Source organism: Myxocyprinus asiaticus, chromosome 5 (genome assembly GCF_019703515.2).
Source record: "Myxocyprinus asiaticus isolate MX2 ecotype Aquarium Trade chromosome 5, UBuf_Myxa_2, whole genome shotgun sequence".
Lineage (NCBI taxonomy): Eukaryota > Metazoa > Chordata > Actinopteri > Cypriniformes > Catostomidae > Myxocyprinus > Myxocyprinus asiaticus.
In genome coordinates, this window is record NC_059348.1 from 4,893,649 (window position 1) to 5,037,827 (window position 144,179).

Here is a 144,179-nt window from a genome sequence, read left to right on the forward strand (position 1 = left end):
GAACATTGTAAGTCTTTCTTTTTCTTCTTCCCTTTTAATGGTAAATCGCAAATTATAAAAGTACACTACCGCCACTTGCTGTTAGCTTTGACCAGAGACATCCTATTTCCCTTCCTCCCTCCCCTTAGAAACAGGGGTTGTATTCACAAAATAAATAAAAAATAGAAAAATAAAATAAATAATCTTAACGCTGAAGGCAGCTCCTAACTCGGAAATTAAAGTTTAAACAGATTTTTTTCGATGAGGAGAATACATTTTTAAATTAAGAGCTATTGAATGTGTTTTTGTGCAAGATGAATAAAGGGGTAGATTTGTAAGTGTTTGTTGTTCTGTTATGTTGAGATTTAGAAGAGTTTCTGTAATGTCTGTGTTTTGGGGGTTACCACTGTGGTAAAGAGTCGAGCTTGAGCTTAAAAGCTCCTGGAGTTAAAAGTTTGTTGTGCCCATAACAAAGTAAGTTTAAATTAGTTAAAAATGCTTAGACTCTAAAGGTTAAAAACCTTTGATCACACAGGCTGAAAAATCTGATTTTTTGGTTGCAGTCGCTCAAATCAGTTTAGGTTTTTGTAGTCTGAACAGGACAAAAACACATTACACATTTTTACAAGCCTCATTCAAACCACATTCGTAGGTTTGGAATCCGATTAAAATCAGATTTTTCTTAAAGGAATAGTTCACCCGGGGCCTGGGTAGCTCAGTGGTAAAAGACCCTGGCTACCACCCCTGGAGTTCGCTAATTCGAATCCCAGGGCGTGCTGAGTGACTCCAGCCAGGTCTCCTAAGCAACCAAATTGGCCCGGTTGCTAGGGAGGGTAGAGTCACATGGGGTAACCTCCTTGTGGTCACTATAATGTGGTTCGTTCTCGGTGGGGCGCGTGGTGAGTTGAGTGCAGATGGATAGCGTGAAGCCTCCACACACGCTATGTCTCCGTGGCAACGCGCTCAACAAGCCACGTGATAAGATGCGCGGGTTGATGGTCTCAGACATGGAAGCAACTGGGATTCGTCCTCCGCCACCCGGATTGAGGCGAATCACTACACGACCACGAGGACTTAAAAGCACACTGGGAATTGGTCATTTCAAATTGGGTAAAAAAAAGAAGAACAAAAGAGGAATAGTTCACCCAAAAATGAAACTTTGCTGATAATTTACTCACCCTCAGGCCATCCACGATGTATCTGAGTTTCTTTCTTCATCCAAACAGAACTAAAAAATTTTAGGATTTCATCCTCCTTTAAACAATGCAAGTGAATGTACTCCATTTTTTGACGGTCCAAAATGCATATTTAGGGTGCATCAAAATAATCCACATGACTCCAGTCGACAAATAAAGTTCTTCTGAACCCAAACAATTGATTATTTTAGAAACAAAACAATACTTATATACTTTTTAACTACAAATGCTCGCTTCCGTACATCCCTGTGATGTGCGCTCATGAGAGGGATGACGTAAGCTCGTTGGTAAGGTCACGTGTCACGTGGAGGAGGAGGCAGGAAGTGCGTCATTGTTTACAAGAGAAACTTGTGCTGTTCACAAACCAAAACTGTCCAAAACAATTTCAAACATGATGTCGGAGGATATAGATTTTAGAAGAGGAGATGGAGTTTTTCACCCAACCCTACCTATTTGAGCCCGAATACACCGATGAGGAACTGAGGGAGATGGAGGAGGCTGCAGCAGCGGCGCAATCACAAGTCTCGGGGAGGCAGGGATCTATGGAGACATGGTGGTGCACATGTAGTAAATGCCAACCAATGCCAACAGAGGCAGAGAGCCTGTGCTGCCACGATTGGACCATAGCAATCCCACCGTTGGAAACAGTTAGCAAGGCAGCCGGTGAGAATACTCCTAATCCTAGCTGCATTACTCAAAATAATGGTTTTCCACCATTACTGAGCCACAGCGTTTTAGAGGTGTTTTTCAGTTTGCCACAAATAAACTGGAAGTGCCGTCTGAGGCCAGAAGGACCCAATGGCACCCTATCAGTAGAGTAAGTATCATGTTTTGTTTGTTACTATAGCTACTATGGTAAAAGATGCAACTTTTCAAATTCATTCACTCCATGCATTTGTTTGTTTTTACAGTCAATACAGGTTGGTGGCATACAGGCTGGTCCTTGAGTGGATGCTTAAAGGTGAGAGACTGGGAAGACGGAACAGAAAGGTTCTTCCATCCTGTGTTGTGAATGCCATTAGACAGCCCTACCCATCCCCGTCTGGACGTTATGTGAGCTTCAGAGAGGCTGAAGATGCTTTTGGTCTTTTGTAAAGAGACACATTTATATTTTTAAATTCAAATTGTTCCATTTTCTTTTTATTTCTTGTAGTTTTAATATTGTAATAAATATTATATTTCACATTTAATATTCTATATTTTATTGTCTGTTTATAACTTGTTACCATTTTGGTTATTAATATCTTATTATAATTTTTTAATAAAAACATTGTTATACCTGATGCACCTGCTTTTCCATGTAATTTTTTTGTGTATATACATAAATACAGTATTATTGTTGACTCACATGTCATTCAACATTGAAGAGAATGCAAGCATCATGACCCTGGTTAATCTATAATCATTAGTGAAATATAAAAGCAGCTCTTGCACAGTAAAGATTTAGGGTACCACCAATAAGAAGCAAACACTTACAGTAACACTAAAACATAATTTATTCAAAAATAAATTCTTCCAAAAAAACATTATATGCCACCGGTCCACCAATAAGAAATCACACACTTAAAAAAAAAAAAAAGAAAGAAAAAAAAATTGTGTACTCAAACTAAAATTACTTCTAAAGGAAGTTTTTACAGTGGCCTTCCAAAGGTTGAAAAATGGTCAAATAATTTATCTACTTGCCAAATCTTGACAAGTGTTTTGAAATTGAGTGGATTATTTTGACGCACCCTAAATATGCATTTTGGACTGTCAAAAAATGGAGTACATTCACTTGCGTTGTTTAAAGGAGGAGGCCTGAAATGAAATCCTAAAAAATCTTAAATTCTGTTTTGATGAAGAAAGAAATTCAGATACATCTTGGATGGCCTGAGAGTGAGTAAATTATCAGCAAATCTTCATTTTTGGGTGAAATATTCCTTTTATGCATCTCAGTCTGAATGGTCAGATCGGATTACATGTGGGTTTTGTTTTTTTTTTTCATTATTTGCTGTGAGCGACAGTTGTTATATGTCAGGTTTTGTGAAGAGAAAACATACTGCGCTTTGAATGGCATAATTAATGCTTTCACAGGCACTTCGAATTTAATACAATAATGACGACCACACAGTAGGATCATTACAAACAGAATTTTCAATAAAAATGACTTAAAAATTGAGTTCAGCCTGTTTATAACTAGTTAATTTTGTCAGCTATTTTTTATTTAGTCCTGTGTCAAATATCCTTGTTAGTTTTTATCATATTTAGTCAACCTTATCCTGTTTTTTTTTTTAAGTTTTAGTTGACTAAAAGTCTGGGCATTTTAGTCTTATCTTAGTCAAAGAAAAACCTCAGTATTTTAGTCTAGTTTTAGTCAATGACTGTTGACATTTTAGTAATATTTTAGTCACATTTAGACAGATGCAACATCAAGAAATCCAAGTGTTGCACTAAAAGTAAATCATTGCTATGATTTTAACTTAATAACACAAACCCTGAGTATCCAGAAAAAGAAAATTCTACACAATCAAAACTAGGTGGTATTATACTCATAAAGTACTTTATGCCAGTTATGCAGGCATATTACTGCAGACACCTTTTTTGAGGTATGTTTTTGTAGGTAATTAGTTTTTATAACATATTCAAATTCTTTTGATGGTAATGTGACCAAATAAACACAGCATTGTCACCAAATAAATGCCAAAATACATAAGTCATACTTAATGAGTATAAGTCTATACTCAAGCCTACATTACCTTTGCCGCTCATTTTCAGCTCCTTCACAACAATTTGCTAGCCTGTTAGCTTAATGAGTTCGGTTTAGCTATAAAACACAGCCTACATAATGTAACACCACCGCCACATATAACTTGCAGTTTGAACGGTCACTCAAAATAAAATCCGATTTGAAGAAAAATCTGATTTTTTTCTGCAGTGTGAAAAAAGCCTTAGTAGTCTAAAAAATGTATTTCTTTTAACAGTCAACACAGGGTTTTTTTATTAATGGTCTTTTTTTTTTTTTTTTTTTTACAGTCAAAACATTTAATTTAATTTTATAGCATGCATTTTATAACATGTTATTTCAAATGACAGTTTAAATATTATTTCAACATACAGTAAACACTATTTGAATTTACGATTTAAACATCTATTACATATATTACATTTATTAAACCTATTACATTGTGCTGTCTAAATATGTTTGAAACTGTCTAAACTGTCTGAAACATTTATTTTAGTTTAAAAACATTTGACACCATGTACTGCCAAGCATTTCCCTTTTACTTCCTTTTTCCAAAGCACTAAGTAGAATATTGTTTGCACGGACGTATTAGCTATAATCTCTATGGCGCATTTCCTAAAAGCATCGTTATCTCAATAGCACGTAAAAACGTTTGTGAACCTCGGACCATTCATAAGTCCATTATGACAACTATATTTCTCCCATCTTTCCGTTTAAGAGACACAATGACATTTAATAAATTGTATACTATTTCTACATTGTGGTCCTTTGAAAGCCACTACGCTTGCAAGTTGCACTGTGGGCTGAACCATTAGCACGGGGGTGTGAGTTAGGATACATACTGCTTATTAATGCATGGACGTTCAGGAGTAATTTCCTCTTTACCATAGATGGCACTAAATCAGTAGAAATAGTCATATTTTATTGCGAGTAAGCTTAGTAAAAATCGACTTATACAATAGATATATCATTGAAGTTACAAGTGGACTGGCGCATGTGCTCCGTCAGTGGTACCTTCTTCCAGCCAGGGAGAGATTGAACCCCTATCATTCACGCAACTGCGGGGATCGAAAGACGCAAAGTCGAAACTTCTATGCTTGCATGACCCCAAAGTGTAGATACAGTATGTGCTTGGCACTCTGTGGGTTGTGCAAATGGTTTGTTTACTCTCTCGCTATTGCCCGTGTGCCAATAATTACCCCTCTGCATGCCAACAATGGCGCATGTACATTAGGTTGCCGACCTCTACAGCCTTTTAAAATGTTCTTCAACGTCCCTGCAGTAATAAGCACCCCCGTGCTATTGGTACTGCCCACAGCACAAATTGCAAGACGCAAAATTTGAAAAATAAGGAAAAGTCATTTATTTAGAAAAAGAAAGAGTCAAATTGAAGAAAATGAGAAAAAAACGTCAAATATCCATGCATGAAGTAAAGAAAACAAAAAAATTAATAATGAACGTTTCAAACCATTTTTCTGTTTTTGTATTTGGATTGGTATGGTCTAAAAAATGAACTGTGAAGCGTTATACACACATTGTAACCTGTGCTGATTCCTCACCTTTCTGACACTTTGGAATTTCCCACAAAATAGTGCACATAACACTACTGCAGATAAAATAAACACTAACCCTAACCTAACCCTGTGGAAAATGAATGTGGAAAAATTTAGCACATAAAAAAAAAAAAAAAAAAAAAAACATGAAACATTTATTTGAGGTAAAGTAAAAAATAAATCCAAATACATTTGTTACCTTCATGCTCTTTTCAATAATGTGCAGGTAAGCTATACTTGTCCAAAACATGGCATCACAATTATATCATTTTTTTAAATTAATGTTCATCAGTTTTCTTTGTTTAAAATGTCCTACCTCATCTGATAACCAGGTATTCCTGTGCAGTGTTTTAAAGGAAGAATCAAAGAGCTTGAAAGGACCAACCATGGCATCAACTTGATGGATAACTTCCTTCTTTCAGATCTGTAAATCTAAAACGATAATAATAAAAAATAAAAGCATCTTGGGATTATTTGTTTAGTCACAGTATAACAGTATGATTGTCTGCATAAGTACTTTCAACCCTCTGTTACTGTTCGTGTCATTTTTACCCACTTAAAATAAAAAAATAAAAAAATGGTTTCTTTCATCAGAGCAGTACAAGGCTTAATAACTTTTCCTCCACTTGCCCTCTGAACACACACAAAAAAACTGGACTTGATTTGATGAGTCTAAGGGGTTGCAAAAAAAAAAAAGTGTGACACTCTTACTGTTGTGGGTCAAATTTGACCTGCCACAGGAAATGAATGGGTGAGAATATAACACAGAGTATTTTTTTAAATTATTATTTATCAAATAAAATCAATCAATCAGTCAGCCACAATTCGGAACACACCCACTCAGATATGATGGGATGAGACATCCACGATGCACACACACACACACACACAGAGAGAGAATGACACAGAAATGAATTTGAGACAGCGTTACAACGCAGAGCAATTTTTATTTTGTTGAATAAAAAATCAGCCACAATGCAGCACACACACACACACACACACGTGCACATACAGTCATAGTCTGACCACACATTTTTCACATCACTGATTTGAATTTTGATGTTTGCACAAAATTACAAGTTTACCATCGAAAAGTCTCCTGTTTGTACACAAATTATGTTATCACTGTTCATATGTTTAATGCGGTTTGTTTTATTGACATTTTTATTAATTACTCTGAGTTATTCAGTTTTGATGTTTGATGTCTGTAACAAATAAGTTAAAATGCTTCATGTCTACTCTTCATAATACCTCATGTTTTACTGTAGGCATAATGTAGCATTATTTCAAGAACTGACACTTCCAAACAAGTGGTTAAACAATGCTTAACTTAGACATTAAAGACTATTTTTTGTCAAAGCAATATCCAGTTTTATAACTTGTGAAACACATCTTGAAACTAAGTTTGTTTCAACATTAGAGACTAGGTCCATCTAAATCAATGGATCACTGAATCCACCTACTGGCTCTAAGTGTTATTTCATGTCATGCATTTATTTTTCACCAGATGGCAGAATATGCTCCATACAGAAGCCTGATACAAACTGATATTTTCATAATTTATCGGTTTAATGAAGTTATCAAAGTCTAAATTCCACCAAATTCCAGATGAAATGCAAAATGATGAATTTAAATTAATTTCCTTTATAAAAAAAAAAAAAAACCCACAATTCAATGAATGATTACATGGGCAAGATTTGACCCAGAACAGTAAAGGTGTCAGTCTATAATGAACAGTAACCAAGGGTTAATTCACATTTTTACATAGCTACACAATTTCATAATAATTAAACAATAATGTATACATAGACTATTACTGAATATCTAGAGCTTAAAACAATAAGTATCATCACAGAAAAATGCTACATACTTTTCCCACAATACCACTGTCCTCTGAGCATGGCTGGACTGGGGCAAAATTTCATGCCGGGAGTCTCACTCATCCAGGCCACCCCATAATCCACCCTGAATATATATATATATATATATATATATGGGTTAACTTATATGCTTCATAAAAGGTAACATTTAAATTAACTGATTATTCAATTCAAAACATTACGGTCACTGAATCAAACTGACTACATTAGGTTATACCAACAAAACAAATATTAAAGCATTACATCAAATAGAAATAGGTCCTCAAAAGGTAACAATTACAGGTTACCATACACATTTCACAGTTTTAAAAAAGCAAATGCATCTCCAATTCATACCTTCTGCACAGCAGCAAACACACTTCACACCTTCCGTGAAGCCACTCCCACACATGATAGTTTAAAGGCTGGGAATGTTTCCATCAACCTACAATTCGGATGCCCCACACTCCTGTCCAGTTGATGGTTTTTCCACCAAAAGCTGGTTTGCCAACTGCCATAAAACCTCACAAGAAGAAATCACCCTACAAGTGAAGCAAGAGGACTATAGCTGAACATGAAGAATGAATAAAGCCAGGTGTACCAACTGAAATCTTCACAACATACTACTGTAAAGATGGAGTTTGTTAAAGAGGAGTGTAAACACATGAGTGATCCAGAACCATGTAGAATGACAAATGTCAGGAATTTGGAGGAAGGACCAAGATGCAGGATGGCAGTGAAAGGTGTTTTATTAAAACAAAACTCACAAGGGAGAAATTAAATAAAACAAAATAAACGAAGAACAAACTGACTAGAAAAACTGGACTAAACAGGAAATAAAACACAAAGGGGAAACCAAAACAACAGGATGAGTGGGTGCTTCGTGCTGCCCCCCGCAAGATGCCGCCCTGGGCAACTGCACATGCTGCCCATGCCTAAATCCGCTACTGACCAGCACGACTGGACTGGAGACTGAACACAAAAAAAAGACCGGGGCCATCATGACGCTCGCACACTCCCACCCCATGGTCACTTACAGAGGTGGATAGAGTAGCCAAAAACTGTACTCAAGTAAAAGTACAATTACTTGAAAAAAATAATTACTCAAGTGGAAGTAAAAGTAGTGATGTTAATAATTACTTGAGTAAGAGTAAAAAAGTATCCATTTAAAAGAATACTCAAGTATCGAGTAACTAGTTATTTTCACATGTAACATAATGGACATTTAATCTCCAATATTCCATTTCATAATACATAATTTATCATGTATTACAGAATAATAATAATAACAATTTAATAATTCTTTCATCATTCACCCTCATGTCGTTCCAAACCTGCATGACTTTCTTCAGTGCAACACAATTAAGGAGATGTCAGACAGAATATTAACCTTATAGTCACCATTTACTTTCACTGCATGTTTTTTCATCCATATTTTAAAAGGGAATGGTGACTGAGACTGTCAGTGTCTAACATTCTGTCCAACATCTTTTGGGTTCCACAAAATACAAAAAGTCATGGTGGTTTAGAACAAAATGAGGGTGGGGAAATGAAGAGAAGTTTGGAAATCAGTTTCTAGTAATAATTACTGTGAAACATGTTAACAATATTCCACAGGACCAATCATATCTAATGCTGAATAAAACGAAGCAAGATCATGCTTTATTAATGCCTACTGTCGCTATTTCACAGCGTTTTAAAGTCCTGAATGGATTCTTAGTTCAGTTACAGTATTTTCAGTGTAAATAGAATTTAGATCATTAGTCCTGTACAGTAAGGGTAAACTGCACCTTATCTCTAATTTGGAAGCGTGTTAGGCTTTTTTAAGTTCAGAGCTTGTTCTCTGTTGTCCATGAGAAAAACAGGCCACATCTGTCATATATACACACAATTGTAGGACACTGATTCAAGGAGCTTGTGCTCCTTTCCAGTCAAATCGCAAAGAAAAATACAAACAAATGTGTCGCCACTCAAGATATATGTCCACTGAGGTGTGGATGCAAACTTTATGAAAATGTAAACTTCCACATGGATGGATTAGAACCCAAAGCTTCTAACACAAACATCAAGTTAGTTACCACTAGACCACCAAGACAGATGAGCATTAACAGAACTGATTGATGTACTGCTGCTCTGACCAACTCTCATGATGTAGAGCTAAAGTTATAACATTTATTATGTGAAATATTTCTTTAAGAGCTTGAAATGCTAATCAAGAATGACCATTCATCAAAACAATTTAAAATAATATTTTACAAGCGCTCCTCGTTGCTGTGTGGCTTTAAATTAACACAGTGTAAGAATCTCGCGAGATTGATGTGAGAGGGATCTTCTCATTCAGCATTTGAGTCAGAGATGTGTGGGGCCCTAGTGGCTACAGGTGGCACTTCAGCACAGCAACATAACATATACAACACATTACAGTTTAAATCCTCTTGCATCGCCTTGCTGGACAGCGAAAGACGCATTTAATAGGTCCTGATTTCAATCTCTCACCCTCAGTGCAAAACAAGCTGAATTCCATTATATGCTGATGAAAGAGTTTAGGAGATGTTTTCAATTGCTATAGTTCACTCTGCTTGCTCTGTAATGTTATGTTGCTATGGTTACAAACAGCGAATTAGTATTGAACGGTGAATAAAACAGACCGGAACTACGTGTGCATTCAACGGTTTGAACTGCATGCATTCCAGCCAATCAGAATTGAGTATTAGAACAGACCATGGTATAAAAAAATATAAAACTTACCAGACCATGTGTCCTACTGTTGTATCCACCATGAGCAGGAAGTAGGAAAGGGGTCCTCATAGTTATAGCTGACCATGACATTGTCTGATTTATTCAGAATTATAAAAAAATCTTACGGAGTTGACGCAAAGCGAGGACACAACTTTGATAGGCAGTTTTTTATGTAAAATATAATTTAAAATTTACTTTATGTTGTCACGGCCGGCTCGTAAACCACAACAATAAGGGAGACTACACATTGGATTCAAGCTCAAAAGAATATAATTTATTAAAAAGAAAAAATATATATAGGTAATGAAATAATAACAAAACAATAATAAAGTCAAAACAACACAGTAAACAACTTTCATTGAAGTAAAACAATTGAAACAGGGGAAATATCTAATTATTAAATAAATATTTTTTGGCTATAATTATTGGCACCCTTTTATTCAATACTTTTTGCAACCTCCCTTTGCCAAGATAACAGCTCTGAGTCTTCTCTTATAATGCCTACTGAGGTTGGAGAGCACCTGGCAAGGGATCTGAGACCATTCGTCCATACACAATCTCTTCAGATCCTTCAAATTCAGAGGTCTATATTGGTGGACTCTCCTTTTCAATTCACCTCACAAATTTGCAATGGGGTTCGGGTCAGGGGACTGGGATGGCCATGGTAGATCCTTGATTTTGTGGTCAGTGAACCATTTTTGTGTTGATTTTGATGTTTGTTTTGGATTATTGTGCTGCCAGAAGATCCAACCAGGGCCCATTTTAAGCTTTCTGGCAGAGGCAGCCAGGTTTTTATTTTTTATCTGTTGGTATTTGAAAGTCCGTTATGCCATGTATCTGAACAAAATCTCCAGGACCTCTGGCAGAAAAACAGCCCCACAACATTCAGATGCAGCACCACATTTAACCGTGGGCATTGGGTACTTCATTTCTGTATGCGTCAAACCCATCTCTGGTGTTTACTGCCAAAAAACTCATTTTTTGTTTCATCTGACCATAGAACCCGGTCGCATTTGAAGTTCCAGTAGTGTCTTGGCAAACTGAAGATGCTTGAGTTTGTTGTTGGATGAGAGCAGAGGCTTTTTCCTTGAAACCCTCCCAAACAACTTGTGGTGATGTAGGTGATGTCTGATATATATATATATATATATATATATATATATTTTAGACTTTCTGACCCCAAGACTCAACTAATTTCTGCAATTCTCCAGCTGTGATCCTTGGAGATTCTTTGGCCATTTGAACCATCCTCCTCACTGTGCGTGGAGTCAATATAGATATGTGTCCTTTTCCAGGCCGATTCTTAAGACCTCCAGTTGATTGGAACTTGTAGATTTTGCCCTGATGGTGGAAATGGGCATTTTCAATGCTTTGGCTATTTTCTTATAGCCAATTTCCATTTTGTGAAGCTCAACAACCTTCTGCCACACATCAGAACTATATTCTTTAGTCTAACCCACTGTGATTTATGATTAAGGGAATTTGGCCTTTGTGTTACCTCATATTTATACCCCTGTGAAACAGGAAGTCATGGCTGAACAATTTCACGTTCCTAGTCACCCAAGTGCACTAAAAAATTTAAAATATGAATGGGAATATACTTCAGATATAGTTTACTCATAAGAATTTCTAGGGGTGCCAATAATTGTGGCCAACGTGTTTTGGAGAAAAATATTTATTTAATAATGAGATATTCCCCCACTTTCAATTGTTTTTTCTTCAGTTAAAGGTTAGATTTTTGTGATTTTTTTGAATGAAATATCAAAAGGATAAACAATGCAGGGTTTTTTTTTTCACAGCCTTCTTTGCTCATATTTACCAAGGGTGCCAATATTTTTGGCCACAACTGTAGGTATTGTAGAAGGACTTTTATTTTGATTCTCTGAACAGCTGTGTTGTTGTGACGTCATACGTCTGCTCCTGCGGTCTGCTGTTTCTGGTGGAGGTTTGTTTTCAACATTTAAGGTGAATAAAACGACGCAAAACGTTTAAAAGTGTTCTAAAGCTTTACAAATGTGTTTTCATCATGGTAATATTATTAGGATAATTTTGCATTGGTATGTGAAGTGCTGATAGTTGGTCTTTCGTAGATGTTTTTGTGTTTGTGTAAAGCGTTGATAAAGAAAACAAATCAGGATTACACAAATATTGTGTACCACCAATAAAGTTCTTTGAAACTGAACATTGAGGATGTTAATATTCAGGGACAAAAATGTCAGTGTTTGTGAACATCACCTGCACCTAATCAGAATTATTTACATATGATTTTGCCTCATTAACCTATTAAACATTATTGAGTAATTACACAGAATGCAAACCAAAAAGAAATGCTTTAAACTTTTAGATTTTATGAAGAAATTTAAGTTTAGTGTTTAAATGATTGTTTAATTTATTTTAATGATAATAATAATAATAATAATAATAATAATAAATCAGTTGTTAAATAAATAAAATGCCACTGTGTATATTTATTTTATTTCAACTGTCCTATTAGGCTAGAAAAACATATCAAGTGAATTTACAGTAAATAACACAAGCGATAACGTATTTCAAACAAAAAGTTCAATATAATAATTACAAGCTTTTATAAACCACAGAGCTGAAGGGATGTCACGTGTCTTTGTTTACAGAACCAGATTGCAGTTGCAGCTTGTTTAAAGGAGAAATATGTAACATTGATATCAAGCGTTTAAAATGGGTACTGCAGTCCAAATTCAAAATATTGGAGAGAGTTGTCTCCCTCGCCCCCTCCTCCCCAGACTCCAAGCTCACACGGGTTGCCAGGTTGAGGACACACAACAGGAACGAGCAAACTGACCATTGCAAGCGACAAGCCTCACGCTGTAAGTTGATCAGCTAATGTATGCATTTGCAATGTTTTTATCGTTTGCAAATTATAAACCAGCTCATGTGGATTTTGTCAATGTTAGCTAGATGTGTTGCTGGCTTCCATGGCTGCAGTGCGCTGTGTTTGCCCGCTAACTTGTTTCACATTTGGCAACCCGGGGTGTCGAAATACTATTGGGAAATGGGGAGTGGGCGGGATCACACAGGCCAAAACACAAACAGAAATTTCGACCCGGAAAGGACATTTCAAATGTGAATTTGAGAATCATGAGAATCGAAGAGGCATGAGAATCGAAGAGGTTGCAAAGTCTGTTATAAATTTACTTCCATTATTTTTCTCATATCTGTCTTTTTTTATACACCTTTTTGCTCACTTCTCCACGGGGGGTGCCATTACGATGAGAGACTTTCTCTTGGATGTGCGCTTAGTTGTTGTTATCAGCTTGACAGGGTTACTGGTGATATCGAGCAGCATAGGCGTTTTAAGAATTTGTGCCGTTAGATGGTGTTATAACAGCTACAGAAGGCTTAAATGTAATGGAAAAGTAATGATATGATGTTAAGCCCCTAAAAAAAGCTGCCAAAGCTCAAAATATTTCTAGAACACCAGATTGAATATGCAGAGGTTGCATTTATCTCCGCTATTTAATTTTTTTAAATGCAGAGTCACCATCAGGGCCGGATCTAGGGGGTAAAACAGTGACTGAATGACAGGCTACTTTAGAGAACAAAATGAGTGCTAAATTAAGTGAAATATTTACCTTCAAACAACTGAAACCACACCGCAAGTCTTTATTAAACCCAACCACTGCACACCTTTTGAAGAACTATGTACTGCAGGTAAAGATATTTCAACCAAGACAGTACACAGAAAAGTTGCATGATATTACACTATCTTGACATTACATGTACAGAATCAGAATCAGAATGAGTTTTATTGCCACGTGTTCTCACGTACACAAGGATTTTTATTTATTTTTTTGTGATAGGAGAAACAAGTGCACACAGAACATTACAGTGAGACAGAATATAAAACAAGGTAAGTATAAATAGACATACAAGTAATAGGACGTATAACAGAATGGCGTATGTACATGTGCAAGTGGTAATGTATGTGCAAGGTAGGGGTATGTACATTTATTGAATTAAACGTGAATTTACATATGCACTTGAGATATGTATGTACATTAATTCACTATGGGGGAGTCCTGAAGGCAGTTTAATTGTTCATGTGGTAAATGGCCTGAGGGTAAAATCTGTTCTTGTGCCTTGATGTCCTGGCACTCAGTGCTCTGTAGCACTAGCCAAAGGGCAACAGTTCAAAGAGGGAGTGGGCAGGGTGTGTGGGGTCCAGAGTGATTCTACCTGCACGTTTCTGCACTGGAGACGTACAGGTCTTGGAGGGTGTTAATAAGCATTATAATATATAATTTATATTCATGAGTTTTGCCGCTTCGTGTCGTCACCCGTTTTTATTTAAAAAAAAAAAAAATAATTATGTGCCCCTCATTTTATGTCAGTGCCCCCCTATTCTAAATAGTTTTGATCCGGGCCTGGTCACCATTAAAAGAAGGCACCTTTTAATGCAGAAAAAAGGCAAAGGTATGTTCCCCAACCCTGCTGATTGTTAAATAGAACCTATGGGGACCATACGTCGTCTTTTTCGGACCATAAAAAAACCTAGTGAGGATTTCTAGATTCCCCAACAATCCCCAACCTGTGCAAAGCATACTGTGTAATTTTGCTCTTCAGGTCAATTCTGACTTTTATTTATTTTTAATTTTGGCAGGTCTGTCGCTACCACACAGTGATTGTGAATCCACTTCCAAAGCAACTCAATAAACACTCTGAATATTCCTGTCATCTTTGAATTGAAGAAGAGTTTCCAGAAGAGCAGGACAAACTTCAAGTGTGTCAACAATTTCTGACACTACTGCAAAGATGGATTCTATTAAAGAGGAGAAAGAGGACATGGGTTATCCAGAACCACACAGAGTGAAAAATGAAGAAACTGAGGAACAAATAGGTTTGTGTTCATTCTTGATTCTTCATTGTGATTTGAGTATCTCAGACCTCTTTTACACCTGGTATTAAGATGTGTTTCAGGTGATCTGATCAGTGTGGTCAGTGCTAAATCTTGGTGTAAACTGGGTAGGGATGTGCATGACAACCATTCGTAATATTGGGTTACTTCAAGGTTTCACGAACGGTTATTCTTTGGGAGTTGGGGAACATTTATTGCAATGATTATGCATCAAACACTTCTCAAAATAGCAGGTAATAAAGTCCACAGTGAGCTATGAGCCTAAATAACACAATACATCGATCTTCAAATGATAAAATTACATTAAAGTCAAACAAAAATAATCAAACTGTCACTGCAGTATTCTTTATCAGTGGAAAATGCGTAATTTAAGTGCTAAATCTGGTTTATGCTGTTTTCTGGTAGATCTACATTTCTGTGAGACTGCGACCACTAGTATTGTTCTCTGCATACTTGGAGTTACTCTGCTGCGTCTTATTAGCCTCTTTGGGAGGGTTTGATTTTAATAATGAACTTGAGGAACTATTGTCTACACACCAGAGCAAAAAGGGGGAAACTTAGCATTTTCTTCCTGTTTGTCAAGCGCTGAAACTTTGCCAGGTGAAAAAAAAAAATCTGGAATTAACAGTATAAAGTCCTCTTTGCAATCTGAGCTACTTAATCATGTTCAGTCTTTGTTAGCCTGTGCTAAAAAAGCTAGATGCAGCGCAATGAATGGCGAAACAGAATAAATGTGTCTTGAGATGCGTTTAAAAATATTTTTAAAGCGAGACACTTAAAAAAAAAAAAAAAAAAGGCGACACAACAGTCAAAAACGTACGTTCAGCCCTAGTTCACATAGAAAAATGATTCAAAAACAGTGCAGACTCGGGCAAAAACATGTGTGAACAACCCCCAATTCTATACTTAACCCTAACTAACCCTATACTTAAAAGACAGACCCAAATCTGTCCCTAAACCCCAGTTTTTTTTAGGTACCGTCGGGCTCGGATCAGGTTGGAGACCTTTATTGCACATTGAGAATAACCGAATAGTGATTTTGGTATTTAGAACACAAGCACAAACCGAATGTCGACTATCAGTTCACATGCCTAAAACGGAGTCCAAAATATTTTGTGATCAGATCACATAAACCACATATGGAGCTAGTCAAAAACTCATGTGACACACCATTTGTGGAGTAAATGCTGACTCGTCCTGATGTGTCCTGGACAACAGTGAAGCAACACCCATTAGCCTGCAAATCCAGGCAAAAATTTTTAGGAAAAACTGCACCATAGCGTTAAGTACTGGTGACTTTGGGAGTAGAATTTATTTATTTATTTTCTTAAGTACTATTTGCATTATTTAGCATTAATGTAGTTATTAATGTACAGATGGTTTCACTAGTTCAATAAAGGGCATTGTTACAACTGACTACATACACTTTTTTTCCCATTATTAATCAAAATTAGTTTCTGTATGGTTGAAGGCAGTGAAAAATGTAATATTTGAAACTCAGTTTTACCATGGCATCATTTTTAAACAATTTCAAATAGGGAAGCACCAAACTTTTAGCAACCACTAATTTTTTGACGAAAATGCTAATGTTAGTTTTCAGCAGAAAGATAAAAAGCACATAAAATTTGAACAGAAACCATTAAGGCCGAAACATACTCTACGCAAGTATGAAACCCACCTGCCCACATCGCTCGAAAACCTTTTTATTAAAGGGTCAAAATTAACTAAATCACAAAAAATTGCTGGGAATAAAATGCCCAAATACTTAATGCCCTGTTTGGGCCACTGGAAGGCGCCTGGCTGAAAAGCCGTTACCGGTCAGTAGGCTGTCAGAGCCAAAGCTTCGGATTTAGACAAATTCACTCTGTATCCTGAGAACTTAGAAAAGGAATGAATAATTCTGTGGAGGCAAGGCATTGATCTAGTATGGTCAGAGACAAATACTAAAATATCATTTGCGTAAAGCAAAAGTTTATGCGCAACACCTCCCACCACCACCCCTGGAAAATCATCCTCCTTTCTTATCGCGGCTGCTACTGGTTCCAGGGCAAGACAGAACAATAAGGGGGAAAGAGGGCAACACTGCCGGGTGCCCCTATCCAGAGTAAAAATAATCTGAAATTAATCCATTCGTTTGAACCGCCACTACCGAGTGTCTATAAAGTAACTTAATCCACCCAATAAAAGTATTCCTGAACCTGTACATTTCCAAAATCTTAAAAAGATGATCCTATTATACCATATCAAACACCTTTTCGGCATCAAGTGAGATGGCAGCGACCAGAGTCTGATCGTTCGCCACTGCCCACATTACATTAATGAAACTCCTGATGTTATCAGAAGATTTATGGCCCCGAATCATAACTTAATCGATTAGCCAAAATTTTTGACAATATTTTAACGTCTAGCTGGATCAGGGAAATTGGACGGTAGCTCTTACACTCACTTGGATCTTTGTCCTTTTTAAGAATCAGACTGATCCGGGCTTGCATCATGGTTGGCAGAAGCTTTGCATTCTTTAAAGTTTCCTTATAAACTTCTAGCAAATGTGGAGCCAGTTCTGTAGCATAAGATCTAAAAAACTCAGCAGCAAAGCCATCTGGCCCTGGAGCCTTGCCTGTAGGCAAGGTCTTAATTACATTACCAAGCTCTTCCAAGGTTATTTCAGAATCAAGATAATTTTTTTGCTCAGTCGTCAGTTTAGGAAGTTCTAATGGTTCCACAAAGTTTCAAATATCCTCATCAGTAGACGAAGACGTGGAACTATAGCGATCAAGATGGAATACTTTAAAAGCATTATTAATATCAATGGCCGAGGTAAATATTTCACCACCAGCAGGTTTCACTGAGGGAATGGTAGAAAAAGACTCTCTCTGTTTTATATATCTAGCCAGAAGTTTTCCTGCCTTGTCCCCTGACTCAAAGTATGACTGTCTTGCCCTGAATATCCAAAACTCCACCTTCCATGACAAAATAGTATTATATCTGTATTTCAATCGTGTCAAATCTCTGAGGCCATTAGACGACATTTGGTGCTTCAGCTCTGCCTCGGCACTTTTAACATTCCCTTCCAATTCCAGGAGTTCTTGTGCTTTGGATTTTTTGGTGAATGCGGCATACTGTATGATCCGGTCCCTAATAACCGCCTTAAGTGCCTCCCAAGCCACACCCACAGAGGATACAGAGGACCAGTTGGTCTCCATATATACATTGATTTCAGCCTTTAACATTTGTTGGAATTCAGGATTTTGCAAAAGGGATACATTAAAGCGGCAACTATATGATTTTCTTTTCTCCATATGTGGCAACACCTCTGAACACATCAGGGCGTGATCTGACACTAAAATGTTTCCAATTGAGCAATCAGCAACTGATGAAATGAGTGACTTCTGAGTGAAAACATCTGTTCTAGAGTAAATCTTATGGACTGATGAAAAAAATGTATAGTCCCTCCCAGATGGGTTCAGAAATCTCCAAATATTTGAAAGACCAAGATATTTACACAGCCTGTGAAGCATCAGTGTTGCTGTAGGGGGCTTGCACACTTCCATCAAAAGATTAAAAGTCTCCTCCCAATATTATATCATGAGGGGTGCCAGTGGCTTGCAACATCCCTTCAAGATCTATAAAAAAGCCCTGATCATCAACATTAGGTGCATAAATATTAGTCAAAATAAGACTTTGCCCCTGAATTTCAGCTAAAACAATAATGACTCTCCCTAATTTATCTTTAATCTGTTTGAGACATTTGAATTGTAGATGTTTACTTATCAGTGTAATGACTCCCCTGTTCTTATTGGAGCCAGCACTAAAGAAAACATGTCCACCCCATATCTTCCCAAATTGTTCAGCTTCCTGCAGGGAAAGATGCATTTCTAGAAGAAACACTATATCATATTTCTTATGCTTAAGAAGAGAAATAACCTTCCTTCCTTCTTATGGGGTGCCCCAACCCATTCACATTCCACGTGGAGAGAGACAATGCACTCATATTAACATTTGACATCTTGACATATAAGAAAAAATATATTGTGTGTCAAAAATAAGATTATAAATACCACATTCCAACATTAGTGCAACCATCAAAACCCAAACATCCCCCAGAACCAAACAAACAGGAGAAACGCATTAACCCCGCGCACGACAGCGCCAACTGGCGTCCGACCTTCTAAACTCAAACAGTCCATGCATGTCTACGAGAACCCCCGTGACAACTTTGCCGTCGGATTACTCAACTCCGGTGTTTCTATAAAAATTTTGTGAGACAGAATTGCACGTCAAAAAATTATCTATAAAATAAACTCCAGCTGCTAGGCAGAACCAGCATAAAAAGAGTGCGCAGATTCCCCAAACAGTCTAGCGGATGTTCAGTGAGCCGGTCCACTCAGCTGCAACATGAGTGCAAACAAATGACTTAATCACTCCAATGTCTTGCAAGAAATACTCCACAAAACAAACTCCAGCCAATAGGAGGAATAAGTACAAAGAGCGTGTAGATTCATCCATAAAACTGTCCTGAAGGTGTATTACTCTACAAAATAAACTCTAGCCACTAGGTGGAACCAGCACAAAAAAAAAAAAAAAAGCGCTCAGTTTCATCAAACAGTCAAGTGAATGTTCAGTGAGCCAGTCCACTCGGCTGCAACGTGAGTAACACAAGATTACTTACTCCGTTAACTTTATGAAGGACATCGCTTGCTGTGGGCATGTGAATGTTTTACGGCCATCCTTAGCATCTATTCTCAATTTGGCTGGGAATATCAGTGCAAAAGCAACCTTCCGTTGATGTAAAAGTTTCTTGCATTCCTTGAATTGATTATGTTTCTCCCTTGTCGAATTTGCAAGTCTGGGAACAAGAAAATGCTGTGGTTTTTCCAAGAAAGCCTTCCTTTTCTTCTTGCCTCGCGTAACACAAGATCTTTATCGGATGATCTCAGAAGTTTAGACAGAATTAATCGCCTCTCCCTCCAGGGATCGCCGAGCAGGAACCCTGTGAGCTCGCTCGATTTCCAGCTTATGGCCTGCTATGTCGAGCAGATTCGGAAGAAGCCCATCCAGGAATTTCACCATATCCTGTCCCTCTTCGGCCTCAGGAATTCCAATGATACAGACGTTATTCCGCCGGCTACGGTTCTCCATGTCCTCCAACTTCTCTCAGACATGCTCCAAATCCACCTTGGTCGCTAGTGGATTAGCAGATAATTCCGTCTCCGATGACTTAAGATAAACTCCCTCAGTGTCGAGCATTTTTAAACTAAACACTCCACCGTTACATCTTTAATGCAGTTATATTTAATGCATTATAGCTTTATTAAAGTTCAAATAATAAGGAAGCAGGTCATGTAAATAACTACAAACTCCGAAACTGGCATTTCTCTGCAGTCAGCACCTCTTCTATGAGTTGCGCGAAGTGTCCCGATATAAGTGGAAGACATTGAAACTGCATCCTGCTGAGGCACACTCTGGCGTGAGGACGCTCGTCCCTCGAGCGCACGTGCTTGCTGCAGCTAGATTATAACGTGATGGCTCGCAACTTATTAAATCATAATGTGTCACTGTGCATTTCTTATCGTGAAGAAAATTGGCAATACACAGCTTTATTAATAAGAGAGAGTTTGTTTTTTTGAGAGTTAAAGATGGATTGAAGTGAACAAAAAGGTGAGAGAGGGTAGTCTTCGCCCCATTATACACTGCAACAAAATACATTTTTGATTTTGTTTTGTCTTGTTTTCCAATATAAATATCTAAAACACCTTTAAAACAATGTACATTTACTTTAGCAGCTAACTGCCGAAGAAAAAAATGGTATCTGAGAATGTAAATGCAAATATTTAAAAAAATTCAAAAATTCCTTTAAAAAAAGATGCATTCACATGAGAAGCAGCATATAAGATATTTAGACTTGCTTTTAGAGAATAGGTCATGAATATAAGTATATTTTTTTCTTTACTGCACTCGCAGAAGTATAACCAAGTGAAAAAAATACACTTATATACAAAAGACACTTATATTTGTCTCTTAATGCAAGTTTAAATATCTTATATGTCGCTTCTCAAGTAAATGTATTTTTAGACAATTTTAAATGGAAAACAAGACAAAAACACTTGATAACAATAGGATTTTTTTGCAGTGAATTTTTTTACTGCATTAAATTTAATAAAAAGTATTTTTTCCCCCTTTAATTCAGTGAATGTCATTTTTAAAAGATGATTTTGTCCGCTTTAATGTTAGCAAGCATATTTAATACAACCTTTTAAGTCGGGGCACGAGCTGAATAGTCGTTTAAGAGCTAATGATTAATCGTTGCAATAATCGCCCGAATAGTCGAATAATCGTTAGTTGCCACCCTATTTCAAAATAAAACAGTAAGTAGACTTATATGGTATGTGGGCTTAATTAGTTCCCTTCTAAATATTGCAATTTCAATTTAAGAAAAAATAGTAACAGATTCACATCACCTTCACATCTGTTCACTTTTAATAATATGTTTAATTTATATAGTGCCTTTCCAGAGCTCAAGGACGCTTTACAATAGTAACACAATAATACATAAACAATGAACAGTCACAAAACCACAGTTCAGATAGTACAGTCATTGAGAGTGAATACATAACACATTAAGATAAATAACACTGAGAAAACAAAAAAGTTTTAAGTTGAGATTTAAACTCAGAGATAGAAGAGTCAGAGGGAGTGAATTCCATATAGTGGGTGCTTCTATGCTGAATGACCTGCCACGAATAGTAGAGAGGCGAGATCTAGGGACAGAAAGGCGTCTGGACCCAGAAGACCTGAGCGAGCAGATCGGGTTGTAGTGGAGAAGCAACTCACTAAGATAGCGAGGTGCCAGACCATGAAGTGATTTAAATGTATGCATGATTATTTTATGCAAAACAAAACTGGTAACCAGTGAAGTTCAAACAGGAATGGAGTAATGTGAGCTGAGTGCTTGGCATGTGTAAGAATTCTAGCAGCAGAATTTTGAATATATTGCAACCTAGCAATAGAGTTAGCAGGTAAAAACTTATGTAATTTAAGTGTATTTTTTTCACTTGGTTATACTTATGCGAGTGCAGTAAAGAAAAAAATATACTTATATTCATGTAAACTTTTATGTCCACTTTGGGATCTCAGCCCAATTTTCATCATTATTACAATGGCCTTTTGCTGCATATAAATGCTCTCATCCTCCATTTTTTTTCTCTGACAACAAACACTTAAACGTGAGTGACAATTCCGATAGCATATCCAGTAGGCAGTATCACGCCACGAACGCTTGAAGCAGATTACTACCATACTACAGCTGAGAAATAGTGTTAAACTAACAGCTTCAGCATTATGGTCTTGTTTTCTGTCATGCTGGTGCGCACACTACACATCTGATTGCAGACTGGGTGTTTCAACTACACGATCGTTCGACCCCAAATGAGGGCCTGTGTACACCTAGTATTAAGATTCATTTTGGGTGATCCGATCACAAGTGTACAAGTGATACGCATCACCGTTGCACCTGGTCGTCTCTTTTGACCACTTGTGTTCAGATTTCGAGGGAGACATACATCAATCAAATCACCCGTTTATGTGCTTCTTTGCACTATTTGCAAAGGGAAAATAAGAAAAACAGCTGAAAATAAAATGCAGAGCACGCCTCTCCTCGGGAAGCTGGCTTATATTCTCCATGTTGGCATACACTGGCATCCTAGCAGGCATAGGAGCAGAGCGGGGAGTGTTCAGCTGAGTTAGATGCGTCGCCAAACCCGCTCCTCGGACCCCCGATGCGAATTAGATGCATCGCCAGGGAGGACAGCAAGCATTGCAGCCAACGAGCTAAAGGCTGGGCCACCTTCCCCTCTCACCTTCTGCTGGTCTGGGAAGACAGGCTGCCAAGGATGCCACCACCCCACGCACCACGGACCCAGGAGGGGAGCGTGTGCAGCCGTCGCCCCACTCAATCTTGGGCCATTCCTTGGACACTCCCCTGACCTTCACGGAGCCCCGTTTCACTACGAGGTTGCCAGATTTGCCTTTGTTTTGAACGCCATTACCCCATGACACTATTTTCCCCATTTTTGAAAATTTTATGTTTTATTATTATTTTCAATAAAGTCTCTTGCACACCCCACCACAGCGACAGTTGGTCGTGAGATCTGAGACATTTCGTCACAGACCAGTTGCCGACTCAAAACATCAATGGAGATGAGCTTGAGTCGTATAGTGTACACTAGGCTTAAGGAGACATTGAAAATATGTTCTGTTGGTGTACCACCAGGAACAGAGCTGGGAAACACTGGTATACTGTATCTACTGAATAACACATGGAAATTTTAGCACCATAATTTCTAGAAATTACATGGAAGGCAATTAATTTTTAACACATTTTACTCAAGCAAAGACACATTTTACAATACAGAATATGTCAGTAGAAAAACTGTACTGTACATTAAACAGCACAAGCAATCTGTCAGCACCTGATGTGGTACCCTGCCCACATAAAACTGTCATTCAGATGCCATTTTCTCTACTTTGTGGTGTCACTGATGGAGATTCTCTATGCTGCAGTGCACATTCAACTTATCGATAATGAAATTTGTTTTTGATTATTTTTATTGATTAGTTGTTGTAGCCCTAGATGTACAGTGCCCTAGAATGACAAAATTAACTTTGAGCACTTCAAAGATTACAAAAGAATAGCTAATTGACCTCTTTTTTTAAGTTGATTTTTGACAATTTCTTAATTTTATTTCAGACCTGATGGAAGTGAAAGTTGAAAGTCAAGAACTGGATGAAGTGGAAGAAAATCATCTGTATCAGACATCAAGTTCTCAAAAAACAAGAGTCAAAAAATCTTTAACCTGCCCTCAGTGTGGAAAGAGTTTTGTACGAAAAGGAAACCTTGAGACTCACATGAGAATTCACAGCGGAGACAAGCCTTTCACCTGCCTTCAGTGTGGAAAGAGTTTCACACAGGCAGACAACCTTAAGAGGCACATAATAATTCACTCTGGAGAGAAGCCTTTCCAGTGCTCTCAGTGTGGAAAGAGTTTCACAGAAAAAAACACCCTGAATGGTCACCTGAGGATTCACAGTGGAGAGAGGCCTTTTAAATGCCTTCAGTGTGGAAAAAGTTTTGTAAGTGAAAAATACTTTAAGAAGCACAAAATAGTTCATTCTGTAGAAAGGCCTTTTATTTGCCCTCAGTGTGAAAAGAGTTTCAAATGTAAAGCGGACCTCAAGAAGCACATAGCAACTCATTCTGGAGAAAAGCCTTTTACATGCCTTCAGTGTGGAAAAAGTTTCACAGAAAAAAGAACCCTTGTGAATCACATGAGAATTCACACAGGTGAAAAACCTTTCACATGCCTTCAGTGTGGAAATAGTTTCACCTATAAAGGTGACCTTAACATTCACATGAAAATTCACACTGGTGAGAAGCCTCACATATGTCTTCAGTGTGGAAAGTGTTTCACACGGAAAGCTCATCTTAAGAGTCACGCAAGGATTCACACTGAAGAGAAGCCTTTCACGTGCATCCAGTGTGAAATGAGTTTCAAACACAAAGAAGCCCTTAAAGTGCATATAAGAATTCATACTGGAGAGAGGCCTTTTATATGCCCTGAGTGTGGAAAGAGCTTCTCATGTTCGAAAAATCTACAATATCATCTACACTCTCAGCACACTGGAGTAAAGTCATTGAACTGTGATCAGTGTGGTAAAAAATTTATTTTGACATCACACCTAAAGAAACACATGAAAATTCATACAAATGAGAAGCCTTACATGTGCTCTATTTGTGGAAAGAGTTATGCATGGCAGCACAATTTTAAAGATCACCAGAGAATGCATACTGGTGTGACAGATCATATGTGTTCTGAGTGTGGGAAAACCTTTATTAGAGCTGACGACTTGAAGCTGCACCAAAGAATTCATACTGGAGAAAAACCTTACAAGTGTTCATATTGTGAAAAGAGTTTCAGTCGGCCAGGAGTCCTGAAAGTACATGAAAGAGTGCACACTGGAGAGAGGCCATATCACTGCCATCCATGTGGAAAGAGCTTTAGCCAATCAGGTCATCTACTGGTTCACTTAAAAAGGAGACATGGAAAGTTGTCACAGTGAGCAAAGCTCCTCTTCACTTGCAATGAATAGAATAGTATGAAATAAGGTTGCACAGTTTACCGTTGCTTTGGTAGTGTTACTATACTAAAGCTTCAAAATACAGTCGGTGTCACAATATTTTTTAAATGTTAGTACCATCAGTACGGTAGTACCATGAGTAATGTTGTACAGTATATATGGTAGTTAATATAATTTTCTCTGCTAAAATGTTCATTTGATTCAAAGAGTCTATGGCCCTGTTTCCACCTGTATTAAGATACGTTTTCGGTGATTATATCACAAGTGGACAGCTGAGACTCAATGCTGTTTGCATCTGGTATTATCATTAGGGATGCACTGAAATTTTCATCCGAAAGAGAAAAAAAGCAGAAAATCTGAACAAAAACTGTTACTAAAAAATCAAGTAAAAGAGACACTGACATGAAGAAAATGCTGCATTTATGTGAAAAGATGTAAACAGCAGCTAATGTTTAAATATATATTGATAGTAACAAGATTGTGCTTATAACTGAAATGTGCACCTGTACAGTATGTGTGTGTCCACACAAACCAGTGCAACAGCACAAAATCACTTGATGGAAGCACGTTGTGGTGAAATGTAAAAAGCAAACGCACATTCTTTTAGTATTTGCATTACCTAGTTGCCTGTTAAAGTCTACATTCCCAAAAGTAATGAAGTGATCGCTCCCGTGAATATCAGCGCATTAATAAAGAGTGTTTTTCCATGTGTATTCAGAGGCTGTGTGGCCGTTTAGCTTGAGCCACCATCACATATCATGGTAAAATATCCCCACCTACTGTTCGAGCCGAGCTGCACTCTGCATCAGCGGTGTCAAACACAAGACCAATTCAACCCACTTTGCATTTGCCGCTCGTGGTCTCGCGCAAACAGGCAAATTCACGCTTTTCATCTGAAACTGGACCAGTGAGTGACACTGTCACAGATACTCAGTTTATTTTTCCCCACTCACAACAATGTTGACATCATTGATGATGGACAGAAACAAGAGAAACTATTATAATTAGATAATTATTCCAAAGACTAATACAAATATAATGCACATATATATATATATATATATATATATATATATATATATAATGTAGGTCCCCCTTGTGCCACCAAAACAGCGCAAACCCACATCTCAAAATATCATTCTGAGATGCTATTCTCTCACCACAATTGTACAGAGCGGTGATCTGAGTTACCATAGACTTTGTCATTTCAAACCAGTCTGACCATTCTCTGTTGACTACTCTCATTAACAAGGCATTTCTGTCCACAGAATTGCCACTCATTGGATGTTTTTTGTTTTTGGCACCATTTGGAGTAAATTCTAGACACTGTTGTGCGTGAAAATCCCAGGAGATCAGTACAGAAATACTCAAACCAACCCGTCTGGCACCAACAGTCATCCATGCGATTATCTAATCAGCCAATCGTGTGGCAGCAGTGCATAAACTCATGCAGATATGGGTCAGGAGCTTCAGTTAATGTTCACATCAACCATCAGAATGGGGAAAAATGTGATCTCAGTGATTTTAGACTGTGGCATGATTGTTGGTGCTAGATGGGCTGGTTTGAGTATTTGTGTAACTGCTGATCTCCTGGGATTTTCACACCCAACATTCTCTAGAATTTACTCAGAATGGTGCCAAAAACAAATCAGTTAATGGCAGTTCTGTGGACGGAAACACCTTGTTGATGAGAGAGGTCAACAGAGAATGGCCAGACTGGTTCGAATGGACAAACTCTACGGTAACTCAGTTAACGCTCTGTACAATGGAGTACAAATGCTATTCTGAGATGCAGGTTGGCGCTGTTTTGGCAGCACGAAGGGGATCTACACAATATTAGGCAGGTGGTTTTAATGTTGTGGCTGATCGGTGTGTATATAATAAACATTCTTGTTTTCAGTTTTGGTTTTCGGCCCGTGTCTCCAGAATTTTCAGTTTTGGACCAAAATTTGTTTGATTTCGGTGCATCACTAATTATCATGCATCTCAAATGCATCTCCTGTTACCACTTGTAATCAGATTTTAAGGGGAGGGTCTCTAAATTTAAAACATCAATCACTATGTTAGTGTGTTTCTGCATGATAATAAACCGCAAAAAAGTAATAAAAGACATAGAAAGCGAGAGAAAAAAACAGTGAGTGCACTGTTTTTCCCAGAAGCAACTGAAACAGAGGCAATTGGATAATGTGAAAATAATCACAGATGAAGGACCCTTTCACATTAAAAACAAGGCGTATGATCTCTGTTAGCATATTCACACCTTTACAGTAGGTGACGCTAATAAACAAACAATTTTACCCCGGTACAGTAGTGGCGCAAAGCACCTTTCAGCTGGTCTGCCCCTCGCCTATGATGGAGGAAAAGAAGAACTACTTGACAAGGGGTGCGTTCCATTCAGAAGGGCTCATCCTTATGCCCTAATCCCTTTAAAGGGTTTACCCTCCAGAGTGAGAGCTTCAAAGGGTTGAAGGGTGTAGGGCTCAAAAATATCAGTAATACGGAATGCACTTTAGCATCATCTATCCCAGCCAAAGGAGCCGCTGCCATCGAAAAAAGGCTGAAACACTCATTTTGAAGAGCCCTTCGAAGCAACTATTTATTAGCCCTTCAGTTTGAAACAATCCTTTAACATGGCGGCCACGATCGTTTCCCCTTTAAAGTGCCCTTCATAGATTGATGTATCCCGTGTGGAACGCAGGGAAGTCAGCAAACCAACCAAGACAAGCAAACAAGATCTCTAGCGAGCAGATCGACAAAAGAAAAATGATTTCTCTACAAGCTTCAGCAGCGATGACAAGTTTGTTGTTGATTTGCTGAACAAGACAGAAAACATTCAATACACTTTAACAAACTATTGCAAAACTTTTGCAAACTTTATTTATTTTTTATTTATTTTTAAATGTACACTTATTTCAAACCAGATGATTGCATCACGCTCCAAAAAAGTTGGGACAGTCAAATGTTGATCACTGTGTAATGTCACCATTTCCTCCAATAACTCTTATTAAGCGGATGGGCACTAAAGACAAGTTTAAGTTTAACAAGCAGAATTTTCTTCCATTCATCCATTATGTAGGTCTTCAGCTGTGCAGTTGAACGGGGCCTTCATTGCCATATTTTGTGCTTCATAATGCGGCACACATTCTCAATTGGAGACAGGTCAGGACTGCAGGCAGGCCGAACTAGCACCCGCACTCTCTGCTTACACATCCATGCACTTGTAATCCAGCAGTATGTGGTTTGGCGTTGGCCTGCAGGAAAATGCAGAGTAGTCCCTGGAAAAGATGGTGTCTGGATGGCAGCATATGTTGCTTCAAAATTTGTACATATGTTTCTGCATTAATGGAGCCCTCACAGATGTGAAAGTTACCCATGCCATGGGCACTGACACACCTGCATACCATGACCCACACTGGCTTTTGGACCTGACGTTGATAACTGCTTGGATGGTCCTTTTCCTTTTTGGCCCGGAGAACACAACGGCTGTTTTTTCGAAAATCTATTTAAAATGTGGACTCTTAGGACCACAAAAAACAATTCAACTCTTCTACTTTCTATTTCAGATGAGTTCGAGCCCAGAGAAGTCGACCGCGCTTTTTGACAGTGTTGATGGATAAATTCTGCTTTGCATAGTACAACCTTAAAGGTGCACTCAGTAATATTTTCCTAAAGAAATTAAAAGTAATTTTGAAATGTATGTATAAAACCATGACCACTCACTTGAGATGAAGCATCAGCGTATATTCATATATATTCTAGTGCATAATGTGAATCTTGCTTCATATAGTGACCGGAACCAATAAACAGTCCAACGGTGTTTACAGTCATCATGGCGGTGCCAAGTGGTTAGTCAGGAAAACAGTGGATAGCTGACTGAATAGAATGTCTACAGTGGCATACGTAACTGAAAACTGCTGCATTTGAAAGATGCTGCATCCAGTGCAAGTCCAACATGACATGCATAAAAATATCTTGTCATATATGAAAAGGATATCTTGAATCTTTTAACTATATTGTGCACTGTAAAGGGTGAAATGCCAAAAATCCTTACAGTTTTGTGTCAGTGAAGAGGTACTTGAGCATTCCTGATGGTGATGTGGGGGTACTTGCGGCAAAAAAGGTCAGGAAGCGCTGTACTATAATGCGAAAGCCTCAGCTGTTTAACTCTCTTCTTTCATGTTACCTTATTATTTCAACTGGTCAGGGCGGTGTTTCTCATAAACATCACAAGCTTAAGTTGATCGTAGAGACTATTGGCGCCAATGGTTTTTACAATCTACTTAGGCTTACAGTGCTTTTAGGAAATGCAGCCCAGATTGCTATTAGTCCTAAATTGCCCCTGTCTCAACTTTGATGGAGCGTATTGTAGTCATCTGATTTGAAATGTGTGTATATAAAAAAATAAATTAAAAAAATATATATTAAATTCACAAGGTTACTATTAAACTATTAAAATCAAATGTGGTGTTGTAGTGTTTTCAATATGGCACAGGGTGAATAGAATTTACAAATGACTCCTTTTTGTTTTTATTAGCATTTTCCATATTGTCCCAACTTTTTCGAACTGGGGTTGTACTTGTGTTATACATTTGCTCAAAACCCTACATGTTACAAATTAAATGTGTTTCATCTAAATCCAAGAGTCTTCTGTATGCATGTATACTGCACACAGTAAACCCAAATTCCAGCCAACAGAACACATCTTCAGTCTGACCCATTATAAGATTTCTATACTGCTAACAGCACAGCTGTTAAAGGTGCACTTTTTGAATATTTAGTTTTTGACTTACACTGACACCAAGTGGTGTGGATGCAGCATTCAAACACAGTAGTTTCCAAATACCGATATCACTGTATAAATACACTATTCACTGTCAGCCATGATTAATTTAATCCATGAGTGAATGTGTCCAATAAAAGGGACAAAAAATAGCTGGTCATGTGATCCAAACATGGCAGACCCCATGAGGGGACCCTCTCCATGTAGATTTAAACAGTTTTTATAAGGTTACTGATATGACTGGAGTCTTCATCTCATGTGAGTGCTCATGATTTTATACAAATGTTTCAAAAAAACTATTCATTTCTTAAGGAGTAAAAAAATTTTTAACAAGGAAAAATTACTGAGTGCACCTTTAATGACTATTAACAAAAACACAGCAATAACAATTACATAATTTTGTGGAGACACCAGCATGTTTTTTGTATACAAAGGCATTTTTGTATAAAGACATATATACAGAGAGTGTCACAGCAATAGTATTAATATTATTAATATTTAGCAAAGAAAAACCCTTAAGTTCCAGTAAGTTATTCATTAAAAAAGGTGATATAAAGGCAAATATGCCACGAGATATCGATATGAGAGATCTCATGTAAGATTAAATGCAAAGGCATAAAATCAGAATCAGCTTTATTGCCAAGTATGCTTACACATACAAGGAATTTGTCTTGGTGACAGGAGCTTCCAGTGTACAGCAATACAAAAACAATACAAAAACAGCAGCAAGACATAGATAATCTTAATAAAAAAAAAAAATAGTTATGCACATACGTACATACACACACATAGTGCAATCTAATACAAATCTGTTATCTGTTTTGTACAGTGCATATATAAATCTTTTATGTACAGTTTTTTTTTTTTTTTTTCAGAGGAATGAAGTGGCAGAAGAGGTTGGATGTGTTGGATAAATATAAAAAAGACTAAACTGTGTATTGCACATAGTTATTGCTCAACGGGGCAATTTAACTGTTCATGAGATGGATAGCCTGAGGGGAAAAAAACTGTTCCTGTGCCTGACAGTTCTGGTGCTCAGAGCTCTGAAGTGCCGGCCAGAAGGCAACAGTTCAAAAAGGTAATGGGTAGGGTGAGTGGGGTCCAGAGTGATTTTTCCAGCCTTTTTCCTCACTCTGGAAGTGTATAGTTCTTGAAGGGGTGGCAGGGGGTAACCAATAATTCTCTCAGCAATCCAAACTGTCCTTTGTAGTCTTCTTATGTCTGATTTCGTAGCTGAACCAAACCAGACAGTTATTGAAGTGCAGAGGAAAGACTCAATGACTGCTGAGTAAAACTGTATCAGCAGCGCCTGTGGCAGGTTGAACTTCCTCAGCTGGCGAAGGAAGTACAACCTCTGCTGGGTCAATGTGTGTCTCCCACTTCAGGTCCTGTGAGATGGTAGTGTCCAGGAACCTGAATGACTCCACTGCTGCCACAGTGCTTTTTAGAATGGTGAGGGGGGTCAGAGTTGGGGTGTTCCTCCTAAAGTCCACAATCATCTCCACCATTTTGAGCGTGTTCAGCTCAAGGTTGTTTTGACTGCACCAGACAGCCAGCTGTTCAACCTCCCTTCTGTATGCAGACTCATCGTCATCTCGGATGAGGCCGATGACAGTGGTGTCGTCTGCAAACTTCAGGAGCTTGACAGAGGGGTCCTTGGCGATGCAGTCATTGGTGTAGAGCGAGAAGAGTAGTGGGGAGAGCATACATCCCTGGGGGGCACCAGTGCTGATTGTACAGGTGCTGGAAGTGAGTTTCCCGTCTCACAAGCTGCTGCCTGTCTGTCAGAAAGCTGGTAATCCACTGACAGATTGACATGGGAACAGAGAGTTGGTGTAATTTATTCTGGAGTATAGCTGGGATGATGGTGTTGAAAGCCAAACTGAAGTACACAAAAAGGATCCTTGCATATGTCCCTGGTCTGTCCAGATGTTGCAGGATATGATGCAATCCCATGTTGACTGCATCATCCACAGACCTGTTTGCTCGATAAGCAAATTGAAGGGGATCTAGAAAGGGTCCAGTGATGTTCTTCAGGTGGGCCAACACCAGTCTCTCAAATAATTTCATGACCACAGACATCAGGGCAACAGGTCTGTAGTCATTAAGTCCTGTGATTTTTGGTTTCTTTGGGACAGGAATAATGATTGAGCATTTGAAGAAGCATGGGACTTCACACTGCTCCAGTGATCTATTGAAGATCTGTGTGAAGATGGGGGCCAGCTGGTTAGCACAGGATCGAAGACACGCTGGTGAGTCGCCATCTGGGCCTGAAGCCTTCCTTGTCTTTTGTTTCTGAAAGACGCGGCTCACATTATCTTCACAGATCTTAAGTGCAGGTTGAGTAGCAGGAGGGGGGGGTGGTTGCAGGAGGTGTTGGTGTTAAGTTGGTGTTTGTGTGAAGTGAAGGTCAGAGTGGGTGTGGGGTGTGAGGTTGGGCCTTTCAAATCTGCAGTAGAACACATTCAGGTCGTCAGCCAGTCCTGTAATTTGTGAGTTGTTTCATGCCACTCCACACTGATGCAGGTTCGTTAGCTGAAAACTTGTTTTTTAGCTTCTCAGAGTATCTTTTTTAGCCACTCTGATTCCCTTATTCAGTGTGTTCCTGGCCTGATTGTAGACTTTATCCCCACCCCTGTAAGCATGCTCTTTGGCCTGACGAAGCTGCCTGAGCTCTGCTGCAAACCATGGTTTGTCATTGTTGAACTTTAAATAAGTCCTAGTAGGAATGAACATATCCTCACAGAAACTGATATATGATGTAACAGTATCTGTGAGCTCGTCCAGGTCTGTGGCTGCAGCCTCAAAAACACTCCAATCCGTGCATTCAAAGCAGGCTTGTAGATACCGCTCTGCTTCATTGGTCCATCTCTTTACAGTCCTTACTACTGGCTTGGTTGATTTTAATTTCTGCTTGTAAGTTGGAAGAAGATGAACCAGACAGTGATCAGAGAGTCCCAAAGCTGCTCTAGGGACAGAGCGATATGCATCCTTTATTGTTGTGTAACAATGATCCAGTATGTTCCTGTCTCTGGTGGGGCATGTAATGTACTGTTTGTATTTGGGTAGTTCATGTGTGAGATTTGCTTTGCTAAAATCCCCAAGAATAATAATAACTGTGTCCGGGTATTGTTGTTCCGTGTCTGTGATTTGATTAGCCAGCTGTTGCAGCGCCGCATTCAAACACGCGTTTGGCACGATATACACACTCACCAGAAAAAACGCTTACAGTTAATAAAGAGCGCTTCCAAATTAGGACAGTACATCCTCTTTAACGTTGTTACATCTGTACACCAACTTTCATTGATGTAAAAGCATGTTCCATCGTTTTCCCCGTTAACTCCGCGATGCGATCCGCTCTAAACAGCTGAAAGCCCGGCAGATGTAACGCGCTGTCCAGAATGGCTTCACTCAGCCAGGTTTCTGTGAAGCACAAGGCAGCAGAGGTTGAAAAGTCCTTGTTTGTGTGGGTGAGGAGATGTAGTTCGTCCGTTTTGTTAGGAAGAGAGTGGAGATTCGCAAGATGAATGCTCGGCAGGGCTGTTCGAAAGCCACGCCGACGGAGTTTGACCAGCGCACCGGCTCGTCTCCCTCGCCTGCGTCTCCTGAACAACAAGGCCGCGCCTCCAACTAAAATGTCTAGCAAAACGTCTGAATATTCAAAAAACGGGAAAAGACTGTCTGGTATAAGCTGTCGAATGTTCAGCAGTTAGTCTCTGGTAAAACTGACTGGAAAAAGATTACTAAACACAGGACAAACAAACAAAAACAACAAAACAATAGGAGCATTCCACAGCAAGGCTGCTATCTGCACGCCATCATGATTAATCTAAAATGCTGTAATATAGAAAACATTATGAAGAGAGTCTACATAAGATCAGGTAGTTTTATGAAGGGATGTAGGGCAGTGATGCAGCAATATCATTTACATGTTAAGAGAATCCATATTAGAAAAAAAAATCTGTTTTTAAGGCATTTGCTGTAAATAAAGTACACATCCTCACAGCTGGAGTCCGGATTTCTTTCGCGAGTTACTTCAGCGTTTAATGTCAGAGGTCAAAACTTTTAAAAAGTTTTCTGTACTTTAGCACCGCAGCAGCTTCTGACATGTGATCATATTTAATTTAATTTAATAGCCAGCCGAAGAAATAAAATCGACACACACCTTTGTCAGCTCACTTTGTCTATAGGTAATAATCTGTAGCCTAAGTTAAAAAAATAAAATAAAACGATTACAGTAGTATGCCATTCCGAACAAGGCCATGGTCTTGGAAAATGTTTAATAAAATCCAGAGTTTAAATTTAACACTCTCAAATTTGAATAGAACATTATCAGACTTGTGGCTTTAGCTCCATTGTGTTTCTATTTCATATTTATTATTTCATAAAAATATGTTATGGAAATAAATTGCTGATCACTTCCAATAAATGCAAGCTTTTTAAAATATTTTTCTTCATGACAATTATTTGTTTGATTTGAAATTATTACATTGTCTTTATATAAACTGTTGAAACACAATAACTGAATACTCACTGCCCTGCTATAAGAAAGAAAAAGAGCGATATCTACTTTAGCTGGTATAGTATTGTAAAATATTGTTGTGGTATTATGACAACCCTGGTATGAACTTTAAAAAAAATACACGCAGTGCCATCTGCTGAATGAGAGGCCTTCTACAAATGCTATCATGCAGCTTCTGAAAATAGGCAAAGTAAAAGATCAATCATGGGATTTTAAGAATTAATATCATAATTGTTCAAATGAAAATCACTAATAATCTGAAAATTATTTTCATTTTACCCAGTACTACTTCAAGCCTGACTTTAATTTGTCACATATGCGAGAGGGAATTCACTAAGACCCAGTTTACACTTGGTATTAGGATGTATATTTCTGGTGATCTGATCACAAGTGGTCAGGTGAGTCACATCGCCATTTCCACCTGATATTAACATGCATCTCAAGTGCGTCTCCTGTGACCACTTGTGTTTGGATTTCAAAGGGAGAGTCTCTGATTTCATGATGACATACATAAATCACTACATCAGTCAAGTACTGCATGATGAGGAATTGCAAAACATTTAAAAGAGTTCTGATTCAGGTTTACTTATTGTACCATGTTTCTGTCTCTTCACTGTGGGTGGTAGATCATTCGCTGTCATTGCTCCTGAACTCTGGAATTCACTCCCTGGGAACCTCTGTTACTCTACCTCTATCTCTGCCTTCAAATCACGTCTTAAAACACACGTTCCCATTGCACTTCTGCTCCTCCCTGAAAATTGGTGATCTCTGATTGTTTTCTGCTCATTATTGTTTGTATTATTCCTGTTGGTCAGTTTTTTCTCTTTAAACTGTACTAAATCTGACAATGTAAAGTGTCCTTGAGCTCTGGAAAGGTGCTATATAAATTAAACATTATTATTATTATTATTATTAAAAAGACAAAGCACAATAAAAATCAGCACACCGTTTCTAATCTCAGACATGATGTATTTTAGTGGTGTACCTGTATTAACCGAGCTTTAGATGTGCATGCTTCTTATCTGTGTCACTGTATGTTGAGACCAGGCACACTGAAGAAGTTGTATCAAGTCTTATGCATGTATATGCATGCACTTTTAACAATTTTCTGGGCAGTTTTTTCCTTTTAAAGACATGCATGACCCAGACAGTTTAAAACTCTTGTAGCAATCTCTTGTAAATGTCTTTAGCGTAGTGGTTGATTGACAGGTAAATAGGCGGTGCTTCACTCTCCGGGACGCATCAGGAAAGATTAGCAGTTACACCTCAAATGCAGTGTGCTCACAATCATTTTTGACTACCTCTGTATGTGTTTTTTGTGATCCGAACACAAAAAGATTTGGACCCCACTTACACCTGTATTTAGCGCTGACCACTTGTGATCAGATCAACAAAATGCATCTTAATATCAGGTGTAAATGGGGTATAAGAATAAATTGCACCCACTAAAAGTGCTGTTTATTAAAGCCCAAAGTATACTTAGATTTTGACGTGAACGCTTAGCGTCTGCATACAGTCAAACACGAGCCTGTCTTAATATACTCTTAATATATATGCTACGACTGCTTTAAGACACCAGACTATTTCTCTTCAGGAATTTAGACCCATAAAGATGTCTTTATATTCCTTCAGACTGGAGTTATACAAATGCAGCGATCTCCTGACCTCCTCACACAAGCGCTCTTGGTGTGCAAATCCACTGTTGATGTTTTTACCGTCATCTACTGTTGTTTATCGGCAATGACATCTTCTAGTGCTTCTTTGTGACAACAACGACTCAAATCAGAGTGTTGCTACCTTCTGGACCCATTAATTCAACACGTTCTCACTCCCAAGGCATCAAAAACTGCCACTTGTGCAAGAGCCCAGCACGTCAATCTACAGACGCCAAATGTGCCATCTGGCATCAGTTTTGCAACGCATCCGGCAAGTGTGTTGTTTTCAACATGATGTTAAATGTGTATTTAAATTTATAGGTCTTATTAATTATTAATGTTCTTTTCATTAGGCTACTATGAAAATTACTTTAATAAACTAATACCTACATAATACACAATAAACTGTAAAGCAATGTATAGCTTATATGAGTGTAGTAATGTTCACGTTAACACATTATCTAGTATTACCATATATAGCCTACATAATAATTAATGGTTATTTTTTTTATTCATATACTATAATGTGCTTTTCTGTGTATGGTGAAATTGTTTTCCTGCTAAGAAATATACATTTAAATTATTTGATATCACGAGAAAAAGGCACCACAAACAGCAGTAAAAGGCACAAAAAACAGAAGACATTTTATATAGTGCCCGATATTATCGGCCGATGTTAGCCTTTCACTGATATATCGGTATCGGCGTATATTTTACCGATATGCGCTGATATGAAAACTTTTTTCAGAACATATAATGCAGAAAACAATGCTTTAGAATTGGTGTTATACATATAATGCAGAAAACAATGCTTTAGAATTGGTGTCATAGCATAGTTTGTCCAGCAGAGCATGCTCTGACTCCATTGTTTACAGAGCTGAGCTGACGGTGGCACTGCATACTGGGCGGAGTTGAACTGTGTCATGATAAGTTAGCTAGTTTGTGAAATATATACTGGAAACTTAATAAACAATGACCCCATCATTTTCCCTTTTCAATATAACTACTATAACATTAAACTTGTCCCTGACAACCATGTCACTCATGTCTGTTTGCTGTTAGCCAGCTATATTTTGTCAGTGCAGTAAGTAATGTAGCAGATTGAAAGGTAAACATCAGAGCATCTTTTTGCAGCTCAACAGACAATGGTGTGGTGGTGGATTGTGTCTGATGAGTGTTGATTTCATGCTATGTTGTGACCTAGTTGGTGAGACACAATGCTGGAAAGTAAAATAAACAACGTCCGTCTTTTACTCTCCGTGACAACAAGCTTATAGCTAACAAGCTAAGCACGTAGATACTTTCATTGTTGTCAGCTGAGTGGAAGCTAATGAGTATACATGTATTCACCAAACTGTTTTGTTCAGGATTCAAAGTTTGGTACCCCCTTTCAACTGAACAATTCCAGTCATTGCATTTATCAAATTTAATATTTAAGTCTGGTTTTCCACCGTTGAAAATTTCCCCTGAACTTGTACAGCAGAATATGGTGTAACACCGCTGCTTATCTGTTTATCTTGACTTGGCAGTATTAATATAGTCAGCATTTGACTGATACTAAACAGTACTGATGTTTATTTAGCTATTTATTTTATTTTTATTCTTTATTTAAACTGTCAGCATTTGACTGATACTAAACAGTATTGATGTTTATTTAGATATTTGTTTTATTTTTATTTATTTTTATTTTCTCAGTGTTCATTTCTAGAATTTGTTGACATTGTAAAATAATAATAATCAATAAAATAATATTTGATAAAAATATTTGTTTAAGAAAGCAGCCTTCTGAGTACTTTGCAGTCATATCGGTGCAAAATCAGTGAAAAAATCTACATAGAAAATGTCTGTATTCATTCCAGCTCCAAAATTAAATATATCGGCCACCATATCGGTAATCGGTGAATTTTCCCCTCTCTAAAATCGGTATCGGTCTCAAAAATCTCATATCGGTCGGGCTCTAATTTTATATAATTAAGGGACACAGTTGTCCAGCATCTGCAAAGAGCATCAAAAACTAGCACAGGTGCAATAACATGCAGTACTTTAACAAAAACTTTAACAAAGTTTAGTTGCATAAGTTCAATTTAAATATATATATATATATATATATATATATACATACACACACACACACACACACACACACACACTACTGGTCAAAAGTTTTGAAACACTTGACTGAAATGTTTCTCATGATCTTAAAAATCTTTTGAACTGGAGACGTATGCTTAAATGTTTGAAATGAGTTTTGTAGACAAAAATATAATTGTGCCACCATATTCATTTATTTTATTATAAAACTAAAATAAAATTAAAAAAAAGTTTTTTAAATTGATGACTTGGACCAAATAATAAAGAAAAGCAGCCAATAAGTGCCCAACATAGATGGGAACTCCTTCAATACTGTTTAAAAATCATCTCAGGGTGATACCTCAAGAAGTTGGTTGAGAAAATGTCAAGAGTATATACTAGGCAAAGGGTGACTACTTTGAAGATGTTAAAATATAACACAGTTTTGATTTATTTTGGATTGTGTTTAGTCACAACATAATTCCCATAGTTCCATTTATGTTATTCCATAGTTTTCATGACTTTACTATTATTCTAAAATGTGAAGAAAAAAAATGATAATAAAGAATGAGTGTTTAAAAACTTTTGACCAGTAGTATATATATATATATGTTTAGCAGGGAAATAAATGTACAGTGCAAATTATGGTTACTGCAGGGTTGCTTGTGCATTAGATGCTGGAAATGTCCCGCCCCTTACTGAAATGGAAAATATTATTGGTTAGCAAATATCCAATCGTGTCTGAAATGAATGTTCTGATTGGTGGATCAGATTAGTCGGACTGTCTGTCTTGCCTGTGCCATCAGTTGTGCTCCCGCAGCTCTGTGCGCGTTTAGAAAGAATATCTGTACACTTTTTAAAATAATAATAATAATAATAAAACACACAATTCACTCAACGGTGCTGCGGCATCATGTTATTAGATTGAAAAAGTTCTGGGTCAAAAGCCTATTCGTTGTACTGGCAGCCATACGTATCATCACTTATTTTAGGTGGGCATATGCAAAATCCTAAAAAAGATAGGTGGGCATACGGCATATGACTGCGTATGCCCTAGACAACACTACTGGTTGGGTTACAATTTTGTCACCATGACTTCTGTTAGGGGTATGATTTTCATTTAATTTCAAATCAGCAACATATATTCACAGTGCTTAATATTTAATCTGTTGTTTATCTATCTCTTTAATCTGTCTGTACACATCTTGCACTGCCGAAGTGACCCGTTTCATACTGGGTGTATTCTGAGTCTTACAATCATTTTATGTGAAGAACAAACCTAAATGTGTGTTTTTAGTCACCGATCACGGTCACCTGGCATCCACCGTAACACATCCTGCACAAGTTTCATTCTAACATATTAGACGTTATGACACTAGTTTGACATCAGAGACTCGATTTTACCATTGGCTCTCGTGTGTCTTGTGACCCATTGTGACGAGCTCAAGTTTTTACCATTGGCTCTCGCATGTCTTGTGACCAGTTGTAATGAAATCAAGTTCAGTTGTATTTATTTTTTGAATGAGACGTTCCAGTAGAATCAGGATGACAGTTCCTTCACAGAGGGGGAATATTTTCACTGATTAAATCCGTCAGTTTCACTCTGCTACTCACATAATGCCATCGTGTGGTTTGGAATATTATTATAGTGCATTTTTAGAAATAAATGATCGTGAACTTATCTGCTTGTTACGTTTTTATTTAGGTATAAATGTGCAGTTTGGTGCTTAAAATATCTATAAATAGTCTAATGTATATCAAATTATGGATATCAAAGTGTCTCATGCTTTATATTGTTTTGGTTAGGTTTTTTGATTAGGTTTAGAAATGGGATTGGGTTAGGGGATCTAAAATATTATTTTACGGGATCCGGAGGCTGATTATGAGGCCAAGGAAGATTTTGCGGACGATCAGGAGGCCAGGAAGGAGCCTGCAGATGATCAGGAGGCCAGGGAGGAACCTGCAGATGTTCAGGAGGCTAGGGGGATCACCACAGGGCAAGGACAGGGTCAGGAGGCCTGGGAGGTGGCCACAGGGCCAGGACAGAGTCAGGAGACCTGGGAGGCAGTCACAAGGTAGGGCAGGTTCAGGGGCAGAGCCACAGTGGGTTCGGGGAGTTGAGCCTCAGGATTCGGAGCCGAAGGTGGAGCGGGCAGAGCCGCAGGAGGAGCAGGGAATTGAATTCCAGGAGGAGGATCCGGAGGTGGAGCGGGCAGAGCCGCAGGAGGATCTGGAATTTGAGTTCCAGGAGGAGCCGGAGGTGGAGCTGCAGGGGAATCAGGGAACTGAGTCTCAAATGGAGTGGGAGGAGTCTCTGGAGGAGTCTCAGGAGAAGCAGGTGGAGCCGCTGGAGGATAAGTCTCAAAAGGAGTGGGCAGAGCCGCTGGATGAGGAATCACAGGAGGAGCGGATGGAACCGCTGAAGGAGGAGTCTCTGGGGGAGCGGATGTGACCGCTGGAGGAGGAGTCTCTGGGAGAACGGACAGAACCGCTGGAGGAGTCGTCTTTGGAGGAGCAGGCAGAGTCGTGGAAGACTCTGAGGGTGGAGTCACCATGGTCAGGAGTGCTGGCCACAACTGGAAAATGGCCTCAGTGACCGGGAGTGCTGGCAGTGACGGGGGAACAACCTTTGTGGCTGTGAGTGCTGGCAGTGACAGGGGAATGACCTCCGTGGTCGTGAGCATGGGCAGTGATAGGGGAACGATCTCCATGGTTGTGAGCATGGGCAGTGATAGGGGAACGACCTCCATGGTCATGAGCATGGGCAGAGATATGAGAATGACCTCTGTGGTCGTGGACACAGGCAGTGAAAGGGGAACGACCTCCGTGGTCGTGAGCATGGGCAGTGATAGGGGAACGATCTCCATGGTTGTGAGCATGGGCAGTGATAGGGGAACGACCTCCATGGTCATGAGCATGGGCAGAGATATGAGAACGACCTCTGTGGTTGTGGACACAGGCAGTGAAAGGGGAACGACCTCCGTGGTCGTGAACACTGGCAGTGACTGGGAAGCAGGAGCCCCTCTCCTCTTCAGCTTCCAGACAGCCATGAGCACAGCTGTGGGAGACTCGGAAGGTGGAGCCGTGGGAGGCTCGATGAAGGAAGGCAGAGCCATGGGAGGCCCGAGAGGTGGAGCCATGAGAGGCTCGAAGGAAGGAAGTCTTCAGGACCGAGGCTGGGGAGAAAGTGGTCTCCACTGAAGGGAGCTCAGAGACCACATTTTCTTGAGTGTAATACTGTAATTTTTGCACTGGTGTATTTAGGGAATAGAAAGTGAGAGACGGACACAGTTCAGAACATTAGACACGATACGGTGAGCAAGAAAAGAGCATACACAGAAAAGAAAGAGCATGCTTTTTTTGTCATAAGTGTCTTGAGCTATAGGTCAGAAATCCTTGGTTGTACATACATGATGGGAACATAGGATGCAGCACATGTAAAGATGCCAAGTCATTGTTCCTGTCCGACAAAAGAACTGGACTACATTTTTCTGATGAGTGCATCAATTGATCAGTGAGAAGTAATAGCAAAAAGACATTGGAAAATAAAAGTTGTAAACACAGGAGAGTCCATTACATCAAACGGAAACTGAAATGACAAAAGGAAACACTTCCTAACAAAGTAATTTAAAGAGCATCTATTATGGTTTTTCGAATATTACCTTTCATGTAGTGTGTTATATAGCAGTTTTTGAATGTAGAAAAGTCTGCAAAGTTTCAAAAATCAAAGTGCATGACAAATGGAGTTATTGACTCCCAAAAGAAAGAACCGATTCTGAACACCTGAAACGAGTCGTTAGTATTTCCAGACTTACTTCCTGTACTAACCTATGTAATTTGGCTGCTCGCGAACAGCTTTGACCCACCCTCAAACACTACACTAAGCGGTAGACCAATCACAACAGACTGGGACATCTGACCAGTCAGAGCAGAGTAGGCTCTCTGAAAGGAGGAGTTTAGAATGAATCCTTTAGAACGGATCATTGAACGTGTCGTTTTTGACACTGGGGAAAAAAGGTAATGCTGCAATTTTAATTATGAGCAAACTAAAGTGTTTTTGACCTTGGATGCATGTAAATCTATTGTATGAGACCTTTAAAACAAAATTAGGCACATTTAAAAACCATAATAGGTGCTCTTAAAATTAGTGCCAACTTAGTCAATGAAACAACAAACTAACTTAGGACAACATACACAATTGCAAAAGAAAGATTGTCTTTTAAAAAGATGACTCCTCTGATGAAGCTCCAAGAACTGAATGGAACTGCAGTGGGACAACTGCATGGCTCAGATCACTAATCTGCTGAGAAAATAGAGCACAAATCAAAAGAAATTAAGAAAAAAGTGGTGCCTCATATAAAAACCAAGGATTCCCATGTGAGCCTAACAATTGATGATAGCATTGTATTTGGTCTCACCTACTTGTTAATATTTGTCAGATGAGATGTCACTAGAGAAGGTGATATTGACTTTTTTTTTTTTTTTTTTTTAAGAATTTGTTGAATTTAAAAGTGATTATTGATGAGAATATATTGTGGCAAAATCTCATTGGTATTGCTGCTGATGGTGCTTCAGTTCTTACAGGCCAAAAAATCGGGAGATTGCAAAGCTAAAACATGACTTTCCAAGAGTGAAGTCCATACATTGCTTAGCGCACCGGTTGGAGTTACAGTAGCTGTACAGGATTCATGAAAAACTATCTGGCTGCAGTCATTTTGAAGTAATAATTTCAAAGCTGTACAGCTAGTTTCATCAGTCCCACAAGAATGCAAGATTACTATGCCAAGCAGCAAATGATCTAAACATTCAAATTCAGAAAACTGGCCAGATCTTCAACATTAGATGGGTTTCCAGTAGTTTCAACACAGTAAAAGCGGTGTGGAAAAGTTTACCTGCACTAGCAAAACATTTCAATACTGAGAGTGAAGAAACATCTCGCACCTATGTTGAAAGAGAGAAATACAAAGGGCTTTTGAAGCGCTTCACAAATGCAAGCTTTATGTCTGATTTTGGTAGTATGAAGGATCTTCTATGGGAACTCCAGAGCCTCTCACTTAAGCTGCAGAGAAGAGATACAATACTTGTTGACAGCAGCTGCAACATTAAGCAGAGCACTGAAGTTCTTCAAGCACTGGAAATCCAGGAAGGAAAATCTACTGGAAAGGCTGAACAAAGTATCTCATCTAGTAATTTTTAAAGGTAAAAGAGAGGGGAAGATAAACAGGCCTCAGTTTTTTCAAGCACTAATTGACAAATTAAAGTGACGTCTGCCAAGCGATGATCTTGAGTTACTAAAGCCCCTTGAGATGTCAAACTGGCCCAAGCAATGGGAACAGCTTGTCATGTTTGGTGAAACATAGGTGCACAAGCTGGCCAAATTTCTTTGTGAATCTACCAGACAAGCAATAGATGAATTTAGAGACTTTAAATTGCAAGGGACACAGATGGGAGAAACCCTCAAGAAATAGTATGTAAAACCTACCCTACTTAGCTACCTCTGCAGAATTTGAGAGGAAATTATCAGCCGTAAAATGACACAACCATCAAGTCTCGTAACAGGCTTCAGGCAAAGATCTTGTCTTCTCTTGTTTTTGTTGACATCAATGGGCCACACATAGAGCTCTTTGACCTAGCACGATTTGTGATGTCCTCGATAAAATGTAACCATTGTCTGTCTACATCATGCCTCACAGGGAGAAAAGTTGGAGAGGGTCAACCCACATGTTTCTCAGATCAGTAGCGAACAGCTGAACTGCCTTCACACTGTGCATACCATTAGCGTTCTGACTTATCTGAGAAACATTTTCTCTGAGAATATTTCAGCAGTCATGAAGTGTGTCCCGTATTTTGTTGACTGTTTAAAAGAACTAGCAATGCACAATTCATGAATGAATCATTCTTTTGAGTCAATTCTTTTCAGTGAATGGGCCAAGTGGGCTTGTAAAATAGTCAGTACAATTCGGTCATTCGTTCGGCCACGCTTTCTCACTGAATCATTTGGAGCAGATTCTCACACAGTAAAACAGTATCACTATATGAACACAGAAAATACAGTGCTGGATAAAGTGGATATTTACCTATTATTAACTGAAACAAAATGCTGCCTTTTTAAGAGGTAACTGAGAAACGTAAGCAAGTGCTGTGTCATGAGAATAAGGGTCTGTTCGCATTGAATGTGTTTTTGCATCCGCTCACAGTTTTTCAATCATTTCCATAAACATTTGCTAGATGAATGTTTTTGACCACTACGTCACTTTTGCTATGTTTTAGCATCTCTCACAGGACTTCAACTGTTAAAATACGTCTCAAGACACCTACGTCCTGCTCTTGTCGTTACGCTGCGTCTTGCTTTTGTAGCGAGAACGCCTGTGTTCTGAACGGTTACTGTCTTTTAAGCTTTAGTCAGTGCTACACATACTTGAGAAAATTAATAAATGCTTCTCTCAAAATCACTTTGGTGTTATTTTTGCAAAAATAAAAAAATCTTCTGGGGGAGGATGCCCACGGTCCCCCCACAAATAAAGGTAGCTAGACTTAAGTCAGATTTCTGTGCATATACTGCAGGTGGCCATGTCTCACATATACATCTCACATATACAGTCTGGTACAATGTTTTGAGTAAATACTGAAAGTACTCAGTTTTACTGTGATTTAGTGTTAAGAGTTAGTGTTAGGTTCCGTTCAGACCGTGTTGTTGCAAAAAAACAGAGCTAGACACAACGCAACGAAGAGAAAAGAATGCAGGTGTCTTAAGATGCATTTTTTTTATTTGAAGTTTTTGAACTTGACATACCATCTGAAAAACAAGGCACTTCTGAGACACACGCACTCAAACACAAACAAACTGCAGTGAGTGTCGTGTACTTAAGCATACGCACAACTGCACATGAGTGCAAGATATTTCAGAATCTGATTGAGAATGTTGTTGGATTCAAACATTTAAATGGATAAAATTATTCTATTTAATGGATTATTTTAGGTCAACACCACCACTGAATAGTAGGACTGCATTCTTTTCTTAGTGTGTGCATTGTGTGCCAATCCATTGGATCGCTTCTTCATAATCAACTTCATGTAGAGCCGGGGGGCCTCCGTCAAATCTTGTCAGAAAGCGATTAAGGATTGTATTAGGACTATAGTAGGTGAGGCTTGATTATCTAGCCTTCCTCTAGGGGTGTCAGTCAGAACACAATCTTTGATCAGATTCAGTTCAAAGGAGGTATATTGAGCCGTTAAACCCAACAGCAACACACAACAGCAGTACATGGGCTTGACAGGTTAAATGCGTGTCCACAAGTATAAATGTGTCAGCATGTGAGCATAGGTGTGTGTGGTTCTGCAATAAAAACAGAAATAGCCGAGCACATTTAGGTGCATTCTTGTGTGTGAAGACACGGCCAGTATGGCCTCTTGAGACGGCAACGGGAGTTGAGGTGAGTGAGTGTTGTTAAAAGTTAAACTACACTTGAGTGCTTGTTCGTCATTTCTGTTTCTTGAGCTTCATAGACCCGTACTCTCGATTTCAGTCATGGAGCATCATACACTACGAGATTTCCTCCGTAGTCGGCTCAAAAACATCAAACATGTTAATATAGTCCTCCAAATAGTTGGAATCATATTCAGAGGTTATAATATCAGAGTCAGTATCCGTCATTAACATGATTTTCTGTGAAATCTGAATATGACAAGTTCACATTGGAAAAGACTAGCACCAACTCAGCCTGAAATTGGGGCTAAAATCTGTGTTAAAGTCATGTAGTGTAATCCAGGCTTTAGGGGGTGTGTTATTCCAGGAAGGAACAGAGAATCTCACCCCAGTGGCCGTCTGCTAGAGGAGGCAAAGGAGGCTGAACCTCCTCAAAAATGTATTCAGTATGAACAAAACAACAAAAATGATCAAATTCATAGTTTTTTTTTTACTAAATTTGTCTTCTTATGTGCATAACGGATGCCTATAAAAATATATAGTTTCTTATATTCTTTTCATACGTGTTTTCATACAGTTTAACGGTTTTAACAATGTGTTTCTTTACTGTAGAAACATATTCAGAGGTATGGAAAGCGCCGACCCTGCTGGAGACTATTTTAAATGAACTACCATATTGTTTTCTAATATGAGAATTGGGATTATAATTTGAAATATTTGTAATATTGTTTGAATCATATAAAGACAATTGTCAGCTTTCCCCAGTTATATAATGCCAGCTGTTTGTTTTATTTCACTTTTTAAAGTTAGTGAGTTTTTTATTTGTTTCCAATACTGTGGTTATAAAAGAGGAAGCTTTTCCATATTCTTCTCAGAATTGCTTGATGAAGTTGAGACATATTGATAAAGTTGGTCATTTATAATAAAACATTTTCTTAAAATTCTAGGTGTATTATGAAATATAACAAATCAGGTCATCAAAATATTTTCTCACAAATAATTATATAATAGAAAATATATATAGCATTCAATACTTTTTTCTCCTAAATCCCTTTCTAATATGTGTGCAGTGTTATATTATTCATTATACATTCATGATTTGAGAAATAGGTATTGTAGGAGGACTTTTATTTTGGTTCTGTGAACCATTGTGTTGTTGTGACGTCATAAGTCTGCGACAGCGACTCGTCGGTCTCAGTTGCAGGTTTGTCTTAAGCATTTAATGTCATTAAAACGATGCAAAAAGTTCAAGCGTGCTTTAAAGCTTTACAAATGTGTTTTCATCATGGTAATATTATTAGGATAATTTTGCATTGGTATGTGAAGTGCTGATAGTTGGTCTCTCGTGGATGTTTTTGTGTTTGTGTAAAGCGTTGATAAAGAAAACAAATCATAAGTAACACCAATAAAGTACTTTGAAATTGAACACTTATGATGTTATTATTCAGTATAGATCGGCACCTATATAGTGTGAGGTGATATTTTTTAGGTAACGACCCTGATAAGTGTCAGATTGACTGAATGTAGCCACCGATCCATGAAAATTCAAGAGGTACTTAGTCTTTAACAGTAACTTCTGTTTCTTTTTTCTGTCTTCGTTTATTTCTATTTCGCAATTTCTTAAACGTGCATTAACGAGGAGGCTGTCATTTGAAATATACAGTACATATAAAAATAGTAGGATACTCACACACACGTGTATACAGTTGAAGTCAGAAGTTTACGTACACCTTAGCCAAATACATTTAAACTCTTTTTTGTTTTTCACAATTCCTGACATTTAATCATAGAAAACATTCCCTGTTTTAGGTCAATTAGGATCACTATTTTAAGAATGTGAAATGTCAGAATAATAGTCGAGAGTATGATATATTTCAGTTTTTATTTCTTTCATCACATTCCCAGTAAGTCAGAAGTTTACATACACTTTGTTAGTATTTGGTAGCATTGCCTTTTAATTGTTTAACTTGGGTCAAACGTTTTGAGTAGCCTTCCACAAGCTTCTCACAGTAAGTTGCTGGAATTTTGGCCCATTCCTCCAGACAGAACTGGTGTAACTGAGTCAGGTTTGTAGGCCTTCTTGCTCACACACGCTTTTTCAGTTCTGCCCACACATTTTCTATCGGATTGAGGTCAGGGCTTTGTGATGGCCACTCCAATACCTTGACTTTGTTGTCCTTAAGCCATTTTGCCACAGCTTTGGAGGTATGCTTGTGGTCATTTTCCATTTGGAAGACCCATTTGCAACCGAGCTTTAACTTCCTGGCTGATGTCTTGAGATTTTTATTCAATATATCCACATAATTTTCCTTCCTCATGATGCCATCTATTTTGTGAAGTGCACCAGTCCCTCCTGTAGCAAAGCACCCCCACAACATGATGCTGCCACCCCCATGCTTCACGGTTGGGATGGTGTTCTTCGGCTTGCAAGCCTCACCCTTTTTCCTCCAAACAAAACGATGGTCATTATGGCCAAACGGTAAAATTTTTGTTTCATCAGACCAGAGCACTTGCAAACTGTAGTCTGGCTTTTTTACGGCTGTTTTGGAGCAGTGGCTTCTTCCTTGCTGAGCAGCCTTTCAGGTTATGTCGATATAGGACTCGTTTTACTGTGGATATAGATACTTGTCTACCTGTTTCCTCCAGCATCTTCACAAGGTCCTTTGCTGTTGTTCTGGGATTAATTTACACTTTTTGCACCAAACTACGTTAATTTCTAAGAGACAGAATGTGTCTCCTTCCTGAGAGGTATGATGGCTGCATGGTCACATGGTGTTTATACTTGCATACTATTGTTTGTACAGATGAACGTGGTACCTTCAGGTGTTTGGAAATTGCTCCCAAGGATGAACCAGACTTGTGGAGGTCCCCAATTTTTTTCTGAGGTCTTGGCTGATTTCTTTTGATTTTCCCATGATGTCAAGCTGAGTTTAAATGTAGGCTTTAAAATACATCCATGGGTACACCTCCAACTGACTCTAATTAACCAATTAGCCTATAAGAAGTTTATACCATGGTCACTTGCCAGAATGTATTAATTAAAGCTGTAATATATATTTATTGCAGCAGAAATTTTGACTGGAAGAATAAAAAATAACGTTAGATCTGCAGCTCCGCCTGTTCTAAATCAGACACAGAGAAACAGTAGTGCGACCACACACTTGATTAAAACGGTGAATTTAAATGCTCTAGTGGCTATAGGCGGCACTTCAGCACAGCAACATAACATACACAACACATTACAGTTTAAATCGTATTGCATCGCCTTGCTGGACAGCGAAAGACGCATTTAATAGATCCTGATTTCAGTCTCTCACCCTCAGTGCAAAACAAGCTGAATTCCATTATATGTTGATGAAAGAGTTTAGGAGATGTTTTCAATTGCTATAGTTCACTCTGCTTGCTCTGTAATGTTATTTGGCTATGGTTACAAACAGTGCATTAATATCAAACGGTAATTAAAACTTACCGTAACTACGTGTGCATTCAACGGTTTGAACTGCATGCATTCCAGCCAATCAGAATCGAGTATTAGAACAGACCATGATATATATATATATATATAATATATATGTAAATTGACAGTCCCCTGAATCTAATATTTATTATTAATTTTGGCAGGGTCATCACTACCACACAGTGATTGTGAATCCACTCCCAAAGCAATTCACCAATAAATGCTCTGAATATTCCTGTCATCTTTGTATTGAACAAGAGTTTCCAGAAGAGCAGGACAAACTCCAAGTGTGTCAACAATTTCTGACACTACTGCAAAGATGGATTCTATTAAAGAGGAGAGAGAGGACATGGGATATCCAGAACCACACAGAGTGAAAAATGAAGAAACTGAGGAACAAATAGGTTGGTGTCTATTCTTGATTCTGGGCGATATGACTGTTTTAAAATATTATAATGAAAAAAACAATTTCATATCGTTCAATATGAATATTTTTCAAAATATACATTTCGTACCATTAATAGGGACAGAAATGTATTCCACATGTTTGTTAGACCTCAAGAATGAATGTAAACAAAACTTGTTTGTTTACATGTAAACCCCGGAGCATAAGCTAGAAGCTACCTTTGAAGTATACACAGTTTAGGATTTAATCGTACATAAGGCGTATGTGACCTCTTTTCAAGGAAATTTAGCCAATTTCATCCTCTTCAGCAGATGTTTGTCTCAACTGAAGGATTTTCTTGTGATGCTCCACACTCCAGTAGGTGGCGGTAATGCAAAAAATTATTAATATTCATGAGTTTCGCAGCACTGCCACCCACAGAACAATTTCCCTACAGTTTATTTTTATTTAGGACTAACTTTGTGTTAATGTTCCCTTTCAAATGGCTTATTCCAGCTGTTACAAAGGTGATAGGCCTACAGGACTTTATAAATTAAATTTGAAAATTTTCTTCAAATGTGTCCTGGGTAGGGTTGCACCAGCTGTGCGTAAGGTCTTACGTAAGTTGGGACGTAAAGATCGTACTAAGGGCTTAGTAACTACTAGTTAGTTTGTAACTAAGTCAGTGCTTAATTTGGTTGCATCAGCCTTCAAGTTTGTACACAGATGTGTTAAACAGCTGTGAATTTCAGTTTGATCTTGTTCAAACCTTGTTTGCTCACATAACTGTCAGCTGTAATAAATTATATCCCCATTAAAATATGATATAATAAAAATAGATTTGATAAATAATATATTTTCCCTATAGTATCTAAAATAAATAAGGGGTGATAAATACTAGGCTGGAAAAATAGACATTTATTCGTTTTAATATCCTATATACAGTTGAAGTCAGAAGTTTACATACACTTTGGTTGAAGTCATTAAAACTCATTTTTTAACCACTCCACAGATTTAATATTAGCAAACTATAGTTTTTTTGTGCATGACACAATTTTTCCAACAATTGTTTACAGACAGATTGTTTAACTTTTTATTGACTATTACAATTCCAGTGGGTCAGAAGTTTACATTCACTAAGTTAACTGTGCCTTTAAGCAGCTTGGAAGATTTCAGAAAATTATGTCAAGCCTTTATACAATTAGCCAATTAGCTTCTGATAGGAGATGTACTGAATTGTGTACCTGTGGATGTATTTTTTGACCTACCTTCAAACTCAGTGCCTCTTTGCTTGACATCATGGGAAAATCAAAAGAAATCAGCCAAGACCTCAGAAAAAAAATCGTGGACCTCCACAAGTCTGGTTCATCCTTGGGAGCAATTTCCAAGTGCCTGAAGGTACCACGTTCATCTGTACAAACAATGGTACGCAAGTATAAACACCATGGGACCATGCAGCCATCATATTCCTCAGGAAGGAGACGCATTCTGTCTCCTAGAGATGAACGTAGTTTGGTGCGAAAAGTGCAGATCAATCCAAGAGCAACAGCAAAGGACCTTGTGAAGATGCTGGAGGAAACAGGTAAACAAGTATCTATATCCACAGTAAAATGAGTCCTATATCGACATAACCTGAAAGGCTGCTCAGCAAGGAAGAAGCCACTGCTCCAAAACCACCATAAAAAGCCAGATTACAGTTTACAAGTGCAAATGGGATAAAGATCTTACTTTTTGAAGAAATGTCCTCTGGTCTAATTAAACAAAAATTGAACTGTTTGGCCTTAATGACCATCGTTATGTTTGGAGGAAAAAGGGTGAAGCTTGCAAGCCGAAGAACACCATCCCAATCGTGAAGCATGGGGGTGGCAGCATCATGTTGTGAGGGTGCTTTGCTGCAGGAGGGACTGGTGCACTTCACAAAATAGATGGCATCATGAGGAAGGAAAATTGTGGATATATTGAATCAACATCTCAAGACATCAGCCAGAAAGTTAAAGCTTGGTCGCAAATGGGTCTTCCAAATGGAAAATGACCCCAAGCATACCTCCAAATTTGTGGCAAAAATGGCTTAAGAACAACAAAGTCAAGGTATTGGAGTGGCCATCACAAAGCCCTGACCTCAATCTGATAAAAAATTTGTGGGCAGAACTGAAAAAGCATGTGTGAGCAAGGAGGCCTTTACAGTTACACCAGTTCTGTCTGGAGGAATGGGCCAAAATTCCAGCAACTTACTGTGAGAAGCTTGTGGAAGGCTACTCAAAACGTTTGACCCAAGTTAAACAATTTAAAGGCAATGCTTCCAAATACTAACAAAGTGTATGTAAACTTCTGACTTACTGGGAATGTGATGAAAGAAATAAAAGCTGAAATCATATTCTCTACTATTATTCTGACATTTCACATTCTTAAAATAAAGTAATGATCCTAACTTACCTAAGACAGGGAATGTTTTCTATTATTAAATGTCAGGAATTGTGAAAAACTGGGTTTAAATGTATTTGGCTAAGATGTCTGTAAACCTCTGACTTCAACTGTATTTTTTTTGTTGAAACTTGACACCGGGCGATGCACCCTGAAAACTGCACCGTTAGAATGGTTTCATGCTGAGGAGCCGCTTAAAAGTACGTTTTTTTTTCCTCTCTCGTAAATGTAAATGAGTGTAAATGTCAACATCATACTGTATGTTGAAAGGATTGAAGCCTGTCATGCAAAACATGAGTTCATTGATGTCATAAAATATCCATCTGCTTTTTTATTCCAACCGTGGTTCCTGGTTGGAGGCTTCCGTAAATGTTTAGTTCATATGTAGGGTTACGTTCTACCTAAGTTCAATGGTGCAAATATTTAGTAGTGCGTAAATTGTGACTTGTTGCCCATTTACGCCACAAGAAGGCTAAGTTGTAACTTACATACATATAGCTGGTGCAACCGGCCCCTGGAGAAGAAAGTAAGTCATACACACCTGGGATATCATGAGGGTGAGTAAATAATGAGAGAATTTTCAAAAATGAAAATTCTCTCATCATTTACTCACCCTCATGCTATCCCAGATGTGTATGACTTTCTTTCATCTGCTGAACACAAACGAAGATTTTTAGAAGAATTTCTCAGCTTTTTAGGTCCGTACAATGTAAGTGAATGAGTGCCAAAATTTTGAAGCTCCAAAATCCACATAAGGGCAACATAAAAGTACCATAGACGACTCCAGTGGTTAAATCCATAACTTCTGAAGAGATATGAAAGATGTGGGTGAGAAACAGATCAATATTTAAGTCCTTTTTGTACTATAAATTCTCCCCCCTGCTCAGTCAATCTCCACTTCTGTTTCACTTTCCCATTCTTCTTCTGTTTTTGGTGATTCACAGTCTTAATGCATATCACCCCCTACTGGGCAGAGAGGAGAATTTATGATAAAAATTACTTAAATATTGATCTGTTTCTCACCCACACCTATCATATCATGTCTGAACACATGGATTTATCCACTGGAGTCTTTTATGTTCCCATTATGTGAATTTGGGGAATTTTGGCATCCATTCACTTCCATTGTATGGACCTACAGAGCTGAAATATTCTTTTAAAAATCTTAATTTGTGTTCTGCAGAAGATAGAAAGTTATACACATCTGAGATGCCAGGAGGGTGAGTAAACCATGAGAGAATTAACATTTTTGGATGAACTATCCCTTTAAGTCAATGAGAATTAAGCTGTGTCGTCAGCAAGTCGTTTCCCATCGTGCATGCAGTTCGTGCAGCTCGGAAAAAGTAACTGCGCCGCCTGCCTCCAGAGACTGTGGCCGCTTTGTGGGAGATTTTTTTGACATGTTATCATGACATCACAGCAAGTCAGACAGATTTCTAAACGGCATTCACCTGCCGGTGATCACGGTGATTGGTTTTGCGCTGAACTTGCTCATATCAAATGAGCCTAATGTCTTTCACTCCTCTTGCTCTCTCTGTTTCATTGGCTGTTGCTCATTGCCAGTCTCTCGCGGACACCCGGCTACTCGTCAGACAAATTTCAAGCAGGTCAGACTTCTACTCGCAGAGCAAACAGATGTAACAGTGCATATGAGATGCTTGATAGATTTTTAAATAATAATCCCACTATTTGTGCCACTTTACCTGTGGTGAGGTAAAGAGAAGCTGACATCTGTACTTTTACAGTGTTACGTCCCCTAGGTGTAGGTCGCAACAAAAATAAAGGGAGGTGTGCTCCCTGCACAACCATCAGACCAAAAACCCAAAAAAGACAAGATCATAGATGCAATATAGATTTTTATTGGAAGATGATATTTTCAAAGATGTAAATTAAGCAGCCGGTATTTGGCTTCAGGGTGACCCCTGACCCAGACTAATAAACAAAATAATCTAGAAAGAAAAAGAGAAAATAACCAGCCTGGAAGAACTGACATTTACATTTAGTTCTTTAGCAGAATAAATGTAAACAGGATGAACAATGTTAAATAAACAGGGCAGGTCACCCCTACAGACCTAATTGCTTAAAACACAGAGTCAACACTATTGCTGAAGAGCACAGTTGCAAAGAACCATCACAGTCCTTCAAACTCCAGGTGTTTTTCTGGCGACTGGTGGGGAGCGTGGAGGAGTGCGACCGGCCCAAAGTCGCGACCGCTCACATCTGAATGCCAGCACAGAGATTTTGTTAGTGGTGCAATAAGGAGCAGCCAATCGCCAAAATACAGGTGGAACAAAGAATTGGCAAGTCAGCGATTTTTTTTTTTAAAATTTTTTTTATTGGCAACGTTGACAATAAAACATTGTCGACAAAATGTTTTGTTGTCGAATATTCGTTTGATCTATTTAACGTAACATGAGATCACATTAAACTCTAATGATGACGTGCGAGAGCAGCACTGCAGTTTGCGCCTAACTGAGGAGAGGAAGAATTACACAGCTCACAGTCCAGATGCACTCTAAACTTTCCAAACAGCTTCAGGTGATGAAGATCACAAAGTATGAAGGAATTATAATGCAAAAATGCAAAATAAGTAAATACAGAAGCACTCTCTAAATATGCAGTTAAATTTAATGCATTATAGATTTATTAAAGTTCAAATAATACAGAAGCAGATCATGTAAATAACTACAAACTCTAAAACTGGCATTTCTATGTGCGGTCAGCGCCTCTTCTATGAGTTTCTCGAATGTCCCGATCTAAGTGGGAGAGATTGAAACTGCACCCGGCTGATGCATCCTCTGTCACGGGGGCGCTCATCCCTTGAGTGTGCACGCTTAATGCAGCTAGATTATAACGTGATGGCTTGTGACTTATTGAATCATAATATATGTCACTGTGTATTTCTTATCGTGAAGAAAATTGGCAATACACAGCTTTATTAATAAGAGAGAGTTTGTTTTTTTGTGAGTTAAAGATGGATTGAAGTGAACAAAAAAGTGAGAGAGGGTAGTGCTCGCCCCATTATACACTGCAACAAAATACGTTTTTAATTTGTTTTTGTTTTGGCTTGTTTTCCAATATAAATCTCTAAAACTCCTTTAACAGCGTACATTTTCTTTAGCAGCTATACTGCAGAAGAAAAAATTGTTATCTGAGAATGTTGAATATAATATTAAAAATACAAATATTTGAAAATATCTAAAAATCCTTTAAAAAAAAAAAGAAGCAGCATTTAAGATATTTAGACTTACTTTTAGAGAATAGATCTTGAATATAAGTATATATTGTCTTTACTGCACTCGCAGAAGTATTATATACAAAATACACTTATATTTAAGATTAACATTCTCTTAAAGCAAGTCTAAATATCTTATATGTTGCTTCTCAAGTAAATGTATCTTGTTTTAAAGGTGGCAACAGTATGAGATTTTCACGGTACGATAACCGTCTCAGAAATTTATTTATTTTATTTATTTGTTTTTGGTTGAACAAACGATTTATTATAATTGAAACTTGAAACTATTTTATTTTTTTTATTGAAGTATGTGTAAAAAAAGTGTCCTTTTGAAAATAAATAAAATAAATAATAATAATAAACCGAATTATAAACACGATAAAAAAATAGCATGTAACTATAACATGTTATATAACTAAAGCATGTTAGTTTACATGTTAGCATAGCATGTTAAATTAACTACTAAATGAAAAATAACATCAGCTGTGTGAGCTTTTAAGTAATGTCCTATGATTATTAATAATTAACATATACTGTAGGTGCGCGACAGCGCAGCCAGACTGTTCCTGTCTGTATCTTTAACTCAGTGGTTCTCAACTGGTTTTGCTTCAGGATCCAGATTTTACATTGGAAATCAAGTGGCGACCCACCATAGTAAAAATGTAACCTGTATTTAATGTATCCTGGGTCGCATTTCCTTTTATGTTGCATAGTTTTCTTCATGGTTTTCAAGTACAAGGACATGCATCAAGTGACATTATTTTTGTTGTTGACGTCAACAACAAAAGCGACAGGAAGTTTTCTCTCCCCCCTTTTAAAAATTGACTTATTTTCTTACATGAGCCCATTATTATCCCGTTTGTTTCCTAATTTCAAACATAATTCAAACAGAACATACATATTACACAGGAGGAAAGGCTCCTCATTACAATGGTTAGGTCAGTGTAGCTAGTCTTAAATAATAGTAATAATAATAACAAATTATAGTATTTATGAAAAAATAAATACTTGCTGAAACACATCTTGAAACTTTAACTACAACTGTCACTGTTGATATAAAATGAAGTCTAATAGATTCTACCTTTAGATTATTTCATATGAAACTATAACATTTTGTCAAAATATAACAGTTACTTTTACTCATGTAAAATCGTTAAACAATTTTGTATAAAAAAAATGAGCGCATAGCACAGTGTTGCTCTTTTCCTCAGTGCTGTTTGGCATGTCAGGGCTGCCTACTGTTTGAGAGGTTCGACTTGACTTCCTCCGTAACACTTTAAACTAGAAAAGTCTCACTAGAATTGAAATTGGTCACATCAGTTTTAAGGTCTGCGCTCCGCAATATCGAGGGAAGCCCGGTTGTTGCACGCGTGCGCCAGACAGAAGAGCAGATCCTGATCGCGAGCTGGTTCCGTTACACTCGTGCAAAAGTGCAGATGAGAAGCCTTCAGCTGATTGCGAGATTATCATTAAATCTTCCTCGGCAGTCCTAAATAGGCTATCACTTGGGAGGCCACCGAAATATCTTCAAAGGGAAAACCATTGTTCTTTCCCTGCTGTCCGCGACTCAGTCCGAATAGACCTGCGACCCACCAGTTGAGAAACACTGCTTTAACTCACACACACACTCACTTATGTCAGACCCTCTCGCCTCGCTTCTCTCTGACATTTTCTCCGCTGCACGTGTGTGTGTGGGGCAAGTTGACGAGTCTGACAGGCAGACGAGGAGGAAAGGATATGTGCACGTGCAGGTGATATTCTCCAACCGGTTGCAATTTGTTTTCTCAATATTGTAGATAAGCAAATGTACATGGTATGATAACCGTCAATTTTCATACCGTGGTATACCGTGAAACCGGTATACCGCTGCAACCTTAACCCTTGTTATTAATGACGCCTGTAGCCGTTAAAGGAATAATTCACCCAAAAATGAAAATGTTCTGATAATTTACTCACCCTCAGGCCATCCAAGATGTATCTGAGTTTCTTTCTTCATCAAAACAGAATTTAAGATTTTTAGGATTTCATTTCAGGCCTCCTCCTTTAAACAATGCAAGTGAATGTCCTCCATTTTTTGACGGTTCAAAATGCATATTTAGGGTGCATCAAAATAATCCACACGACTCCAGTCGACAAATAAAGTTCTTCTGAACGTAGCATAATTAAAATTACACAGTTATGATAGTTTTACTACAAACTTTGAGACTAAACTAAAACTACATATCAGCTAACAGAGCATACTGATACACACATACAGCTAAAATACCCTGCCGATGTTCACTGGAGTTTTCGCTCGACCAGGATCACGTTCCCGCTTAGCCAGATGGGATTCAGTAGAAACATTTTTTTTTGGCTTACTCTGAGTTTGTGTAGGAGTCTGAGAGTTTGTGTTGTGCTGAGAGCCAGACGTTTGCTGGATTCCATCTCTAAGAGTGTTGCAGACTGTCTGTTGACGTGGGAGAAGCTATTACTGAGGCAAGGCTCTTGGGAGCGTGCATAAATGTCACATCCTTTGGATTTTCCCTGCAAAAGCGACCCGCTCCCTTCACATGAAAATCAGTCTACAGGCTTTAATAGGCACCTAGGAAGTCCAGGGAATGGCTCATTTTTTAAGTTGTGTTACAAGCCGTTCACACATTGGCAAAAAAATGGCGAATATTACATGAAAATGGTTACATACTGCACCTTTAAGGATTTTTAGATAATTTTAAATGGAATACAAGACAAAAACACTTGATAACAATAGGATTTATTGCAGTGAATTTCTTTACTGAATTAAATGTAATAAAAAGTATTTTTTCCCCTTTAATTCAGTGAATGTCATTTAGAGGTATTTTTAAAAGATGGTTTTGTCCTCTTTATTGTTAGTAAGCTTGTTTAATACAACCTTTTAAGTCAGGGCACAAGCTACATAGTTGATTAAGAGCTAATGATTAACCATTGCAATAATCGCAGAATAGTCAAACAATCATTCTAATAATCATTCGATTAACCGATTATCAAAATAATCATTAGTTGTAGCCCTAAACTTAACAGTAGAGGATGATGTAACAGTACATCCATCAAGAATCAATTTATATTCTAGCATCTTATGTTTAAAGGATTTTGATCCAATTGTTAGTACCTCTGTTTTGTCAGAATTGAGCAGAAGGAAATTTCTAGCCATATAGTCTTTGATATCATTGATACACTCCGCTATCTTGGAAAGTTGCGGAATTTCATGAGGTCTCGAGGAAATATAAAGCTGAGTATCATTGCCATATCAGTCAAAACAAATCCCATGGTTCATGATATTGTCTCCCAGGGGAAGCATATATAAGGAGAAAAACAGAGGCCCTAAAAGTGACTCCTGTTGCACTCTATACTTCTACTTGATCTGAAAACTTCTCGTTTACACAAACAGTGCCGATTACTCTCCTTCTCCCTCTGTCCAAAGTTTTACTGAATGTCATAGCACACTTTATTTAATAATTTTTTTAGGTTACCAGGGTATTGTGCAGTAGACTGCTTCAGTATTTGCTGGTCTTTAGCTGAAATCGGCGGGTAGTGTGTTGATTAATCTTTATCGGCCCGTCGGTCTGTTTAACGCCTTTAAAAACATTGTTGGCAGACATGAATTCAGAGTCTTCCATGGCTAAGAGGAGGCTCATTAAAGTGATGATTCAGTGCACCCCACAAACTGAGGTAACTGCTTATGCTGTACATTTCTCCCTTACGCATGTTTTACACATGATACGTAGCAGTGCGTAAGCAGTGCAGATGCGTAGGCGGAGCGGAAGCAGTACGCGCTTGATTGTTCTTTCACATAAGATGCGTTTGCATTGCGCAACTGAACCTGTTGCTTCTGTATACCATTAATACAACAAGGGATAAGTAGTTCGCCATTATTTTGATTTTAAATGCAAACGTTGTTAAAGTTACTGAAAAGGCTGTGTTAATAATACAGTGTTGAATCTACAGGACTTTGTAAATGGTAAATAGCTGATGTTTACATATAAATGCCAATAATGAATCAGTTGTTGTCATATTTCTTAAAAATTAAATGAAACATTGAAAAATCTAAATTGTTTAATGTAGCAACAGCCAACAGAAAAATGTTTGTGGTGTAAAAACACACATTTAGAAAAGGACATGATGGTGGAGGGTGACAGGACTTTGAAGTTTAGAGCAACACAGTACTGAAATAAAATCTTTGATAGACATATTCACGTTTAAACATAATAAATATAAACAGCATAATATTCAATTCATTACTGCTATATAGATTTATATATTAAGTTTCTCAAGCAAGTGGCAATAAATTTAAACATGGTACGTTTCTTATGTGAAAAGGTAGTATCACAAACATTTTACATTAAAACTTACCACACCAACAGCCAAGGAAACTGCCTCCCATGCCTTTTCTTTTGCACTCAAATCTTTGTACAAGAAATCCTGCGGGTCATAAGAACTTTGTGTTTTTCCACCTCCACGATGAGATGAGTGTCATCCATTATGTCGCCTTGTTTTTCCAAATGTGAGGTAAGGTGTAGTTCTCCAACCACCAGCCTGTCACGTGATTGCCGCTTTCTGCTGAGATGCGAGATTTCTCCCATTTCAGTCTGTAATGCTGTGGTTGGTGTTCATCTAATATCCCCTGTACATATCCTTAATGCCTGAATTTGAATTTTGTCTAATTCTTTCAGCATACTGTTAGCTGCGGACTGAAACACTATACTCCCATAATCCAAAACTGATCGTATTAGTTCAATGTAAATACTTTTCAGAGCCGACCTCTCAGCCCCCCAATCTTTTCCCACCAAGCATCTCATTAAATTCAGTACTTTTTTGCACTTATCAATAATCTTCCTAATGTGTATTTTAAATGTGATTTTTTCGTCAAACCAAATCCCAAAAAACTTAAAGCATGAAACTATTTCTACCTCCTGACCATATAATTTCAATTTTAACTTCCTGCTAATCTTCCGTTTTGAGAAAATACTGTTTTTGTTTTATCAACAGAAAATCGAAACCCCCACTAATACGACCATTTTTCTACTTTTGTAATTGTTTCTTGTATTTTCTTAACAATATGTTCTACATTCTTTCCTCGTTCCCAAATCGCTCCAGCATCTGCAAAAAGAGAGAACCCTATTTCTTCTGTAATATTTAAAAACACATCATTAATCATAATAGAAAATAATTAAGGACTGATTATACTTCCCTGTGGTGTTCCATTTTCTACAATCAAATTCCTTGAGTAATTCTGCTCAATTTTAACTTGAATAGGTCTACCAAATATTTTTTTTTTAATCCATCTAATAATTTTTCCTTTAACTCCCACTTTTTGTAGTTTAATTATCAATCCCTCTTTCCACACCATATTGTACGCTTTTTCAATATAAAAAAAATACTGCCACTACACTTTCCCTGTTAATCTGTGCTCTCCTTACTTCATATTCTGAATACACAGTAGGATCCATTGTAATTCTACCTTTTCTAAATCCACTTTGATAATTTAAGATATATCCTTTAGTTTCCATATGATATGTTAACATTTGATTGATCATTTTCTCCATCACTTTTTGGGATGTTAAAGCAATTGGTCTGTAATCATTTGTACTGCTGCCTTTCTTCCCTGCTTTACAGATTGGTACACTACAGCTTCCTTCCAGCAGCTAGGCAATTTCTCTGATTCACACACCTTATTATATAACTCAAGAAGAATATTTTTGGATGATTCACTTAGATTAAACATCATTGTATAACAAACCTGATCTTTACCTGGCACTGATAATCTAGTATTGTTCAAAGCATTATTTAATTCTCCTGTTGTAAATGGCATGTTCAATGTATCATTAGAATTTTCATTTTCTAAAATGAGTTCTCTATTTCTTAATGTAGCTTCCTTTCGCCCTCTCCTGCCTTCTTCAGTGATATTATCCGAACATGGAATTTTAACAAATGCTTTCATAGGCATTTCAGCTTTCTCTACCTCAGTTATTGCAGTCTCCTCATTGTTTGTTAATGTTGGATATCTATATTCTCTCCTAAATTTTTCTTATCATACCCCACACCTTATCAATTTCTGTTTCTCTTCCCACTATCTCACAAGAATTTCTCCAATATTCCTTTTTTGCTGTTTTAACCATTCTTCTTACATTTGCTTGCATTCTCTTATATTTGACCAGGTCCTCAAAGTTATGAGTTCTTTTTAGTATTTTAAATGCTTTGTCCACCATGGAACAATCTTCTTTTTACAATTTCCTAAATGCCTTGGAATTGAATGAATTGCAGCCTCTATTATAGCCCCACTAATTAACTGGTGTAAATCTTCTATATCATGATTAATATCTTTTTCTCCCATTTTTCCATCACTTATTTCCTTAAATTTCACCCAATCTGCTTTACTAAACACCCATCCCCCTAATCCGTTTGCTTCATTTATATGAATGAACCTATTTCTATTAGAATTGGATAATTGTCACTCCCTATCGTGCTTGCTTTAGTAACTTCCCACCAACATAACCCTGCTATAGATTCAGATGCAGTTGTGATATCAACTGCTGTTTCTTTCCCATTTCCATTGTTAATGCATACTAGGTTTTTTCTATCCATTAATTCCTCTATAACTTCACCATTCATATCACTATAATTATCCCATAACGTACTATGACCATTAAAATCTCCACAACAGATAACCTTGCCTTCTAAGTGAATTGCCAGTTCATCCAATTTTTCCAATGACAGTTTCTTGCATGGATTATAATAAATTGCTATTTTAATATTACATTCTTTTGTCCAAACGTCTATTATGATAAATTCCAACTATTTTCCTTTAGCCACTACCCTGTACTGTAGTTCCTGTTTAATACATTTTACACATCCTCCTCCATTACCGCTGTCTCTGTCTCTTCTAATACTATCATATCCTGCTATTACAATGACTGATGTTGGTTTCATCCAAGTTTCTTGCATGCAAATGATATCTGGTTTTGTTCCTAAGTCATTAATAAATCCGGTCACACTTTATATTTGGTGGCCTTAACTACTATGTACTAACATTAAATACATACAAGACTATGTATTTACTGTGTAACTACACATTGTTCTGCAAAATGCCCACATTTTCTGGTACTTAGGTTGAGGTATGGGAAGGTTTAGGAGTAAGGGTAGGGTTAGTATTAGGGTTTAAGAGTTAGGTTTTTGGGTAAGGGTTGGGTTAGAGTTAGGGGTAAAGTTAACAGTATAACGACATATGTAATTAAATGCAAGTACTTTAAATGTTATTACAATGCAACAACATGTATGTACATAATAAGTACATTGTATCAAATTATTAAGTACATAGTAGTTAAGGCCACCTAATATAAAGTGGGTCTATAAATCCTTTGAATTCCTGTCTGTTAGTTAATAAACTTCTTGCATTCATTGAAGAATAAACATTAACGCTGTCCATTTTGGCTGGATGATTTCCCCTCTGATTCAAGTCTTTTATTGATTAGTTCCCACGAAATGTCTTAAACTGACAAGAATTTCTCAGCACCTTTACTTGAATTTTCTCTGTTGTATGTCTCACTTGATCAGTACAATTAATGACATATGCCATGAACAAAATTAAATTCTCCAGACTCACTGATATATCCCTTGGATTCCTTTGTCCCCCTCCTAACTCCCAGACTCTTTCATCTTTTCTTGTTCCTCCCAATGTTTTCTGTCCTTGAATTCTTTTCACTGCCTCTGCATAGCTTATGATGTTCTTTGTTTTGTCTTGCTGGATTTCCACAGCTCTTTCCCTTACTTCACATCCCCCATATGTTACACTGTGATCCCCTCCACAATTACAACACTTTGCCTTCACATTTTCCCACGTTCCTCATATCTGTGCTCTCCCCCACACTTTGCACATATTTGTTTTCCTTTACAGACAGCAGCTACAGTTGTGCTCAAACGTTTGCATACCCTGGCAGAAATTGTTACATTTTGGCATTGATTTTGAAAATATGACTGATCATGCAAAAAAAACTGTCTTTTATTTAAGGATAGTGAACATATGAAGCCATTTATTATCACATAGTTGTTTGGCTCCTTTTTAAATCATAATGATAACAGAAATCACCCAAATGGCCTTGATCAAACGTTTACATACCCTTGAATGTTTGGCCTTGTTACAGACACACAAGGTGACACACAGGTTTAAATGGCAATTAAAGGTTAATTTCCCACACTTGTGGCTTTTTAAATTGCAATTAGTGTCTGTGTATAAATAGTCAATGAGTTTGTTAGCTCTCACGTGGATGCACTGAGCAGGCTAGATACTGAGCCATGGGGAGCAGAAAAGGACTGTCAAAAGACCTGCGTAACAAGGTAATGAAACTTTATAAAGATGGAAAAGGATATAACAAGATATCCAAAGCCTTGAAAATGCCAGTCAGTACTGTTCAATCACTTATTAAGAAGTGGAAAATTCAGGGATCTCTTGATACCAAGCCAAGGTCAGGTAGACCAAGAAAGATTTCAGCCACAACTGCCAGAAGAATTGTTCAGGTTACAAAGAAAAACCCACAGGTAACCTCAGGAGAAAAACAGGATGCTCTGGAAAAAGACGGTGTGGTTGTTTCTAGGAGCACAATACGATGATACTTGAATAAAAATGAGCTGCATGGTCGAGTTGCCAGAAAGAAGCCTTTACTGCATAAAATGCCACAAAAAAGCCTGGTTACAATATGCCCGACAACACCTTGACACGCCTCACAGCTTCTGGCACACTGTAATTTGGAGTGACGAGACCAAAATAGAGCTTTATGGTCACAACCATAAGCGCTATGTATGGAGAGGGGTCAACAAGTCCTATAGTGAAAAGAATACCATCCCCACTGTGAAGCATGGTGGTGGTTCATTGATGTTTTGGGGGTGTGTGAGCTCTAAAGGCATGGGGAATCTTGTGAAAATTGATGGCAAATGAATGCAGCATGTTATCAGAAAATACTGGCAGACAATTTGCATTCTTCTGCGCGAAAGCTGTGCATGGGACGCTCTTGGACTTTCCAGCATGACAATGACCTTAAGCACAAGGCCAAGTTGACCCTCCAGTGGTTACAGCAGAAAAAGGTGAAGGTTCTGGAGTGGCAATCACAGTCTCCTGACCTTAATATCATCGATCCACTCTGGGGAGATCTCAAACGTGCGGTTCTTGAAAGACGACCAAAGACTTTGCATGGCCTGGAGGCATTTTGCCAAGACGAATGGGCAGCTATACCACCTGCAAGAATTTGGGGCCTCATAGACAACTATTACAAAAGACTGCACACTGTCAATGATGCTAAAGGGGGCAATACACTGTATTAAGAACTAATGGACTTTTGAACAGGGGTCATTTCATTTTTTTCTATGTTGCCATGTTTTGTTTTATGATTGTGCCATTCTGTTATAACCTACAGTTGAATATGAATCCCATAAGAAGTAAAAGAAATGTGTTTTGCCTGCTCACTCATGTTTTCTTTAAAAATGGTACATATATTACCAGTTCTCCAAGGGTATGCAAACTTTTGAGCACAACTGTATATGTCCATACCTCTGGCATTTATAACTCCTAAGTGGTGGTGGAACATATGCTCTAACTGGGTAACTCATATATCCTATTTTGAACTTTTCCGGAAGTTTATCATCTTGAAACTCAAGTAAAATTGAGACATTTCCCACTCTTTCTCCATTTATTGTTTTATTTAATCTCCTTATATTCTTTACTTCTCCAACTTGAATGTTCTTTTTGATGTTGTCCAAATTCTCATCAATTGGAATGCCCCATATCACTCGTGTTTCCCTCCTTCCCTCTTTTTGCATATATTTCCAATGAGTAATGCTTTGTTTCTCTGTTCTTCTGTTTTACATTTTACTATTATATTCACATCACGAAGTATCTTTGCCATTTCTGTCTCACCCAGTTTCTTTTTTAATTCCTTGGTAAGTGCATTTGGACTTAGGCCTATATGTTCATCATCTTTCCTAAACACAAGAATGATTTTGAATTCCTCCTTTTCCACCCTTCTTTGAACCGTTCGCTCATTTTCCTCAGAACTATTCTCCTCCAGACTACTTCTTTGAATTATATTTATCCTATTCCTATGTCCTTCTTCCTGCCTTCTCCCTCTACCCCGCCCCCGTTCACCTCCAACAGCCATCTATTCCTCACTATCCATATCATCTTCCTCATACCAAGATCCTTCCATCCTGACCCAATCACCAACCAGCTCATGCCATCCGCCTTTCTCCAACTTGGTCCGTGTTAGCGGCAACGCTTATTTCTTTTCAAATCAGCGAAAATCTGTTTGAAAATGGCCCCGTTCAGCTGCGTCTCTCCTCATGCCAAGTGCTTTGTGTTGAACAAAAATTCTGATTAAAGTTTAGAGAGATTGTGTCTTCTCTGTCTTACTCTTCCCCTAAGGTCACTATTTATATGATACACTGGACACTCTAGCGCCCCGTAGCAGTGAGGAAGACATTATATCGCACAATCAAGAATCAGGCTTGTGACTGTTATAGCTCTAATAATCTGTCAGAACCAGATGTGGTACCCAGCCCACATAAAACTCTATTATACAAATGCCATTTTATGTTCTTGGTAGTGTCACTGACTAATGTTCTCCATGCCACAGTGCACATTCAACTAATGGACTATGAAATTGGCTGATAATTTTTACTATCGTTTTTATTAATTACCATGTTTTTCATAAAGTCACTTTTTTTTAATCATCTGAAAGGTCCTACGACTTCTACTCTGAAACTATTAATTTGTACATAATTGATGTGGCCCAGTCAAACACACTGCACATCAAAACACAAATGCTTACACACAAACAGATGAAAACATCTTACATTTTAAAGTAGCCTATACAGAGCCTATACAGATATATTTGAGTATTTTATACAACCAGTTTAAATATTCTGTCCCATCATAACATTGTTCTAACAAACTCTGGACCTCTGTCAAATGCAACTGCTCACATGCCCACAAAATTATGTTTCATACTCTTTTTAAAAACATTCAGTCAATGAAGTGGATAATTAGTGCATAGCAAAGAGGGTTGAATATCAGAAATATCCATAGACAGACAGTCGCTAACATTAATGAATAGATAGAATACAACAAGCATATTGTTTTACTCCGACTAAAAGCTATTTATTTGTATACAGCAAAGAGTTACATACATTATTAAGAGATGTGGATTATTTTTATCGCTTTCTTTCATGAAACATAAACAGAATATGAAAACATGATACAATTACTTAAAGCAAATGCCCGGATTAAAACAAGCTCTAATACACCATGATACGTAAATCCTGAGCTATCTTCACACAGTGCTTCAAGACATGTTGAGCGGCTGAAGGGAAATCGGGCGGCTGCTCCCTGGTCCTAATTCCTGCCGCATACAACCTCTGTCAGTGCGTCTTGTTCAAAGATGCAACATTTCTGTGTGTGTGTGTGTGTGTGTGTGTGTTTTTTTTGTTTTTTTCTCTCAAAATATAATTTTGTCCAGGTGCAACTGATATTCAGGTGTGACTTTATTTCTGGAAAATATGGTAGTTGTTGCAGTACATCAGAAGATGACATAGGACTTGACCATGTTGTTGTCTGCCATTTAAAGCTGAAGTATGTCATTTCTGTGACACTAGCGCAACTGAATGGAATTGCAAAAATAAACAATGTTTTCAAAACTGCTTTCCAAATAGGCCCCTCATCTGCTGTTGTTCAAACAGTCAGATAGTCCCGCCCCCAACAAGGGTCAAAGTGGGTCGCTCAAAACAAACAGAGGAATTTTTATAGTGCTTCAGAGACAGTGTTTACAGTTTTTGAGAAAATATAACCTATGAATGGCTTGCTTATAGTAGCTGGGATAGAAAAAATTATTTTAGCACTAAAAAAGTGACATATTTCAGCTTTAAACTGGGCTTCACTTTAATTAGTTCATTTTAATTAGACATTTTTTGCCCTTTAATTGATTTTCTATCATTTATTATTTTTATTTCAGACCTGATGCAAGTGAAAGTGGAAAGTCAAGAACTGGATGAACTGGAGGAGAAACATCAGTATCAGACACCTAATAATTCTGAAAGGAAATCCTCACAAAAAAGAAGTCAAAAAACAAGAGCCAAAAAATCTTTAACCTGCCCTCAGTGTGGAAAGAGTTTCATGCAAAAAGGACACCTTGAGAATCACTTGAGAATTCACACTGGAGAGAAGCCTTTCACATGCCTGCAGTGTGGAAAGAGTTTCACAGAAAAAGGACACCTTGAGAATCACATGAGAATTCACACTGGAGAGAAGCCTTTCACATGCCCTCAGTGTGGAAAGAGTTTCTCATGTTCACAAAGTCTCAAATATCATCTACACTCTCAGCACACTGGAGTAAAATCATTGAAGTGTGATCAGTGCGATAAAAAATTTATTTTGACATCACACTTAAAGGCACATATGAGAACTCATACAAATGAGAAACCTTACATGTGTTCTGTTTGTGGAAAGAGTTATGCATGGTGGCACAATTTTAAAGAGCACCAGAGAATGCATACCGGTGTGAGAGATCATATGTGCTTTGAGTGTGGGAAAACCTTTATTAGAGCTGATGACTTGAAGCTGCACCAAAGAGTCCACACAGGAGAAAAACCTTATACATGTTCACATTGTGGAAAGTGTTTCAGTCGGTTAGGAGCCCTGAAAATACATGAGAGAGTGCACACTGGAGAGAAGCCATACCACTGCCATCCATGTGGGAAGAGCTTTAGCCAATCAGGTCAATTATTGTATCATTTTAAGAAGTGCAATGGAAAGTTGTCACAGTGAGCAAAATTCCTCTTCACACAATAAATAGTTTGAAATCCCCCTCCCACCCCCCAATGTATCAATGTTTTAAGAGGATCTTATGGACCCCAGTACAAGAACACCATGTGGGTAGACTGGGTACATTTCAGGTGTCAATTTCACTATCGCATGAAAAAATTGTCTAACAACTAATGCTGTAAATTATACAGGGAACCGTCTTAACTAGATACATTGTATAAATCTTAATTAAAAAAAATTACCAACAGGGCCACCTGAATTATGTAGTTTAATTGCTGTGTAGTTAACATACAATAATCAGCTCATCCTAAGACTGCACAATGGACACCATCTGAAGCGAGCTTTAAATTGCATTGAAGTCAAACTGTTATTTTAACAATCTGTCAAATTATTATACATTTCAGTTTAACTCGCATGAAAGAGTAAACATAGTTTTCTTTTTTGTTTCTTTTTTTTCCACAAAATAGTGAAAGTAACTTACAATAATGATTGTTTCTAATTGATTGTGTCTGTAATCTTTTGTGAGTTAGAAGGAAGCTTGCACATAAAAGCCTTCTCAAGGAGACATTGAGTAGGTTCTGACAATTTGGAAGAGGAAAGAAAGGTAGGTGGGTGATGTATAAGCATATGGTTTCAGAGAATTAGGGTCCAAGCCCAGAAGTAGCAGAGCCCCTATTGTTTTCTGTCTGGGAGTTTATGTCTGCCCTTAGAACCGTACATAGGAAAATTATGAAATTTGGAACAATTTTCAAAATTTGTGGTTTCGAGGTCAAACTCTATGGCACCACCACCAGTTCAGAAATTTACTTTTTAACAGCTGATAACTTCTGAACCATATGGTCTACAGACAAAAACAATAATGTATCCTCTGATTCATCTTCTTGTGAACTTTTCAACGGACCCAACCACTCCAGTCTGGTAGCCATCTTGAAATTTGATGAAAACATATGCTGCGTCCGAATATCTTTACTTCTCTACTATATAGTATGCAAAAAACAATATGTCAATGGAGTAGTATGTCCAAAGCCACAGTATTCATGAAGCAGTAAGCGAGAAATACCTGGATGACATACTATTTCCGGTGAGATTCTGAAGTGCGGATCATCTGGACACTTAAAGATCCCATCCCTCGGGAGCTGAGGTGACATCACATTTAAAGCATTGGATTTAAAATAATGGCAGTGATCCGCGAGTCAGATGGCTCTTCTCAACTGTAAGTGCTACATAAAAAATCAAGAAGGCGTTTAGAACGGCAGCCAAGGTGAGTTGCTCTTATCCAGTTCTTGTTTTTTTATTTATTTTTTTTATCCTGTGTTTGCTGCACAAAATCTAATAACATACTCCAAAGAAACACTTCTCGACATCAGGAATACAATACCACCTGGAATGACTTCGGACTTTTTGCTATCTTTGGATTTACTGGGAATTATAACTAAGAGTGCAGCAGCTTTATGTTTGGCCATGAAAAGGAGTAGAGGTAAAAGAGCGTGGGCCCTAGTGTATCTACGGCAGCGGGGTTTTCGAACACCTCTTCCAGGAATGTACCTCTCAAACGTGTGGCTCATTAAGCAATAAAATGGATGAACTCCATCTTCTTATAGAAGCAAACAGAGACTTTTGTACTACTTCTGCTCTGTGATTTATTGAAACCTGGCTGGATGATACAATTCCAGATATTGTTCTCCAACTGCCAGGCTTTCAACCTTTCCGAGCAGACCGGCAAGCTGGAACAGCGGGGAAATCACGAGGAAGAGGAATATGTCTCTACATTAATGAAGGTTTGTGCAATAATGTCAAAGTTTTGCAGAAATCATGTTCATCACAGCTAGAAACCCTTTTTTATAAAAAGTAGACCATTCTACTCGCTTCGGGAGTTTACATCTTTTATTTTCATTGGCGCTTACATTCCACCTCATGCCTGTGTGCGAGACGCACAGCAACAGTTGGCTGATCAAATAACCGAGGTGGAGAGACATTACCTGAACTCCCCACTTATAATTATGGGTGACTTCAATAATGCATACCTCACCAAAGAATTGCCGAAATACAAACAACACATCACATGCAACACTAGAGAAGAAGAATGCTGGACAACTGTTAAACAACAATAAAAGACTCATATCACTCTGCATCCAGAGCTGCGCTGGGTCATTCCGATTATAATATTGTTCATTTCTTTCCAAGATACAAACAGAAAGTTAAATCTTCCAAACCAGTCATAACCAAAGTTAAGAAATGGAATAACGGAACTATAGAAACATTTAAGGGCTGTTTTGACTCTACAGACTGGCATGTTTTAAAAAATCAACAAATAGTCTGGATGAATACACAGAATCAGTGACATCATACTTCTGGTTCTGCGAAGACAGCTGCATTCCAACTAAAATACAAATTAGATATAACAACGACAAGCCTTGGTTTACACATAAACTAAAACAACTTCATAGACATAAAAAGCAGGCCTACAAATCTGATAAGTACATACTGGAGAAGGGAATCAGGGCTGCCAAGCAGGGCTACTCTGAGAAGCTTAAGAAACAGCTTCATCAACAACATGGAAGTGCCTCCAAAAATGTACAGATTACAAAAAGAGGAAAACACTTCAGTCTGTGTTTGACCAACACCTTTCCAATGATCTCAATAAATTCTATTGTAGATTTGAACTATCTAATATTAATTTGTGTCCCACACATCAGACCACACTCATCCCACCATCACCTAATCTGCAATCAATCCTGCCCCTTACACAGCATTGCAATTTAAATCTGACCCACCTCACTTGAGATCAAAGAGTGGGACATTATCAAACTATTCAAAAAGCAGAATACAGGTAAAGCACCTGGTCCTGACTCTGTCTCTCCATCCTCTTTAAAGAACTGTGCTGATCAACTCGCACATGTGTTCACAGACATATTTAACCAGTCACTGGGTCTGTGCACTGTCCCTGCTTGCTTTAAAACATCTATCATCATCCCAGTCCCCAAAAAGCAGAAGATAACAAACCTGAATGATTATAGACCTGTTTCCTTGACATCAGTAATGAAAACATTCGAACGGCTGGTGATGTCTTACCTCAGATCCATTACTGACCCATTACTGGACCCACTGCAGTTTTCATACAGATCAAATAGGTCGACAGACGATGCAGTCAATATGGCCCTCCACTACATTCTTCAACATTTTGACAGCCCAGAAACTTACACCAAGATCCTCTTTGTGGACTTTAGCTCAGCATTTAACACCATAAAACCAGAGCGTCTACAGGCCAAGCTCTCTCACTTAACTGTCCCTGATGCCATAGGTGGATAACAGATTTCCTCACCAACAGAAGACAACAGGTTCGGCTTGGAAAGTTCACAACAGGCTCACTAACAGTCAACACAGGGGCACCACAAAGATGTGTGCTGTCTCCAATTCTTTACTCTCTCTACACAAATGACTGCACTTCAATGGTCCCATATGTAAAGCTCCTTAAATTTGCTGATGAAACAATGCTGATTTGCCTTATAAAGGATGGTGATGAATCTGGTTATAGAAAGGAGGTGTAACGTTTGGTGTCATGGTCCGGCCACAACAACCTCGAGCTAAACACTTTAAAGAGTGTAGTGATGACCACTGACTTAAGAAAGTCACCAGAACCTGCGGCTCTTCTTACTCTGATGGGCTCAACTATCACTGTTGCTGAGTCTTTTAAATATCTGGGAACCATAATTTCTAGAAGTCTCAAATGGGAAGCTAACATCATATACCCTAACAAAAAAAGCACAACAGAGGTGTTACTTTTTGAGACAGTTAAATAAATTCAAAATGTCACAAGCACTTATGGTCCAATCCTTCACTGCCATCATTCAGTCCATCCTAACCTCATCAATAATTGTGTGGTATGGGTCAGCCACGGCATGTCATCAGAGTAGACTCCAACGCATTGTGCGCTCAGCTAAAAAGATCATAGGCTGCAGCCTGCCTCCACTACAAGATTTGTATGAGTCAAGATCCAGGAAGCGGGCTGAAAAGTTCATTAAAGGCACATCAACCTAGCTTACCACATCTTTCAGCTATTACCTTCCAAAAAGCGCTACAGAAAGATAAATCTAAAACTAACAGACACAAAAACAGCTTCTTCCCATGGGCAGTGGCCCTCATTAATAGTCCCCCATTGCTTCAACAGTGAAAAATACATAAATACAAAAGGACAACAGATTTCGCACACTTCTATATGGTATTCGTGAATGTTCACTGGACGGTTTTTCTATATCTATTTATTTACTGACTCTTGATTTATTAAATATTGATCTAATTGATGTCAATCACACTTCTCTTAGCACCATTGTACACCCTGTATGGGTACTGTTATATACTGGACTGGATTGCACTGTATCAAATACACTGCACTGATACATTGTATTTTAGATATTGTATAGTATGTATCATTATTGTGTACTGGAAAATGTTTGTATTGTATACTTTAGGTATGTACACTGATGTTCAAAAGTTTGGGGTCATTTACTCATTCTTTTATTATTATTATTATTATTATTTTTATTTTTTTTACATTTTAGAATAATAGTAAATTCATCAAATCTATGGAGTAACAGAAATGGAACTGGAAATTATGTTGTGACTAAAAAAAAAAAAATCCAAAATAAATCACGTAAACTATATATTTTAGTATCTTCAAAATAGCCACCCTTTGTCTAGAATTTGCAGACATGTACTCTTGACATTTTCTCAACCAACTTCTTGAGGTATCACCCTGGGATGATTTTTAAACAGTATTGAAGGAGTACCAATCTATGCTGGGCACTTATTGGCTGCTTTTCTTTATTATTCAGTCTAAGTCATCCATAAAAATATAAAATAAATATTTTATTTTATTTATTTTTTAATGAAATAAATTAATTTGTTGGCACAATTATATTTTTGTCTCCAAAACTAATTTCAAACATTTAAGCATAGGCCTTTAGATCAAAAGATTTTTAAGATCATGAGAAACATTTCAGTCAAATGACCCAAACTTTTGAACGGCAGTGTACTCTTATTGTCTATGTTGGGGAACAACATACCAAGACAAATTCCTCGTAATTGTATCTTACTTGGACAATAAATAAATACATTGATTGATTGATTAATAGATTGATATACCAAGATAATTGTTCCTTGCACTTAAATTGAGCTTGTTTAACAAAAACAGAGCAGATAATTTTCGCGGTTGTTGTTCTTACATCATATATGCGGGTCGCGGGTCAATACCCACGTCCCCGGTTGAAGAATGTCCGATATATATTTATACTACTCGCATGCATACCTAAAAGAACGTTTTGGCGGCAGACATGTGCATCCTTCATCAAATACAGTACATACTGTGACAGGACGCTGTTTCAGATGCAGCAATACTTTTGCGAACTCGTCCTACAGCGTTTATCGGATCTTTCCCATATTTTTGTCAGAGCTCCTCATCCATTTCAAGGCCCTTTTTCAGTCCAATCAATCTCACATTATTACGCCAGTTCCTATTTACTATATCTTTCACACGGCTCCATGGTTCCATAGTGCTTGTTATCCTTTTCACTTTCTCTCACCAGCTGTTGTGTGGTATCCTCTACGTTTGATATGCTTCCTGCTTCAGTAAGGCGTTTTTGCCTGGCGTTCACAGCATTCTTCAGTTCGGACATAGTGTCTTTAATTGTTGAAACATCAGAAGCTATGGTACTTAATTATCTTTAATGCTGAGTTACCTTCCCGGTTTGGAGTGTAATGATTATATAGTGTTCCAGAGTAAGGTATTCACCAGTGACCGTTGAATAGGACAAGACAAACTACAGATTTGAATTTGAGGTCCTCATCTCATATGAATGCAATAGAAATAATAAAAAAAAAGTTTTAAACATTTTTGTATTAAAAAGGGATGAATAGCGCTGTACAGTACAGGTCAAGTTAATCAAATAAACAAATACAATTTGTCTCGTGCCTAGTATGTATCCACAGCTGTATATATATATATATATATATATATATATATATATATATATATATATATATATATGTAGTGTGTGTGTGTGTGTGTGTGTGTGTGTGTGTGTGTGTGTGTGTATATATACACTATATTGCCAAAAGTATTCGCTCATCTGCCTTTAGACACATATGAACTTAAGTGACATCCCATTCTTAATCCATAGGGTTTAATATGACGTCGGCCCACCCTTTGCAGCTATAACAGCTTCAACTCTTCTGGGAAGGCTTTCCACAAGCTTTAGGAGTGTGTTTATGGGAATTTTTGACCATTCTTCCAGAAGCGCATTTGTGAGGTCAGACACTGTTGTTGGACGAGAAGGCCTGGCTCGCAGTCTTCGCTCTAATTCATCCCAAAGGTGCTCTGTCGGGTTGAGGTCAGGACTCTGTGCAGGCCAGTCAAGTTCTTCCACACCAAACTCGCTCATCCATGTCTTTATGGACCTTGCTTTGTGCACTGGTGCGCAGTCATGTTGGAACAGGAAGGGGCCATCCCCAAACTGTTCCCACAAAGTTAGGAGCATGGAATTGTCCAAAATCTCTTGGTATGCTGAAGCATTCAGAGTTCCTTTCACTGGAACTAAGGGGCCAAGCCCAGCTCCTGAAAAACAACCCCACACCATAATCCCCCTCCAACAAACTTCACAGTTGGCACAATGCAGTCAGACAAGTACCGTTCTCCTGGCAACCGCCAAACACAGACTCGTCCATCAGATTGCCAGATGGAGAAGCGTGATTCGTCACTCCAGAGAACGTGTCTCCACTGCTCTAGAGTCCAGTGGCGGCGTGCTTTACACCACTGCATCCGACCCCTTGCATTGCACTTGGTGATGTATGGCTTGGATGCAGCTGCTCGGCCATGGAAACCCATTCTATGAAGCTCTCTACGCACTGTTCTTGAGCTAATCTGAAGGCCACATGAACTTTGGAGGTCTGTAGTGATTGACTCTGCAGAAAGTTGGCGACCTCTGCGCACTATGCGCCTCAGCATCTGCTGACCCCGCTCTGTCATTTTATGTGGCCTACCACTTCGTGGCTGAGTTGCTGTCATTCCCAATCGCTTCCACTTTGTTATAATACCACTGACATTTGACTGTGGAATATTTAGTAGCGAGGAAATTTCACGACTGGACTTGTTGCACAGGTGGCATCCTATCACAGTACCACGCTGGAATTCACTGAGATCCTGAGAGCGGCCCATTCTTTCACAAATGTTTGTAGAAGCAGTCTGCATGCCTAGGTGCTTCATTTTATACACCTGTGGCCATGGAAGTGACTGGAACACCTGAATTCAATTATTTGGATGGGTGAGCGAATACTTTTGGCAATATAGTGTATATGTATGTATGTATGTATATATGTATATATATATATATATGTATGTATGTATGTATATATGTATATATATATATATGTATGTATATATGTATGTATGTATGTATATATGTATATATGTATATATATATATATATATATATGTATGTATATATCTATATATATATATATATATATATATATGTATATGTATATATATATATATATATATATATATATATATATATATATATATATATATATGTATATGTATATATATATATATGTATGTATATATGTATGTATGTATGTATATATGTATATATGTATATATATATATACAGGTGCATCTCAATAAATTAGAATGTCGTGGAAAAGTTCATTTATTTCAGTAATTCAACTCAAATTGTGAAACTCATGTATTAAATAAATTCAATGCACACAGACTGAAGTAGTTTAAGTCTTTGGTTCTTTTAATTGTGATGATTTTGGCTCACATTTAACAAAAACCCACCAATTCACTATCTCAAAAAATTAGAATATGGTGACATGCCAATCAGCTAATCAACTCAAAACACCTGCAAAGGTTTCCTGAGCCTTCAAAATGGTCTCTCAGTTTGGTTCACTAGGCTACACAATCATGGGGAAGACTGCTGATCTGACAGTTGTCCAGAAGACAATCATTGACACCCTTCACAAGGAGGGTAAGCCACAAACATTCATTGCCAAAGAAGCTGGCTGTTCACAGAGTGCTGTATCCAAGCGTGTTAACAGAAAGTTGAGTGGAAGGAAAAAGTGTGGAAGAAAAAGATGCACAACCAACCGAGCGAACCGCAGCCTTACGATTGTCAAGCAAAATCGATTCAAGAATTTGGGTGAACTTCACAAGGAATGGACTGAGGCTGGGGTCAAGGCATCAAGAGCCACCACACACAGACACTACAGTTGTCGTATTCCTCTTGTTAAGCCACTCCTGAACCACAGACAATGTCAGAGGCGTCTTACCTGGGCTAAGGAGAAGAAGAACTGGACTGTTGCCCAGTGGTCCAAAGTCCTCTTTTCAGATGAGAGCAAGTTTTGTATTTCATTTGGAAACCAAGGTCCTAGAGTCTGGAGGAAGGGTGGAGAAGCTCATAGCCCAAGTTGCTTGAAGTCCAGTGATAAGTTTCCACAGTCTGTGATGATTTGAGGTACAATGTCATCTGCTGGTGTTGGTCCATTGTGTTTTTTGAAAACCAAAGTCACTGCACCCGTTTACCAAGAAATTTTGGAGCACTTCATGCTTCCTTCTGCTGACCAGCTTTTTAAAGATGCTGATTTCATTTTCCAGCAGGATTTGGCACCTGCCCACACTGCCAAAAGCACCAAAAGTTGGTTAAATGACACCAGTGGTGTTGGTGTGCTTGACTGGCCAGCAAACTCACCAGACCTGAACCCCATAGAGAATCTATGGGGTATTGTCAAGAGGAAAATGAGAAACAAGAGACCAAAAAATGCAGATGAGCTGAAGGCCACTGTCAAAGAAACCTGGGCTTCCATACCACCTCAGCAGTGCCACAAACTGATCACCTCCATGCCACGCCGAATTGAGGCAGTAATTAAAGCAAAAAGGAGCCCCTACCAAGTATTGAGTACATATACAGTAAATGAACATACTTTCCAGAAGGCCAACAATTCACTAAAAATGTTTTTTTTATTGGTCTTATGATGTATTCTAATTTTTTGAGATGGTGAATTGGTGGGTTTTTGTTAAATGTGAGCCAAAATCATCACAATTAAAAGAACCAAAGACTTAAACTACTTCAGTCTGTGTGCATTGAATTTATTTAATACAAGAGTTTCACAATTTGAGTTGAATTACTGAAATAAATGAACTTTTCCACGACATTCTAATTTATTGAGATGCACCTGTATATGTGTATATATGTATGTATATATATAATGTATATAATTTCCGCTGTTTTATGAAATATAATCACTTACAAATAGTTTAATATTAGAAATATATATTTCATTCAATCATTTTCTCTCCTAAATCCCACTCTTATTTTCTGTACATTGTTTTATTATTCACTATACATCTGTGATTTTTTTTTTTGTGTTCGTGTAAAGCATTGAAAAAGGAAACACATCATGTGTAACACCAATAAAGTGCTTTGAGATTGAAAATTGAGGATGTTAATATTCAGGGAAGATCGACACCTAAATATCAGTGTGATGTGATTTTGTTTTAAATTTTTTTAAATAAGATGTGTCAGATTGACTGGCTGGAGCCACAGACCAATGAGAATTGAAGAGATTGCCAAATCTTTTATCATGTTACTCTATTTTTCTTATTTCTGTCTTATATATATTTGTGATTCGTAATTTATTCAACATGCAATAAAGAGGCGTCTGTAAGTATGTTCTGAAATGTAGGTGTAAAATACAGTAAATCAGTAAAGAATGAAAAAATATGCTGGAAAATATATTAAATATGAAAAATATGAAGATGAATACAGAAATGTAAAATGTAGAGCAAAAAAGCTTAAGGATGTTATCCTTTTAAACTCGGATGGGCCCGCAAGAAAAGAAAAAAAAATCAAAATATTAATAACTACATTCTTGACCAACACAAAAAGGAATCATTTGCACATTTGTGTGCATTCTTGTATGTGAAGACTCTAGGCCTCTAGAGGTGGCAGCTGGAGTTGAGGTGACACTCAAGCATCAATTGAGTGCTTGTTTGTTGTGCTTCATAGCCCCGTACTCTCGATTTCAATCGTGGCGCACCATACACTACGAGATTTCCTCTGTAGTCGAGGATAGTTGGCTCAAAAATATCAAACATGTTAATATAATCCTCCAAATAGTTGGAATCATATTCAGAGGTTATAATATCAGAGTCAGTATCCGTCATTAACATGATTTTCTGTGAAATCTGAATATGACAAGTTCACATTGGAAAAGACTAGCACCAACTCAGCCTGAAATTGGGGCTAAAATCTGTGTTAAAGTCATGTAGTGTAATCCAGGCTTTAGGGGGTGTGTTATTCCAGGAAGGAACAGAGAATCTCACCCCAGTGGCCGTCTGCCAGAGGAGGCAAAGGAGGCTGAACCTCCTCAAAAATGTATTCAGTATGAACAAAACAACAAAAATGATCAAATTCATAGTTTTTTTTTTTACTAAATTTTTCTTCTTATGTGCATAACGGATGCCTATAAAAATATATAGTTTCTTATATTCTTTTCATACGTGTTTTCATACAGTTTAACGGTTTTAACAATGTGTTTCTTTACTGTAGAAACATATTCAGAGGTATGGAAAGCGCCGACCCTGCTGGAGACTATTTTAAATGAACTACCATATTGTTTTCTAATATGAGAATTGGGATTATAATTTGAAATATTTGTAATATTGTTTGAATCATATAAAGACAATTGTCAGCATTCCCCAGTTATATAATGCCAGCTGTTTGTTTTATTTCACTTTTTAAAGTTAGTGAGTTTTTTATTTGCTTTCCAATACTGTGGTTATACAAGAGGAAACTATATATCCATATTCTTCTCAGAATTGCTTGATGAAGTTGAGACATATTGATAAAGTTGGTCATTTATAATAAAACATTTTCTTAAAATTCTAGGTGTATTATGAAATATAACAAATCAGGTCATCAAAATATTTTCTCACAAATAGTTATATAATAGAAAATATATATTGCATTTAATACTTTTTTCTCCTAAATCCCTTTCTAATATGTGTGCAGTGTTATATTATTCATTATACATTCATGATTTGAGAAATAGGTATTGTAGGAGGACTTTTATTTTGGTTCTGTGAACCATTGTGTTGTTGTGACGTCATAAGTCTGCGACAGCGACTCGTCGGTCTCAGTTGCAGGTTTGTCTTCAGCATTTAATGTCATTAAAACGATGCAAAAAGTTCAAGCGTGTTTTAAAGCTTTACAAATGTGTTTTCATCATGGTAATATTATTAGGATAATTTTGCATTGGTATGTGAAGTGCTGATAGTTGGTCTCTCGTGGATGTTTTTGTGTTTGTGTAAAGCGTTGATAAAGAAAACAAATCATAAGTAACACCAATAAAGTACTTTGAAATTGAACATTGAGGATGTTATTATTCAGGATAGATCGGCACAGTCAAATATCAGTGAGGTGATTTTTGTAGATAAAGACCCTGATAAGTGTCAGATTGGCTGAATGTAGCCACCGATCCAAGAGAATTCAAGAGGCACTTAGTCTTTATTATGTAACTTTATTTTTCTTTCTTCTGTCTTTTTAACGAGGGGGCTGTCAGTTGATATACACATATCAAAATGTATATACTGTATACATAGAGAGACACACACACACACACACACCTATATATATATATATATTAGGGCTGTCAAACGATTCAAATATTTATCGCGATTAATCGCATATATATATATATATATATATATATATATATATATATATATATATTATTATTATTATTTGTTGTTGTTATTCACAATTCATCACAGTATCTTTATAAACATGAGTGGACAAAATTTGCTTCATCCAGATATATTTTTTCAGTCGTTTACACAAAACCTACCCCACCAACAGCGTTTTATTTGTTACACTCTCTGTTGTTCTGCAAAATACACCTGAAACATACATTTCACCCCTTAATTACACACATGCTCAATGTCAGCAGCTCATCGGTTCTCAGTATGTCAGACACCTCTGAAAGAGGCGATTCTCAGTTCAGTGTACTGTTGACTCGAGAAAAAGACGGTGTGTTTTTTTTTGAAGCAGCACAATACGGCGGTACTTGAACAAAAATGAGCTGCATGGTCGAGATGCCAGGAAGAAGCCAATGCCACAAAAAAGCCCGGTTACAATATGCCCAACAACACCTTGACATGGCTCACAGTTCTGGCACATTGTAATTTGGAGTGACGAGACCAAAATAGAGCTTTATGGTCACAACCATAAGCGCTATGTTTGGAGAGGTGTCAACAAGTATTGTGCTCCTTGAAACAACCACACCGTCTTTTTCCAGAGCAGCCTGTATTTCTCCTGAGGTTACCTGTGGGTTTTTCTTTGTATCCCGAACAATTCTTCTGGCAGTTGTGGCTGAAATCTTTCTTGGTCTACCTGACCTTGGCTTGGTATCAAGAGATCCCCGAATTTTCCACTTCTTAATAAGTGATTGAACAGAATTGACTGGCATTTTCAAGGCTTTGGATATCTTTTTATATCCTTTTCCATCTTTAAAGTTCCATTACCTTGTTACGCAGGTCTTTTGACAGTTATTTTCTGCTCCCCATGGCTCAGTATCTAGCCTGTTCAGTGCATCCATGGGAGAGCTAAGAAACTCATTGACTATTTATACACAGACACTATCTGCAATTTAAAAAGCCATAGGTGTGGGAAATGAACTTTTATTTGCCATTTAAACCTGTGTGTGTCACCTTGTGTGTCTGTAACAAGGCCAAACATTCAAGAGTATGTAAAACTTTTGCATGATCAGTCATATTCAAAATTTCACAATTTCTGCCAGGGTATGCAAACTTTTGAGCACAACTGTATATTGGGCTTCTTCGATAAGCATAATTGTAATGGCAACAGAAATATATGTTCTTAATGAACAGATTTGATTAGAAGACATATGTGAGTAATGTGACTGCAGTTTAAAACTTAAATAGGCCAAAATATATAATTAAAATATGGTTAACAAAGGAGATTAGGGTGAGAGTGTGCAATGAGCGTTTCACTCTTTCTCTCTTCCTCCTCCTCTTCTTCCTCCCTCCAATGGATGATTTAAATAGTCCTAGTCTGTTTACATGGCAGTCACAAATTGCATGATGCATAATTATTTTAATTATTTATTTTGGCCTTAATTATTAAGTTTTATACTGCAGAGTCACATTACTCACATATGTTTTCAGTAAGAACATATCTTTCTGTTGCCATTACAATTATGCTATCAAAGAAGCCCAATAAAACACTATACTGTGTTATGCGTCATGTAAATTTAGATCTATCTTTAGACCTAATTTAAACCAATCACGTGGCGTGCACAGACTGCAGAGACTGCCTATTGATTTCAATGTGATTTTTTTCAACACCTTTTTTTGTCCTCTGAAATTGTGTACAATGGATTTCCAATTATCAAAATATATTAATATAATTTATTAAATGCCCCTTTGTATCTGTTGCATTTAATGGGTTTAAGAGTGGTTCTTAGCTCTAGTTAATTTACAAGCATTTTTACGTGATACTTAGATAACAATGCTTTTGGGAAATGTGCTGTAGGAAGTACAATTTAAGTGCTACTAATGTTCAACTTAAAGCTTCGGGAAACCCAGCCCAAGCATCACCCACGCAGAGTGGGACTGTGCGAACATCTGTCTGGTTGTTTCTCCAGAATAAATTCAGTTCATAACTGCTGCAGTGTCCGGATCCCAATAATAAATTCGTGCTGATGTGCCAAAAGATGACAAAGGATTTCTTTGTTGCTAAATCCTAAACTAAAATATTTTAAGTAAATTATCTACATCCATTTCTTGCATTAATGAAGCTGCTTGCTCGGCATTCTATCGCTGTGATAGTGACGTGCTGTTTCTGGTCAATTTGACTTCATTCTCAAAATGTTCAGACTTTAATCTCATAATGCTATGACTTTATTCTCGTAATTTTTACTTTATTTTCAAAATATTACCACATTAATCTCATAGTGATATGACTATTCTCATAATTTTGACTTTATTCTTAAAATAATACAACTTCAATCTCGTAAAGCTACGACTTTATTCTCGAAACTTTGACTTTATTCTCAAAATATTACAACTTTAATCTTGTAATTTTTACATTATTCTCAAAATATTAGGGCTTCATTTTTCGAAATCTTAGATTTTTTTTTTTTTTTAAGGTGGCACTAAAACGCCATCATAATATATCAATTGACAGCCACTTGAATCTAACATTTATTTTTAATGTTGGCAGGTCTGGTCATCGGTAACACACAGTGATTGTGAATCCACTCCCAAAGCAATTCACCAATAAACACTCTGAATATTGCTGTCATCTTTGAATTGAAGAAGAGTTTCCAGAAGAGCAGGACAAACTCCAAGTGTGTCAACCATTTCTGACATACTACTGCAAAGATGGATTTTATTAAAGAGAAGAGAGAAGACATGAGTTATCAAGAACCACACAGAGTGAAAAATGAAGATACTGAGGAACAAATAGGTTTGTGTCTATTCTTGATTCAGGGCGATATGGCCAAAAATACGATCAATTTTTTTTTCATATCATTCAATATGAATATTTTTCACAATATACATTTCATACCATTAATGGGGAAGGAAATGCATTCCACATGTTTGTTAGACATCAAGAATGAATGTTAAGAGACCTTTTTTTTTTTTTTTTTACAAGTAAACCCTTAGTGTAAGCTAGAAGCTACCTTTAACGTATACACAGTTTAGGATTTAATCCTACGTAAGGCATATTTTCGCCAATTTCATCCTCTTCAGCAGATGTTTGACTCAACTTAAGGATTTTCTTGTGAAGCTGGCAGTAATGTACCAACAAACACTTTTTCCGGACTTTGCCAGTGCTACACAAGTGAAACGGGAGAAATTCAAAGAGTGTAAGAAGTTACTTCACGCACAGGATGTGAGCTTCGCATTGCTTTACCCGACTGACCTGAGAATTGATGCCAAGGATGGACGTAAGATTTTCGCTTGCCCACGTGTGAGTGGGTAACTCTGCCCGCACTGAGTCAACAATATAGACTACACATCATACATTTTGCTGATGCAGTCTGAGAGGGTTTGTTATTCGGTTGGTTGCCCACTGTGTCTCTCTCTCTCTCTCGCTTTTTTTTCTCTCTCCCTTTATTGACTTATTGTTGAGTTTATTTGTTAATTTTGGGGGTTCAATGATGTTGTATACTGGGGCCTATATAATTGAAACTGCTATGCGCAGTAACATAAACCGCATAAAGGTACGGTTTATGTTAAAAAAAGAAAAGAAAAAAGAGGGGAAGAAAAAAAACACTGGACTGAAGTAATCTTGTAGCAGGAGTGTCGCGGAAACTCTTGTGAGCGTGCATGTACCGTCGGATTTCCGGGGGATGGACGCCAGTTGTTATGCACGTGGTTGAAGCGCATCTTTTTTTGTTCTGTGGGTTATTGAGGATTTTATGGTTACATCAATGTTGGATAGTAGGGCTGCAACTAACAATTATTTTGATAATCGATTAATCTAACAATTATTAGAAAGATTATTCTACTATTCTGCGATTATTGCACCGATTAATCATTAGCTCCTAACCGATTATTGAGCTTGTGCCCCGACTTAAAAGGTTGTATTAAACGTGCTTACTAACAATAAAGAGGACAAAATCATCTTTTAAAAATACCTCTAAATGACATTCACTGAATTAAAGGGAAAAAAATAATTTTTATTAAGTTTAATTCTTTAATTTTTTTAATTTAAAATTGTCTAAAAATCCTTAAAACAAGATACATTTACTTAAGCAACATATAAGATATTTAGACTTTTTTGTTCACTTCAATCCATCTTTCTTTAACTCTCAAAAAAAAAAAAAAAAAAAACTCTCTCTTAATAATAAAGCTGCATATTGCCAATTTTCTTCACGATAAGAAATGCACAGTGACATATATTATGATTCAATAAGTTGCGAGCCATCACGTTATATGTATGTATATATATATATATACACACACACACATATCTAGCTGCAGCGAGCACGCTCGAGGGACGAGTGTCCCCGTGACAGAGTGTGCCTCAGCCAGGTGCAGTTTCAATCTCTCCCCCTTAGATCAGGACATTTGCGCAACTCATAGAAGAGGCGCTGACCGCACATAGAAATCCCAGTTTTAGAGTTTGTCGTTATTTACATGATCTGCTTCTGTATTATTTGAACTTTAATAAAGCTATAATGCATTAAATATAACTGCATTTAAGATGTAACGCTGGAGTGTTTCCTTTAAAGACACTCAACACACAAGTTTTGCTTCAGCAGAGCGGCCGCTCCAGCTCCACTTATTCCACAATGAGAGAGCTTCTGTATTTACTTATTTTGTATTTTTGCATTATAATTCCCTCATACTTTGCGGTCTTCATCACCTGAAGCTGTTTGGAAAGTTTAGAGTGCATCTGGACTGTGAGCTGTGTAATTCTTCCTCTCCTCAGTCAGGCGCGAACTGCAGTGCTGCTCTCGCACGTCATCATGTGATTTTAATGTGATCTCATGGTACATTTTTTTTTTTGTCTAATAGTTTCAGCCCTATTGGATAGTGGTCTATATAATTTTGCCTTGAGTACACAATTTTTCTTTGCATGTCATTTTTTCACACTAATATAGGTAAAATGTTTCTCTCCACATGCAGGGATGGATTACCGACCGGGCCAATTGACTACCAGGGGCCCTTGACTACCCAGGGGGCCCTTGGCGTTCCCCCCGCTTGAAAACCCATCAACAATGAAAACGACTTTTGGGACAGTTGCTATGTAAAAATAAATGGTGGGAGGGGGGCCCTTGGAGATAATTGTCCCCGGGGCCTTTGCAAGTCATAATCCGTCCCTGTCCACATAGAATGATAATGGGCTGGGGCACCCTACAAAAGGAAGGAGTGATGCAAAAGTGTGTAGACCCTTTAAAGCAACGTTGACACCTCAGAGGATGTGTAAAAATCTTGGTCTTACAGATATTTGGAGACTTCTGAATCCATCTGGGAGGTATTATACCTTCTTTTCATCAGTTCACAAGATTTACTCTAGAAAATTATTATTTTTTTTAATCCAAGTCACTTATTCTTTTTACCATTGATTGCATCAATTGGGAACATTTTAGTTTCAGATAATGCTTTGGTGTATTTAGAGATGTTGCTGCAAATAGAGAAAAGAAAATCATATACAGTTGTGCTCAAAAGTTTGCATACCCTTGGAGAATTGGTAATATATGTACCATTTTTAAAGAAAACATTAGTGAGCAGGCAAAACACATTTCTTTTATTTCTTATGGGATTCATATTCAACTGTAGGTTATAACAGAATGGCACAATCATAAAACAAAACATGGCAACAAAGAAAAAAATGAAATGACCCCTGTTCAAAAGTCTGCATACCCTTAGTTCTTAATACAGTGTATTGCCCCCTTTAGCATCAATGACAGTGTGCAGTCTTTTGTAATAGTTGTCTATGAGGCCCCAAATTCTTGCAGGTGGTATAGCTGCCCATTCGTCTTGGCAAAATGCCTCCAGGTCATGCAAAGTCTTTTGTCGTCTTGCATGAACTGCATGTTTGAGATCTCCCCAGAGTGGCTCGATGATATTAAGGTCAGGAGACTGTGATGGCCACTCCAGAACCTTCACCTTTATCTGCTGTAACCACTGGAGGGTCAACTTGGCCTTGTGCTTAGTGTCATTGTCATGCTGGAAAGTCCAAGAGCGTCCCATGCGCAGCTTTCGTGCAGAAGAATGCAAATTGTCTGCCAGTATTTTCTGATAACATCTGCATTCATCTTGCCATCAATTTTCACAAGATTCCCCATGCCTTTAGAGCTCACACACCCCCAAAACATCAGTGAGCCACCACCATGCTTCACAGTGGGGATGGTATTCTTTTCACTATAGGCCTTGTTGACCCCTCTATTTTGGTCTCATCACTCCAAATTACAGTGTGCCAGAAGCTGTGAGGCATGTCAAGGTGTTGTTAGGCATATTGTAACCGGCTTTTTTGTGGCATTGGTGCAGTAAAGGCTTCTTTCTGGCAACTCAACCATGCAGCTCATTTTTGTTCAAGTATCGTCGTATTGTGCTCCTTGAAACAACCACACCATCTTTTTCCAGAGCAGCCTGTATTTCTCCTGAGGTTACCTGTGGGTTTTTCTTTGTATCCCGAACAATTCTTCTGGCAGTTGTGGCTGAAATCTTTCTTGGTATACCTGAACTTGGCTTGGTATCAAGAGATCCCCGAATTTTCTACTTCTTAATAAGTGATTGGACAGTACTGACTGGCATTTTCAAGGCTTGGATATCTTTTTATATCCTTTTCCATCTTTATAAAGTTCCATTACCTTGTTATGCAGGTCTTTTGACAGTTCTTTTCTGCTCCCCATGGCTCAGTATCTAGCCTGCTCAGTGTATCCACGTGAGAGCTAACAAACTCATTGACTATTTATACACAGACACTAACTGCAATTTAAAAAGCCACAGGTGTGGGAAATGAACCTTTAATTGCCATTTAAACCTGTGTGTGTCACCTTGTGTGTCTGTAACCAGGCCAAACATTCAAGGGTGTGTAAACCTTTGATCAGGGCCATTTGGGTGATTTCTGTTATCATTATGATTTAAAAAGGAGCTAGAAAACTATGTGATAATAAATGGCTTCATATGATCACTATCCTTAAATAAAAGACAGTTTTTTTTTTTTTTTTTTTGCATGATCAGTCATATTTGCAAAATCAATGCCAAAATTTCACAATTTCTGCCAGGGTATGCAAACTTTTGAGCACAACTGTAGATGGCATTTTAATACATCCCTTCTACAGTACCCAGCATTTCAACAAATGTTAAAGACAGAAGTTAATGTTTATGTAGAAAACAATTGGTCCTCAGTGTCCTCTGTGGGTGTGCATGGAAGGCATTTAAGGCAGTTCTTAGGGGGCGGATCATACAATATGCCTCACTCATTAAAAAGATCAAAGCACAGGAATTCATGGAATTGGTAAAGATTATTAAAAGTGCTGAAACAGCACCGAATATCTTCCTATGGTCTTACAGAGTTGAGTCAGCTAAAATATAGGCACAATACTATTTTGTCACAGAAGGTAGAGTTTTGGTTTTTCAGGGCAAGACAGACATACTTTGAGTCAGGGGATGAAACTCTTGCCAGAAACAAAAAAAGTGAGAGTTTTTTTCCACCATTCCTTTGGTTAAGTCTACTGGAGGCATTATATTTACTTCTGCCGCAGATATTAATAATGTCTTTAAAGAATTCTATTTTGATCTTTATAGTTCCACATCTTTGTCTACTGATAAGGATATTAGCAGCTTCGTAGAGCCATTAGAACGTCCTAAATTGACGAATGATAAAAAATACTTTCTTGACACGGATATTACTTTGGAGGAGATTGTAGAGGTAATTAAAGCCTTGCCAACAGGTAAGGCACTGGGGCCAGATAGTTTTGGCGCAGAATCTTTTAGGCCTTATATCACAGAATTGGCTCCATTTATGTTAGAAGTTTGCACAGAGTCATTAATGAAAGGTGAACTACCGCCAACCATGACGCAAACCCTGATCAAAAGACAAAGACCCAAATTAATATCATCCAATTTCCCTGATCCAGTTAGATGTAAAAATATTGTCTAAAATTCTGGCTAATCGACTAAACACAGTAATTACATCTCTTTTACAGATAGATCAAGTGGGGTTTATTCATGGTAGTAGTTCTTCTGATAATATTGTACGTTTTATAAATATTATGTGGTCAGTAGCAAATGATCAGCAAGTGATGCTGCCATCTCACTTGATGCCGAGAAGGCATTTGATATGGTGGAATGGGACTATCTTTTTTAAGATTTTGGAAATTTAAGGGTTTGGGAACACTTTTTTGGGGTGGATTAAGTTACTCTATAAACAACCGTCAGCGGCAGTGTGAACTAATGGATTAATTTCAGATTATTCTTGTCTTGGTAGGGGAACCCGGCAAGGCTGTCCTCTCTCCCCTTTGCTGTTCTGTCTTGCCCTGGAAACATTAGCAGCCACAATAAGAAAAGAGGATGAATATCCGGGTATTGTAGCAGAAGGGGTGGTGCACAAAAGTTTACTCTACGCAGATGAGATATTATTATTTGTGTCCGACCCTAGAAGATATATGCCTAGCCTTCACAGAATCATTCATTCTTTCTCCAAATTTTTAGGATACAGGGTGAATTAGTCTAAATCGGAAGCTCATGCTCTGACAGCATATTGCCCCTCCACAGCTTTCCAATCTGGCGACTTTCAATGACATAAGCAAGGTACTAGGTATTTAGGCATTTTATTTCCAGCAAATCTGAGAGATTTAATTAGAGTTCATTTTGACCCATCAACGAAAAGTTTCTTGTGCGATGTTGATAGCTGGGCTTCTCTACATTTGTTTATGGCTGGGAAGGTCAATACTATAAAAATGAATTGTGTCCCCAAATTCTATTATCTACTGCAGTATCTCCCCCTAGACGTTCCTCTTTCTCATTTTAAACAATTTGATAGAAGATCTAAGTCTTTTATTTGGAATCGTAAACGACCTTGGTTGCATTTTAGTAAGTTACATTGACCAATTGACAAAGGAAGTTTAGGCCTCCCCAAAATTTGTTTTATTGCTATGCTTTTAATCTTAGGCACCTGGCCAATTGGTCTCTTCCACCAGAGAGAGCCCCTCCCTGGTACAACATTGAACAAGTGGTCCTTGCCCCAGTCTCATCATTGCAAAGTCTTTCTGTTAAATTGCCTAGAGAAGTAAAAATGCATCCTTTTATTTCACATTTACATTCAGTATGGACAAAGGTTTCTCTTATGTTAAATTCTGATACTTACCTAAATGTTTCCTGAAGTATATGGCTGAACCCCAAATTATGTATTAACAAGTCGCTATTCACTGTTGCTACTCTTGGTGAACTTTATGAAAATTGAGCTTTGAGATCATTTGAAAATATAATGCAGCAATTTGGGATTTCTAGGTCTCAATTTCTCTGGTATTTACAGCTGCACCATTCAATTTGTACTATTTTTGGTGGTAGTTCACAGCCTCCTAAGGCTGCACACACAGTTTGTATAGTGCTCACAGCTTTTGGAAAGGGTCATTAAGCGTCATTCCTCGTTGATTCAGAGTCTGGGTGATGGAGCCTTAACAGCTCTTAAGAGGTAATGGGAATGAGATTTGAACTTGGTATTGGAGGTTGGGGAGTGGGAAAGAATAAAAAAATGTTAAAACTATGTCTAGGGATGCAAGGGTATGCCTCATTCATTTTAAGATTTTGCATCGTTTCTACTGGACTCCCTCTAGATTGTTTAGGCTTGGCTTAAAAGACACACCTACCTGCTGGCGATGTCATTTGGAGGATGGAGACATGGCCCATGCGCTGTGGTTCTGTGCTAAGATTCAAGAATTCTGGGTAAGAGTGCAGAATTTTATCTGTGAGGCTCTAGATACTCAAATTTAATTTTGCCCCTGACTATGTATATTGAGTGATGAGGCGGTTATTAAAGTAGGTGACAAATATACAAAAAGCTGGGTCCAAATTAGTGTAATGATTGACAGACAGATAATTCTTTGAGGATGGAAGTTAAAAGGCGCCGCCTCATTTCAAGAATGGTTCATCGAATTGGGCAGCGTGGCAGCATTTGAAAAGATGTCATATAAACAGCTTGGCAGATTAGATGTCTATGGTAAGAAATGGGACAAATACTTGACATTTCTGGAAAGCTCTTAGTGAGAACCATGTGGAGAGAAACATGATTGTGATTGAATTTGTAAATTGTATCCTTTAAGGGGACGAGAAAGTGCAATTTTGTAACATTTCCTCTCACTGTCGTGTTGAATATCTCTGGTGGGGGACCAGATAGGAACCTGACATTTTCACCGATATACACTCACCGGCCACATTATTGGGTACACCTGTATATCTACTTATTCATGCAATTATCTAATCAGCCAGTCGTGTGGCAGTAGTGTAATGTACAAAATCATTCAGATATGGGTCAGGAGCTTCAGTTAATGTTCTCATCAACCATCAGAATGGGGAAAAATGTGATCTCAGTGATTTAGACCGTGGCATGATTGTTGGTGCCAGATGGGCTGGTATGAGTATTTCTGTAACTGCTGATCTCCTGGGATTTTCACGCACAACATTCTCTAGAGCGTGAAGAGAATGGTGTGAAAAAAATAAACATTCAGCGTGCAGCACTTCTGTGGGTGAAAATGGCTTGTCAATGACAGAGGTCAGAGGAGAGTGGCCAGACTGGTCCAAGCTGACAGGAAGGTGACAGTAACTCAAATAAACACACGTTACAACAGTGCTATAGCAACAGAAGACCCCTCCGGGTACCACTACTGTCAACTAAGTACAGGAAACTTAGGCTGCAGTGGGCACAGGCTCACCAAAACTGGACAGTAGATGACTGGAAAAACCTCACCTGGTCTGACAAATCTGGAATTCTGCTGAGGTACACAAATGATAAGCCCAGTGCAGCCTCAGTTTTCTGATCTTGGCTGACAGAAGTGGAACCCAACGTGGTGGTCTGCTGTTGTAGCCCATCTGCCTCAAGGTTTGACATGTTGTGCATTCTGAGATGCTATTCTGCTCACTACAACTGTACAGAAGTATTATCTGAGTTACCGTAGACTTTCTGTCAGCTCGAACCAGTCTGGCCATTCTCCTCTGACCTCTGTGATTAACAAGCCATTTTCGCCCACAGAAACTTTTTTGTTTTTAGCACCATTCTCTTTACACTCTAGAGACTGTTGTGCATGAAAATCCCAGGAGATCAGCAGTTACAGAAATACTCAAACCAGCCCATCTGGCACCAACAATCATGCCAATTTCTAAATCACTGAGATCACATTATTTCCCCATTCTGATGTTTGATGTGAACATTAACTGAAGCTCCTGACGCATATCTGCAAGATTTTATACATTACACTGCTGCCACACGATTGGCTGATTAGATAATCGCAAGAATAAATAGAGGTGTAGGTGTACCTAATAAAGTAGCCGGTGAGTGTAAGTCCTCTGTGGTAGCATTCTGCTGTAAACATTTTGAGTGTGAGATTTCACTGGTAACAGAGCTCGGGCTAGTAGAAATCTGGGGAAAAGCCTTTTTTATTCATGCATTTTCGGGAAATGAACAGATGTAATATAAGCATAATAAATAATAAAAATGAACAGTATTTTACAGTAATTATGTTTATGATTGACATTCCACAATTTCAAGCTACATGTTTGATTAGAAGCTGTGAGATCTCACTCAGTCTCTCGGAAATGTTATGGGAGCATCTTGTGGCAGTAGTCAACTCGGAGGTGTCAGTTTTCTGAGAAAATTTTTCATGGAAACCCACGCTTTGTCCTCAGTAGAAATGAATGATGTTCTTCTTACAGGTGGGTGGAAGAATTTTACAAACACAGTTTTCCTCGCTGATGTCCTCAACCAAGCCTAACCACCATCTGTAGGATCAGGGGACAGATTTCATCACTGCATGTTCTTCAAACTCTTGCGATGCAGATGTAAAGAAGCACCTGATAGTACTCCCTGATACTGCCTTAAAACGGTGACATTTTCTTGTACCCGGAATTCTCTCACACTTATTAACCTATCCTTTGAGTTTCAGTTAATGAAGTTCAGTTACTTACTCACTTTTGACGTAGATGTATGTAACCCCCTTAATCTTCTCATTGCAAAAGAGGAACATATGGAATCTCAAATTCAAAAATTTTATAGCAGAATGCTACCATAGAGGGCTTATATCTGTGTAAATTTCAGGTTCCTATCTAGTCCCCCACCAGAGATAATCAACCTGAAAGTGAGGGGAAATGTACAAAAATTGCACTTTCTTCCCCCGTAAAAAAAAGAGAGAGGCCTCAAACCTGAAATGTTCAGCATGCACACAATACTTACCTAGGTACCCCCCAAAAAGAGTCGAACCCTTCCCATTATAAATTGACCCTAAAAGTGGAACTTTCAGCAATGTTGATCATTAAATTAGGACTTAAGTTCTAAATCTAAGGAACAAAAATGTGCTAATGTTTATATATCTACATGTACCTTGTAATGTGCTCTAGAGATCCGTTTTTGTTCCAAGGAGCTAGGACCATCCTGAGCTGAGATATTGAGGTTTCCATCTATATAACCACAATTTGTCATGCACCATGACACAAAGCTGGCCGCTGTGGTTAAACCAAGTAAAATAAAAATTAAAAACTGGTGGTTTTGCAATACCAATACATAAATGTAATCACTCAAAATAAAAAAGAATAGAAAAATAAAAAATGCTCAAGCAACTTACTATGTTGGACCACTTGAGATGGATTAACCCCAAGTATTTTTTGCAACCAGTTTAAATATTCTGTCCATCATAACATTATTGTTCTAACAAACTCTGGACCTCTGTCAAACGCAACTGCTCACATGCCCACAAAATTATGTTTCATACTTGTTTTAAAAACATTCAGTCAGTGAAGTGGATAATTAGTGCATAGCAAAGAGGGTTGAATATCAGAAATATCCATAGACAGACAGTCGCTAACATTAATGAATAAACAATACAACAAGCATATTGTTTTACTCCGACTAAAATCTGTTTATTTGTATACAGCAAAGAGTTACATACATTATTAAGAGATGTGGATTATTTATCGCCTTTTACATGAAACAGAATATTAAAAACTGTTATTCACAATTACTTAAAGCAAATGCTCCAATTAAAACAAGCTCTAATACACCATGATATGATGTGTAAATCCTGAGCTATCTTCACAGAGTGTGTCTAGACATGTTGAGCGGCTGAAGGTAAATCGGGCGGCTGCTCCCTGGTCGTATTTCCTGCCGCATACAACCTCTGTCAGTGCGACTTGTAAAAAGATGCAACATTTCTGTGGGGTTTTTTTTCTCTCAACAATGTCATTTTGACTTTATTTCTGGAAAATATAGTAGTTGTTGCAGTACATCAAAGATGACATAGGACTTGACCATGTTGTTGTCTGCCATTTAAAGTTGAAGTATGTCATTTCTGCAACACTAGCGCAACCGAATGGAATTGCAAAAATAAACAATGTTTTCAAAACAGCTTTCCAAATACGCCCCTTATCTGCTGTTGTTCAAACAGTCAGATAGTCCCGCCCCCAACAAGAGTCTATGTGGGTCTCTCAAAACAAACAGAGGAATTTTTATAGTGCTTCAGAGACAGTGTTTACAGTTTTTGAGAAAATAAACCTATGAATGGCTTGCTTATAGTTCTCTGCAAATTAAGCTTGGGTAGAAAAAAGTATTTTGAGACTAAAAAAGTGACATATTTCAGCTTTAAACTGGGCTTCGCTTTAATTAGTTCACTTTCCATTTGACATTTGTTGCCCTTTAATTGTTTTTTGATCATTTGTTATTTTTATTTCAGACCTGATGCAAGTGAAAGTGGAAAGTCAAGAACTGGATGAAGTGGAGGAGAAACATCAGTATCAGACACCTAATAATTCTGAAAGGAATTCCTCACCAAAAACAATTAAAAAAACAAGAGCCAAAAAATCTTTAACCTGCCCTCAGTGTGGAAAGAGTTTCAAACAAAAAGTACTCCTTGTGAATCACATGAGAATTCACACTGGAGAGAAGCCTTTCACATGCCTGCAGTGTGGAAAGAGTTTCACAAAAAAAGGAAACCTTAAGAATCACATGAGAATTCACACTGGAGAGAAGCCTTTCACATGCCCTCAGTGTGGAAAGAGTTTCTCATGTTCAAAAGGTTTCAAATATCATCTGCACTCTCAGCACACTGGAGTAAAATCATTGAAGTGTGATCAGTGTGGTAAAAAATTTATTTTGACATCACACTTAAAGGCACATATGAGAACTCATACAAAGGAGAAGCCTTACATGTGCTCTATTTGTGGAAAGAGTTATGCATGGTGGCACAATTTTAAAGATCACCAGAGAATGCATACCGGCGTAAGAGATCATGTGTGCTTTGAGTGTGGGAAAACCTTTATTAGAGCTGACGACTTGAAGCTGCACCAAAGAGTCCACACAGGAGAAAAACCTTATACATGTTCACATTGTGGAAAGTGTTTCAGTCGGCTAGGAGCCCTGAAAATACATGAGAGAGTGCACACTGGAGAGAAGCCATACCACTGCCATCCATGTGGGAAGAGCTTTAGCCAGTCAGGTCAGTTATTGTATCATTTTAAAAAGTGTAATGGAAAGTTGCCACAGTAAGCAAAATTCCTCTTCACTTGCAATAAATAGTATGACATCCCACCCCCCCCCCCCAAAATGTGAATATTTCAATGGTGTTTCAATGGATCTTATTAAAGGAATAGTTCACCCAAAAATTAAATTCTCTCATCATTCACTTACCCTGATACCATCCCAGATGTGAGGGACAAATAAAGATTTTTAGAAGAAGAAAGAGCTCTGTCAGGTCCTTATAATGCAAGTAAATTGGTGCCAGCACTTTGACTGTCCAAAATCACATTTACGTCCATTTCACACATGATCTGTTTGCAGTACGTATGCAGTACAAATTTTTTTCAGTGCCCATGTTAACAGGTTAGAGCATGCAGACCGCACGCAGATAGAGCACAGCAATGCGTTGCAGGAGTGGTGCAGAAGCAGCAGTACAGCAATCATTTCCGCACTGAGTCTATTTTTGCTGTGCTGCACGTGCTGAATTAAAGTGATAGCGCCTTGTTCGTGGTCTAAATGAACATGGATTGAAACAAAAATGTAGCAATTTCACCATAAATGCATATAATTAAAGTCTACTGTGTTTCACAGTCACCATATGACTTTCAGCCCTGGGAAAGGAAAGGAAACCAAAACACACTATTACCAGTAGTTGCAAAAATAATAAATGCGATCAGAAGTATATCTAAAGACTTTTTCATGTGAAATACACTACACATTTCTGCAGAAAGCGGCAATCAGGTGACAGGCTGGTGCTGAGAGCTACACCTTACCTTACATTTGGAAAAACAAGACATAATGGATGACACTTGTCTCATCATGGCGGTGGAAAAACATAAAGTTCTCTATGACCCGCAGGATTTCTTGTATAAAGATTTAAATGCATATGAAGTATCCCATGTCGTATGGTTGGGGTTGGCATCAGTTCATCCTCTTAAGTCCATAGTAATAGACTGACGTTATGTCTGGCTGGCACCAGCTGCATTTAGTCATCATCACTCAGAAACACATAGCAGTGGAGTTCGACACCATGCAGGAATGGAGTTGGATCTGGCCGGTTCTGGTGACCTCGGGTAGGAATCCTGAGGTTGAGACAGGGATATAAATAGAATAATATTTTGCAGAGTTATAGATCATGATAAATGTTTCTGGTTCTGGCAGACCTAACGAAAGCAGCCTAATTGTGATTTGATGGATAAATTAGGTGTATGCATGGCTAAATAAATGAGTCTTTAGTCTAGACTTAAACTCAGTGAGTGTGTCTGCGTCCCGAACAGTGTTAGAGGGACTATTCCATAGTTTAGGAGCCAAATAGGAAAAGGATCTACCTCCTTTTGTGGATTTTGATATTCTAGGAACTATGAACAGGCCAGAATTTTTTGATCATAATGAACATGATCAAATAAATTGTGGTAGAAGGTCACTTAATTACTGCAGAGCTAGACCATTCAAAGCTTTGTACATAATTAATACGAAATTTAACAGGTAGCCAATATAACGACAATAAAATGGGGCTAACATGATCATATTTGTTGGTCCTAGTCATCACTCTGGCTGCTGCATTTTGAACCAATTGAAGTTTATTTATTGAACTTGCTGGACATCCTCCCAGTAATGCATTACAATAGTCTAGTCTTGAGGTCATGAACGCATTAATTCATTTTTCGGCATCAGCAGCAGAGAGCATGTGTCATAACTTTAGCAATATTTCTGAGGTGGAAGAATGCTGTTCTACAAACATTGGAAATTAGATTTTCAAAGGACAGATTGCTATCAAATATAACACCTAAGTTCTTTACTGTAGAAGACGATGTAACAGTACATCCATCGAGAATCAAATTATATTTTAGCGGCTTATTTTTTAGAGATTTTTGGTCCAATAATTTGTACCTCTGTTTTGTCAGAATTCAGTAGAAGGAAGTTTCTGGCCAGCCAATCTTTGATTTCATTGATACACTGCTAATTTGGAGAATTGTGAAATTTCGTCAGGTTTGAAGGAATATAAAGTTGGGTATCGTCTGCATAACAGTGGAAACTTATTCCACGATTCCTGATAATATCTCCCAGGGGAAGCATTTATAAGGAGAAAAGTAGAGGCCCCAAAACTGATCCCTGTGGCACTCCATACTTTTGTTTGATTTGACAATTCCTCGTTTACATAGACAAAGTGGTAGTGGTCTGCTAAATAGGACCTAAACCATGCTATTGCAAGTCCACTAATGCCAATGTAATTCTCAAGCCTATTCAAGAGAATGCCGTAATCTATGGTGTCAAAGGCAGCACTAAGATCTAAAAGCACTAGAAGAGAAATGCAGCCCCAATCAGATGATAAGAGCAAGTCATTTGTAACTGATAAGTGTAGTCTCTGTACTGTGGTGGGGCCTAAATCCTGACTGAAATTGTTCATTTATACTGTTTCTCTGTAGAAATGAATATAGTTGGGAGGACACTACCTTTTCTAGTATTTTGACATAAATGGGAGATTTGAAATCGGTCTATAATTAGCCAATTTTCCAGTATCAAGCTGTGGCTTCTTAAGCGGTTTGATAACTGCATTTTAAAGTTTCTTGGGACATGTCCTAAGGATAGCGAGTAGTTAATAATATTAAGAAGAGGTTCTGAGATTACAGGGAATACCTCTTTTAAGAGCTTAGTTGGTATTGGATCTAACATGCATGTTGTGGTTTTTGATGTTTTGATATGTTTTGTGAGCTCTTCATGACCTATGACAGCAAAGGATTGTAAAGTTGCTCGTGAGGAAAATTTTGAGACACTGTTTTCTGAGGTTCTGTGACAGGTGATTGCATAATTCCAATTTTATTTTTGATTATTTCAATTTTATCAGTAAAAAATTCATGAAGTCATTACTATTGTGCTGCTGAATATCTGGTTCAGTCGAGGCTTTATTCCTAACCAATTTAGCCACAGTACTGAATAAACACCTAGGATTGTTGTTGTTATTTTCTATGAGTTTGCTAAAACATGCAGACCGAGCAGCTTTTAGTGCCTGTCTGTAGCTACAGACACTATCCTTCCATGCACCATGAAATACCTCTAATTATGTATTCTATTTTCCGAACAGCTCTCTTGAGAGCATCAGTGTGATCATTGTACCATGGTGCTGGCTTTAATTTTCTTTAATCGAAGGGGGTTGACACTATCAAGAGTGCACTAGAGAAGACTGTATTTATATTTTCTGTTATTATTTTTTGTATAACAGCACATCATGTTTATATCATTTTATATAATATTTGTCATAGTAATATCATGTTTATTTATAAATAACATTCAGAAAGATTGAAAATACTCCTTTATTGGTATTAAAATAATTGTACACACAGCAGGCACTACATTAAGCAGCACATAACCTTTTCAAATGAATAATGTTTCTGGTTATTATATGTCAATTCAAGCATCAGTCTGTCTGAATTCCAAGATTGCCAGCAATAAAGAAAGCAAATATGGTGCAGTCTGCCGTGACTGATGTAGGTAGCGCAAGTGTCCGGCTTGACGGCTCTCTTTTCAACTCCTCCCCGACTGCAACTGGCAAATCTCGCCGATCGGTAAATCGAGATGCAGTTCATATTGAACTCACCTAACATGTTTTTAGCCAGATAACCAGATGCTGTGTACACTATGCACATGGTGCTTTGTGTCAATTATCTAACGATCTATGCATCCGATTACCTTATGTGTGGGCTTGTTTGAAAGATAATTGCCTCTATTAAGTATTTGCATAATATTTGTTCTATTTATTTTTAGTGAAGTTATAAGCGAAAACGCGGCATATAAGCAACAAAAAGTTATTTACTTTGTGGCTTACTGAGTATATGAGATCGATCTGGAACATTATTAGTGAAGCTATCGTTAGCGGTCGAAAGTATAATTCTACCTGAACGATAGCGTGGTGTAGATTGAGTAACATTAGCTGATCGTAGCATACAAGTGATGAGGTAATGGTCTGAGATGTCATCGCTCTGTGGCAGAATTTCTGTAGGATCAGCATCAACTCCATATGACAGAATTAAATCTAGCGTATTATTATGGCGATGAGTTGGTTCTGTCACATTTTGTTCTACTCCAAGAGAGTTGAGAATATCGATAAATGCTAATCCCAATGTGTCATATTCATTATCTACAGTATGTGAATGTTGAAGTCACCAACAATTAAGGCTTTATCCACAGTAACTACTAGAATTTGCAAATTCGCCAAGGAAATCAGAATAAGGCCCAGGTGATCTATATACTTTAGCAACACCCATTTCCTCTGAGTAACACCCAAAACTTCACTGTAAATTGTATCAACACCTCCTCCTCGACCCTTCAGACGAGGCTCATTTTTATAACAATGACCTGGGGGAGTAGATTCATTTAAACTAATATATTTATCCAGTTTAAGCAAGGTTTCAGTCAAACAGAGCACATCCCAACTATGATCTGTAATAATTTAATTTACAATTAGTGCTTTGCTTGAAAGATATCTAATGTTTAGTAGCCCTACCTTTATATGATGTTTATCTTCAGTTTTTTTTATTTTCAAGTTTTACCTTAATCAAATTTTTTCTAAATGATTTAGTGAGAGTTTTGTAGTTCGGGGAACAGACATAGTCTCTATATGATATTTAGGTGATACAGTCTCTGTGTGTTGTAGTTTGTGTGACCTGTGTGACGTCTCAAGGCAGCTAGCAGACATTCGGATTAGCAAGTTTTTTTTTTATCTCCAGTGATCTCCGGGCATCGTTAATGCCAAAATGAATAACGATTTTAGAAATTCTACGGGTAGAGTGGGGAGAATCATTTGGAAACCCTAACAGGAATGGGAGAGTGGTGTCACTTTGCTGAATGAGTATGCTGCCGAAACGTCACCCAAACGCCCTACAATTGGCTTCTGATTATGCTGTCTAATTGATTGTGTCTGTAATCTTTTGTGAATTAAAAGGAAGCCTGCACATAAAAGCCTTCTCAAGGAGACATTCAGTAGTTTCTGACTATTTGGAAGATGAATGAAAGGTAGGTGGGTGATGTATAAGCATATGGTTTCAGAGAATTAGGAGGCATGCCCCGAAGTGGCAGAGTCCCATTGTTTCTGTTAAATTGCTTATTGTTAATTATGACTTGGGTGTCAATTCTGGCTGGGAGTCAATGGCAGCCCATAAAACCGTACATAGGAAAATGATGAATTTTGGCACACTGATAGGGGTGGTCATGAGTAGCCCCCAGAAAAAACTTGGGGTTTCTAGGACAAACTCAATAACGCCACCACCAGACAAAAGTATCATGTATCCTCTGATTTATGTTTTCGTGAACTTTCCAATGGATCCAACCACTCCAGTCTCTACCCAGGACTCTGGCAACCATCTTGAAATTTGACGAAAACATACTTTTGCAAACTCATCCCACAGTGTTCATCGGATCTTTCCCAATTTTTTGTCAGAGCACCTTATCCATTTCATGCCCCTTTTTTTGTCAAATAAATCTCACATTATTACGGTGGTTCCTATTTACTATATCTTTCACACGGCTCCATAGCACTTGTTATGCTTTTCACTTTATCTCACCAGCTGTTGTGTGATATCCTCCACATACAATATGCGTCCTGCTTCAGTAAGGCGTTCTTGCATGCCGTTCACAGCATTCTTCAATTTGGTAGTAGTTTCTTTAATTGTTGAAACATCTGAAGCTACGTTACTCACTTTGCTGACTTAAGCGAATACAGTTTCCAAAGTTACACTCTGTTCCATTTGGAGGAGTACATTGTCGGATTTTGTCTCGTTGTTGCCCACATTCCTTTGAAGGATATTGAGTTGTTTGTACATATGCTAACGTTACAACCACCAGTCGGTTTAACGGAAAACTTAATTGCAGCAAATTGTAGTAGCACAATGCACCCAAAAACAGCATAATAGTGTTATTGTGAGAAGCCAAATAGACAAGTCTCAAAAAAGAGAGAAAAATGAGAGGTGCTAATTTCTGGGTGGGGTTGTAATGAACATCCAAACAAGGAAAAAAAGTGCGAGGTAATCAGTCAGTGTAAAGCATTTATTAAAACATTAAAAACATTAAAAAGCCAAAGCGTATTGGAAGACCAACTGCATTCGACAGCACATACAAGAAACACACACCAGTAGGCCTGTCATATTTAAGTGATCCTAAATATTAGAGCACATAGTACAAAATACCTGCCCCCGCACCCCACCATGTAAAAAAAAAGATAATGTTTACATTGTTCTGATGTCCTCACTATTTCATATAATCTCCATGTATTTTATAAGACCAACCTTGATTGATTTAAATGATGACTTAAAGAATTCCACGCCAGAGTTTTATTATTTGGGAACCACTGATTTAATACTCTTTAATGTTGAGTTATACTCTCACGGTTTGGAGTGTAATGATTATATAGTGTTCCAGAGTAAGGTATTCACCAGTGACCGTTGTATAGGACAAGACAAACTACAGATATGAGTTTGAATTTGAGGTCCTCCTCTCATATGAATGCAACAGAAATATCTTTTTAAAGATTTTTGTTAATAAAAAAAAATAAAACTATTTGGGAGTCCGTCACAGGAGGGAAGGACGGCTGAAGTTCCTCAAAAATGTATTCAATATGAACGTAACATTTAAATTGATAAAATTAACAGTTTTTTTTTTTTTAAATTCAACTACTAATGTGCTTAAACTTATATAATGTGAAAATATGTAGGCTATTTTATTCCTTTTTCTTCCATATGCGGTACCCCTGGCAAGTTTTAATCACTGCATTAATGTCAGAGGAGGCTGACAGCATCAAGACAAGGCTCCGCTCAGAAGGTGAAAGAAAGTGAAACTTAGCCAAATATCAATGAAATCCAAGTTATTGAAGGACCTCATATTGAAAAACTGAAGGACATTTATTCTGTTCAATGAACGAGCGGAGGATGGAGTTGCTCTTCACATGGTGAATTGATGTGTGCTGGAATGGGGCCTCCCAATGCATGATTGTTTTAATCCTGCTGTATTGACAAGTGTTGGGTTGGAGTTCGGAAATATTAAAACGCATCGTTAATTATCTAGATTAACAACATCATTCCAAGCCAACATCAAGGTTTGTATACAAACTTTATTAATCTAGTTTTAAATTGCATTGTCATTTGACTGATAAATGATATTCAGTCAGCTGTGTTTCTTTAGTGTTGAGGAAGAGTGCATCGACTCTGCTGGAGACCATTTTAAATGAACTACCATATTGTTTCCCACAAATCATAGATAGACAAGTGTTACCTTTTTCCCAATATGTAATGGCAGCCGTTTTTTTTTTTTTTTTTTTTTTTAAAGTTATTGAGATTTTTATTTGCTTTCCAACACTGGAAGCATCCTAGTGAAAGCTGAATTTCCATATTCTACTCAGAATTGCCTAAAGAAGTTGAGACATATTGATAAAGTTGGTAATTTATACTAATAACAATAAAAAAATTGAAATTATACATTATCGTGAAATTTCTAGGGGTTTTACAAAATTTACAAATAGTTTAATAATAGAAAGAATATTTCATTCAATAATTTTTCTCTCCTAAATCCCACTTATATTCTGTACATTGTTTTTTATTATTCACTATACATTTGTGATTTAAGAAATAGGGAGCTTAAGAGGACTTATTATTTTGATTCTCCGAACCGTTGTTGTGACATCATAAGACTGCGCCATCTGCTGTTGTTGTTGCAGGATTGTCTTCATCATTTAATGTGAATAAAACGATGCAAAACGTTCAAAAGTGCTTTAAACCTTTACAAATGTGATTTCAACATAGTACTGTTATTTAAATCATTTTGCGGTGGTTTAGGAATTGTTGATAGTTGGTCCTTTTTTTAGATAAGTGTCAGATTGACAGTTTGTTGATACAGACCCAAGAGAATTGAAGAGATTGCTAAGTATTTATCATGTTACTTTTTCTTATTTCTGTCTTTTTTTATTGTTATATTTATTTGTGATTCATAATTTATTCAACATGCAATAAAGAGGGGGCTGTATATACTGAGAAGTGTCAATAAACTTAAAAAACAAAAAGCAAGGAGGGTCAAATGTTTGGTATCATTTTAGGGGTCCGTTTACACGACAACATTTTCAACTAAAAACGGAAAACTTTTTATGCGTTTTGGCTGTTTGTTTACACGACAACGGCGTTTTGGGGCCTGAAAACGCAAACTTTTGAAAACGGGTTTCAAAGTGCACGATTTTGAAAACGATGCAGTTATCATCTCCGTGTATACATACAAAAATGCGAATCTGTGAAAATGATGATGTCATGCGCACGCGTATTACGTGTTCAGTCTATAGGCATGCACACGAGTATTTCAAAACAACGCGCGAGACATTCAAAACTACAATGGCTGACTACAGGTCTGTGTTTGTGCTGCTCAAGATTTTGAGTTTATTGACGCTTCTCCAGCAAAGTGTAGATTTACTGCATCACTACTATGACCAGCGATCGCCATCTTCATTGTTTATATTCACCGCTCTGTGGAAGAATGCTTATGTGCGCAGGCGCGTAGTGTTTCTTTACAAAGTGACATCGCCAACTACTGGCCTGGCATGCATAATACAGCGTTTTTAGTCGTTTTCTCGGATCCGTGTGAACGGGGATCGTTTTGACAACGTTGTCGTCTGTACGCGAAACTTTTCAAAATGCAAAGGAAAAACGTTTCCGTTTTTAGTACATCGTTGTCGTGTAAACATACCCTTAAAGAAAACTTTTTAATGATATATTTTATATATATATATATATATTATCATATCATAGAGAGCGCATGTTACACCACTCCTTGTCTCTCTTCACTGGCTGCCGGTTGCTGCACGTATCAAATTCAACGCTCTGATGCTGGCATACGGAACAGTCAGTGGGTCTGCTCCAGCATACCTAAAATCATTTCTGCAGAGCTACGTTCCCACCAAGGAACTAAGGAGCGTTGTCTTGTTGTACCAACACAATAAGGCACCAAAACACTTTCCCGGACTTTCGGCTTCATCATACCATATTGGTGGAATGACCTTCCCAAATCCATCTGTGAAGCTGACTCAATTTCTGTCTTCAAAACACGGCTAAAAACACATCTTTTTCTATGAGAACTTAACTTGTTGCACTTTAATCTGTCTTGAATACTATTCTGATGCTAGTTAAATTTATAATACGGCACTTTTCTTACCACTGTCTCCTTAAGATGATTGGCTAATAATGTATTCTTCTTTTGTAAGTCGCTTTGGATAAAAGCATCTGCCAAATGAATAAATATAAATGTTAATTATATTATGAGACTCTCAGCATAAGAAACTGCTGAAAAATCACAAAACAACTTGAGCCAAAACAATTATTATTTATTTTTTCTGATTTTTCTAATTTGACATTATATACCTCAGGGCATTGTTGTCACAATACAAAATTTCAGTAGTCAGTACCGATACCAGTGAAAGTTCACGGTTCTCGATACTACAGCGAAAAAAAAAAGAAAAAAAAAAGCTCATATGGTAAAGTGCTATTAAACATTAATTTAGCTACAGTGGATTAGTGCTCTGCTTTGAGATCGGCTTCACACATTCATTTAATATATAAAAATAATAATTAATCTAACATTTATTTTCAATTTTAGCAGGTCTGCTCTTCGCTACCACACAGTGATTGTGAATCCACTCCCAAAGCAATTCACCAATAAATGCTCTGAATATTCCTGTTGTCTTTGAATTGAACAAGAGTTTCTAGAAGAGCAGGACAAAAATCATGTGTGTCAACAATTTCTGACATACTGCTGCAAAGATAGATTTTATTAAAAGGTGAGAGAGGACATGGGTTATCCAGAACCGCACAGAGTGAAAAATGAAGATACTGAGGAACAAATAGGTTTGTGTCCATTCTTGATTCTTCATTAATAACTGCTGATGTGTGATTTGAGTATCTCAGACCCTGTTTACACCTGGTATTAACCCTTGTGCACTGTTCGTTTGTGAGTCACACTTGTGATGTTCTCGGGTCAAAAATGACCCGAACATACATGTGTAATATTTTCCCTTTTTTTAAAAAAAAAAAAATGTTTTACATTTATTTTGTAAGATACATTTTAAAATTTTAAATTGAAAGATTTATTTCACTAAACTAAAAACACCAAAGTTGTGCATTTTGGGGGGGATTTTATGGTATTTAGACCTTATTTAGCTCTAAATTACTAAAATACACCATTCATTTTATGTTATCTTCACTTAAAAAAAATAATAATAATAATAATAATAATAATAATAATTTCAGTAAATTGAAAGTGTAAAAAACATCACAATTTGCCATGCATTGGGGTTTCTGGTGACATCTGCTGGAATAATAATAAAAATAACACTATGTAACACAATTTTTGTTCCTGGTTAGTAAGTGTTATTTCCTAATTGCTTATGCCTCAAAAGTATAGAAAATGGCTATTATTCCCCACAAACTTTGCTTTTGTGACCAGGACAGTGATATTTTGAAATTTACCTATTTCCAATGAGAAAACGGGCAAATTTGTGTCTTTTCGTTCACATAAAGTCAGAAAAAACAACATATGAATCCAAATTAACATGTATTTATACTAAAGTAATACAAAAATGACTACAAAAGATTTAGAAGTGAGTAGTTTTTCGAGAATTACGATTATACTGTAAATCACTTTCACGAATCAGCCCACAAATGTACTCATCATACTTAGGCGTCCAGCAAGGTCTTGATGCTGTTGTAATCCTCTTTGAGGTGCACCGAGTGAGCCAGGGGAAGAGACGGGTACTTGTTACCATTATGGACCAGCACGGCTTTGAGGCTCCTGGATGAGCTGTCAATGAAGAGGCGCCACTCATTCTGATTACAGGCGATTCCGATTGCCTCGAACAGACTGGTCACATTGTGGCAGAAGCACAGCCCATCTTGATGGGTGAAGAAGCTGGAAAAAGGTTGGTGACGCTTCCTCTGATCTGCGACTTGCACACTCTCATCCAACAAGTTCCACTGCTTGAGCCTAGATGTCAAAAGCTCGGCATTGGACTTGGTGAGACCAAGATCTCTAATCAAGTCGTTGAGGTCTTTTTGGTGGGGGTAGTATGGGTTTCTCTCCTCAGCTCCACCTCTGAAATTGTCATCTGGATCTACAACTTCTTCCTTGCTCTCTGACTTGCTGCTCTCTTCTAAAGATGGCTGCTCTCTCTCCGGAGGAGTGGGTACGGGGAGCTCATGGCAGTGTGGCACCGGGGCGATGGATGAAGGAAGGTCCGGATACGTGATAGCAGGTGCATTCTTGCCAGTCCGACATTTGGAAGGGTCCACCATGCAGAAGTAGCAGCTGCTTGAGTGGTCAGTGGGTTCCCGCAAAATTCTTGGGATAGCGAACTTCATGGCTTTCTTTTCCCCTCTGTACCATCCTACAAAAATACATTTATTTCACCCATGACTAATGTGTAAGAGATTCTCGCAACATTTTTCATATATGATATATTTTTTCAATAACATTGAAAATTGTAAAATATTTTAAAATTAAAAACGTTTAAAATTTTAAAAATTAACACATTTTATAACATAAAATTCCGAGCAACAATTGTCCATCTTACCTTTCGGAGTTTTTTTGCAGTGCTCGCAGGTGAAATGAGGTGCCCAGGGTTTGTCTTGATCCCATACAGGCATGCCGAAATATGCCTTGTAGGCCTCACACATCTTAGCAGATGCTTCCATGGAGTACTTTTTCGCTCTTGTCTTGATAAATTGGCCGCAGACATAGCAAAATGCACCTGCCGGATGCTTGCAGCCTCTTGATGCCATCTCAGAAAAATGCAGATATGTATCCACTTAGGCAGCTGGAACTAAACTGAACTGGTGGGCTTAAGGCCCCTGTATTTATACTACTATTTATATTACTGGAAAGTTCTAGAAGTTACTCCACGATTACTCAGCACTGAATCTATCTTGAATGTTCTGGAAAATAGGTAAATTTCAAAATATCACTGTCCTGGTTACAAAAGCAAAGTTTGTGGGGAATAATAGACATTTTCTATACTCTTGAGGCATAAGCAATTAGGAAATAACACTTACTACCCAGGAACCAAAAAAAAAAAAAAAAAGAAATTGTTACACGGTGTAAGTACATGAAATAACAACTGTGGGATATATATTTAGATATTATAAAAACTATTATTTGTAAAATTGTAGCATTTTTCTAAACCACGTATGTTGAAGCGTCAGATTTTGCAATGATGCTCCAATATGCTGTCAAACATGACAATAATCCACAGTCAAATCTGATTGTGTAACAAACAAAAGACCTGTCTTTTATTACAGGTTTTATTATTTTGTTACCTGTCATTTATTTCAAACATCAAACTTTGTCACACAGGGATCATACTCAGACTAAGACCTGTGTGGTATGTTTGGTATATATAGACAGGTTTGTCTACAACTGTGAGGGTCAAATGTCCTCATCAGAAAAAAAAAAAAAAAAAGCTCTTCAGTTGGTCAGATGATGTTGATCTTTAAATCTAGTGATGTGCACATGTTTGTGTGATGGTTAGGGTTAGGTTTAGGAGAGTTTGGAAATAGAAAATATTGTTAGCTTAATATGAAATCAATGGAAGTCAATGAGAGATCACTAATATAGTCAAACACATCTGTATGAGTGTGTGTGTGTGTTTTAAAGTCTCACCCCTTCATTTGTGTGGTTGTGATTGCATTGTGTCTAAATTATTGATGTTTATTTGTCAACAAAAAAAAAAATCTGCAGTTTAGTATTTCCCATTCATTTCCTGTGGTGGGTCAAAAACATAAGTGTTGCTTATTAAGATTTGTTTAGTGTGTGTTCAGATAGCTAGTGGAGGAGAAGTATGGGATCAAAATCCCGTCAAAAATAAGCGTGAATCAAAAAATTATGCGCAGATAATATAATAATAAGCGCAAAAATAAATAAAAAGCGCAGATCAAAATACGGTGTATTTTTCTTTGCTTTTGTTTCCAAAATCTGTGCTTGGTTTTCCCAAAACTTGTGAGTAGAGTTTCATGTAAATCAGGGGGCGTTTTGCATCCCTATTGGTCCACTAGTTCTTGATCAACAGCTCCTCCTCTAGTCAATCATTCAAAGAGGGGAGGTGCCATCACTCCAATGCAGCTCCAATGGCTGTTGCTCAATATTATATTATTTGTGGTTGATAGATATGCTGCTTGTGTCTGTTTTGAGTATTTTCTGCCAGCTCTAGGAAACAATGTGTTGTCCAATTAGGCCATTATCCTAGTCCGTTAACATGTATCAATTCAGCTGAATTTAGTTAGCAGAGTCTTTAGTTTAGGCATTATTTAAGACTTCCAAGGGTCCTTTGCAAACTGGAACAAACAGACTTGTGTCCCTGATTCTGGCGCAGAATTTCCATAACAATCTGGAACACGCAGACGTAGGAAACTTGGAGAAAAGGTTTGCTGCTGTGGTTATCTCTGTTGTTTCTCCCTGGTATGGGGACTGCAAACTTGCCATTGCTATTGTCTCTAGTGGAGCAGAACATGGTGATCTGTTACAGTCTCCTTCCGAGACTCAGAACAGGGTGTGGCTGTTGTAAGGATTCTTTTATACCTTTTTGATGAGGAGGAGATTCCAGTTTGGTGCCTTCCTGTTCCAAACACTTCCAAAATACTCTTATCTTTATGCAGAATAAATAGAGTCCAAATATGGTGCTGAATGGTGGAACTTTCACCAATGCATTCATTTATACATTAACAGCAACATATTTGTGAACTGTTATGTCACAAATAGTTGCTGGTAAGCTTATACCATTCTCTGAATGGATATGGAGATGTTGTGTTGCAGTTTTGTGTGTATTTTAGAAGTAAAACTCTGTAAGTGAAGATTTGTCCTCTTTTTGGTGCATTTATTTAAGGTGCTCCAGAGAACCAGTTTGATGGTTCTGAGACATCCTGTGGCCGTTCACACCTAGGTTTTAGGATTGTGAGTCATGAAGTGAACAAAAGGGTATCCAGTGATGAGGTCAGCTGGCTCTTTTGTCTTCCAAAACAAAGGTGTTCTTTCCAGTCTTATCTGACAGCAAAATTCATTTGCTTACTTTTAGGCTTGATCACATCAGGAATTTTTACCTATTCTGATGGTTGATGTGAACATTAACTGCAGCTACTGACCCAGTGCAAGACTTTATGCATTGCACAGTTGCCACACGATTGGCTGATTAGATAATCACATGAATAAGTAGGTGTACAGGTGTACCTAGCAAAGTGGTCACTGAGTGTATGTATATTTGGGAGCTGGTGGTTGTTGATTAGCCTACACATCCATGTAAATGATTTGGTAAACGTCAGCGTCATGTGATCAAGCATTTTCCTCGGCTGATCCCGTCCGTGATTAAAGCAGTACAAGCACAGGGACACTGCGCATGCATATTTGACAGAAGCGACCCTTTTCTCTGAAGGACTACAAACAACAAGCTCTACTGATGCTTCCAAATGCAGGGATAAAATATACTTTGCTGTGTGTGGTAAAAAAAAAATTTGATAATCTAAATTTATTTGTTGCTTTGCATTCTCAAGAGAATTAGTTAATACAGAACAAAAAAAAAAGAAATATGTTTGATCAACAACTGACAATAAAGAACATAAGGGATATTCAAAGAGACAAAGAGATAACCGTAACTCCATTTTAAAGGCATCACGTGGCAAAAATTCATGTCGAAGCCTGCGTCTGTATTTTCCCCGCAAAAACATTTGAAATCCGGAAATTCTTTGGATACAGTGTGGAAATTCTTTAGGTATGTCAAAATTGTGGGGGCTAAAGACAAATTTCCATGAGAATGGAAAATAAAGATTCAATTCAAGGCACTATCAGTATTTCTCAGTTACCTAGTTTAAGGTTTGTTGCAAAAAAGTGTCGGCTCAGGCAGGAAATGCACCAAAAGCCCTATTTCAGACAAAACTAGTTTTCTAAACGTTTGAGTTACCATTATTATCACCTGACGTCTGTGATTTCATGTACTGATTCAGATGGGACTAAGATATCTGTGTTTATTATGGTGGTGGGTGTCTGTTTTCTAGATGTGGGCATTACAGAAGGTTGAACACATCAATTTAGGTGTTAAAGTTAATGTATCTTTTCAATGTTATCTGTTTAAATTTTAAATTACTTTTAAATTATTATTTTTCAGATGGCAAAAAATTCTTCATCCATATTAAAAGGTGTGCTGCAGGCAGAAGATTGGCGTGCATAAGTACGATCTTAACGGTAGTTTATGCAGGTCAAAATACATGAGGAAATGCATTGTAAAAATTCAATATCAGTGATCACAGACATTTGCATACGGACGTGATTAGATTTCTCAGAGGCAGGGGCGTATTAACGCACGGGCTTACCGAGACTTAAGCCCTGGGCAGGGTTGGGGAGTAACGGGAATACATATTTAAAATACAAAATATAAGTAACTGTATTCCACTACAGTTACAGTTTAAATAATTGGTATTTAGAATACAGTTACATTCAAAAAGTATTTTGATTACTGAAGAGATTACTTTGCATTTTATTGTCATTTGTTTCATTTAATATTTAGTCCTTTCAGATGGAAAACAATTGTACATATAAATGAAGTCCAAAGTGCATTTGAACAGCGGTGAAACACTTTCTTATGATGTGTTACATTCATACGAGCAGACAGAGAAGTAAGTTTGAAGTAAGTTTGGAGCAGAAGAAATAGAAATAAACCTTGTGTAAATTGTCAGCTTTACACTAAGCTAAAATGCTATTTCTAGCCATTTTACATGCACATGTTACCAGGCACAATCATATTTTTTATCAAGAAAATTAACGTTGGATCATAATTTCATTTTTCAAGTAAGACCTTTGATATTAGGGCAAAAATCATATTCTTGATAATTTTTGTATTGTTTTCCTGAAAAATATCCAAAAATTCTTAAAACAAGATCAATTTGATTTATCTTGTTTTAGAAACAACACTGCATAAGACATTTAGGTTTTTCAGAGAATATATTTTTAACATGTGTATTGTCTTACTGTACTGGCAGAGTTTTTATAGTCAAAACAAGTGAAAAAATCTACCAGTGCTGAAGAAGTAATTCAAAGTATTTAGAATAAGTTACTGACCTTGAGTAATCTAACGGAATATGTTACAAATTACATTTTACAGCATGTATTCTGTAATAGTGGAATACATTTCAAAAGTAACCCTCAGCTTCAGGGGTGCCTTGAACTCCCAGGGGGTGGGGCATTCTCCCCCGTCAATGTATTTAAATGCATTCAGCGGGAGACGCTGGTGTAAACACAGAGAGGGTGCACAATGGCTAAACCCGTCTGTGTAGCGCATGTCATCAAGTGATAATATTCACGTGAAACACGAATTTCCCTGACCTCCTCAGGGAAAACTAGTCCCGTCCGAACAGGGCTAAACCTGAAGCACCATTTCCACTAGCATCCCATGGAATTTGCGGATATGAATGTAAGTGAACATACAGTATATTGGATTAAAAAAAAAATTATAGACCCCCTTTAAAAAAAAGAAACCAGATAAAATACGGTTTAAATTTTTTTTTTTTATAGTGACTCATTTGGTAGGCTAAAGCCCTATTCGGACAGCAATTATTTTACATGGTGACGTGAGGTAATTACAGCATATACAGGGGGTAGTCAGTGATTTTATCGCCGTCCGAATCCAAAATGTCGGTGTTTTTCTCCCACCTCCCGCGAGAACATCCCCGGCCAAATTACTTACCGTTTTTTGACACACTAAGGTCATGTGGTAATTTAATTGCCGTCTGAATCCACATGTCTGAGTTTAAAGTCAAGAATAATCCAAAAGTCGTTTTGAAAATCCTTTTTGATCACTCCTAATTGCCGTATGGTTTCTAGTTTTGACACGTTGCGTGAGAATGTACAGTTGTGAATTATGGAGGATTGTGTAACAGAAATGTTTGAAATGAAAAGTAATGTCGCCGCACCACCACAGTGAGCGGGAGCTCTCAATTAGAAGGAAAAGAAAAAAAAGAGCTAGATCACGTAAACTTTTGAAATGGCAGCAACAGGTATGTAATAAAATTCTTGTTATATACACTACCAAATGTTATATCAAAACAATGAACTAGAAGGGGCCTGGGTAGCTCAGCAAGTTAAGACACTGACTACCACACCTGGAGTCACAAGTTCAAATCCAGGGCATGCTGAGTGACTCCAGTCAGGCTTCCCAAGCAACCAATTGGCCCAGTTGCTAGGGTGGGTAGGGTCATGTTGGGTTAACCTCCTCATGGTCGCCATAATGTGGTTCTCGCTCTCAACCAAGATGTCCAGATGACATTGACTAGGGTTGTTTATTGGATGGCAACCTGCAAAAAGTACCATTAGGTGTATGAAATCCACATATTTGGAATATTCAGTAATGCCACATAATGATTAAAGAGTTATGCAAAAGCTTAACATGTTCTGGCTGGGTACTAATGCTTGAACAGTTGCTAAAGTAGTAAATATAACATGAATTATGTGTAATGATATAAACAACTGTATCTGTTTGTCTCTCTATCACACAGGCACATGCTAACATGAAAAGCTTTCATATCTCATGTTAGATACTCTATATTAGCTAGCTGCTTAGTTTGAAAAATAGACATGATTGCTTACCTAAGACCACATCCATTTCAAAGAAGTAAGGACTGTGCTGAGGGGCAGATCCAGACTTTTTGTTGTTTTTAATTGCCTCCCAGTACCACCTCTTAAGATAGTCAATGCACTGCTTGCATTTGATCCAATCAAATGTTTCCTCGATAGAAGGACAGAGCTGGCAAGCCTTTCACCACACCGCTTCCCATACTTTATGGTTGTGAATAGTTTTGTGGAATTGTTTTTGAAATTTTGAATCACCCCAAACTGATATTAAAGCCAGCATTTCTTCACGTGTCCAGTGTCACTTCCTCGCCACCATGTTGAACAAAACATGACAAAACGCTCTTGTCACCCGTGAAATAATTGTCATCCGAATGCATGAGCTTTATCACAGAGGAACATTTTAAATGCATGAAAATGTACTTTCACAGATGGTACCCTGAGAGACAATTGCCATCCAAATAGGGCTTAACATTATGTTTGCTCTTTCTGCCATACTCACAAATGCAGGAAACGCATTTAAGCACTTACATGCAACATTACGATGTTTGTTCATGCTTTTGTTTGTTTAATTGGAGCATTCAGGAACATTCAGGAAATTTTACTGCAGCAGAAAATAGACAGTACTGGAAAAAAACACCAAAAAAGAATCTGCGAATTAATAAGAATGTATTTTTTAGTAGGTATTGTTTAGAATCCACTTTTACGATAGCTTTAGATGCTATCATTTAGATTTTTAGATTAAACGTCACTCGTTTTACGATGGAGAGTAATGCCTGTTTCCCAAACCAGCATGTAGATCGCTCGTTATAAAGTTAAAGTGTCTGGTCCAAAGGTGCTGAAACTTTGGCCAATATGTACAGAAATTTGTCTTCTCAGCATGAAAATAATACAGAAAAACTGGCAAAAATGGAAATGGTATGTAACTTTGTCAAGGCACCGAAATATATTAACTATTACTGAATTTAATTAAAGAAATGACTCTGGCATTGGTAAGACAGGATTTCAGATTAATTTCCCATGAATCATAGATGGCCAAGTGTCACCTTTGTCCACAATTATATAATGTCAGTGTTTTTTTATTTTTTATTTCAGAATTGCCTGATGAAGTTAAGGCATATTGATAAAGTTAGTAATTTATAATAATAATAATAATAATAATAGTAAACAAACATTTTATTATCATAAAATTACATTTGTATAATGAAATATACAGTTCAGGTCATCGAAATGTTTTTACAAATAGTTTTGTAATTCAAAAATCATAAATCTATTATCTATTGCATTGAATAATTTCTCTCTCTTAAATCCCATTCTAATATATAAACATTGTTTTATTATTATTATTCACTGTGCATTTTGTGAAAAATTGGGTAGCGTAAACAGACTTTTATTTTGAATTTCGGAAACCGACGTCACAAAACTGCGCCGCGATTCGACTGTCTGCTGTTTCAGTTGCAGGTTTGTCTTAAGCATTTAATTTGATAAAAACGATGCAAACGTTCAAAGTTTCACAGCTTTACAGATGTGTTCCAAACAATATGGTAATGTTACAAGGATAATTTCGCATTGGTATGTTAAGTGCTGATAGTGATATGCATCTCTATTAAAAAGAGAGTTTTTTTTTTTTTTTAATGAGTCATAGATGGATCGAAGTGATCATAAAGGTGAGAGTAGTGTCAGCCCATTATACACTGGAACAAAATACGTTTTTGTTTAGTCTTTTTTGGCATGTTTTCCTGAATAATATCTAAAACTCCTTTAAAACAATGTACATTTACTTTAGGAGCTATTCTGCAGGAAACAAAATTTTTTATTGGAGAATGTTGAAAATAATATTTAATCAGGGCTTGACATTGTCTGGGACAAATTTATGTTTGGAGGGGCAAGTGAAAGAGAATTTTACTTGCCCAACTGGACAAGCAGACTGATTAAAATGTCAATAAATAAACAAATAACCCGCCATATTTGTGATAGCCTAGGCCTGTGTCACTTATTAGAAAGTTCATATTCTTATTCTGCTGTTGAAGGTAATCCAGAGCACGTAATTTTATAATTCGCTAGTGATTTAGTAACAGCTGCACCCTGTTTGATTGACAGGCATCGTATGTGTGTGTGCTGAACATGCGCGTGTGTTCTGAAAATGCTTTCTAATGTGCACCTGAACAGTCAAATACATTTCAAAATTCCGCCAAAATGCCCGTCTTGGTGAGGTATTCATGTAAACACAGAGAGTGATGTCTAAAGTGAACTAAAAAAGAAAAAAAGTGGAATTTTATTAAAATGTCAGACTTGTAAGTACAAATGTAAGCTAATAAACAGACCTGCTGCTGTCTAGTGTGTCATTATAATAATCAAACAACCATAACAAGAAAACACTCACTGCCCTTGACTGGGTAACTTTAGTAGCTTCTCGAGACTCGAGAACTGTTGCGACCGGAGCGTTCAGTCTGATTTGTAGGGCTGCCCCTAATAGTCAACCAAACGTTAGTCGATGAGAAGAGTCTTGGTCGACCAAGTTTTGGTTGGTCGCAGAAAAAAAAAAACTCCACAGAAAACTGACGAACACTGGTATTTCCGCTGTGCATTATGGCTAAACATCTCCACTTTGGTCTTGTCTGTCCAAAGGACATTGTTCCAGAAGTCTTGTGGTTTGTTCAGGTGCAACTTTGCAAACCTAAGCCGTGTTGCCATGTTCTTTTTAGAGAGAAGAGGCTTTCTCCTGGCAACCCTTCCAAACAAACCATACTTGTTCAGTCTTTTTCTAATTGTACTGTCATGAACTTTAACATTTAACATGCTAACTGAGGCCTGTAGAGTCTGAGATGTATGGAGCCCCTAAAGGGACATTGAAATTGTCCCTTTTTCAAATCCTTTGCGTTCTCTCGCAAACCCCGTTATGTTCTCTCGCGAAATGTGTGTTATCGCGAGAGACTTTTGTGCGGTACTTTGCGCCTCAGCATCACCTGAATGATCATCGCATTCCTGTCTGGTGGTTCCTGCACTGGTGAAAGATGTTGTCCATCTTTCGCGGTAAGTTAATATATATTTAACTCGTATATAGGAGAATAAACCAAACTTCCATGTGATTATACTCAACACGCTGTAACAATTAATTGTTGTAGCTCAACGATGGAGGAGGACCTTCAACAGTTTTTAAGGTCACGACATGTTCCCGAAGAGGACATCATTAACATGAAAAGGGACAAGGTGGGTAATGTGTCATTACAGTTCAATGGGCCTACATTTAGCTGATATGTTAATGATAATGATGTAACCGAATGTGTTGACGTGTATCCCTATGTGTGTAAAGGTTCTAATATTATCGTTAAAAACCATGACCACATTTGTACACGTTTGCATTGTTATTACTAACCAAGGAAACCAAAGCTAGCGTATAACCATACCACTTCTTAAGTCTCATCTTTGTTTTTAAATCAGAATTGATTTTTCATACCTTCAGTTCTTACTGGTTCACTAATAATGGTGTCATAATGGTGTCCTTGCAAAATCTAATAAGAGGGATCATTAAAATTGCACTTTTTTGTTTATTTAGTACTGTCCTGTTAAAGCTGTTTTACATGAGATACTTAAATTTAATTCACAGTAACCTAAATGACACAAATGAGCCTGTTCAAAACTTTGCATCCTCCTGTTTATTGTTATGTTTGGCTTCCTGGATGATCAGTGACTGGTTTTTTTTGTGTGTGTGTGTGTGTGTGTGTGTGTGTGTGTGTGTGTGTCCCTGCTTTGTCCTGAGAAGTAAAAATGCTTACGGTTTCTAAGAAAAATCCTCCAGCTACTTAACTTTGGATTTCCAGCATCTTCTGCACAGTTTAGCTGTTCCCTACACTGTCTATATGATGTTGATAACCAGCTATTCACTTAGGACAATTTAAGAGACATGTGCATAACTATTACAAACAATACAAACATTCATTGATGCTCAAGAAGGCAGCACAGTATTTTAACAACCAAGGGTACATTTTATATCAGGATATGATCTGTGTAAACCTATTATTTTGTGGGAAATATGAAGGACAGTACTAAATATAATAATTTATCCCATATATAAATTACACAGATAATATACTGAAGTTTTATTTCACCATAGTTTTATATAATGTGTTGCCTTCTTGAGCATCAATGAATGTTTGCAGCTTTTATAATAGTTGTACATGCGTCCCTTAAAGTGTGAAAGCTGCATCTCAACTTCTTATAGGCACTGCTTGAAAGACTCATGCACCACTATAAATTTACATTTATTAATTCAGCAGAAACTTTTATCCAAAGTGACTTACACAATGAGAAAAAATGAATACATTTATCATAAGAGCTATTAACAATTTCTGCAGTACAAATTTGTGTAGCAGCAAATTAGACTAGGCTAGAGCACAATTAAAAATGCAGAAATGAGAATGAACAAGAGGAATTATGTTTGTTCTTGATCAGTTAAGTGATTGTTTAAAAGGTGTGTCTAAAAGCTGTTTTGAAAGTTGTGTTAATCACAGCAAATCGGGTGCAGTTTGGAAACCACAAAGGAATAGTGAGAGTAAATGTTCTTGAAAGTGATTTTGTCCCTCGTTCTAGACTAGAGGAACAATCAGGCACTGCTCGTTCACTGACCATAGATGTTCAGAGGTTTCATACACCTGTATTTAGGTAAGAGGGTGCCGTTGGCAGGCCTGAAGGTCAGCTTAAAAGCTTTAAATTTGATGTAAGCAGCTACAGGTAACTAGTGGACAGATATAAGTAGGGGTTTGACATGTAACAGAAAAAAAAAACAGTCATTGATCATCATCAATCCAGCAACATATCAAAATAACAACCATTTTGAACCATGAAATAGCTTTTTCAGGGCAGTTCTAAATAAAATTTGGTAATTTTTAGTCATTCATATGATCCCTCTTATTTTTAAACTCTTGTAGTCTGCAGGATGGGGACTATTTTTTTAATTATAATATTGAATATTGGCATAATATTTGCAATTTTTCAGCATGGCATGTAGATGAAGAGATTTGACTGTTACTTTTATTGTAAGTGTTACACATTTAAAAGTTCCACATTAATAAGTCTAAACTGTGTTAATTCATGTATTATGAATTCATGGGTGCATTTATGTTCTTTCAAGAAATAATATATAAAATCTGATCTTCTTTATATTTTCAGATTGACAAATCTGTCCTCTGTTATGACTGATGAGCAAATGGCAAAGTATATCAGTTCATATGGTGACCGACTGGCTGTCCTCTCCTTCTGTCAACAAACAGCAGCCTGGTCTGATATAGAAACTCTGTTACAGAATTTGAGAGATAAAATTGAAGCAAGGAAGCTGGGATCAAAGTCAGCTGAAGCTTTGCATGGTAAAGCCTGTGTCTTCCCTAAGCAACAGTATTCGATGGCAAGACACAAAAATGTATCTGCAGAAAAAACCTCCCGAAGAATTGAAATTGGATGGCTGCATTTCTGCCGTAATGGATACCAACAAGTGAGGACCAGTAATGGTGGTGGCACAAGACATGTGACAGTTCAAAAAAAGACCACTGTTTACAAATCATGGAAATGGGAAAGAACCTTTTTTTCCCAAATGAGGAGTCACCAAAAGGTCCAGAAACAGACTTCACTTTTCATGTCTGTGATTTTAAAAGAAAACGAATTCCCTTGGATAGCACTGTTGGAAACCTGTATGAACAAACCAAACTGAAATTGTTGAGATTTGATATTTGCACTAAACAAAAGGTGTGTCTCTCAGACTTAGAATCTTTATCTGATGGAGATAAAGGAAAAATCCTCTTTTCTCACACGCAAACCCCTTTCTCTGCATTTGGCGTACATCTATCGGTACCCATGAAGTTGTCCAGAATACTGCAGCTGATTACGGATGAACTCAACAAGGTCCACTAAGTCCGAGTAATTTTTCCGTCGAAATAATCCTCTATCGCGTAATGTCCTTTTTAGGTGTCTTTCACTTAAGTGAAAACCATGCCTTGAGCTTAGCACTGATCTTATTTCTTTATACTTGAGTCCAAGCTCGAAGTAAAACTCTATGAACTGCTCCATTGTAAACGTGTGATGTCTGAACCACTGCTTGGCTGCCAGCGCGAAATTAAACCGGAAGTACTGTTTGTTCGAACTCACAACTGGTTTTGCGAGAGAACGCAAATATCTTTGCGAGAGAAAGCAAAAGTTTTGCGAGAGAACGCAAATATCTTTACGAGAGAATGCAAAAGTTTTGCAAGAGAACGCAAATATCTTTGCAAGAGAACGCAAAGTTTCTCGGGGAAACGCAAAAGATTTGAAAAATATTTTTTCCTCCCATCTCATAATTTTTGCACCACCATGTCCCTTTAGGGGCTCCGTAGAGATGTAACTCTTGGGTTTTTTGCAATTTCTTTGAGCATTGCACGGTCTGACCTTGGGGTGAATTTGCTGGGACATCCACTCCTGGGAAGATTGGCAACTGTCTTGAATGTTTTCCACTTGTGAATAATCTTTCTCATTGTAGAATGATGGACTTTAAATTGTTTGGAAATGGCCTTATAACCCTTCCCAGATTGATGGGCAGCAACAATTGCTTCTCTAAGATCATTGCTGAAGGCTTTCCTCTTTAGCATAGTGTTAACACACACCTGAATATTCCAGACCAGCAAACTGCTAAAACTTCGGCTTTTATAGAGGTGGTCACACTTGCTGATGATCAATTAATCAAGGGCATTTGATTAGCAGCACCTGGCTAATATTTAGCCTCTTAATTACTATGGAACCAGTAAGGGTGTACTTAGTTTTTCACACAAGGCATCTCCATTTTGGCTTTATTTTTGTAAATTAAATAATGACACGGTGTAATATGTCATGTGTTGTTCATCTGAGGTTGTATTTACCTAATTTTAAGACCTGCTAAGGACCAGATGATTTTTATTATGTCCTGATACGTAAAACCATGGAGGGTGTACTTTCTTTTTAACATGACTGTGTGTATATATATATATATATATATATATACACACACACACACACACACGCACTGCTCAGCCACAACATTAAAACCACCTGCCTAATAGTGTGTAGATCCCCCTCGTGCTGCCAAAACACCACCAACCCACATCTCGGAATAGCATTCCGAGATTATATTCTTCTCACCACAATTGTAAAGAGCGGTTATCTGAGTTACGGAAGACTTTGTCAGCTCTAACCATTCTGGCCATTCTCTGTTGACATCTCTCATCAACAAGGCGTTTCTGTCCACAGAACTGCCACTCACTGGATGATTTTTGTTTTTGGTACCATTCTGAGTAAATTCTAGTGTCATCCAGGAGATCAGCATTTACAGAAATACTCAAACCTGCCCGTCTGGCACCAACAATCATCCATGCGATTATCTAATCAGCCAATCATGTGGCAGCAGTTGCAGTGCATAAAGTCATTCAGATACAGGTCAGGAGCTTCAGTTAAAGTTCATATCAGCCATCAGAATGGGGGAAAAAATGTGATCTCAGTGATTTGGAGCGTGTCATGATTGTTGGTGCCAGATGGGCTGATCTGAGTATTTCTGTAACTGCTGATCTCCTGGGATTTTCATGCACAACTGTCTCCCAATTGTTTAGAATAATGTCAAATGCATGTGTCCACCTTGCATTGTTTTCTGAAAGCCACCGGATGGAAATGGACCCATGATGCTTGGGCCCATCATCGCTGCTTGCAGCTATATTTATTATTGTTGTTGTTTTTACTTAAAAAGAAAATAAAAAAACATGTTATGTTCTTATTGTTAAAGATTTTGCAAATTTTTATTCTTTTGGGGCCTCTTAATAAATTCATGAGATTTTAATTGAGCGTGAGTTCTTTTTTAAAACTTTTGGAATATAAAGATTAAAAAAATGAATTTAATTAAAACAAAAAATCTGCATATTGGTTTATCTGACACATAAACATACAAATAATCAGTATTGTTGTAAAAAAAAAAATGTATTATGTATCTTGTATTATTTCATGATAAAAAAAAAAGTGAAAAGAAAAAGAATGTGCTAAAAACGATGCACCATTTTTCTCTTATACATTTATTTAATCTAAGTGGAGTACCTGTATTAACTGAGCTTTAGATGTGCTTCTCGTCTGTATCACTGCATGTTGATATCACTCATAAAGTTATTGTGCATGTACATGTATTCACTTTTTTATATATATATTTTATTAAACAGATTTTGTATGCATTTTATATTTATTGTTTCACCATTTTAACCATATTTAGCTTTTTAAAAATGTCTAAATACCATGTAGCCTTTTGTATCCATATGTATTGCATATGTAATAATGAGATCACTCATCAGTGCTTGAAATGTCATGTCCGTCACATATATTTTCAACAGAAAAATGTAAAATTCAATTCCACGTCTAATATTTAAGTGGTTGTACTATGTAAAAAGTTCAGTCTGTCTGTCTTGGCTGTTTAAATGTGATCTGCAATGTCTAATATACCTCTATGGGTGTCTGCACATGAACATTTATAGTGACAGCAAAACACTTCACTTTGTGAAATTTGATTTGTTTCAGCTTGCAACTGAAAACACATTTTCATTTGGGCATTTCTACATTGCACTCGCTGACAGGATGACAGAAAACAGCAGCAAGCACTTGACGTCGTTGTCAGTTACCAGATATATTTCAGCTGATCTGCAGTTAGACTACATCATGTAGTGGTAATCACACGTCCACCAAATTTTGTAGTGGACCTCACACAAGACACCAAAGTATGATTTTTGATCACACGCCACTTAAGCTGTACATGTGTTTGTTAGGAATGTCAGATGGCCCATCCCTCCTTTACCTTGGGACACCATCTGACGAATTTAATTTCTTATTTCTAGTTCAACAAAAAAATTAAGATTATTTGCTAAACAGGATAAACACGTTATGCAATCTAAAGAACATTTATGAAACTATAATGTTGATGCAGAAGTTCCTTTATCTGGAACATGAAGATGCAGGAAACTTGAAGAGAAGGTATGCTCACAGCTGGTTGCTGGTATCTTTTATTGTCTCTCTTGCAGGAAATTCAGAACTGGGTCATTACTGTTGTCTCCTTCTCTGGACTGGAGACTCAGAACCTGGTCGATCTGTTACTCTCTGTCTCTCTGGGAGGGAGACTCAGATTGTGGAGTGTTATTCTGTTGTCTTACTGGACAGAAGTGTGGCCCAGCCTTCCTTCTCAATATCTAAGTTTCCATCCAAGGATTTTTTGCAAAAAAAGTTTTAGCATATCTAAATAAAGCTGATGGAAACGCATATTTTCAATAACATTTTATAAGTGTCCACACAATAATTTTCTGTACAAGTTTAGCGCATAATCCTATGTCGACACATCAACTGTTGTAAGAAACTGGTTTGGAAAGAAAAATGGCATTAACACAAAAATGTAGTGTCACATGACAGAATTTACATCACATTTATCCTTACAACAAACAGCATAACGGAGAGGTAGCCTACACTTAGACTGACGAGGAGACTCGAGTTTTCCTCAATTTCTTTAAAACATACATTACTTTTATTCTTGATGGAAGTTTTTCCAGACTTTTTATGGACTGAGCGTTCCCGAGCCGGTAAAGATTACGGTGATTAACAACACCACAAAAAAATAAAATGTGAATCTGCACTGTCCAGCCTGTAAGCCTTATTTATGGTTGTTTAAAGTGGATGTTGGCCAACGAGAAGACACACTTCTTTTTTTATTGTATTGCAATAACAGACACGAGTTTTCAGAACAGAAAAGCAAAAAAAGAAATAAAATTCAGGACCAAGGGGATTAAACAAAATTGCCAAAATAATTAGGCTAATATACAGATAAAAATAGACATAAGAGAAAAGAGATATGAAGGGAGTAATTTACTTAAATTAAGAAAAATAAATCATAAGTGTATGGATACAAATTCGTAAATACCAGAGCTATACATTTTTTTTGTTAGAAAAATTAAAAAAAGAGCATAAGCACATAATTTTGTGATTTGAGAAAAGCGGGACATAATTAAAAAATGTTGAGAATTGTCTGGACACCAGGAGACACCTCGTAAAACTGTACAGTCTTCGGTTTAATCGTAATAACATGTCAACAAAAAACATAAAAGAATGACTCATGCCCATTTATTGCACCGAATAACAGAACAGAAAAGATTAAAAAACCTGAAAATATTTGTGGTGTGCAAATTGCATTGCCTAATTAGCATAATTGCTTTAGTGAATCGGACGCTACAGCAGGGCAGAAAGTGTGTCAAAAACAGCTCTTTTAGTGGGTGCAATTCATTCCTAGTGAATTCCCCCTGCATGTGTGCCAAATTAACATCAGTTGAATGTGCCGTGTCTAAATAATAAATACCCAGTACTATGTAGCGATTGCTTGGTAATAAATGTACATGTATATCATCATGAAAATGCACATTGAACTGGGGCCCATAAGATCCTTGTTACACCACTGAATTCTATCTTTGGATTTTCCTGAATTTAAAACTAGTCACTGCAAGTGAAGAGGAACTTTGCTCACTGTGACTTTCCATGACACCTTTTTAAATGAACCAGTAGATGACCTGACTGGCAAAAGCTCTTTCCACATGTATGGCAGTGGAATGGCCTCTCTCCAGTATGCACTCTCTCATGCAATTTCAGGACTCCTGGCCGACTGAAACTCTTTTCACAATGTGAACACTTGTAAGGTTTTTCTCCAGTATGGATTCTTTGATGCAGCTTCAAGTCGCTGGCTCTACTCAAGGTTTTCCCAGTATGAATTCTCATGTGCTTCTTAAGGCTGTCTGCACGTGTGAAACTCTTTCCGCACTGGAGGCACGTGAAAGGCTTCTCTTTAGCGTGAACACTTGTGTGACTCTTAAGATGAACTTCACGTGTGAAACTCTTTCCACATTGGAGGCACGTGAAAGGCTTCTCTTCAGCGTGAATTCTTGCATGACTATTAAGATGAGCTTTACGTGTGAAACTCTTTCCACACTGAGGGCATATGAAAGGTCTCTCTCCAGAGTGCCTTCTCATGTGTTGCATAAGGCTGTCTGGACGTATGAAACTCTTTCCACACTGAAGGCATGTGAATGGCCTCTCTCCAGTGTGAATTTTTATGTGATACTTAAGGTTTCCTTTTTGTGTGAAACTCTGTCCACACTGAAGGCATATGAAAGGCTTCTCTCCAGTGTGAATTCTTATGTGTTTATTAAGGTTTCCTTTTTGTGTGAAACTCTGTCCACACTGAAGGCATTCGGAAGGCTTCTCTCCAGTGTGAATTCTCATGTGCTTCTTAAGGCTGTCTGCACGTGTGAAACTCTTTCCACACTGGAGGCACGTGAAAGGCTTCTCTTTAGCGTGAATACTTGTGTGACTCTTAAGATGAACTTCACGTGTGAAACTCTTTCCACACTGGAGGCACTTAAAAGGCTTCTCTTCAGCATGAATTCTTGCATGACTATTAAGATGAGCTTTACGTGTGAAACTCTTTCCACACTGAGGGCATATGAAAGGCCTCTCTCCAGAGTGAATTCGCATGTGCTCCATAAGGCTGTCTGCACGTATGAAACTCTTTCCACACTGAAGGCATGTGAAAGGCTTCTCTCCAGTGTGAATTTTTATGTGATTCTTAAGGTTTCCTTTTTGTTTGAAACTCTTTCCACATTGAGGGCAGGTATAAGATTTTTTGGCTCTTGTTTCTTGACTTTTATGTGAAGAATTCTTTTCAGAATTACTTGATGTCTGATACTGATTTACCTCCTCCACTTCTTGACATTCCTCTTTCACAAGCATCATGTCTGAAATAAAAATATTAAAATGACAAGTCAATTAAGCCCTTACACACTGAAGGCATTTGTTTTTTAAGATTTTCCCTTTTACATAATATATCTTAAGAGGTAAAAAAAAAAAAAAAAAAAAAAAAAACTACTTTTGTTGTGTTCCCCAACATGTCAACTGTACCTGGGTATAATTGGTACTACATAGGAATAAAAGGTTACAGCATCTGGGACACTGGTCTTTTGTAATCCAAGTGTCCAAAAACCTCTCCAAGCAAGTATTCAGGTGTTTTATTGAACATTAAAAATGAATAAATGAAAACTATGAATAATGAAAACTAAATTTTTTTTAAAAATCATAAAGAATTTTGAAATTATATAAAACAAGTAGCAAATAAATCACATGGATACCTTATTCCATCACTCCACAAAACATGTGTTGACCGTTTGATTTTTCCCCAAATTCTGTGTTTTCCATTTTGTTTTCTGAATTCGCTGTTTTTATGTTTTAATACAGTTTATCAGGAAAAAAAAAAAAACAATTGTATAATCAAATAAATTCATAGAATTTTAATCAAATGAAAATTTAATCAAATTTTTTTCCAACATACCAATGCATTATTTATATTAGGGCTGCTCAATACATTGGCGGCCAAAATATTTAATTGGCAGATAACCGGGACAATAATGGAGTTACTGCTGACATTTTTGCTGATTATTTGTTATGGTTTATTTGCTTGCAGCTGAGAATCTCTAACTGCCTGCGGCTTCTGTCCTTCAGCGTGTCTGACAGTGAGAGGCAAGCTCATGTCGCTCTGTGAGGATGATTTCAACATCTCTGCACCTCGTTACATTGTTTTGGGTCTGGTTTCAATGGGGATCATCTGCTGTAGTAACAACATGCCATTTCCCATATTCTGTTTGTTTCATGAAGCAATAAATGAAAACGCGACAAAAACTTGTGTTACTTGAGGGCAATCATTTTCGTTTATTACTTGATGAGACAAACAGAATATGAAAAATAACATATTGTTACTTACAGCTAAGGATTGCAATGAAAACAACCCCAAATACAACGTAACATGGTGCATAGATGTTTAAATAATCCTCACGGAGCGCCGTGAGAAGGCTAAAAACCTTTTTTGAGTGTGCTTTTGCTTGTATTTTACGAGTTAAAACTTTTCTAACATTATAACTCATGACTAATCGACTATGATGTTTTTACCTATTCCCATTATGATTATTGTGTTCATATTTCATGAGTTATACAATGGAACTGCCACAGATGAGTGCTGTAACAAGCGTCTGTGAATGAGACAAGCATGCGCAAAATACACACGCAACACACACAAACCACCGCTGCAATCGCAGTCTGCCTGCTGACATAAATATTTAAACCATGTATACAGAAATAGGGTTTGTAATGTGTGTTTTGTTGTTTAATTTTCTTAACATGCTGTTAAATTATCGACTCATTTTGGTTTTGATGCATTATTACATCTGTAAGAAGTTACAGATACATACAATTTATGCAAGAGTATTGTCATTCATTTCTCATTTAAATCAGCATACATCTGTAATATAGACATATTTCTGGTTCATGTTACATCTGCCAAACCTTAAATAGCAGCAATTAAGAGTTAGTCAGATTGTCAAGTCCAGATTCCAAGCTTTTAAATGACAGCTTATTTATTTATTTATTTTAATGAGCAGCTTTTAATTAATTAGCTAGCATTTCCAGGTTTAAATATTAAAACCTAATGAAAAAAAAAAAAAAAACACATTGTTCTGTCTCGGCTACAATGAGCTGTGAATTATCTGTTATCATGCCCAGAAATTCCATATTAATGCATCCCTAATTTTTATCAAATGAAGTGCTTTTATTCAGATTCTCAGAGAACAATTCAAAATACAACATTGGAGTTATTTTTTTTTTGTCAAACCCAGTGCTGTAGAGTAGAGCATCAGAGTATTAATGAAAACATTGATGAAAACTTTTAACAGTACTCTTGCTTGTGAAATATTGTTTAAATATAATGTAATTATTATTATTTATTAGTATTACTAAATGTAATATTACATTATACTATACAGTAGTAAAATATTTCTGCACAATTTCACACATCTATTTAAGTTGAACTTTTTTCTTTTGGCAGAAAATTTAATAAAGCACTTTCAGTTTCTTTGTTTCTGACAACAGCTTCTCTCCCCTGGATAAACTTTTCTCTATATGGCTTAAATGGCTTATTTAACTACAAAAGGCTGCGATTTTCACACATTCACCTTTAACCATGCAGCACATGCAGACTAGAAAAGTACAGGTAATTTGTTACGAAGTCAATACTAAAATAAAAAGATGTAACATACCAGCGTTTCTGCTTACCGACTCAATTCGCTCCCCGCGCACTGTCTGACTGACAGAGAGATTTTTTTTTGAGCTCACACATTTATGAGCTTGTGCCATTACTGCTTTTACACTGAAATGGACAAAATGATATGTGTAGTGTAATCAAACTGTTTGATTATTAAACCACTTTCATCAAATAAATGCGGTCTGCATGTGCTGCACACTTCAGCACACACGTGAATGTCTGCAGCCACTTGTACGCTGAAAACACAGAATGATCAAAACTCCACATTTTATGAACATTGTGTGCCGTGCTTATTGTAGTAGATGATAGGAGAGAGCACACATTTCTGTAAAGCTCACAGCACCTGCAAACTATATATTTATATAATTAAATTGCAGCATTTTGCATTTAATAATCACACTAGGCCATACAACCAACTTCTTAACTGGATATGGTAAATTACCGTCAAAAACACAGAACAGAAAAGCCTTCATGTCAAAATAAAAGTTTGATTCAAATAAAAGCTTGAAAGGAGAATTGAAGAAATCGTGACAGAAATATATTACTCCTGTACTGTACAATGTAGAATTTACCGTAATAATAATAATAATAATTATAGCATTAAAGCAATATCTCACGTTAGAGTGCTGTACGTACTGAATAGAAGATTTCATCAATATTTTCATTTATAATGTGATGCTCTGTTGGCAGCACTTTATCTGACAAAAATAAGACCAATTTTGTTATAATGTGAGGATATTTACTGAAGCATTTCATTTGAATAAAAAAATGCAATGGTAAATTGAAAAGTACTTGTTCTACAGTTGCAATTGAAATTATTCAACCCCCCCAAGACAGTAAGGATTTACAAAGGTAATTTACATAGGCTTTTCTGATGACCCAGAATTTTTAAACTTTACATCTATATCAGTTGAGTGACACAAAGTCATGGTGTGAATATATAACCTAATATTTCTAAATAGCAAGATTTTTTAAAATTATTTTCATAATTATTCAACCCCTATTGCATGTAGCTGTTTCTTAAATATGTAAGGCTACACAAGTAATTGTTTTAAAACTAAATTAAGTCATCGATCTGTAATGACACTTATTTAAGTTTTAAAATTTAAGTTTAGCGTTGTAAGCAAAAATGTATTTCTATGCCAAAAAATGCAATTAAAAATAAGCTGTCTCAAAAGCTAATAGAGGAGATTATTTCATTACACAAGAAAGGTCATGGCTAAAAGTACATTTCCAAGGCACTTCAATTTCCAATAGACAAATTTGGCATCACCATTCATACATTTTTTAAATATGGTACAACAGCAACTTTCTTGGGGTGTGGAAGAATGCAAAACTTCACCAAGGGAAATGTTGGCTTGAATATTCAAGAAGTAATAGGAAAGAAGTGGGAGTGGAGTCCTGGAAGAAGGTTTTATAGATGTATGACTCTAAACTGAAAAGGAGTTTTAGACCCATGGGTCAGCAGTATGTCTGGAGTAAGATGACAAGGTGATGACAAGAACGACACCATCCCCACAGTCAAGCATGGAGGTGGGTGAGTCCTGTTATGGGGGTGTTTTGCGGCTGTAGGAAACAGATATCCTGACTATGTGACTGACACCATGGATTCTATAAGGTATCAGGCCATTTTGGCATGAAAAATGTGATGCCTTCAGTGTGTAAATTGAAGCTCAGTGATCACTGGACTTTCCAGCAAGACAATAACATCAAGGATACATCCAAGTTGTCCAAAATCTGGTTCAGGGACAGGTCGTGGAATGTCCAGCTTCCAGTACACAACAATACAAAACTGTAACAAGACTTTTAAAAAATAAATATAAATTGTGTGTGTATATATATATATATATATATATATATATATATATATATATATATATATATATATATATATATATATATACACATACACACACATACATACATACATATGTATGTATATATATATATATATATGTATGTATGTATGTATGTATGTATGTATATATATATATATATATATATATATATACACACACACAGTTGTGCTCAAAGGTTTGCATACCCTGACAGAAATTGTGCAATTTTGGCACTGATTTTGAAAATATGACTGATCATGCAAAAACACTGTCTTTTATTTAAGGATAGTGATCATATGAAGCCATTTATTATCACATAGTTGTTTGGCTCCTTTTTAAATCATAATGGTAACAGAAATCACCCAAATGGCCCTGATCAAAAGTTTACATACCCTTGAATATTTGGCCATGTTACAGACACACAAGGTGACACACAGGTTTAAATGGCAATTAAAGGTTAATTTCCCACACCTGTGGCTTTTTAAATTGCAATTAGTGTCTTTGTATAAATAGTCAATGAGTTTGTTAGCTCTCACGTGGATGCACTGAGCAGGCTAGATACTGAGCCATGGGGAGCAGAAAAGAACTGTCAAAAGACCCGTGTAACAAGGTAATGGAACTTTATAAAGATGGAAAAGGATATAAAAAGATATCCAAAGCCCTGAAAATGCCAGTCAGTACTGTTCAATCACTTATTAAGAAGTGGAAAATTCAGGGATCTTTTGATACCAAGCCAAGGTCAGGTAGACCAAGAAAGATTTCAGCCACAACTGCCAGAAGAATTGTTCAGGATACAAAGAAAAACCCACAGGAACCTCAGGTGAAATACAGGCTGCTCTGGAAAAAGACGGTGTGGTTGTTTCAAGGAGCACAATATGACAATACTTGAACAAAAATGAGCTGCATGGTCGAGTTGCCAGAAAGAAGCCAATGCCACAATAAAGCCTGGTTACAATATGCCCGACAACACCTTGACACGCCTCACAGCTTCTGGCACACTGTAATTTGGAGTGACGAGACCAAAATAGAGCTTTATGGTCACAACCATAAGCGCTATGTTTGGAGAGGGGTCAACAAGGCCTATAGTGAAAAGAATACCATCCCCATTGTGAAGCATGGTGGTGGCTCACTGATGTTTTGGGGGTGTGTGAGCTCTGAAGGCACAGGGAATCTTGTGAAAATTGATGGCAAGATGAATGTAGCATGTTATCAGAAAATACTGGCAGACAATTTGCATTCTTCTGCACAAAAGCTGCGCATGGGACGCTCTTGGACTTTCCAGCATGACAATGACCCTAAGCACAAGGCCAAGTTGACCCTCCAGTGGTTACAGCAGAAAAAGGTGAAGGTTCTGGAGTGGCCATCACAGTCTCCTGACCTTAATATCATCGAGCCACTCTGGGAAGCTCTCAAACGTGCGGTTCATTGCCAAGACAAATGGGCAGCTATACCACCTGCAAGAATTTGGGGCCTCATAGACAACTATTACAAAAGACTGCACGCCGTCATTGATGCTAAGGGGCAATACACAGTATTAAGAACTAAGGGTATGCAGACTTTTGAACAGGGGTCATTTCATTTTGTTCTTTGTTGCCATGTTTTGTTTTATGATTGTGCCATTCTGTTATAACCTACAGTTGAATATGAATTCCATTAGAAATAAAATAAATGTGTTTTGACTGCTCACTCATGTATATGTATATATATATTATATATATACACACATACACACACACACACAAACACACACACAGACATACATATATACACATACGTAGTGCAACTCTGAATACAAATCGGTTAAATACAGTGCAAGGGAATGTAATGGCAGAAGAGGTTGGATGTGTTGGATAATATAAAAAGACTAAGCTGTGTATTGAACATTAATTATTGCTCAATGGGGCAGTTTTAACTGTTCATGAGAAGGATAGCTTGAGGGAAAAAACTGTTCCTGTGCCTGACGGTTCTGGTGCTCAGAGCTCTGAAGCATCGGCCAGAAGGCAACAGTTCAAAAAGGTAGTGGGCTGAGTGAGTGGGGTCCAGAGTGATTTTTCCAGCCTTTTTCCTCACTCTGGAAGTGTGTAGTTCTTGAAGGGAGGGCAGGGGGCAACCAATAATCCTCTCAGCAGTCCGAACTGTCCTTTGTAGTCTTCTGATATCCGGTTTCGTAGCTGAACCAAACCAGACAGATACTGAAGTGCAGAGGACAGACTCAATGACTGCTGAATAGAACTGTATCAGCAGCGCCCGTGGCAGGTTGAACTTCCTCAACTGGCAAAGGAAGTACAACCTCTGCTGGGCCTTTTTTGCAATGGAGTCAGTGTGGGTCTCCCACTTCATGTCCTGTGAGATGGTAGTGCCCAGGAACCTGAATGACTCCACTGCTGCCAAAGTGCTATTTAGAATGGTGAGGGGGTTCAGTGTTGGGGTGTTCCTCCTAAAGTCCACAATCATCTCCACCGTTTTGAGCGTGTTCAGCTCAAGGTTGTTTTGACTGCACCAGACAGCCAGCTGTTTAAGCTCCCTTCTGTATGCAGACTCATCGTCATTTCGGATGAGGCCGATGACAGTGGTGTCATCTGCAAACTTCAGGAGCTTGACAGAGGGGTCCTTGGCGATGCAGTCATTGGTATAGAAGGAGAAGAGTAGTGGGGAGAGCATACATCCCTGGGGGGCACCAGTGCTGATTGTACAGGTGCTAGAAGTGAGTTTCTCCTGTCTCACAAGCTGCTGCCTGTCTGTCAGAAAGCTGGTAATCCACTGACAGTTAGACGTGGGAACAGAGAGTTGGTGTAATTTAGTCCGGAGAATAGCTGGGATTATGGTGTTGAAAACTGAACTGGAGTCCACAAAAAGGATCCTTTCATATGTCCCTGGTCTGTCCAGATGTTGCAGGATATGATGGAATCCCAAGTTGACTGCATCATCCACAGACCTGTTTGCTCGATAAGCAAATTGAAGGGGATCTAGAAAGGGTCCAGTGATGTCCTTCAGGTGGGCCAACACCAGTCTCTCAAATGACTTCATGACCACAGACATCAGGGTGAAAGTTCTGTAGTCATTAATTCCTGTGATTTTGGGTTTCTTTGGGACAGGAATAATGACTGAGCGTTTGAAGCAGCATGGGACTTCACACTGCTCCAGTGATCTATTGAAAATCAGTGTGAAGATGGGGGCCAGCTGGTTAGCACAGGATCTAAGACATGCAGGTGAAACGCCATCTGGGCCTGAAGCTTTCCTTATCTTATGTTTCCGTAAGACACAGAACACATCATCTTCACAGATCTTAAGTGCAGGTTGAGTAGCAGGAGGGGGGAGGATGGGGGTTGCAGGAGGTGTTGGTGTTTGTGTGAAGTGAAGGTCAGAGTGGGTGTGGGATGTGAGATTAGGCCTTTCAAATCTACAGTAGAACACATTCAGGTCGTCAGCCAGTTGTTGGTCCACCACAGGGTTGGGGGTAGGAGTCCTGTAATTCGTAAGTTGTTTCATGCCACTCCACACTGATTTAAGGTCGTTAGCTGAAAACTTGTTTTTCAGCTTCTCAGTGTATCTTCTTTTAGCCACTCTGATTTCCCTATTCAGTGTGTTCCTGGCCTGATTGTACAAGTTTTATCCCCACCTCTGTAAGCATCCTCTTTGGCCTGACAAAGCTGCCTGAGCTCTGCTGTAAACCATGGTTTGTCACTGTTAAATGTTAAATAAGTCCTAGTAGGGATGCAGATATCCTCACAAGAACTGATATATGACGTAACAGTATCTGTGAGCTCATCCAGATTGGTGTTTGCAGCCTCAAAAACACTCCAATCAGTGCAGTCAAAGCAGGCTTGTAGTTCCAGCTCTGCTTCACTGGTCCATCTATTTACAGTCCTTATAACAGGCTTAGCAGATTTTAGTTTCTGTCTGTAGTTTGGAAGAAGATGAACCAGACAGTGATCAGATAGTCCCAAAACTGCTCTAGGGACAGAGCGATATGCATCCTTTATTGTTGTGTAGCAATGATCCAGTAAATTTCTGTCCCTGGTGGGGCATGTAGAGTGCTGTCTGTATTTGGGCAGTTCACGTGAGGTTTGCTTTGTTAAAATCCCCAAGAATAATAATAACTGAGTCCGGGTATTGTTGTTCCGTGATCTGATGAGCCTGCTGTTGCAGCGCAGCATTCAAACACGCGTTTGGCGTGATGTAAACACTCATCAGAATAAACGAGGAAAACTCCCGTGGCGAGTAGAAAGGCTTAGAGTTAATAAAGAGCGCTTCCAAATTAGGACAGGGCAACTTCTTGTGTGTGTGTGTGTGTGTGTGTGTGTGTGTGTGTGTATATATATATATATATATATATATATATATCGGCTTAGGATCAATACGTTTCTCACACATCGATAATAAGAAAATTTTCTTCAAACAAATTTCTCAACACAACTTTTGTAAATTGTGAGAAGCAGGGTAAATTAAAGGGACACCGGACACATCTGGCGGACAACATGCTGAATTCTAAAATGAAAATTATTTTCTATCAAGGTATGCAGACATACGACACATCTACGACTCCGGGGTCTGCTCAAAATTCTGCAGCACCACGGAGCTCAACTCCAAATAATTTTCCATTAAATTTGACCCAAATCATTAGCAGTTCATATCAAATCATTATCTTTATCCATGACAGGCTTCAGTAAATGTTATATCAATCCCTCGTGGTTTCCCAGTGTTATTACGCAAGACTACATTTCATTAATGCTACACAAATAGTACTTGAAAATGAAAAATAAATGCTACTCCCAAAGTCAATAGAATTGAACTTTTATGAGCAATTTTTGCAAAAAATGCAAAATACAGAGCCCGGATAAGCAAGCGAATGGGTGGTGCTTAACCGCTGTCCAAGACACATCAGGACGGATGAGCATTAACTCCTCCAAAGCAATGTGGTCACTTGCGTTTTTGACTAGCTCCTTACGTGGTTTTTGTGATCTGATCACAAAACATTTTGGATCCTGTTTACTAGGGCTGTCACTATCAATTATTTTGATGATTAATCGGAAAACTTATTTAATAACTCAGATTGCCCTTATGCATCTGGAAATTCAGTTCCTTATTGAGTAAACTCTGTTGATAATTATTTCACATGCGGAGACTAGCCGTTACTCCCTCAGGTAACCCAAAGTTTTATATTGCCTCTGTGGGGCGCAAGACGCACAGCTGTGGCTTTAACAGCAGACTCACGTTGAGCTTTGACTGACAGCATACAGTCCTGCGGTTTTATTCAGTAAACAAAAGTTCTCTGGATTCCCACACTGAGTTTTACCTGTAATAATGGCCATAAACTATCAAATATTTATCTGAAGTGGGGCATTGCGATCTATTGTTTTTTTTAAAACATAATCATCATGAAATCTAATTTACATGAGGAGAAAGATAACATTACATTCCAATGGTCATTAATTTACACAGAACAGAACTCAAACGATAATTTGCTGAAATAATTAGATCGTCTGGATTCGGTCAGATTTATTGAGCAGAATGTGTTTGTGCATCCGTAACTGCGTGTGTAACTTTAATCAAGTCCGACGGACATCTTTTTCGTGACATTATTTAATGTTGCTTCATAAAAGCCTATATTGTAAAACGATTGTTGAGATAAATAGGTTTAGCCTGCATTTCAATTTGTTTTTTGCTGAGTTCAGCGTGTCCCGCGCAGCAATGAAGGGATCAACTTCTCTCGCGCGCATCTTGCCGTGAGAGCCCTACTGTTTTCACCTGTATTTAGCACTGACTAGATCACCTGAACGCATCTTAATTCCAGGTGTAAAGGGGGTCTGAGATACTCAAATCACAATGAAGAATCAAGAATAGACACCAACCTATTTGTTCCTCAGTATCTTCATTTTTCACTCTGTGTGGTTCTGGATATCCCATGTCCTCTCTCTCCTCTTTAATAAAATCCATCTTTGCAGTAGTGTCAGAAATTGTTGACACACTTGAAGTTTGTCCTGCTCTTCTGGAAACTCTTGTTCAATTCAAAGATGACAGGAATATTCAGAGCATTTGAATTGCTATGGTAGCAACAGACCTGCCAACATTATTAATAAATGTCAGAATTTAAAAATGTTCTGTATTAACACCTTTAAGCTTTTCTGCTAAACATTTCTGTATTTATACTCATATTTACTTGCTTTAATCCTTCACCGTATTTTTAAACGTACATTTCAAAACATACACTGACAGCCCACTTATTATCGCGTGTTGAAGAAATTGCGAATTACAACTAAATGTTGGCCTAACAATAAAATGAAAGAAATTAGAAAAATAAAGTTAGTAAACTGATAAAAGATCTCGCTAATCTTCAATTATCATGGGTCTCCTGCTACAGTCTATAAAAATCACCTCACACTGATATTTAGATGGCGATCTATCCTGAATAATAACATCCTCAATGTTCAATTTCAAAGAACTTTATTGGTGGTACACAATATTTGTGTAATTTTCTTTATCAACGCTTTACACAAACACAAAAACATCTACGAGAGACCAACTATCAGCACTTCACATACCAATGCAAAATTATCCTAATAATATTACCATGATGAAAACACATTTGTAAAGCTTTAAAACACGCTTGAACTTTTTGCATCGTTTTTATTCACCTTAAATGTTGAAAACAAACCTCCACCAGAACCAGCAGACCGCAGGAGCAGACGTATGACGTCACAACAACAGCTGTTCAGAGAATCAAAATAAAAGTCCTTCTACAATACCTATTTCTTAAGTCACAAAATGCATAGTGAATAATAAAACTATGTACACCTATCAGAGTGGTATTTAGGAGAAATAAATTATTAAATGCAATATATATTTTCTATTTTTGAACTATTTGTATAAAAAAAAAAAAAAGGTTTTATGACCTGGGATTTTCTGATGATTAAACTGTTTTATTAGTATTATTATTAATATATATGACCAACTTTATCAATATGTATCAACTTCATCAGGCAATTCTGAAATGTAAAAAAACAGCTGGCATTGTCTGGGCACTTGTCTTAGTATGATTCATGGGAAACAACCCAGGTAGCACACGTACATCGTGGAGACGTCTGTGAAAGAGCGTATCATCTGGAAATGATCACATTCTATTTTTATGGTCTTATTTTGATCGTCTGTAGATCTCGTTTAAGGACTGTTTTTAGTTATTAAATGAGCCGTCTGTCCTACCACTAAACGACGTCTATTCGATTCAGACTTTAAATCTTGTTTTCTGGCTGTCACACAAGCAGCACACAGACCAGTAATCGGTTGTGACCTCCATGCTAAACTTCAGCAACTATATATGAGTTATCAATTTATTTTAGACAAAAATGCATAAAAACATATATCAACTGCATACATGATTAAAAAAGCATGGATCATTTGTTCACAGTTCATTGGCTGTGCACTTTTGCTTTTTTATTATAATTATTACCAATTTGGAAAGCATTGAATAAAAAACCATCATATTCTGGTGAGTCTGGCTTTATATATATATATATATATATATATATACATCTAAGTATGTGTAAAACAAAAACAGTAATTTCTAAATAAACCGTATTTTCCCTGCAAATAACTCAAATCAAGATATTACATGAGCTGTAACCTGCTGAACTGTTGGTAAAATACGAAATAAAATAGTTTTTAAGAATAATACACCTTTCTGTCTCATAAGCACATTCAAACAGAAAGGTCAAATGGCTGAATGAGTTTAAGTGTGTGCTATTGCTTTTTAATGCCGCTTTATTTAAAACCCATACCTTTATTTTAGAGATATTGCTAATTATTTTTATTCCAACACCAATCTCTCTCTCTCTGTCACAAACACATACATATATGTGTGTGAGAGAGAATGGGTTGGTTTTGTGGGCGTTAAGAGTAAAAATGAGCATTTATTCAACCAAAGAGATGTAGATCGTCTGATCCAATATCTATAATGATGTTTTGTTTTGTTTTTTTCCATTGGCTCATTTTATCTTATTACAGTGGTATTGATGAGGACACAAACACTAAATTGCTTTAATTAGTTTATGCACAGAATAATAGAAGACATCTGATTAAACACAAAGGGTACTCAGAGAAAACAATTTATGAATAGACATTTGAATTATGCTCTAAATGATTTGCCAAAAGGTGGCACTATTTGCCTGACTTTACCATAATCTTACGTGAAATAAATGTGAACATATAAATTGAAAAACAAACACATGAGCACATGCATAGCAGTCTTCAAATCAGTTTTTTTGTCATCCAGTGTGATCCATCCATCTGTAATGCAAGAAAGAGTTAAATGTAAACATTTTAAGATCAATATCCTAACTGCAGTTCTACCTGCTTATTATATTTCTAGGTCGTGCATAAAAATTGTGTAATGCACACCTAGCCATGGACATTTTATAAAATATTTTGTTCAGAAGCAGCTGTACAGTGACAGTGGCAAAGATACAACTCCTTTAGATGAGGAAGAAACCTTGGGAGGAAAGACTATGCAAATGTTCATTTGACCAGATGTTATTCAGCCTTTACTATTTTGTCAATATCATAATGATATTTATAATATTGACTAATTTGTTTTTTAATTGCATTTATAAAACAGAAGGTTCCAGTCCTAGGTACTTTTGTCAATATAGCTTATCCCAAACAGCACATCAATGACATTGATCACTTGCTCATTATATCACTACACAAGTCTCAGAGCTGATTATGACAGTTTACATGTTAGACACTATATCTTCTAGTGAAAGAAAGACTCTTAATGTATTTTGATGATTTAAGATGGTTTGATCATCTTGATAAAGTAATCTTTAAATAATAAAAAAATATTAGTGTAGTACCATCTGAAACCAATATGGTATGAGAGGCCATGCTACATTGCATACAAATAAAGGGCACCAAAGGACATGCATCAGTGTTAGCAACCCCTTCAGCTGTGACTTCACTCACAATATAACACCACCTCTACACAATAAAAATCTCAAACAAAGGCAGGGGGTTCTGAGATGGTCTGTTAGCAGATCATCTCATTTACATTTACATTTATTCATTTGGCAGACGCTTTTATCCAAAGCGACTTACAAAAGAGGAAAACATAAGCGAATCATCTTAAGGAGACAGTGGTATGAAAAGTGCTGTATTACAAAGTTTCACTAGCATCATAATAGTATTCAAAACAGAATAAATTGCAACAGGAAATTTTTATTTATTTATTTATTTATTTTTAATGACTGGTTAAGTGCTCATGGAAAAGATGTGTTTTAGTCGTTTTTTGAAGACAGAGAATGAGTCAGCTTCATGGATGGAGTTGAAGCTGAAAGCTGAAAGTCCGGGAAAGTGTTTTGGGGCCTCTTTATGTTGGTATAAAAAGGCAACGTTCCTTAGCCGACCGCAGGCTTCTAGTGGGCGTGTAGCTCTACATAAATGATTTTAGGTATGCTGGAGCAGACCCAGTGACTGTTCTGTATGCCAGCATCAGAGCCTTGAATTTGATACGTGCATCAACCGGCAGCCAGTGGAGAGAGACAAGGAGAGGTGTAACATGTGCTCTCTTTGGTTCATTAATGACCAGACGTGCTGCTGCATTCTGGATCATTTGCAGGGGTCTAATTGCACATGCAGGGAGGCCTGCAATGAGAGCGTTACAGTAGTCCAGTCTAGTTATGACAAGTGACTGGACAAGCAGTTGTCTGATATTGTAGAGTGTAAATCTACATGATCTTGCGGTCTTTGAGATGTGGTCTGTGAAATTTAGTCTGTTGTCGATGGTTACCCCTAGATTTCTGACTGATTTGGAAGGTGTTACTGTAGTTGCACCCAGCTGCACGGTGATGTTGTGTTCAACAGCAGGGTTGGCTGGAAAGACAAGGAGTTCAGTCTTGGCTGGGTTGAGTTGCAGGTGGTGCTGATCCAGGCCGAGATGTCCACCAGACAGGCAGAAATTCGAGCAGTCACTGTGGTGTTGTTGGGCTGGAAAGACAAGTAGAGTTGCAGGTCCCAGTGATGTTGTGTATATAGAGAAGAGAAGTGGCCCAAGCACTGATCCCTGAGGTACCCCAGTAAGTAGCTGATGTGGCTTGAATACCTCACCTCTCCAGGCTACCTTGAAGGACCTACCTGAGAGATAGGAATTAAACCAGTCAAGCACAGTTCCTGTGATGCCCAGCGAGGAGAGGGTAGAGAGTAAGATCTGATGGTTGACTGTGTCAAAGGCTGCAGAAAGGTCCAGCAGAATCAGGACGGATGATCTTGATTCAGCTTTCGCCCGTCTCAGCGACTCAGTGACAGACAGCAGGGCAGACTCGGTGGAGTGTCCACTTTTGAAGCCTGACTGATTGTCATTCAGCAGCTTGTTCTGTGAGAGATAGGCAGAGATTTGATTGAAAACTGCCCTTTCAAGTGTTTTTGCCATGAATGGGATGAGAGAGACTGGTCTTTAGTGTTCTATTTGTGTGGGATTAAGTGCGGGTTTCTTCAGCAGCAGGGTTACTTGAGCCTGCTTAAATGTAGTGGGAAAAGTGCCTGTAAGTAGAGATGTGTTAATTATGTGTGTGAGTGCAGGTAGGATGGACAGAGAAATGGTCTGGAGAAGGTGAGAAGGAATAGGGTCAAGGGAATAGGTGGTGGGGTGGTTGGAGAGGAGGAGTTTAGAGACCTCAGTGTCAGTCAGAGGAGAGAACATAGAGACAGAAGAGTTGCATACAGAAGACAGGTGTTTGACAAGGTGTGGTGCTGAGAATGTATTGCTGATGGTTGTAACCTTATTAGTAAAAAATGTGGCGAAGACATCTGCTGTCAGTGATGTGTCTGGTGGTGGAGGGGGAGGGCAGAGAAGTGTGTTGAATGTTAAACAAGCTGTGAGTGTCTGTGGTGCTGTTGATCTTGTTCTGGTAATAGAAGGTTTTTGCAGATTTAACGTTATCTGAAAAAGTTGCAAGCAGAGACTGACATTTACCTAGATCTGCTGGATCTTTAGATTTCCGCCATCTCCTCTCAGCTGCCCTGAGGTCAGTCCGATGTTCACGAAGGACATCAGACAGCCAGGGGCTGTGTGGTGTAGCACGTGCTGGCCTAGAGGAGATAGGACAGATGTTGTCTAGACAAGTTGTTAAAGTAGAGCTTAGTGTGTCTGTGGCAGTGTTTACATCAAGTATGGTTAATACATTTAGTGTGGGAAGAGAGGTAGAGACAGCAGTGGAAAGGCATGAAGGTTGAAAGAGAACGGAGGTTACAGCGAAAGGAAACCAAAGGTGGAGAGTGTTTTAATGTAGATGGGAGGGTCATGTTGAATTGAACAAAGTAGTGATCAGAGACATGTAAAGGAGTAACAAGAATATTTGAGTTGGAACAGTTAGGTGTAAAAATGAGGTCCAGCTGGTTGCCCAATCTGTGAGTTGCTGTGGTGGGTAATTTTTCCAAGTCAAATGAGGCCAGGAGAGTATTCAGTTCAGTGGTCTGGGGCTTGTCTTGGTGTATTTTGAAATCACCAAGAACAAGTGGCCTACCATCCTCCGGCAAGGGGGACAGCAGGACATCCAACTCCTCAAGAAAGTTTGTCAGCTGACCTGGAGGGTGATAGATGACAAAAAAATGTATTTTTGTGGGTTGCATTGTAGTAATAGCATGGAATTCAAAACTAGTATTGTTACATAGTGAAGAGTGTGGTGAAAAAGTCCAGTTGTTATGAATGAGCAAACCTGTTCCCCCACCCCTACCGGTGTGTCGAGGGGTGTGAGAGGAGAAGTTGTTGGAGAGAGCAGCAGGTTTTGCTGTATCCTCTGGACGTATCCATGTTTCTGTCAGTGCCAGGATGCTGAGGGTGGACTGCGTGGCAAAGGTTGGAATGACGTCAGCTTTGTTCACAGCTGACTGGCAGTTCCAGAGTCCCACTGAGAAAGAGAGTGGAGCAGGTTCTAAAGTACAAAGTGGCTGTAGGTTGTGTGGGTTGCGTTTGGTCTTGCATCGATATCGTGTAAACGGTCTGTAACAGATAACAGGGATGTGCTTGAAGGCATGTGTTATTCGTGAAGTAGACATGTTAGTATATGGAAGGAAAATAAGAAAAGAGACACAATAACAAGATACTTAAATGCTATGGTGAGTGGAGCCTTGTCGGTGTCCGTGCTCGGTGGACTCGCACAGGTAGACTCGCTGGTCTTTACCCAAGTAGGTCTTCAGACGAGGAAAGCTTTACATGAGGGCTACCACTTCCGCTGCCGCTTCCGCGTCAGCATTCAAGTCAAATATATACGCGTTGATAATGAGCCGTTCAATGAAAAAAGCAGTGAAACGCTAAATCTAGCAGTGAATAACCTGGGACAATATAGCACACACACACCAACCCACGTTTAAGCGATGCGAGTTCAAGACAGTAAACAAACAGCACAAGTTCAAGACAGTAAACAAACAGCACAAGTCTAGCAATGAATACCACTCTACAACAAAGTGAAACAATAAAATAAACACACTTACACGCAACTGCAGACACCTGTAGCTAGATTGCTTCTCCTATTTAATCTCATATTAAAAGGGCCAACAAATCAATGACACTAAACATCAAGTACAATGCAACTACAAGCACACAACTCTGTCAACACCCCTACTATATACTATATTAGGGCTGTGCCAATTACATCATTTCGATATATTGTGATTCTCACAATATTTATATGAATACCTTAAGCAGGTATAAACTCTAAACAGCATTCATCTGTGTGGTAATAGCTACACCGGGTGATGAGACTAAAACATACACTTGAAGTCAGTTTACATACACTTAGGTTACAGTCATTAAAACTCATTTTTTAACCACTCCACAGATTTAATATTAGCAAACTATAGTTTTGGCAAGTTGTTAGGACATCTACTTTGTGCATGACACAAGTAATTTTTCCAAAAATTGTTTACAGACAGATTGTTTCACTTTTAATTGACTATATCACAATTCCAGTAGTTCAGAAGTTTACATACACTAAGTTAACTGTGCCTTTAAGCAACTTGGAAAATTCCAGAAAATGATGTCAAGCCATTAGACAATAAGCCAGTTAGCTTCTGATAGGAGGTGTAATGAATTGGAGGTGTACCTGTGGATGTATTTTAAGGCCTACCCTCAAACTCAGTGCCTCTTTGCTTGACATCATGGGAAAATCAAAAGAAATCAGCCAAGACCTCAGATAAAAAATTTTGGACCTCCACAAGTCTGGTTCATCCTTGGGAGCAATTTCCAAAAGCCTGAAGGTACCACGTGCATCTGTACAAACAATAGTACGCAAGTATAAACACCATGGGACCACGCAGCCATCATACTGCTCAGGAAGGAGATGCATTCTGTCTCCTAGAGATGAACGTAGTTTGGTGCGAAAATGCAAATCAATCCCAGAACAACAGCAAAGGACCTTGTGAAGATGCTGGAGGAAACAGGTAGACAAGTATCTATATCCACAGTAAAACGAGTCCTGTATCGACATAACCTGAAAGGCTGCTCAGCAAGGAAGAAGCCACTGCTCCAAAACTGCCATAAAAAAGCCAGACTTCAGTTTGCAAGTGCACTAAGGGGACTAAGATCTTACTTTTTAGAGAAATGTCCTCTGGTTTGATGAAACAAAAATGTAACTGTTTGGCCATAATGACCGCCATTATGTTTGGAGGAAAAAGTGTGAGGCTTGCAAGCCGAAGAACACCATCCCAACCCTGAAGCATGGGGGTGGCAGCATCATGTTGTGAGGGTGCTTTGCTGCAGGAGGGACTGGTGCACTTCACAAAATAGATGGCATCATGAGGAAGGAAAATTATGTGGATATATTGAAGCAACATCTCAAGAAATCAGCCAGGAAATTAAAGCTCGGTCACAAATGGGTCTTCCGAATGGAGAGTGACCCCAAGCATACCTCCAAAGTTGTGGCAAAATGGCTTAAGGACAACAAAGTCATGGTATTGGAGTGGCCATCACAAAGCTCTGACCTCAATTCGATAGAAAATGTGTGGGCAGAACTGAAAAAGCGTGTGTGAGCAAGGAGGCCTACAAACCTGACTCAGTTACACTAGTTCTGTCTGGAGGAATGGGCCAAAATTCCAGCAACTGATTGTGAGAAGCTTGTGGAAGGCTACCCAAAATGTTTGACCCAAGTTAAACAATTTAAAGGCAATGTTACCAAATACTAACAAAGTGAATGTAAACTTCTGTCCCACTGGGAATGTGATGAAAGAAATAAAAGCTGAAATAAATCATACTCTCTACGATTATTCTGACATTTCACATTCTTAAAATAGTGATCCTTACTGACCTAAGACAAGGAATGTTTTCTATGATTAAATGTCAGGAACTTTGAAAAACTGAGTTGAAATGTATTTGGCTAAGGTGTATGTAAACATCTGGCTTCAGCTGTATCCCACTTGCTTAGTGCAATTTAATCACCCAAATATCTAGAAAACCAATTCAAATCAGATATTTAATAATGCGTCTCTATCTGAATGATCGGATAAAAAAAAATGTTTCTTCATGCGACATGAATAGTAATATGTCAGGGTGTTGTGACAATAAAAAACAACAACAAATGCGCTTCTCAACAGGTATTGAATGTGTCTTGATGGGCAAGCCTAGGGTGTAAAAGACCACAAAGCATGCTGAATGTTTCCCTTCACATCCTGAAGTTAGCAAGCCAACTATCCTCTTCAAAATCACCATTCCTTTCACAGGTCCATATCCCTCACTTAAATGTGGTAAATGTTAACTGCACTAAACTTGTTTACTGCAACGAATGTGTTCAGATTTGGATACTGCCCTCATGAAAATCAAAACATCAATTATTGGCTAAATATTCATTGCTAAAGTCTCATGCATGGTGAATCTACAAAAGTTTGCCTCGCTACAATGACTATGTTTACATGGGCAGTCATAATCGAGCTACGATTGAGCTGACTAACGTGTTTACATGACATTTTAAAAAGGCAAATTATTCTGGCCACATATAACTTGCAGTTTGAACAGTCTAAGAAAAAGTTCAATGCACTTTTTGAAGTATTAAAATCATTTGGTTATTGCAAGCCCTTGAAATATGATGTTTATTAACAGTTGTTTGTTTTATAATGTAGTATGTATATTTTAAACCTTTTTTGTGCACATAATTTATAGCATAGCCTACATTTCTGTTCTCATAGCCTTCAATTTGCAGGTTGTTTGGAGGTGAAAATTGGACATGAAGTTTTTCCAGTATATACAGAAAATAAAATGTGGCTTTTTTATCCAATTTATCGAATAAATAATTGACAGATTGCTTATTTAAATAATCGTTAGTTGCAGCCCTAATTAAATCAACCAGTCACTCAGCTAACAGTCTGCTAAACAATTCAATACCTTGTCTACAAGCCAGAAGTTTGGTGGTGGATGTGGAGGAGAGGTCCTGACCTAAGGATCTGCCTGCACTTTTTCAACAGCTGGTGCTCCCGAGGTTTGTAGGGGGGTTGATGCCAGAATAAAGTCACACTATTAATGACACTATCTCAATAGATAGATTTTTGTCCGCATTTCAAAAGCATTATCCAACAGGCTATGCACTATACTGCCTATATTAAGCAGCATAGATCAAACAGGTTTTATAAAAAAAAAAGCGGCATGCTGCCATTAACTTACATAGACTGCTAAATGTAACTCATCTTGCAAATTCTGAAAATGGGCCAAGCATTTCTGTATCCCTCGACACAGAAAAAACCTTCAATAGGCTAGAGTGGCCTTATCTGTATCAAGTATTGGAAAAATCTGGCTTTGGGTCATTTCTGGATGGGTAAAAACACTATATCATAAACCACCGGCGAGGATTATAACCAAAAGCATACAAGTGCTTCCCTATAGAAGCAGCAGACAGAAATGCCTACTATCCCCTGGTCTTTTTGCTTTGCCAATAGAATCTCTAGCACAAGCTGTGAGACGAGATCCAAAAATAATAGGGTTTCAGTTTGGACAGTTGAAACACAAATAGATGGCTGATGATATTATCTTGTTTTTAAAATATCCAATTCAGTCCCTCTTAATTACAAAGAGTGCTAGATATTTACAGCATAATCTTTGAATACAAAGTGAATTTTGAAAAAAAAAAAAAAAGCTAGATTTTACCATTACCTGACACTGACTATGCAGATTTAGTAGGAGTAAAGTCCTTGGTCATCAAAGGGATTCTGGTATTTGGGCATTATAGTGGATACAAATTTGATATATATATATAATGAACTCCTATTTACCTTACTCCGTAGAATTAGCTGCATCCAAATGGATGTGCTTCTCAGAATGATGTAATTATTTCAGTGTTTGCCAATGTAGTTAACAAATAATTTTAAAACTCTAAATAAAAATATCAGTGAACTCATCTGGAGTACTAAGAAGAAGCCTCGCAAAGTTAACATGGGACTACAAACTCGGTGGCCTTCGTTTGTCAAATTTCAAAATGTATACTACTGGGTAGCACAGATGAGA

General features: G+C 37.7%; 4 protein-coding genes and 1 long non-coding RNA gene across 10 annotated transcripts; 4 read left to right on the forward strand and 1 right to left on the reverse strand.

The window, feature by feature from the left end:
* Positions 1 to 11,952: 11,952 nt before the first annotated feature.
* On the forward strand, positions 11,953 to 39,746 carry LOC127440770 (gastrula zinc finger protein XlCGF26.1-like). Its single transcript, XM_051697639.1, has 7 exons — positions 11,953 to 12,013; positions 12,679 to 12,891; positions 13,885 to 13,934; positions 14,685 to 14,921; positions 23,686 to 25,051; positions 30,729 to 30,931; positions 35,002 to 39,746. Exons 4-6 carry the CDS (start codon positions 14,837 to 14,839, stop codon positions 30,781 to 30,783), a joined length of 1,506 nt encoding a protein of 501 aa, XP_051553599.1. The 5' UTR covers positions 11,953 to 12,013; positions 12,679 to 12,891; positions 13,885 to 13,934; positions 14,685 to 14,836; the 3' UTR covers positions 30,784 to 30,931; positions 35,002 to 39,746.
* Positions 39,747 to 46,678: 6,932 nt separating this feature from the next.
* On the forward strand, positions 46,679 to 67,858 carry LOC127440896 (zinc finger protein 239-like). The gene is made up of 2 exons (XM_051697988.1): positions 46,679 to 46,730; positions 67,033 to 67,858. The coding sequence occupies exon 2, from the start codon at positions 67,038 to 67,040 to the stop codon at positions 67,842 to 67,844; it is 807 nt and encodes a 268-aa protein (XP_051553948.1). The 5' UTR covers positions 46,679 to 46,730; positions 67,033 to 67,037; the 3' UTR covers positions 67,845 to 67,858.
* Positions 67,859 to 78,628: 10,770 nt separating this feature from the next.
* Positions 78,629 to 102,133, forward strand: LOC127440865 (zinc finger protein 239-like). Of its 5 annotated transcripts, XM_051697900.1 has the most exons (5): positions 78,993 to 79,044; positions 82,142 to 82,387; positions 84,559 to 84,907; positions 89,217 to 89,325; positions 93,318 to 102,133. In XM_051697900.1, exon 5 carries the CDS (start codon positions 93,323 to 93,325, stop codon positions 94,127 to 94,129), a length of 807 nt encoding a protein of 268 aa, XP_051553860.1. In that variant the 5' UTR covers positions 78,993 to 79,044; positions 82,142 to 82,387; positions 84,559 to 84,907; positions 89,217 to 89,325; positions 93,318 to 93,322; the 3' UTR covers positions 94,130 to 102,133. The 5 variants fall into 5 exon arrangements, with proteins under 5 accessions (XP_051553858.1, XP_051553860.1, XP_051553863.1 ...); XM_051697898.1 differs by lacking the exons at positions 84,559 to 84,907; positions 89,217 to 89,325 and adding an exon at positions 82,678 to 82,871 and having other exon boundaries at positions 78,629 to 79,044; XM_051697903.1 differs by lacking the exons at positions 84,559 to 84,907; positions 89,217 to 89,325 and adding an exon at positions 82,756 to 82,894.
* A 10,998-nt stretch (positions 102,134 to 113,131) lies between these two features.
* Positions 113,132 to 117,033, forward strand: LOC127440920 (uncharacterized). The gene is made up of 3 exons (XR_007897229.1): positions 113,132 to 114,754; positions 114,847 to 114,931; positions 116,891 to 117,033. It is a non-coding gene; the product is annotated as an uncharacterized LOC127440920 (long non-coding RNA).
* A 5,197-nt stretch (positions 117,034 to 122,230) lies between these two features.
* LOC127440794 (gastrula zinc finger protein XlCGF57.1-like) lies at positions 122,231 to 134,409 on the reverse strand. 2 transcript variants are annotated; one of them, XM_051697703.1, is made up of 3 exons: positions 134,341 to 134,409; positions 133,558 to 133,766; positions 122,231 to 123,516 (listed from the first exon to the last, which is right to left on the reverse strand). In XM_051697703.1, exons 2-3 carry the CDS (start codon positions 133,640 to 133,642, stop codon positions 122,249 to 122,251), a joined length of 1,353 nt encoding a protein of 450 aa, XP_051553663.1. In that variant the 5' UTR covers positions 133,643 to 133,766; positions 134,341 to 134,409; the 3' UTR covers positions 122,231 to 122,248. The 2 variants fall into 2 exon arrangements, with proteins under 2 accessions (XP_051553663.1, XP_051553662.1); XM_051697702.1 differs by lacking the exon at positions 134,341 to 134,409 and adding an exon at positions 133,900 to 134,057.
* Between the last annotated feature and the right edge of the window lie 9,770 nt (positions 134,410 to 144,179).

Bases quoted from the DNA above. Each gene is read 5' to 3' on its own strand.
- LOC127440896 (XM_051697988.1), top strand. From the start codon at position 67,038: ATGCAAGTGAAAGTGGAAAGTCAAGAACTGGATGAACTGGAGGAGAAA.
- LOC127440770 (XM_051697639.1), top strand. From the start codon at position 14,837: ATGGATTCTATTAAAGAGGAGAAAGAGGACATGGGTTATCCAGAACCA. The intron at 14,922-23,685 runs GTTTGTGTTCAT...ATTTTATTTCAG, and splicing joins AGAAACTGAGGAACAAATAG to ACCTGATGGAAGTGAAAGTT. The intron at 25,052-30,728 runs GTGAGCAAAGCT...TTTTTTTTTCAG, and splicing joins AGACATGGAAAGTTGTCACA to AGGAATGAAGTGGCAGAAGA.
- LOC127440794 (XM_051697703.1), bottom strand. From the start codon at position 133,642: ATGGATTTTATTAAAGAGGAGAGAGAGGACATGGGATATCCAGAACCA. The intron at 123,517-133,557 runs GTTGGTGTCTAT...TTTTTATTTCAG, and splicing joins AGATACTGAGGAACAAATAG to ACATGATGCTTGTGAAAGAG.
- LOC127440865 (XM_051697898.1), top strand. From the start codon at position 82,721: ATGTACCAACAAACACTTTTTCCGGACTTTGCCAGTGCTACACAAGTG. The intron at 82,872-93,317 runs GTAAGATTTTCG...TTTTTATTTCAG, and splicing joins AATTGATGCCAAGGATGGAC to ACCTGATGCAAGTGAAAGTG.